General features: G+C 43.2%; 2 protein-coding genes and 2 long non-coding RNA genes across 5 annotated transcripts in view; 2 read left to right on the top strand and 2 right to left on the bottom strand.

Moving 5' to 3' along the window:
- LOC139566472 (uncharacterized) overlaps nucleotides 1–5,830 on the bottom strand; it is a 7,752-nt gene extending 1,922 nt beyond the window's left edge. The window contains exon 1 of the long non-coding RNA XR_011673120.1: nucleotides 5,364–5,830. This is a non-coding gene — a long non-coding RNA (uncharacterized lncRNA). The remainder of the gene's footprint in view (nucleotides 1–5,363) is intronic.
- Nucleotides 5,831–6,147: 317 nt separating this feature from the next.
- Nucleotides 6,148–10,696, top strand: LOC139566310 (DNA ligase 4-like). Its single transcript, XM_071387420.1, has 3 exons — nucleotides 6,148–6,278; nucleotides 6,649–6,760; nucleotides 7,171–10,696. The coding sequence occupies exon 3, from the start codon at nucleotides 7,191–7,193 to the stop codon at nucleotides 9,933–9,935; it is 2,745 nt and encodes a 914-aa protein (XP_071243521.1). The 5' UTR covers nucleotides 6,148–6,278; nucleotides 6,649–6,760; nucleotides 7,171–7,190; the 3' UTR covers nucleotides 9,936–10,696.
- An 11,345-nt stretch (nucleotides 10,697–22,041) lies between these two features.
- Nucleotides 22,042–22,848, bottom strand: LOC139566463 (uncharacterized). 2 transcript variants are annotated; one of them, XR_011673107.1, is made up of 3 exons: nucleotides 22,750–22,848; nucleotides 22,286–22,398; nucleotides 22,042–22,162 (listed from the first exon to the last, which is right to left on the bottom strand). It is a non-coding gene; the product is annotated as an uncharacterized lncRNA (long non-coding RNA). The 2 variants fall into 2 exon arrangements; XR_011673108.1 differs by having other exon boundaries at nucleotides 22,635–22,787.
- Nucleotides 22,849–37,366: 14,518 nt separating this feature from the next.
- On the top strand, nucleotides 37,367–129,619 carry LOC139566255 (NALCN channel auxiliary factor 1-like). Its single transcript, XM_071387302.1, has 3 exons — nucleotides 37,367–38,857; nucleotides 123,794–123,965; nucleotides 126,266–129,619. The coding sequence occupies exons 1-3, from the start codon at nucleotides 38,153–38,155 to the stop codon at nucleotides 126,592–126,594; spliced, it is 1,206 nt and encodes a 401-aa protein (XP_071243403.1). The 5' UTR covers nucleotides 37,367–38,152; the 3' UTR covers nucleotides 126,595–129,619.
- Nucleotides 129,620–144,179: the final 14,560 nt, after the last annotated feature.

Raw genomic sequence — 144,179 nt, 5'->3', positions numbered from 1 at the left:
CTAGTGAATTAGGGTTAAGTGCCTTGCTCAATATTTTTTATATATTTTTTTACCCAATTGGCTCCTGGATTCAAACCAGCGACCTTTTGGTTACTGGCCAACGCTCTTAATTGCTACATGGCTATTGCGACCCACCCGCTCAATGACATGGTAGAGTAGGTCATTATTGGGCAATACCCAGCGTGATCGTAAATGTCTTCCATTTCCTGGTATCAATATAACGCTATGCTTGTGGATGGACACCAGCACTCTCATTGAACCGTCTAGTGTGGAGTAGTAGTCCATCTGTGCGTTCCCACAGAGTGAAGTCCGTCCATCTGGTCCACCCCCATCCACTCCCGTCCGGACTGTTATCCCTTGCCATAAGCCAACAGGTCAAAGGTCAATGCGGGAGTCAGTGGAGAGCTGGCCACCCTGTTGACCTGTTGATCTCTCTCTGTTTAGTCACGCGCCAGCCAGCCGTGTGATGTAACCACAGGGTGCTGTACAATTCAAATTACAAATAGCATCATGTCCAGTGTCGAACACTTGTGAATGTGAGCGGGAGAGAGAAAGTGAGCTTTGAAATTCACATTGGGTAGACAGCAGACTAGATACAGATGTAAGATCTTAATTTGAACCAGTTTGCTACAGCAGGATGATTATCCTGCAGCAACAGGAAATGTGAATTATTATGTTGATTATAACTAATGTACATTTTTGTAGCGGTTGATACATTTCTTGTAAGGGATATTTTTTAAGTTGAAATTGCAAACTTCAGAAGCCTTTTTAAACCTCAAATACACTTAATTGCAGAACAGTTATCCTGCAACAGGGTGATCAAATTAAGATCCTACATCTGTAGATGATCTGGTGTAATGACAAGGAGATCAAAAGTGATGCTGACACGCATGCACAAACACACACACAGAAAGAGAGATTGTGTGGAGGTCAATCTAAATTTAGTAGAGGCAAAAAAAAAAAAAAAAGGCTAGACGAAAATACGCCCAAAAGTGGGCCCCAAAATGTAATTCTTATACGCTACTGTAAAATACTGCCATGTGGTTTGATGGAATTTTTGTCTGTGGACTTTTGTGTTTGTCTGTGACTTTGTTTTGTTTAACTTGTCTCTGGCACTTGTTTTCTGCAACAGTTTTAATGAGAGATGGATCATCATCATTGTTTCTGGGATATAATTACTGCAGCAGGGCCGTATTCATAAAGCGTCTCAGAGTAGGAGTGCTGATCGAGAATTGATAAATACTGCCCCTGGTATTGGAACCATAACAGTCACAGTAGAAGCTTAATTACAGTTAAGTCAAAATCCAAATATGTTCCATATCCATATACTGTACCTCTATGAAGGATGAGCAGTACAAACCTGCCACTCCCAGATGATACTACCCCCCCCCCCCCCCCCCCTCCAACATACCCCTTCAAATCCTATCCTGCATTCCCCCCTCTCACCCTGGAGCGAGCAGAAGCATGCCACGACATCGGCAGCAGCAGCTGACGTCACTTGTTTACCATCTTCTAGGTCGGCACTCGCTCTACCTCGCTCTCTGACTGTGGCACATAGAGCACTGTTACGCAACCGCTGTTATGAACCTGGCTAACTCTGCAGTCCTACTGTGTAAAGTGAGACCTATGCTATGGCTGACTGCGGATGTTGGTTTGGCTCAAGCTTTTCATGAAAGCAGACCATTGTGTTCTGTTATAATCTCCACCCGGCACAGCCAGAAGAGGACTGGCCACCCCCCATAGCCTGGTTCCTCTCTAGGTTTCTTCCTAGGTTTTGGCCTTTCTAGGGAGTTTTTCCTAGCCACCGTGCTTCGACACCTGCATTGCTTGCTGTTTGGGGTTTTAGGCTGGGTTTCTGTACAGCACTTTGAAATATCAGCTGATGTAAGAAGGGCTATATAAATACATTTGATTTGTATAGGCCTATATCCCTGTCAGGCATCTGCTCTACTGTATAAATGAGCCATGTGCCCCTACGATAAACCAGCGTGGAGTGTGTGTTTGTGTTCTCTGTCCTGCGGCTCCATCTCTTCCTGGCTGTCTCCACTACTGCAGCAGCAGCAGAACTGGATATAAACAACTCTGTCTGTGAGGTGACTCAGGATGTGCGGCTCTCTCGCTCTCCCTACCCCTCCCTCTCTCTCTTTCTAGCATGTAGAGAGAGAGGAGGCCCCCTAGTGGGCAAAGATTATTGCAAACCAGACAACCTACTTCAGAGGTACAAGTTGCCCCCTAAGCACAGATCTAGGATCAGATTGCCCTACCCCGAATAATTACCTTAACCATTAGGAGTACGAAACAATATCTGACTTTCTATCAGTGTCAGGGTATTACCTACGAGTGCCTCTGCATCCACTGCACACCCTATAATAATTATTATATTATAATTAAATGGAGTGAAGATCCTGCTCGTCTCTTTATAGATATATTGGTCGCTGGTTAAACTACATTACCAGTCAAAAGTTTGGACACACCTACTCATTCAAGGGTTTTTCTTTATTTTTACTATTTTCTACATTGTAGAATAATAATGAAGACATCAAAACTAAGAAATAACACATGGAATCATGTAGTAATCAAAAAATTGTTAAACAAACCAAAATATATTTTCTATTTTAGATTCTTCAAAGTAGCCACCCTTTGCCTTAATGACAGATTTGCACACTCTTGGCATTCTCTCAACCAGCTTCACCTGGAATGCTTTTCCAACAGTCTTGAAGGAATTCCCACATATACTGAGCACTTGTTGGCTGCTTTTCCTTCACGCTGCGGTCCAACTCATCCCAAACCATCTCAATTGGGTTGAGTTCGGGTGATTGTGGAGGCCAGGCCATCTGATGCAGCACTCCCTCACTCTCCTTCTTGGTCAAATAGCTCTTACACAACCTGGAGGTGTGTTTTGGGTCACTGTCCTATTGAAAAACAAATGATAGTCCCATGAAGCGCAAACCAGAAGGGATGGCGTATCACTGCAGAATGATGTGGTAGCCATGCTGGTTACGTGTGCCTTGAATTCTAAATAAATCACTGACATTGTCACCAGCAAAGCACCCCCACACCATAACACCTCCTCCTCCACGCTTCACGGTGGGAACCACACATGCGGATATAATCCGTTCACCTACTCTGCGTCTCTCAAAGATATTGCTGTTGGAACCAAAAATCTCTAATTTGGACTCATGCGACCAAAGGACAGATTTCCACCAGTTTAATGTCCATTGCTTGTGTTCCTTGGCCCAAACAAGTCTCTTCTTATTATTGGTGTCCTTTAGTAGTCGTTTCTTTGCAGCAATTCAAACAAGAAGAACTGATTCTCTGAACAGTGGAGATGTGTCTGTTACTTGAACTCCGTGAAGCATTTATTTGGGCTGCAATTTCTGAGGCTGGTAACTCTAATGAAATTATCCTCTGCAGCAGAGGTAACTCTGGGTCTTCCTTTCCTGTGGCGGTCCTCATGAGAGCCAGTTTCATCACAGCGCTTGATGGTTTTTGCGACTGCACTCGAAGAATCTTTTAAAGTTCTTGAAATTCTCCTGATTGACTGACCTTCATGTCTTAACGTAATGATGGACTGTCATTTCTCTTTGCTTATTTGAGCTGTTCTTGCCATAATATGGACTTGGTCTTTTACCAAATAGGGCTATCTTCTGTATACCACCCCTACATTGTCACAACACAACTGATTGGTTCAAATCCATTAAGCACGAAATACATTTCACAAATTAACTTTTAACAAGGCACACTTGTTAATTGAAATGCATTCCAGGTGACTACCTCATGAAGCTGTTTGAGAGAATGCCAAAAATGTGCAAAGCTGTCATCAAGGCAAAGGGTGGCTACTTTGAAGAATATGAAATATAAAATATATTGTGATTTGTTTAACACTTTTTTGGTTACTACATGATTCCATGTGTTATTTCGTAATTATGATGTCTTCACTATTATTCTATAATGTAGAAAACAGTACAAATAAATAAAAACCCTTGAATGAGTAGGTGTCCAAACTTTTGACTGGTACTGTCTATCTATACTGAACAAAAATATAAACGCAACATGTAAAGTGTTGGTCCCATGTTTCATGAGCTGAAATAAAAGATCCAAGAAATGTTTCATACGCACAAAAAACTAATTTCTATAAAAATAAAAAAATCCATCCCTGTTAGTGAGCATTTCTCCTTGGCCAAGATAATCCAGCCACCTGACAGGTGTGGCATATCAAGAAGCTGATTAAACAGCATGATCATTACAGAGGTGCATCTTGTGCTGGGGACAATAAAAGTCAACTGCTGACAAGGCACACCTGTTAATTGAAATGCATTTCAGGTGACTACCTCATGAAACTGGTTGAGATAATGCCAAGAGTGTGCAAAGCTGTCATCAAGGCAAAGGGTGGTTATTTTGAAGAATCTCAAATATAAAATGTATTTTGATTTAACACTTTTTTGGCTACTACAGTACATGATTCCATATGTGTTATTTCATAGTTTCAAATGAAATTGTATTTGTCACATGTGCCTAATACAACAGGTAGACCTTACAGTGAAATGCTTACTTACAAGCCCTTAACCAACAATGCAGTTTTAAGAAAAATAAGTGTTATGTAAAAAATAGATAAGTAAAACATTTAAATAAAAGTAACAAGTAATTAAAGAGCAGCAGTAAAATAACAATAGTGTGGCTATATACAGGGGGTACCGGTTAACAGTCAATGTGCGGGGGCACCGGTTAGTCGAGGTAATTGAGGCAGTATGTACATGTAGGTAGAGTTAAAGTGACTATGTATAGATAAAAAAAACAGAGAGTAGCAGCAGCGTAAAATAATGTTTTGCTTGGTCCAGGGACTCTTGACCTCAAGTAAATCTGTTGGTTGACATGTGGCAAGGTTGTTTGTAGGCCTACATTGTGTGTTATGTTCAGGGCAGTGCACAGTGAGGAATTTGTATGAATTTCCAGACTATATAGTTTAATACAGCCGTGAGGTTTGTGTGTGTGTGTAGCATACTGTGTCAGGACTTAAATGACTTAACCCATTTTTATGGACATTGGAACATGAGTTTGATCAAATTCAAAGCTATAATAGAGGTGTGTTTACAAAATGAATATTGCTTAATGATTATTTTTCTGCATGTGTAACAGATGTATAATGTACTCTCCATGCGTTGTGTTTTCACAAAATAAATAACTTCGGCCAGTAGTCCCAGTTGAGCATCATTTATTTCTGTTGTTAAATGGGAAACAGCACGTTAGTTGTGCAGGGCTTAACAGTGTTGATGGCTGTCGATGGCAAAATCCCTTGCATCACATTTTCATACTGGGCCAACAAAATACAAAAATACAATACAAAATATAACATGTGTAAATACCTGTTGTTAAATGGGAAACAGCACGTTAGTTGTGCAGGGCTTAACAGTGTTGATGGCTGTCGATGGCAAAATCTGTAGCACGAAGACAACTGTGTTAGCCGTGGCTTATGTGACCATGACATCGGTGTATGCTAGCTAACACAATTATTTACAGCAATCATATGCCAAAGCACATCCCAGAAAGCCCTTCAATCCCTAACAGGTACCATATACCCACACATGTATAAAATCAGTAACGTACAGCAAACTTGTACACATTGTAAAATAGAAAATAGAAAACAGTATTCAGAACTTGACCTACCCCTTGCATCACATTTTCATACTGGGAAGACCTGACGTTCGCGATCTCCCCCTATCTGCAAGCGGGGCCAATCACAACCCCCCTTATTGTCATCAGAGTTGAACTAACCAATAAGAATGCTTGAACATCAAATACACATTTCTTTAGAGGCAAGTGGAAACATAACCAACCCTGTTACACATGTAACCAAAGGTATTGTGACCTTGTGCTGTATCTGCATCAATTAATGTGTATCAAAATTAAATGTTTTACAGAAACATTGATAAAATGAATGTTATCCTATCACCTTTTTATATATAAAAAAAAAAGTTGGACACAAAATAAAGGGCATTCTAATTAGCACTGCGCTAACATCTAATTTATGCTACTCCTTCATCCAGCTGTGGTTTGACACATTTTTCTTTTTACATGTATCTGGCGCCCTCTCCCGACGTATGAAAGAATTGCTTTTCCACAGATCCATTACTTGTTTTGTTTCCGACTGAACGTTTTACGTGGCTGACGATTTCCGCTTTGTGAACAAGGAAGTGTTTTTTAGAAACTAATATAACAGATAGTAAATAATAATCAAAAACGGCTATGTTTATGTTTTGAGACCGAGAAGAAGTAATCAGGTAATTTGATACGTTATTTGTTGAATTTGAAATCGCATCATACAACATGACAACATTAATGTATCTAACGTTAGTATCTGAGGTGACAAGGTACAAATATGTCGTTCTGCCCCTGAACAAGGCAGTTAACACACTGTTCCTTCGGCCGTCATTGAAAATAAGAATTTGTTCTTAACTGACTTGCCTAGTTAAATAAAGGCAAATAATAAATAATCTAACAGCTGTGCCTATAGATTGCATGCTAGCTAGCATAGTTTACCGAAGTGGCCCCAACTGCATAACCATGCACCATTGCACAACCTCTGGCACAACAACGCTAACTAGCTGTGTTTAGCATTCAAGTGCTCAACGACTCTCTGGTTTGTTTCAGGTTCGTCAGGAAATGTATGATGCAGTCATAACCCGAGCATGTCACAGCATGTTGTAGAGGAGGGATCCCCAAAGAGTTGCAAGACACTGACTAGTTGGCTGGTTGCTTTGAGGTAAGATAGGTAGCTAACTTGAGATGTTGTTTTCAATAAGTATTCAGGCTATGCATTGTATAGTGTACATTCTCGCTAACTAGTTTCTAAACATGTGGCTGGTGTGACGGATTAGGTCATACAGATTTTTTAAAACACATTATTCTCAAGTTATGTTTTGTTTACTGAGTAGTCATTAGCTACGGAACTGTGAGTCATTTGGGAAATGTTGTTATACTCAATGTACTGTGCTGCATATAATGGACAGGCTCCAGCACTGTATGTTGCAAATGAAGTAGTCACTGTAGAACACTACTTACTAAAGTACATGATCATATTTTTATATCAATATAACAATTACCTAAACACCTGGATGAAAACTAAGAGCATCCCTTAGAATCTATGGGTCATTAATGTTTGTTCTTTTTTAGTTTTTTTTAAAGCTTTTACAATGGAGGGAACCTCAAAAGGCGAAGCTGCTGCTCCCCAGAGCTCTGTTGCTGCTCAAGTTCCATTTCTTCACCTGTGCACCACGCTTGAAAAAATACAGAAGACCAAACTCCGACCAGACAAATCAAAGTTTCTCCGTGACTTCATAGACTCCTGGAGGAAGTTCCATGCGGCCCTCCACAAAGACAACCCTACCACCACAGACTCTTTCTACCCGGCCATGCGTCTCATAGTCCCCTCGTTCGAAAGGGAGCGTATGGCCTATGGCATTAAAGAGAGTATGTTAGCCAAGCTCTACATAGACGTCTTGGGTCTCCCCAAGAATGGACCAGAAGCCAACAAACTGTTGAATTACCGCACCCCCACCACATCTCAGGGGGAGGCGGGAGACTTCGCTCTTATGACCTACTTTGTGTTGAAGAAACGCTGCACAAGCCAGGGAAACCTCACCATCAGAGAAGTCAACGACTTTCTGGACTCGGTGGCCATCAACAATGCCGGTAAGCAGAAGGACCTGGTGAAGAAGAGCCTGCTGCATCTTATCACCCAGAGCACGGCACTGGAGCAGAAGTGGCTTATCCGCATGATCCTGAAGGACATGAAGCTGGGGGTCAGCAAAGAGACCGTACTCCAGGTGTTCCACTTAGATGCGGCCGAGCTCTATAACTTCACCACAGACCTAAACAAGGTGTGCCGGCAGCTCCACGACCCCTCTGTGTCCCTCAGCGAAGTGTCCATTGGCCTGTTCTTTGCCTTCAAACCTATGCTGGCCGCCATGGCCAATATGCGCCAGGTGGAGAAGCAGATGGGCAACAGCACCTTCTTCATAGAGACCAAGCTGGATGGAGAGCGCATCCAGCTGCACAAGGATGGCGACGTCTACAAGTACTTCACACGGAACTCCTTCGAGTACACCCAGCAGTTTGGTGCATCGCCGCTAGAGGGCTCCCTGACACCTTTCATCCACAATGTCTTCAAGCCCCACGTAGTCAAATGCATCCTGGATGGGGAGATGATGGCGTACAACCCCACTGCCGACACCTTCATGCAAAAAGGAAGCAAGTTTGACATCAAGAGGCTAGTGGATGACTCCGAGCTGCAGACGTGCTTTTGCGTTTTCGATGTACTTCTTGTGAACGACCACAAGTTTGGCAACGAGACGTTGAAGGTGCGCCACGACAACCTTCAGACTGTCTTCACTCCTGTTAAAGGGAGGATACACGTGGTGCCGAAAACGGAGGCCAAAACTATGCAAGAGGTGGTGAACGCCCTCAACGAAGCCATTGACAACAGGGAAGAGGGCATCATGGTGAAAGATCCCTCATCCGTCTACAAGCCCGATAAGCGAGGTGAGGGCTGGCTCAAGATAAAGCCGGAGTACGTTGATGGCTTGATGGATGAGCTCGACCTGTTGATTGTCGGAGGCTACTGGGGAAAAGGAAGGCGAGGTGGCATGATGTCTCATTTCCTCGTTGCGGTGGCCGAAGCTCCGAAGCCTGGAGAGAAACCCTCTGTCTTCCACACGCTCTGTCGCATCGGTTCCGGCTACACCATGAAGGAGCTGTATGACTTGGGGCTGAAGCTGGCCAAGCACTGGAAAGTCTACCGGAAGAACGACCCTCCGGCCTCCATTCTGTGTGGGACGGAGAGACCGGAAGTCTACATTGACCCGTGCAACTCGGTCATCATCCAGGTGAAGGCAGCAGAAATAGTCAGTAGTGACATGTACAAAACCAACTGCACGTTACGCTTCCCCAGGATCGAGAAGATCCGGGAGGACAAAGAGTGGCACCAGTGCATGACCCTAGCTGAGCTCGATCAGTTTCGCAACAAGGCGTCCGGGAAGTTGTTCTCGCGCCACCTCCGCATCAATGACAATGACGGGCCTGAAAAGAAGAAGCGCAAGTTGCCGGCAGCGGCCAAGCCCAAGAAAGCTGTCGGCGTCATCGACCACTTCAAGTCCCAGGACCTATCTGGCGTCACCAAGGAGACAGACATGTTCGAGGACGTGGAGTTCTGCGTGATGAATGGCAACGAGGCGCACCCCAAGGCGGAGCTGGAGAAAGCAGTGGCCCGATGTGGCGGTATTGTAGTCCAGAACCCGGGACCGGACACCTACTGTGTGATTGCCGCTGTGGAGAACATGCGTGTGAAGAACCTTATCTCTTCAGACCAGCACGACGTGGTGTGGGCTGCCTGGCTGCTGGAGTGCCTAGACAGGAAGCAGGTGGTGCCATGGCAACCATGTCACATGATACACATGTCGCCCTCCACCAAGGAGCACTTTGCCAAGGAATACGACTGCTACGGAGACAGCTACTTCGTGGACACGGACGAGCAGCAGCTGAGGGAAGTCTTCGGTCGGATTGGCAGAGCGGACACTTTGACGGCACAGTGCATCGCTAAGTTGGAGGAACGCTACAGCTGGGACGACCTCCCCACTAGCATGTTCAGACCTTTCAGGGTCTACATGGACAGATACGCAGACATAGGAGACCCTAAAAGCATCGTACCAGCAACTTGTCTGGACACACGGGCTCTGGAATTCCGCTTCCACGGAGGGACAGTAGTGCAGAAGCTCGAGGAAGGGGTCTCTCATGTCATAGTGGTGGAGGAAACAAGAGTGTTGGCTTTAAGAACCCTCAGACGACTCTTTACCAAAAAGTTTAAGATTGTTAGAGAGTCATGGGTAACAGAGTCTATCAAAGCAGGGTTTTTGCGGAATGACAATGACTACCTAGTGTGATGGTTAAAAAGCCATCTAATGCAAGAACTGGACAATAAGCACGTTATGATTGACATATCTCTGGGATTGTAATATTTTGTTTTAATCCATTTTAGAGTGTAAATAAATGTTTGTTTTAAAGGGTTTTCTGAATTAGAAGGTAACGTTATCCAGTGTTTTTCTACACATTTGAATATGGATCAAGGGAACTCAAGGATATAGTGTAGGCCTATATCTAATGGTGTATCTACTGTAATTGAGGTAAGCTATTTTAATGTCCTTTCCAATGCAGACTATTGTGTTAAGATATTTGAAGACTGTCTATCCCATCATTTCCCAAACTGTCAGCGAGACACCAAGGGGTGAACGTTTTGGTTTTTGCCTTAACACTACACAGCTTGATGATTAGTTGGTTATTTGAATCATCTGTGTAGTGCTAGGGCAAAAATCAAAACGTGTTACCCTTGGGGTCCCGAGGCCGAGTTTGGGAAACCCTGGTCTATCCACTAAATTATTTGTTTCATTTAATGCAAATTTTATTATACTGTTTTTTTTAAAGTTAATCTTTTCAATTGTCATGTTTTGGAACTAAAATAAATATTTTGAATAAATATGGGAATTGGTATTAGAAGATTGCTTTATGTATTGTCCAAGTATCTAAATATTTTAACTGTTGTTGCAATGTTACCTTCAGTAGATTAACTGGCTTTAATGAAAGAAAAAGTGATTTTTTATAAAGCTGTTCATTTGAGATAAAAAAATAAGAAACCTCCACACTGCTCTTCCTAGTATCACTGTACTTTATTAAGCTTTACGTATCGGCCTCAAGGCCTTCTTCAGAGCTGGTAATTAAATTACATCTATACTGAACAAAAATATAAACGCAACAATTTCTATCAATTTCTATCATATAAGAAAATCAGTCAATTGAAATAAATTCATTAGGCCCTAATCTATGGATTTCGTATGAGTTGATGGGGTGGATGAATGGCACGACAATTTACATTTACATTTAAGTAATTTAGCAGACGCTCTTATCCAGAGCGACTTACAAATTGGTGCATTCACCTTATGATATCCAGTGGAACAACCACTTTACAATAGTGCATCTAACTCTTTTGAGGGGGAGGGGGGGGGTTAGAAGGATTACTTTATCCTATCCTAGGTATTCCTTAAAGAGGTGGGGTTTCAGGTGTCTCCGGAAGGTGGTGATTGACTCCGCTGACCTGGCGTCGTGAGGGAGTTTGTTCCACCATTGGGGTGCCAGGGCAGCGAACAGTTTTGACTGGGCTGAGCGGGAACTGTACTTCCTCAGAGGTAGGGAGGCGAGCAGGCCAGAGGTGGATGAACGCAGTGCCCTTGTTTGGGTGTAGGGCCTGATCAGAGCCTCAGGATCAATGGGCCTCAGGATCTCATCACCGTATCTCTGCATTCAAATTGCCATCGATAAAATGCAATTGTGTTCTTTGTCCGTAGCTTATGCCTGCTCATACCATAACCCCACCGCCACCATGGGGCACTCTGTTCACAACTTTGACAGTTGACATCAGCAAACCGCTCGCCAAAACGATGTCATACACGTGGTCTCGCGTTGTGAGGCCGGTTGGACGTACTGCCAAAGTTTCTTAAATGACGTTGGGGGCGGGTTATGGTAGAAAAATGACCATTAAATTCTCTGGCAACAGCTCTGGTGTACATTCCTGCTGTCAGCATGCCAATAGCACGCTCCATCAACATTTGAGGCATCAGTGGAATTGTGTTGTGTGACAAAACATCAATTGTCTTTTATTGTCCCCACCACAAGGTGCACCTGTGTAATGATCATGCTGTTTATTCAGCTTCTTGATATGCCACAGCTGTCAGGTGGCTGGATTTTCTTGGCCAAGGAGAAATGCTCACTAACGGATGGAAAAAAATTGTGCAGAACATTTTAGAGTAATAAGCTTTTTGTGTGCATGAAACATTTCTGGGATCTTTTATTTCAGCTCATGAAACATGGGACCAACACTTTACATGTTGCGTTTATATTTTTGTTCAGTATAGATAAACAGTACCAGTCAAAAGTTTGGACACACCTACTTATTCAAGGGTTTTTATTTATTTGTACTGTTTTCTACATTGTAGAATAATAGTGAAGACATCAAAACTATGAAATAACACATGGAATCATGTAGTAACCAAAAAAGTGTTAAACAAATCACAATATATTTTATATTTCATATTCTTCAAAGTAACCACCCTTTGCCTGGATGACAACTTTGCACATTCTTGGCATTCTCAAACAGCTTCATAAGGTAGTCACCTGGAATGCATTTCAATTAACAGGTGTGCCTTGTTAATTTGTGAAATTTATTTCCTGCTTAATGGATTTGAACCAATCAATTGTGTTGTGACAAGGTAGGGGTGGTATACAGAAGATAGCCCTATTTGGTAAAGGACCAAGTCCATATTATGGCAAGAACAGCTCAAATAAGCAAAGAGAAATGACAGTCCATCATTACTTTAAGACATAAAGGGTAGTCAATCAGGAGAATTTCAAGAACTTTGAAAGTTTCTTCAAGTGTAGTCGCAAAAACCATCAAGCGCTATGATGAAACTGGGTCTCATGAGGACCGACACAGGAAAGAATGAACCAGAGTTACCTCTGCTGCAGAGGATAAGTTCATTAGAGATACCAGCCTCAGAAATTGCAGCCCAAATAAATGCTTAAAGTTCAAGTAACAGACACATCTCAACATCAACTGTTCAGAGGAGACTGTGTGAATCAGGGCTTTATGGTCGAATTTCTGCAAAGAAACCACTACTAAAGTATACCAATAAGAAGAACAGACTTGCTTGGGCCAAGACAAACAAGAAATGGACATTAGACCGGTGGAAATCTGTCCTTTGATCTGATGAGGAGAATGACCCAACACACCTCCAGGCTGTGTAAGGGCTATTTGACCAAGAAGGAGAGTGATGGAGTGCTGCATCAGATGACCTGGCCTCCACAATCACCCGACCTCAACCCAATTGAGATGGTTTGGGATGAGTTGGACCGCAGCGTGAAGGAAAAGCAGCCAACAAGTGCTCAGCATATGTGGGAACTCCTTCAAGACTGTTGGAAAAGCATTCCAGGTGAAGCTGGTTGAGAGAATGCCAAGAGTGTGCAAAGCTGTAATCAAGGCAAAGGGTGGCTACTTTGAAGAATCTAAAATGTTACATATTTTGATTTCTAAAAAATAGTTTGTACATGATTCCATCTGTTATTTCATAGTTTTGATGTCTTCACTATTATTCTACAATGTAGAAAATAGTAAAAAAGTAAGAAAAACCCTGGAATGAGTAGGTGTGTCCAAAGTTTTGACTGGTACTGTACATAACATGAAACAGCACATTAGTAAAGGCAGACAAATGACCTTGAATGAAGCCAAGAATGGTTGTCTGTCTTTGCTGGTAAGCTGTTTTTTTTTAATGTTTGTACCTTCCAGTCCACCTCCAGTTGCCATGCCTGTTGAGTGAGAGGAGATAGAGTGCACTGCCTGGCCCTGCTTTGAGTAGAGTGAATCAGTGAGCCGTGGGGGGTTATTGATGGGTCCAGAAGAGAACGATGTGTCTGTCAGAGAGATGGGCAAGCCACAGGAGCTCCAAAACAGGATCCAAAACAGGATCCTCCTGGGGCTTTCTGCAAAGATGTTCCCTTTTGAGAAAAGGTCACAGAGGTACCGTGGGACTGAATGTCTGTTGTTGTTCCCTTCCCAACCAGTCCCTGTTGAGTGTATGGATTTGTCTCAAATGGCACTCTTCCATATAAAGTGCACTACTTTTGACCAGGACCCATAAGGCTCCGGTCAAAAGTAGTGCACTATATAGGAAATAAGGTGCCATTTGAGGTGCAGGCCATGTGTTTGGGGGCTTTTTTTCTCAACCAAATAAACAGTGTGGTGGGATTAAATTGAGTCTTGCACGGAACCCAAACTGGCTGCGTGCATCATCGTGCGCTATCGTGCATGAATGTATTTTGTCCCCCTACACCAAACGCGGTCACGACACGCAGGTTAAAATATCAAAACAAACTCTGAACCAATGACATTAATTTGGGGACAGGTCGAAAAGCATTAAACATGTATGGCAATTTAGCTAGTTAGCTTGCACTTGCTAGCTACTTTGTCGTATTTAGCTAGCTTGCTGTTGCTAGCTAATTTGTCCTGGGATATAAACATTGAGTTGTTATTTTACCTGAAATGCACAAGGTCCTCTACTCCGACAATTAATCCACAAATAAAACGGCCAACCGAATCATTTCTAGTCATCTCTCCTCCTTCCATGCTTTTTCACCTTTGAACTTATATGGTGGTCGGCATCTAAACATTCATAGTATTACCACGACGACCGGCAAAACAGTTCGTCTTTCAATCACCCACGTGGGTATAACCAATGAGGAGATGGCACGTGGGTACCTGCTTCTATAAACCAATGAGAAGATGGGAGAGGTAGGACTTTCAGCGTGATCTGCGTCAGAAATAGAAAGGAGTTCTATTTTAGCCCTTGGCATCGCAGACGCTCGTTAGCAGTGTGGGTACAATAATTGAATAACATGGATTTCAAAATGTATTTTGCGACGCTCGCGCACACGACGTGTCCGGTCTGGTCAGCATGTTAGGAGTTTTTGGGGGTCCACATCGACAGTAAACTGTAAACTAGTTGGAACATTTTATTTTAATAATTGCTACATACTGTGCCTTCGGAAAGTATTCAGATCCCTTGACTTTTTCCACATTTTGTTACGTTACAGCTGTCACGAACTGGCTCAAAGCCCGTAACAAAAGGGAGACAACGTGGAGATAAGGAGTAACAAAATATATTTATTAAATAAAGTAACCTAAATGCAATTAACAATGGTGTGTGTAATCAGTAATCAGTAGTGTAAGTGAGTGTTTTGCATGCATGAATGTGATAATGCAGGGTGTTGAAAGATGCTAAAACAAACAACCAAAAAAACACCCAAGAAACACAACAAAATCTATAAAGGTGTCTGCATGGAGAGAGTCTCCCCCATGAATGGGGAAGTGGTGTATTTATCCTGGGAGACACCGGGCCCAGGTGTTTCCCATGTAGCTGACGACCCTCCCAACTCCGCCCACCGACATCCTAATAAGGAAACAAGAACAAAGAGAGAATACGGCAGACAGAGTGGGAGGGTCGTCACACAGCCTTATTCGAAAATGGATTAAAATGGTTTTCCCCCCTCATCAATCTACACACAATACCCCACAATGACAAAGCAAAAACAGGTTTTAGAAAATGTTGCCCCCCCCCCAAAAAATGATGAAATATTAGATTTATTCAGGCCCGCTATTCAGTACTTTGTTGAAGCACCTTTGGCAGTGATTACAGCATCGAGTCTTCTTAGGTATGATGCTACAAGCTTGGCACACCTGTATTTGTGGAGATACTCCCATTTTCTGCAGATCCTCTCAAGCTCTGTCAGATTGGATGGGGAGCGTCGCTGCACAGCTATTTTCAGGTCTCTCCAGAGATGTTTGATTGGGTTCAAGTCCGAGCTCTGGCTAGGCCACTCAAGGACATTCAGAGACTTGTCCCGAAGCCACTCCTGCGTTGTCTTGGCTGTGCTTAGGGTCGTTGTCCTGTGGAAGGTGAATCTTCGCCCCAGTCTGAGGTCCTGAGCGCTCTGGAGCAGGTTTTCATCAAGGATCTCTCTGTACTTTGCTCTGTTTATCTTTGCCTTGATCCTGACTAGTCTCCCAGTCCCTGCTGCTGAAAAACATCCCCAAGCATGATGCTGCCACCACCATTTTCAACCGCAGGGATGGTGCCAGGTTTCCTCCAGACGTGACGCTTGGCATTGGGCCAAATAGTTAAATCTTGGTATCATCTGACCAGAAAATCTTGTTTCTCATGGTCTGAGAGTCTTTAGCTGCCTTTTGGCAAACTCCAAGTGGAGGAACTCTAGAGCTCTGTCAGTGACCAACAGGTTCTTGTTCACCTCCCTGACCAAGGCCCTTCTCCCCCGATTGCTCAGTTTGGGCGGACGGCCAGCTCTAGGGAGAGTCTTGGTGGTTCCAAACTTCTTCCATTTAAGAATGATGGAGGCCACTGTGTTCTTGGGGACCTTCAATGCTGCAGAAATATTTTGGAACCATTCCCCAGATCTGTGCCTCGACACAATCCTGTCTCAGAGCTCTATGGATAATTCCTTTGACCACATGGCTTGGTTTTTGCTCTGACATGCACTGTCAACTGTGGGACCTTATATAGACTGGTGTGTGCCTTTCTAAATCATGTCCAACAAAATGGAATTTACCACAGGTGGACTCTAATCACGTTGTAGAAACATCTCAAGGATGATCAATGGAAACAGGATGCACCTGAGCTCATTTTTGAGTCTCATAGCAAGGGTCTGAATACCTACAGTACCAGTTAAACGTTTGGACACACCTACTCATTCAAGGGTTTTTCTTTATTTTTACTATTTTCTACATTGTAGAATAATAGTGAAGACATCAAAACTACGAAATAACACATATGGAATCATGTAGTAACCAAAAAAGTGTTAAACAAATCAAAATGTTTTATATTTGAGATTCTTCAAAGTAGCTACCCTTTGCCTTGATGATAACTTTGCACACTCTTGGCATTCTCTCAACGAACTTCACCTGACATGCTTTTCCAACGGTAGTGAACTGAAAAATTTAAGTTTGATTCATAGAGGGACAATGAATATACAAATAATTTGGTTAGGGTGTAGGGGCAGATGTATGTAATCTTATCTTCAGGAGATTTGATTGTCTATTTACTTCATTTCGCCTGATCAGTGGAACAATTCTCATGATTAACATTGTCCAAAATAAACAGTAATTCGTGTGCTTGTCAGCAGGAACACTACCGTTATTCCTCACACTTATTTTATTATTCCACTTCTTCCCAACTTGGCCAGTGTAATCTGACATGCCTACTTGTGTCTTTGAAAATGTATTATATGAAGCTATGTAATATTGCAGCCATTCACGGACAGTTTTGAATAAGTCATACAAATAAGCATTGGATATTAAATGCGCCAGGAATCAAATGTAATTTTTCACCTTTTAGTATTGTGCACATGCTTGGCAGAGATGGTAAGGGGTCTCACAACTCATAAACACATATTTTGTCTATGTAGAGTAAGACGGTGGCAAGGATCTTCAACTAATAGACATAAACCACCTGAATATTGATATTTATTATATTTTTCTTGAAGGTTGGGTGATTTTGAGAAATTATTGTTATAACAAGAACATTTTCAAACACCCAGCACTTGGAAAACATACAGTAGATCAGGGATGGCCAAACCTCCTGGGGAGCAAGCAGGACCTATTTTGAAGATAGAGTTCACACAAATGACAAAATACAAAATGTTTGTGTCCTTACCTTGAAAGCAGTCTATGTACAAGGAGACTGCAATCTATGATTTGGTTACCCACTGCCATCAACCAATACTATTATTATTTCCTGTGCAGAGCCTTGGTGTAGTGGTAACACACCCCTGCACATACAACTTTCCACCTGAGAACAGGATCAATCCCTGCTTCCAACTTTCCTGCTGTTTCTAGCATTTGCCTTTCTCCCCACTTCATTACTGTCTGTAATAAAGTGTCAAACCACCTAAAGGACTATGTTAGCATTCTTAAATATTAGCATTCTTAAAGTTTCATCCCACCAGTCTCAACGTCAACAGTGAAGAGGTGACTGCGGGATGCTAGCCTTCTAGGCAGGGTTGCAAAGAAAAAGCCATATGTCAGACTGGCCAATAAAAATAAAAGATTAAGATGGACAAAAGAACACAGACACTGGACAGAGGAACTCTGCCTAGAAGGCCAGTATCCCGGAGTCGCCTCTTCACTGTTGACGTTGAGACTGGTGTTTTGCGGGTACTATTTAATGAAGCTGCCAGTTGAGGACTTGTGAGGCGTCTGTTTCTCAAACTAGACACTCTAATTTACTTGTCCTCTTGCTCAGTTGTGCACTGGGGCCTCCCACTCCTCTTTCTAGTCTGGTTAGAGCCAGTTTGCGTTGTTCTGTGAAGGGAGTAGTACACGGCGTTGTACGCAATCTTCAGTTTCTTGGCAATTTCTCGCATAGAATAGCCTTCATTTCTCAGAACAAGAATAGACTGATGAGTTTCAGAAGAAAGTTCTTTGTTTCTGGCCACTTCGAACCCACAAATGCTGATGCTCCAGATACTCAACTAGTTTAATACTCAACTAGCTTATTTAAATCAGCACAACAGTTTTCAGCTGTGCTAACATAATTGCAAAAGGGTTTTCTAATGATCAATTAGCCTTTTAAAATGATAAACTTGGATTATCTAACACAACGTGCAATTGGAACACAGGAGTGATGGTTGCTGATAATGGGCCTCTGTACACCTATGTAGATATTCAATAAAATATCTGCCGTTTCCAGCTACAATAGTCATTTACAACATTAACAATGTCTACACTGTATTTCTGATCAATTTGAAGTTATTTTAATTGACCAAAATATAGCTTTTCTTTCAAACACAAGGATATTTCTTAGTGAACCCAAACTTTTGAACGGTAGTGTAAGTAGGACACGTGTAGGACACACTTTTGAATGGTAGTGTAAGAAAAAACACTTTATATCAAAGTTGTCTCGAGAAGCTTTGCATATTCATAGAATGAGGCTTGTAGCATAGAATCTCTCTCCATTGAATACAGGCGGTGGACGTCAACAACCCTCATCTAATATTCAAAAAAGGATTGCAATAAATACATATATCCACCAATCCAGAGAAAGGATAGGTGGGAGCTAGTCTTGCTGCTTTGTGGACAACGACTCCCATTGTTGGAGCGGAGAGACATGTATCTTGTCAGTATATACATCATCTTTGACTGCACTCACCGATTCCGCATGTGTTTCTTCTGGTGCTCATTAAGAAATGCAGCAGCCATTACTGAAGCCCAAACAAGAGTTGTCTTTGGGGTGTGGTTTAATGTGGGTATTTCTTGGGTGTGTCTTTGCCATTTATTAATCACAACAAACAAGAGCAGCAGTGAGTAACTTAGTGACAGCGAGGCTAGCTTTGCTATCAAGAGAAGTTTTGAAGTGGAGGACTTCTCCCCTCCTGAGTTCTGACTGACTCTCCATCTCAAGATGATCTGCTAATTGAGTTCTATGTGTAGGCTAAAGCCTGCGCTGACCTTTAGCCAACTTGACAGCAGCTAGCTTGCTTAGCTTGGGGATAGCTACAGCTGTCAAATCACAGTTATGCCAAGATAGCAAGAAGTACCAGTGTCTGGAATGTATTTCATGAGACACTCGTTCTACAAGACCTTTCTACGAAAGTAGCTTGCAACTTGAAGTTTTATCTCATCCTGTAAAGACATGTTACCATGGAAACTATATCAACTACTGCTAGTTGAATGCCTGGTCTTCAGTCAGTTCAGCTGTCAACACGATATTCTATAACTGGCTAGTTTTTTCTCGTCTCGTCATTCTTTATGTCTGCTGCTAGATCTTTCCTGGGGTACAATCCCAGAACTACAGGTGTAGCTACATGTGGATATTGCACAAACATGGCCAGCTTGATTGTAGATACAGTGGGGCAAAAAAGTATTTAGTCAGCCACCAATTGTGCAAGTTCTCCCACTTAAAAAGATGAGAGAGGCCTGTAATTGTCATCATAGGTACACTTCAACTATGACAGACAAAATGAGAAAAAAAAATCCAGAAAATCACATTGTAGGGTTTTTAATGAATTTATTTGCAAATTATGGTGGAAAATAAGTATTTGGTCACCTACAAACAAGCAAGATTTCTGGCTCTCACAGACCTGTAACTTCTTCTTTAAGAGGCTCCTCTGTCCTCCACTCGTTACCTGTATTAATGGCACCTGTTTGAACTTGTTATCAGTATAAAAGACCTGTCCACAACCTCAAACAGTCACACTCCAAACTCCACTATGGCCAAGACCAAAGAGCTGTCAAAGGACACCAGAAACAAAATTGTAGACCTGCACCAGGCTGAGAAGACTGAATCTGCAATAGGTAAGCAGCTTGGTTTGAAGAAATCAACTGTGGGAGCAATTATTAGGAAATGGAAGACATACAAGACCACTGATAATCTCCCTCGATCTGGGGCTCCACGCAAGATCTCACCCCGTGGGGTCAAAATGATCACAAGAACGGTGAGCAAAAATCCCAGAACCACACGGGGGGACCTAATGAATGACCTGCAGAGAGCTGGGACCAAAGTAACAAAGCCTACCATCAGTAACACACTACGCCGCCAGGGACTCAAATCCTGCAGTGCCAGACGTGTCCCCCTGCTTAAGCCAGTACATGTCCAGGCCCGTCTGAAGTTTGCTAGAGAGCATTTGGATGATCCAGAAGAAGATTGGGAGAATGTCATATGGTCAGATGAAACCAAAATATAACTTTTTGGTAAAAACTCAACTCGTCGTGTTTGGAGGACAAAGAATGCTGAGTTGCATCCAAAGAACACCATACCTACTGTGAAGCATGGGGGTGGAAACATCATGCTTTGGGGCTGTTTTTCTGCAAAGGGAACAGGACGACTGATCCGTGTAAAGGAAAGAATGAATGGGGCCATGTATCGTGAGATACAGCAAGGGCAGCAAGGGCATTGAAGATGAAACGTGGCTGGGTCTTTCAGCATGACAATGATCCCAAACACACCGCCCGGGCAACGAAGGAGTGGCTTCGTAAGAAGCATTTCAAGGTCCTGGAGTGGCCTAGCCAGTCTCCAGATCTCAACCCCATAGAAAATCTTTGGAGGGAGTTGAAAGTCTGTGTTGCCCAGCAACAGCCCCAAAACATCACTGCTCTAGAGGAGATCTGCATGGAGGAATGGGCCAAAATACCAGCAACAGTGTGTGAAAACCTTGTGAAGACTTACAGAAAACGTTTGACCTCTGTCATTGCCAACAAAGGGTATATAACAAAGTATTGAGATAAACTTTTGTTATTGACCAAATACTTATTTTCCACCATAATTTGCAAATAAATTCATTAAAAATCCTACAATGTGATTTTCTGGAATTTGTTTTTCTAATTTTGTCTGTCATAGTTGAAGTGTACCTATGATGAAAATTACAGGCCTCTCTCATCTTTTTAAGTGGGAGAACTTGCACAATTGGTGGCTGACTAAATACTTTTTTGCCCCACTGTAAATTGATTTAAAAATTAAATAATAATGGTTGTGTTTGTGTTACAAAGACAGTGTCTGATGTAAATAGGCTTTCATATTGATTTGCTTACAAAGACGGTATGCCTACACTTTACCTAGCAAATAGAAATAAGTTGTGTGTAGAGTACAACCACAGATAGAACAAAGAGCATAACAATCTTTGGTACAACTTCAGCTCTCCCATAACTAGCATGCCATTCCATTCTATTTCTATGGTCTATTCTATGGGTTTGGCTGTCTAACCACACACTGACATGCACAGCTCTCTGGGTGAGGTTCTGTCTTCAAGTCTCCAGTGGGTGATGAAGTCCCTTCCATCTATGTAATGTATTACAGGTTATGGACAGGTGTAGTCGGGTGGCAGGAGGGGTGGAGTGCATGACACTCCATCCTGGATATAACAGAGTTTGCCTCAACCCATGGGTCCAGCAGGCAGAGTTCAATAAATACAGGCAGGTGTGAGATGCAGGAAGATATCATTCTTGTCATACCACTCTGTAGCTACTGACCAAGATTCTTCCAGGAGGGAGCTTTGAATCGGTCAGCAGCCTACAGAGTAATATGAGAAGAGTGAAACTGCTGAACTTATGTAGATATTCTAAACAGTGTTTTGATAACTTGCAGTTATCAAAACAGTTCCATAACAGTTCCATGTCAAATTGACCATCCTTCACATAATACTGTAGAAGCAATGTTCTGCTAATATAACAATGCGCAAGTATTACATTTGATCCTTCATTTTCTATTGTCATTCACAAGCGATACGGATACTGTACCTATCAGAATTATGTCTGGTAGTACATGTTAGTCGTCATCCCTTCGTATGGTGTCCTATATACGACAGTTACCTGACATATTTGAAGAATACATAGGGTCCCCCCGACCCCCTACCATTCAATAATAACAAATGACGATGAAGTGACAGATGTGTCTTGTATAGTTTTAATGCTGAGTGCAAGGTCTTTCCCAGTTCAGACATCTGTATCAACCTGTCTTTTAGTCAGGGGACTCCATGACAAACCATCTCTCCTGTCCTCCATCTGTAGAAAAAAAGGTCGAGTTCGTACACATAGCACTGATTCCATTATCAATGGATGTTCACTGAATTCCAGGACAGACAAGTGATAGTATTTTGATCTATGACCAGATCAAATGTAACCAACCTGAAGTGGGACTGGTGCCTGGCCATGTACTGCCCCAGCCTTCTGCTCCTGATGTGGTAAGAGGGTTCCCACAACACTGTGGAACAATAAATCCACCAGGTTTTGTAAGTAGCCTGTGAATTAAATAAAAAAAGAATCAATCAATGAACATATCTAGTTTGGAAGTAATTATACTAATAGAGATGACTGCAATTACAGAATAGATTCAGACCAGTGACACTGACGCCAGCTGTGTAATGCTTGCTGACAGTGTTTGGGATGAAAGAAGTGCAGGAGCCGTCTTTTTCCAATTCTGTCCATTAGACTATGTTCACCGAAATTCACAAATTATATTGTGCTATATAGATACCTCTGATTAGTCACTGTTAAGGGTTCATATACATTTTCCATGACTTCTCCGTGCCTTTTAACCATATTTTCATGAATGTTATTACAGCCTTCGAGAAAAAGAAAGTATTACTGACACTGGAAAGCTGCTGTGTCTGATCCCATGTAGGCCTACCATCTCTAGCTGTTGTGCACTTGATCAAGGCACTTTAACGCCCTACATAGTCGAACTGCACTGTTAGTCACATGTTGTCAACATGTGGTCAACCCTCTTATCTGGAGAGGGTTGGCTTTTGATCCAGCCCTGAAACACCCAAGTCTGCTTATCAAGGTCCTGTCGAGGAGCTGATATTTAGCCTGCAATGTGGTTAGACCAGGACTTGAACAAAAGCCTTTACACCCAGTAGCTGTCCTGGAGGATAGTTGCCCCTCTTGATATAAAATTGTGCGACCTTACAACCATACTTTTGTCTTTATAAAATTATTACCTCGTTCAATGAATCAGGGATCAAATCGATAAGGTAGGCAGCTTCAAAGCAAGGTATCTAACTAGACATGTTTATATATAAGGCTCAAATATTAATGTTTCAGGGGAGATCTATGCACAGCAAGTTATTTGTCAATTAGGCTTTAATAGAGGGAAATCCAAGCTTTCCAACTGTGCAGATTTACTTAGGCTGTCTAGTGCCGGTGGAAACAACATTAATGCTTAGTTAACTAGCGAGAACTGCTACAAGTCATGTTTCGAATTTGCTATCTTGTTAGTCTGTCGGTCATTATTTTATACCAGCTGCTGCAATGTCGTGCTCTGTCTCCTTGGGCAACGGCCCACTCTGGCACACAAGCAGCACACAGACACACACTGAGGGGTCATTTCGATAATGGCTGATATGTAGATTTTAAGTGATTGATAATATTTCAAAGTGTGATTTACATTAACAAATTACGAAACTAGTTTCCATGACTTTTCATGACCTTACAAACCCTAATTTGACAACTTGGAACAGCGCATCATGTGCATTCACATTGGTGCATTTTCAATCTGCACAATCTCGAACAGCCTACTGTCACGCACAGGTTCACAGACTATCGGCAAATAAACTTGAACAAAGCAGAATCAGGAAATGAATGCCCACTCTCCATCGCTATTCAATGCAGATCCCGCTTTGATCAACCTTTTTTGCCTCGGTGTGTGACTCTGGGCCGGCGATAGGTTACTTTGTTTAATAGAGGAGCCAGTATGCAATTCCCCAAAAATTAGAAGTGTCGGTACAGCGCTCTGGACAGCTCCGGCCCAAGTCAAACACTGCTTGCTGACATGTATTTATAGCATGTCAGCTAAAAAGACTGGTACTCAGGCTGGACAAGTACCATCCATAATTTATTTTTGCCCAAGAAAATACACAATAGACTTATGAGAACAGGCATGTTGTTTTATCACTAATAGCAGACTAAGCCCCCGAATGCTAGCTAGCGCTTACTAACCTAGTCCTTTATCATGACTCCCAGTTCCATAAAGGCAGAATGCTACAAGGGCCTGAGTTATCGAGACCTAGTGCTAACCCAAACAACATGCCTCTTCTCAAAAGAGTAGCTAGCTACGTAACCTGCAAATCTGGGTTAGTTATCAATATCTTTGTCCGAGTTTAAATTAATTTGCTAGCTAGCTAACGTTAGCTAGCAGGGATCTAGCTAGCCAGTTCGAGTTGAAACATTATCTATAGCAAGCTGGCTAACGTTACATCCTATCAAACCTGATTGTCAGGTACAGCGTTAGCGAACCTTATTTTATATTACATTACACATTAGGGAGAGGCTATGTATTTACCTGCACTGAACAAAAATATAAACGCTACATGTAAAGTATAAAGAGCTGAAATAAAAGATCCCACAAATGTTCCATATGCATCTCTCAAATTGTGTGCACAAATTTGTTTACATCCCTGTTAGTGAGCATATCTCCTTTGCCAAGATAATCCATCAACCTGACAGGTGTGGCATATGAAGAAGCTGATTGATCATTACAATAAAAGGCCACTCTAAAATGTGCAGTTTTGTCTCACAACACAATGCCACAGATGTCCCAAGTTGAGGGAGCTTGCAATTGGCTTGCTGACTGCAGAAATGTCCAACAGAGCTGTTGCCAGAGAATTTAATGATAATTTCTCTACTATAAGCCGTCTACAACGTCATTTTAGAGAATTTGGTAGTACGTCCACCCGGCCTCACAAGCACAGACCACGTGTAACCACACAAGACCAGGACCTCCACATTCTGCTTTTTCACCCGCTGGATTGTCTGAGAGCAGCCAGCTGGACAGCTGATTACTGTGGGTTTGCACAACCAACGAATTTCTGCACAAACTGTCAGAAACCGTCTCAAGGAAGCTCATCTGCATGCTCGTTGTCCTCACCAGGGTCTTGACCTGACTTCAGTTCAGCATCGTAACCGACTACAGTGGGCAAATGCTCACCTTCGATGGCGACTGGCACACTGGAGAAGTTTGCTCTTCACGAATGAATCCTGGTTTCAACTGTACCGGGCAGATGGTAGACAGCATGTATGGCGATGTGTGGGCGAGCGGTTTGCTTATGTCAACGTTGTGAACAGAGTGCCCAATGATGGCGGTGAGGTTATGGTATGGGCAAGCATAAGCTACGGACAACGAACACAATTGCATTTTATCAATGGCAATTTGAATGCACAGAGCTAGCGTGACGAGATCACCTCATGTTTCAGAATGATAATGCACGGCCCCATTTCGCAAGGATCTGTACACAATTACTGGAAGCTGAAAATGTCCCAGTTCTTCCATGGCCTCCGTACTCACCAAACATGTCAATCATTGAGCATGTTTGGGATGCTCTGGACCAATGTGTGAGACAGCGTCTTCCAGTTCGCACAAATATCTCAAGGCCATCAGACTGCTGAACAGCAATCACTAACTCAGAGAGGCTGCTGCCTACATTGAGACCCAATCAGTGGCCACTTTAATAAATGGATCACTAGTCACTTTATACAATGCACTCTAAATAATGTCACTTTAATAATGTTTACATATCTTACATTACTTATATCACATGTATATATACACTGTATTTTATACCAGCTATTGCATTTTCACCATCGCTCATTCATATACTTACATGTACATATTCTCATTCACCCCTTTACATTTGTGTGTATTAGGTAGTTGTTGGGGAATTGTTAGATTACTTGTTAGATATTACTGTTAGATATTATTGTTAGATATTACTGCACTGTTGGAACTAGAAGCACAAGCATTTCGCTACACTTGAATTAACATCTGCTAACTACGTGTATGTGGCAAATAAAATGTGGTTTCTTTTGATTTGATTTGATATCCAGCAACTTTGCACAGACATTGAAGAGGGGTGGCACAACATTCCACAGGCCACAGTCAACAGCCTGGTTAACTCTATGCGTAGGAGATGTGGCAAATGTTGGTCACACCAGATACTGACTGGTTACCTGATCCACACCTCTACCTTTTTTTAAGGTATCTGTGACCAACAGATGCATATCTGTATTCCCAGTCAAGTGAAATTCATAGACTAGGGCCTCATTTATTTATTTCAATTGACTGAGTCCTTCATATTAACTTTAACTCAGTAAAAACTTTTGTTGCATGTTGCGTTTTTATTTCGGTTCAGTGTATAATCTCAAAACGGTGTGTACCCTATATGTGGTATAGTTATATAAGAGTATCATAGCTAGCTAGCTACTCACCACACACCAGTCACAGCCATCATGTTTTTTTGTTGTATGTTATCCATTACTTGCCATCTGCTGAATACATTAGAACTTTGCACCTGACCTAGAATACAGTCAAATGCCGACCACATTATCTTCCAAGAGAATTCTCTTCGATTATAGTCACAGCCGTGTATAATCCCCCCCAAGCAAATCCCTCGTCGGCCCTGAAAGAATGTCACCGGACTCTATGTGAACTGGAAACCATACATCCTGAGGCTGATTTATTGTAGCTGGGGATTCTTTTATTTGAATTAATTTCCCCTTTATTTAACCAGGTAGGCCAGTTGAGAACAAGTTCTCATTTACAAACTCGACCTGGCCAAGATAAAGCAAAGCAGTTCGACACACACAACAACACAGAGTTACACATGGAATAAACAAACATACAATCAATAATACAGTAGAATAAGTCTATATACAGTGTGTGCAAATGAGGTAGGATAAGGGAGGTAGGGCAAATAATAGGCTATGGTGGCAAAGTAATTACAATATAGCAATTAAACACTGGAATGGTAGATGTACAGAAGATTAATGTGCAAGTACAGATACAGGGGTGCAAAGGAGCAAGATAAATAAATAAGTAAATACAGTATGGGGATGAGGTAGTTGGATGGGCTATTTACTGATTGGCTATGTACCGCTGCAGTGATCTGTGAGCTGCTCTGACAGCTGGTGCTTAAAGCTAGTGAGGGAGATATGAGTCTCCAGCTTCAGTGATTTCGCAGTTCGTTCCAGTCATTGGCAGCAGAGAACTGGAAGGAAAGGCGGCCAAAGGAAGAATTGGCTTTGGGGGTGACCAGTGAGATATACCTGCTGGAGCGCGTGCTACGGGTGGGTGCTGCTATGGTGACCAGTGAGCTGAGATAAGGCGGGGCTTTACCTAGCAGAAACTTGTAGATGACCTGGAGCCAGTGGGTTTGGCGGCGAGTATGAAGCAAGGGCCAGCCACGAGAGCGTACAGGTCGCAGTGTTGGGTAGCATATGGGGCTTTGGTGACAAAACGGATGGCACTGTGATAGACTGCATCCAATTTGTTGAGTAGTGTTGGAGGCTATTTTGTAAATGACATCCCCAATGTCGAGGATCGGTAGGATGGTCAGTTTTACGAGGGTATGTTTGGCAGCATGAGTGAAGGATGCTTTGTTGCGAAATAGGAAGCCAATTCTAGATTTAATTTTGGATTGGAGATGCTTAATGTGAGTCTGGAAAGAGAGTTTACAGTCTAACCAGACACCTAGGTATTTTGTAGTTGTCCACATATTCTAAGTCAGAACCGTCCAGAGTAGTGATGCTGTACGGGCGGGCAGGTGCGGGCAGCGATCGGTTGAATAGCATGCATTTAGTTTTACTTGCATTTAAGAGCAGTTGGAGGCCACGGAAGGAGAGTTGTATGACAGTGAAGCTCGTCTGGAGGTTATTTAGCACATTGTTCAAAGAAGGGCCAGAGGTATACAGAATGCTGTCGTCTGCGTAGAGGTGGATCAGAGAATCACCAGCAGCAAGAGCGACATCATTGATGTATACAGAGAAGAGAGTCGGCCCGAGAATTGAACCCTGTGGCACCCCCAAAGAGACTGCCAGAGGTCCGGACAACAGGCCCTCCGATTTGACACACTGAACTCTATCAGAGAAGTAGTTGGTGAATTGTAACAAGCTAACTTATGAACCATACTTCCTAAATTCTATCAGCATATTGAATGTGCGACAAGAGCTGGTAGCTTTCTGGATCATTGCTACTTGAAGCTCCATGATGCATACAAGTCCTCCCCCGCCCTGCCTTCGATAAATCTGACCATGACTCCATTTTGTTGCTCCCAGCCTATAGACAGAAACTACAACAGGAAACACCCATGCTCAGGTCAATACAATGCTGGTTTGACCAATCGGATTCCACGCTTCGAGATTGCTTCGATCACGTGGTCTGAGATATGTTCCGGATAGCCTCAGACAATAACATTGATGTATACGCTGACTCGGTGAGCGAGTTTATTAGCAAGTGCATCGGCGATATCGTTTCCTCTGTGACCATTAAAACCTTCCCTAACCAGAAACTGTGGATTGATGGCAGCATTCGCGTGAAACTGAAAGTGCAAACCACCGCTTTTAATCATGGCAAGGTGACCGGAAACACGACCGAATACAAACAGTACAGCTATTCCCTCCACAAGGCAATCAAACAAGCAAAGCGTCAGTATAGAGACAAAGTAGAGTCGCAATTCAACGGCTCAAACACGAGATGCATGTGGCAGGGTCTACAGTCAATCACGGATTACAAAAAGAAAACCAGCCCTGTCGCAAACACCGACGTCTTGCTCCCAGACAAAATAACAACTTCTTTGCTCGCTTTGAGGACAATACAGTGCCACTGACACGGCCCGCTACTAAAGCCTGTGGGCTCTCCTTCTACGTGGCCAACGTGAGTAAATTTTTTTAACATGTTAACCCTCGCAAGGCTGCCGGCCCAGACGGCATTCCTAGCCGCGTCCTCAGAGCACGCACAGACCCAGCTGGCTGGTGTGTTTACGGACATATTCAACCAATCCCTATCCCGGTCTGCTGTCCCCACATGCTTCAAGATGGCCACCATTGTTCCTGTTCCCAAGGAAGCTATGGTAACTGAAGTAAATCTCTCCATTGCACTCACTTCTGTCATCGTGAAGTGCTTTGAGTGACTACTCAAGGACCATATCACCTCCACCCTATCTGATACCCTAGACCCAATCCAATTTGCTTACCGGCCCAATAGGTCCACTAACGATGCAATCGCCATCACACTGCACACTACCCTGTCCCATCAGGACAAGTGGAATACCTATGTAAGAATGCTGTTCATTGACTACATCTCAGCATTTAACACCATAGTACCCCCAAAACTCGTCATTAAGCTCAAGTTCCTGGGTCTCGACCCCACCCTGTGCAACTGGGTCCTGGACTTTGACGGGCCGCCCCCAGGTGGTGAAGGTAGGAAACAACATCTCCACCCCACTGATTCTCAACACTGAGGCCCCACAAGGGTGCGTTCTCAGCCCTCTCCTGTACTCCCTGTTCACCCATGACTGCGTGGCCACGCACGCTTCCAACTCAATCATCAAGTTTGCAGATGACACCACAGTGGGAGGCCTGATTACCAACAACAATGAGACAGCCTACAGTGAGGAGGTGAGGGCCCTCGGAGTGTGGTGTCAGGAAAATAACCTCTCACTCAACGTCAACAAAACAAAGGAGATGATCGTGGACTTCAGGAAACAGCAGAGGGAGCACCCTCCCATCCACATCGACAGGACAGTAGTGGAGAAGGTGGAAAGTTATGTTCCTCGGCGTACACATCACAGACAAACTGAAATGGTCCACCAACACAGACAGACAACCTCAGAAGGCTGAAGAAATTTGGTTAGTCATCTAAAACACTCAAACTTTTACAGATGCACAATCGAGAGCATCCTCTCGGGATGTATCACCGCCTGGTACAGCAATTGCATCGCCCACAACTGCAAGGCTCTCCAGACGGTAGTGCGGTCTGCACAACGCATCACCGAGAGCTATCTGCCCTCCAGGTCAGCTACAGCACCCGATGTCACAGGAAGGCCAAAAAGATCATCAAGGACAACAACCACCCGAGCCGCTGCCTGTTCACCCCAGTATCATCCAGAAGGCGAGGTCAGTACAGGTGCATCAAAGCTGGGACCGAGAGACTGAAAAACAGCTTTTATCTAAAGGCCATATGACATCACTAACAGAGAGTCTGCTGCCAACATACAGACTCAAATCTCTGGCCACTTAAATAAACAGACTTAATAAAGGTATGACTAGTCACTTTAAATAACACCACTATAATAATGTTTACAAAGAGGGATCAATAGTCACTTTAAATAAAACCACATTACATTACTCATTACTCATTCTCATGTATATACTGTATTCTACACAATCTACTGAATTTGCCTGTGCCATCGCTCATCCATATATTTATATGTACATATTATTTTTCATCCCTTTACATTTGTGTGTATAAGGTAGTTGTTGTGAATTTGTTAGATTACTTGATCGATTTTACTGCATAGTCGGAACTAGAAGCACAAGCATTTCGTTACACTCGCATTAACATCTGCTAACCATGTGTATGTGACCAATACAATTTTGGACATTCCCATCAAAGTGTGTTGGTTTCACTTCCTTGTCAAAACACAACAAGGAAAACTGGTTTGTGATATAAATGAATAGCTCAGCTTTGCTTCTGATTGCAAAATCATTTTTCTACTGGCAAGTCAAAAGCGCACCTGCCCATTTTATACACAAGCAGTCCACATGCACTGTAAACAAAGTTGGCTGCCAGATCTCTCAATGCTTGGGTAGGTGTCAAGTCAATTTTATTTATCACATGCGCAGAATACAACATGGAAATGCTAACTTACAAGCCCTTAACGAACAATGCAGATTCAAGAAAAATAAGTGTTAAATAAAACATTTAAATAAAAACAACAAATAGTTTGTATTTGTATATATTATGGATCCCCATTATTATGGATCTGCCGAAGCAGCAGCTACTCTTCCTGAGGACCAGTAAAATTAAGACAGTCTACACAATTTTAAAAACATTACAATACATTCACAGATTTCAGAACACACTGTGTGCCCTCAGGCCCCTACTCCACCACATACCTACAGTACTACCTACAGTACTAAATCCATGTGTATGTATAGTGCGTATGTTAATGTGTGTGTGTGTGTGTGTGTGTGTGTGTGTGTGTGTGTGTGTGTGTGTGTGTGTGTGTGTGTGTGTGTGTGTGTGTGTGTGTGTGTGTGTGTGTGTGTGTGTGTGTGTGTGTGTGTGTGTGTGTGTGTCAATGTTTGTGTTGCTTCACAGTCCCCGCTGTTCCAAAAGGTGTTTTTTAAATCTGTTTATTAAATCTAATTTTACTGCTTGCGTCAATTATTTGATGTGGAATAGAGTTCCATGTAGTCATGGCTCTATGTAGTACTGTGTGCCTCCCATAGTCTGTTCTGGACTTGGGGTCTGTGAAGAGACCTCTTGTGGCATGTCTTGTGGGGTATGCATGGGTGTCCGAGCTGTGTGCCAGTAGTTTAGACAGACAGCTCGGTGCATTCAACATGTCAATACCTCTCATAAATAAAAGTAGTGATGAAGTCAATCTCTCCTCCATGACATGCATATTATTAATATTAGCTCTCTGTGTACATCCAAGGGCCAGCTGTGCTGCCCTGTTCTGAGCCAATTACAATTTTCCTAAGTAATTTTTTGTGGCACCTGACCACACGACTTAAGTGTTCTTTTGCACAGGGACTATGGTGGTTTGCTTGAAACATGTTGGTATTACAGACTCAGTCAGGGGCAGGTTGAAAATGTCAGTGAAGTCACTTGACAGTTGGTCAGCGTATGCTCGGAGTACACATCCTGGTAATCCGTCTGGCACGCAGCCTTGTGAATGTTGACCTGTTTAAAGGTCTTACTCAAATCGGCTACAGAGAGCGTGATCACACAGTCGTCCAGAACATCTTATGCTCTCATGCATGCTTCAGTGTTGCTTGCCTCAAAGCAAGCATAGAAGTAATGTACCTCGTCTGGTAGAATCATGTCACTGGGCAGCTCTTGCTTGTGCTTCCCTTTGTAGTCTGTAATAGTTTGCAAGCCCTGCAATATCCAACGAGTGTCAGAGCCGGTGTAGTAGTACAGTTAAATCTTCGTCCTGTATTAACGCTTTGCCTGTTTGATGGTTCGTCTGAGAGCATATCTGGATTTCTTATAAGCTTCAAGGGTTTGAGTCGCGTTCCTTGAAAGCAGCAGCTCTACCCTTTAGCTCAGTGCAAATGTTGCCTGTAATCTGTGGCTTCTGGTTGGGGTATGTATGTACCATCACTGTGGGGATGACATCATTGATGCACTTATTGATGAAGCCAGTGACTGATGTGGTGTACTCCTCAATGCCATCGGAAGAACCCGGAAAATATTACAGTCTGTGCTAGCAAAACAGTCTTGTAGCTTAGCATCTGCGTCATCTGACCACTTCTTTATTGATCGAGTTACTGGTGCTTCCTGCTTCAGTTTTTGCTTGTAAGCCGGAATCAGGAGGATAGAATTATGGTCAGATTTGCCAAATGGAGGGCGAAGGAGAGCTTTGTACACGTCTCTGTGTGTGGAGTAAAGGTGGTCTAGAGTTTTGCACATTTAACATGCTGGTAGAAATGAAGTAAAGCGGATTTAAGTTTCCCTGCATTAAAGTCCCCGGCCACTAGGAGCTCAGCATGAGCGTTTTCCTGTTTTCTTATGGCCTTATACAGCTCATTGAGTGCAGACTTAGTGCCAGTATCGGTTTGTGGTGGTACGAAAAATGTAGATGAAAACTCTCTTGGTAAATAGTGTGGTCGACAGCTTATCATGAGATTCCCTACCTCAGGAGAGCAAAACCTAGAGACTTCCTTAATATTAGATTTCATTCACCAGCTGTTGTTTACAACTATACACAGACCGAAGGCAGCTGTTCTATCTTGTCGATGCAGTGTAAACTCCACCAGCTGTATTTTAACCATGTCTTCGTTCAGCCACGACTCGGTGAAACATGAGATATTACAGTTAATGTCCCATTGTTAGGATATTCGTGACTGTAAGTCGTCTATTTCTATTATCCAATGATTGTATGTTGGCTAATAGGACTGATGGTAGAGGCAGATGACCTACTCGCCATAGGATCCTTACAAGGCACCCCTACCTACGTCCCCGATATCTCTGTCTCTTTCTAATGCAAATGACAGGGATGAGGGCATTTTTTGGGTGTCTGAAGTAAATCCTTTGCATCCAACTCGTTAAAGACAAAGTCTTGTCAAATCAAATCAAATTTTATTGGTCACATACACATGGTTAGCAGATGTTTGTCACGCCCTGACCTTAGTTATCTTTGTTTTCTTTATTATTTTGGTTAGGTCAGGGTGTGACGAGGGTGGTATGTGTGTTTTTGTCTTGTCTAGGGTTTTGGGTATGTTTAGGTGTGTGTGTGTAGTCTAGGCATTATGTAGGTCTATGGTGGCCTAGATTGGTTCCCAATCAGAGGCAGCTGTTTATCGTTGTCTCTGATTGGGGATCCTATTTAGGTTGCCATTTTCCAGTTTGGTTTGTGGGTGATTGTCTATGTGATGTTGCATGTCTACAATCGTTATATTTAGTGTCACGTTTGTTTTTGTTATTTTGTATTAGTTTGGTTATTATTCTTCATTATAATTAAAGAAGATGTATTCACATCACGCTGCGCTTTGGTCTCCTCACTACGATGTTCATGACAATGTTAGTGCGAGTGTAGCGAAATGCTTGTGCTTCTAGTTCCGACCATGCAGTAATATCTAACAAGTAATCTAACAATTTCATAACAACTACCTTTTACACACAAGTGTAAAGGAATGAATAAGAATATGTACATATAAATATATGGATGAGCGATGGCCGAACTGCATAGGCAAGATGCAGTAGATAATATAGAGTACAGTATATACATATGCGATTGTCAAGGTGTGGGTGTAGCTGGTGCATTGGAAGTCAGGCGCAGGAGAACAGAGATGAGTGGACAAGGCACTTTACTGAGGCAATATATGAATAGAACGCAACCGCGTCACAAAACAAATGCCCTCAGAACAAGTGAGGCAGCACTAAGTACAAAAAATAACAAAGTACAAAGTACAGGCTGTCAAAAAGCACGGGTGTAAAATATAACCCGGCGCAAACCAGCCGGAAGAGTGCCAACCTGACAATAAACAATTACACACACAGACATGGGGGGGGAACAGAGGGTTAAATACACAACAAGTAATGAGGGAAATGTAAACCAGGTGTGTGGAAAACAAGACAAAACAAATGGAAAATGAGAGGTGGATCGGCGATGGCTAGAAGACCGGTGACGTTGACCTCCGAACGCCACCCGAACAAGGAGAGGAACCGACTTCGGCGGAAGTCGTGACAGCGATGAGTAATGTAGGGTATGTAAACATTATATAAAGTGGCATTGTTTAAAGTGACTAGTGATACATTTATGACATCCAATTTTTAAATATTAAAGTGGCTAGAGATTTGAGTCAGTATTTTAGCAGCAGCCACTCAATGTTAGCGATGGCTGTTTAACAGTCTGATGGCCTTGAGATAGAAGCTGTTTTTTAGTCTCTCGGTCCCAGCTTTGATGCACCTGTACTGACCTCGCCTTCTGGATGATAACGTGGTGAACAGGCAGTGGCTCGGGTGGTTGTTGTCCTTGATGATCTTTTTGGCCTTCTTGTGACATCGGGTGGTGTGGATGTCCTGGAGGGCAGGTAGATTGACCCTGGTGATGCGTTGTGCAGACCTCACTACCCTCTGGAGAGCCTTACGGTTGTGGGCGGAGCAGTTGCCATAGGCGGTGATACAGCCCGACAGGATGCTCTCGATTGTGCATTTGTGAGTGCTTTTGGTGACAAATTTCTTCAGCCTCCTGAGGTTGAAGAGACGCTGTTGCGCCTTCTTCACCACGCTGTCTGTATGGGTGTACCATTTCAGTTTGCCCGTGATGTGTACACCAAGGAACTTTAAACTTTCCACCTTCTCCATTACTGTCCCGTCAATGTGGATAGGGGGGTGCTCCCTCTGCTGTTTCCTGAAGTCCATGATCATCTCCTTTGTTTTGTTGACGTTGAGTGTGAGGTTATTTTCCTGACACCACACTCCGAAGGCCCTCACTTCCTCCCTGTAGGCCGTCTCGTCGTTGTTGGTAATCAAGCCTACAACTGTATTGTCGTCTGCAAACTTGTTGATTGAGTTGGAGGCGTGCATGGCCACGCAGTCCATGGCCACGCAGTCCAGATCTGAGTGATTGCTGTCCTAATAGCCAGAAGCTCTTTCGGTCATAAGTGGCAGACGGTGGCAGAAACATTATGTACAAAATAAGTTACAAATAACGCAAAAAAACACACACAATAGCACAATTGGTTAAGAGCCTGTAAAACGGCAGCCATCTCCTCCGGCGCCAATGAACTTTAACATATCAGCTAACCATATCATATGATATAGCAATCTGATGCTCAACTGTGCAGTCAATAACGTGGAGCACAATCATTGGTTGATGCAATGCAACGCCTGCAATGTAGTTGGGGGGAAAGCCACCAAAAGCTTGATCACTAGGAAACATTTTCCCCCAGTATACCCTATACCTGATTCAGAACTGATACTTAAGAATTTAGGATGTTTTTAATGAGATAAAAAAAGACAAGGTAGCAAAAATGATCAGACAACAGTACATAATATCTCAAAAAGACACCACACAACAAACTACCAATAGCAGGTGTTTCTCATAAGCAATGAAATAGTAGCCTGTCTGTATATTCCATAGCGTGTGTGTGTATGTGCATGCTATACTATCAATAATTGTTTCCTAGAATGCATCTATGTTTGCATAACCAATTCTGTGTAAATCCTGAAAATCTTCAATCCGTCCCTCCTGTTTACCCGTCATGTCAAGTGTGTTTGCGTGTGGTAATTGGATTTGTGTATATGCAGTATGTGCATATACATTAGTGCTTGATTGTGTTTCTATGGTGTATTTATGTTTCTGTGTGTTTATATTACTTTCTGCTGCATGTTTGTCTTTGTAGGTGAGCAGTGTGTGTTTGTGTGTGAGAGAGAGAGAGATATAAAGAAGGAAATTCAATAAGACAGAAAGACACATATTTTTTTGCTCTTTTGCCTCTACAGCAAACTTCTGATCAGCTTATTTGTCTGCATCCTCTACACTACAGTCTACTGTTTAAAGCACAGCTCTCAGACCAGCTATCTCTCAGACAACTGGTCCCATAATCTTAAAGCATCTCATACTAGGAGTGCTGATACAGCTTCAGTTTTAACTTTTGATCATATTGAATAAAATCACATGTACAAGGGGGACCTGATCCTAGATCAGCACTCCCACTCTGAGATGCTTTATAAATATGACCCCTGACCTCAGTTCAGTTTCTCGTCTGTGGTAAATTGCCTATAGATTGCAGTCATCAAGGACAAGGACACAAAGTAATGCGGAAGACTTCCAAATGCATGGCGGGTTGTTTCTTTCCACTGATCTTCTCTCATGCTTTACTTTGTGTCAACTGGGTATTTACAAAAAAAATAAACATCTGTGAAGGAGTAGTAAATACATTTGTGTGGAGAATAGAGAAGGAACTAAGAAATATTCTACAGGAGAGAAGAGAGCGAGTACAGTTCACCACCTGTCTGTGCATTGGTGGACAGCGCCTGGTTCTGAAATTAGTTCAAGGAGATTTGTTTCCAGGAATCTTTACCAAAGCTCATCTAGCTATTCACCCGTTTTATGCAACCTATACCACTCTGGAGTGTCAGTTATTTAACTGTATAAATGAGAAAGAAAAACTTTTGTTTTGTTTTTTAAATGGTGTATTTCAAATGTATCTTTGGTTTTATTGTAGTGTTTAGGCTATACTAGTGATGTCTTTGAAGGACTGCTGAAAGATAAGCCTGTGGGATAAAAGAGAAACAAACCAACACAAAAACAAACATGATGTCACTCTGAAAAAACAGGTCCACATCCAAACAAACCACACAATACATGATCCGTTGCCTTGGATACAATCCTGAACCCATATCACCCTGACTGATTGATTGTGTTCTATCTTTGTGCTAGAACATGACAACAACCTGGGTGTTTTATGCCATGATTAAATGTTATGTTGTTATAATGATTTTATAATGAGGTGCACCTGATGAACATGACAAAGCAAATGAAAGGAATCTGTGTATTTTTCTTCCTTTAGACCTTGATGGAAATATTTACATGGCCATAATTCAGTAATAATAAAAAAAAATAATGCATGCATGCTTTACATACAGATCACACATCAACCCCTATGGGTCACATCAACTAAGCCTTTACACCAGGTGCAACGTTTGAATCATTCATTAAATGTTTTGCATTCAACTCCACTAGTGGGGGAACGCTTACAGAAATGAAACCATTCCCGGTTATCACTCGAACGCTATGGCCGCGTTTTGTGACTGAGGTTAAATATTTCATATTCTATTTTGTCATCCATTAGGCTACTTGTTGAGCTAACTCTCCTGTCTCTCGAGTCCTCACTATTTTCTAGACTCTGTTTAAGCTTTCAGAGTAGCTGGATGGCTACTGATGCTGCACCTTCTGAAAACAGAAACAGGTGCGTCAGAATGGAACGGTCGCAACTCTAAAGATGTCGCGCACGACAGAGCACCTCCAAAAAGTGTTCCAAGAAGAACATGATGGCGACAACTAACCCCGGACCAAGATGACAGTGGACATCAAAAGACAACATCTCAGGCACTTTGCCGCCTAGCAGACACGTAAGCGAAAATCACTGGGCTGACATAGAACCCAGCCCTCATCCGAGAGCCACCACCGGCGGATTCAAGGCGAACGTAAATGCAGGTTGCCGTAAAACGGGTCTACACAAAGGACCAGTGCTGAGCGCAGGCTAGAGCAGAGGAGGGGGAAGCGAGACATGTTGCTACAGAAAACTAGCATCTTCATCGGAGAGCCATGGAGAACGCGGCCCCATCAAATCACGGCTTAATCTCCTCCAACACATTAATTGAATGTGAATTACAGATAATCGCGGAGGTAAACCAGCACCACCACCTACGACACAACATTTAAGAGGTGAAAAACGCAAATTAGACCCCAAGTCAATGCATGTTGTGGTAGAGAAACCCCCACGGTGGAGTCGGCCGGTGAAGAAGCGCGTTACCAAAATATGACCAGGGGTGCTTGGACGTGTCTGCAGCAAGAAGACGGCTTCAAACTCTGGCTAGAACCCCGCGAGAACGAAAAGCCATTCACCGACTCAGAGAGGGCCCAGAGATGGCGACTGTCCTTGGCTTCACTCTTGTTTGTAACCATTCTGCTCTCTGATCACTTATGGTTCTGCGCCGAGGCGAAATTGACAAGGACCCGTGATAAGTTTGCATTGACGGACATGGGAGTTTACCCATCTGCAAACCCAATCCCATCATCCAACCTCCATTTAGCACACAGCAGCCTCCGAGAAAACGAATATGCTATTTTTGTAGGGAATTCTACCAAACCTTTGTGGCGACTTGGAACTTGCCATCGCGATAGTTTATCTAAAAACTGCTTTACTTTTGATGACGCCGACCATTTGTGCAAGGACCTTTCGGGAAAAGAAGGGACCCGGACTGTAAATATAAGTGATTTGTACCTTTCTTTTTGTAATTCTTATTCTCTTTTGGATTTGTTTTACGGGTCTACGAGTCCGGACAATTTGAACTGCAGTCTTGACGTGATTATTGATGGCGATGTGGCGAGGTGCAGCCTGTGCGTCCAGGCGTACCAGCGCTACGACCAACACGCCCTGGAGAAATATGAGGAATTTGAGCTTATGACTCAGAAATATGAAACGGATGCATATTCAGTGAGAACATGCATGGATGAATGTAAGGTAGGCTGACGGGGATCGTCCCCCAATCTGTTGGTTTTGCCTAAATAGATGCAGTTTGGTGCCATACAGTCGTCAATCGTCATGGTAACGGATGTCAGATTCAAGGAGATCCTCTGCTCTCTTACCAGAAGGCTCAAACAGGATGAGAAGCATATGGCCTCGTAGTCTTGCATGTGTGTCTTTGGTTGCTTTTTCCACAATTTAGGAGTTTTAAATCGGTTGTGGAATGGAGAATGAGCCAGGCCTTGAGGTGTCATAACTTTCATTCCACAGGCTTCATAATATCACTAGAAATAGGCTATTATTTCCAAGCAAATATCAGCCAGATTTACATGTTAATTCTTTCTGTAAAATGTTGGCTAATATATGGCAAAGACTACAATAGCTACTACTATTTTTCCTATTCATGCATCATCCCGCACCGCACGCAGGTGGTGGTCTTTTTTCCAGTATTGTGCTGCGCATCCGGTGTAGCGGCCACCCGGTGCCAGGTGTTCCGCCATGGCCACTCCACTCCACATTGAGTACATTTTAATAACGTTAATAGAGCACCGGTGGCTTCCATGCCTAATCCGCTGGAAGGGCCTTTTCCCCCGTCGCATTTGGCACCGCTCGTTATTCGCCTGCTGTATGTACCCTAGGGCACTCTTTTATCCGTCGTAAACTCGACAATGGCGTTGACACAGAATTACGACAGCTGCTCTCTTTTCATCACATCATTTATACCTCAAATATGACTATGTGGCCTGGAGGAAGCTCCGACCCTGTAGTATTGTTTTACACTTCACCGACTGGTTGGTCAAGAGCCATTAAAATAGAGGTCTATGTTTCAGTGTGTCCTTGCCATCTCTATTCGGTAATTATATGCAACATTCACGAGTAGCCTGCTTGGAAAACATCGTTTATAGTGCATTCGGAGCTTTTGGTGTGAGATTTCCTGTGCCTTTTAGAGTTTCAGTATAGAATTGTTGTTTAGTTTTAATGTTATTTTTTTAATAGTCGACAGCCAGACAGCCACCATGGACGTGTGTGAGAGCTGTCCATGGTGCTGAAATCCATTTATATAGAAAGGCGACGCTCCAAGCAAATGGCAGCCAGGCGGTCAGTATTCATGAACCAGTCAGTGACAACAGACAAACAAATCATGATAAATCATCAATTAAATAAATGCATTTGTTTGAATATGACTATGAATCTGTAGGCCCACATAGGCTACAGTAGCACACCTCATCTTATTAGTCCACGTGAAAGATCAACAAAACAGAGGGAGATTGATTCAAAATGTTTTATTCAGCATTGTGGAAATCGTAAAGTAGCCTATATTGTTGTTGGTTGACTTTTGAAGTGTAATGCTCTATATGCTGATGATGCACCAGTAGATTAGATAGGCCTAGCCTACATGATACCCAAAGCCACACAGGGGGGGGCACAGTGTGGGGTTGAGTTGCTCCTAGACACTGATCTTGGGTCAGTTTCGCATTTCTCCCACTAATAGTTAAGGCTAGAATTGGGGGTGGGGGAATGAAAACAGGTGTCTGTAAACCCGACATATGAGTCATGATAATAGTGTGTGTGTGTGTGTGTGTGTGTGTGTGTGCGTGCGTGCGTGCGTGTGTGTGTGCGTGGTGCTGAAGACAGCTCCCAGCCTCCCACCAATAGGCCAGGAATCACTGTGATGAGGATGCAGTAACAGCCACACTATTTTATGACGATTTTGGCAGGATACTTTTGGCACGATGCTTTCATCCTTGTGGAGCTTATTGTGGTTCGATAATGATGAGGTAACAAAACCAAAACATTGGCCTACATGCTCATATTTGTTTGATAATTATCAAGGGACATCTCCATCACTACGAAATGTTGGTTAAGATTAGTTCTCTCTTATCAGTATTTTCAGTTCATTTGTAAATTTTGTATTTTGAATTTCATCCTCTTTTTCTCTCTCATGCCGTCTCAACCTCTCCCCCACTGCTTCAACTCACTGTTTATTATATATGCATAGTCAATGTAAATTGTCCTGTGGCTATTTTATTAATTGTTCAGCAGTCTTATGGCTTGGGGGTAGAAGCTGTTGAGGAGTCTTTTGGTCCTAGACTTGATGCTCTGGTACCGCTTGCCGTGCGGTAGCAGAAAAAACATTTCTATAACTTGGGTAACTGGAGTCTCTGACAATTTTATGGGCTTTCCTCTGACACCGCCTATTATATAGGTCTTGGATGGCAGGAAGCTTGGCCCCAGTGATGTCCTGGGCTTTTCGCACTACCCTCTGTAGCGCCTTATAGTCAGATGCCGAGCAGTTGCCATACCAGGCGGTGATGCAACCGATCAGGATGCTCTCGACGGTGCAGCTGTAGAACCTTTTGATGATCTGGGGACCCAAGCCAAATCTTTTCAGTCTCCTGAGGGGGAAAAGGTTTTGTCGTGCCCTCTTCACGATTGTATTGGTATGTTTGGACCATGATAGTTCATTGGGGATGTTGAAACTAAGGAACTTGAAACTCTCGACCCGCTCCACTACCGCCCCGTCGATGTTAATGGGGGCCTGTTCGGCCCACCTTTTCCTGTAGTCCACGATCAGCACCTTTGTCTTGCTCACATTGAGAGAGAGGTTGTTGTCCTGGCATCACACTGCCAGTTCTCTGACCTCCTCCCTATAGGCTGTCTCATAGTTGTCAGTGATCAGGCCACTGTTGTGTCGTCAGCAAACTTAATGATGGTGTTTGGTCACACAGTCGTGGGTGAACAGGGAATACAGGAGGGGACTAAGTACACAGCCCCGAGGGGCCCCCGTGTGAAGGATCAGCGTGGCAGACGTGTTGTTGCCTACTCTTACCACCTGGGGGGCGGCCCGTCAGGAAGTCAAGGATTCAATTGCAGAGGGAGGTGTTTAGTCCCAGAGTCCTTATCTTAGTGATGAGCTTCGTGGGCACGATGGTGTTGAACGCTGAGCTGTAGTCAATGAACAGCATTCTCACATAGGTGTTCCTTTTGTCCAGGTGAGAAAGGTCAGCGTGGAGTGCGATTGAGATTACATCATCTGTGGATCTGTTGGGGCGATATGCGAATTGGAGTGGGTCTAGGGTGTCCGGGAGGATGCTGTTTATGTGAGCCTTGACCTGCCTATCAAAGCACTTCATGGCTATTGATGTGAGTGCCACGGGGTGGTAATCATTTAGGCAGGTTACCTTTGCTTCCTTGGGCACAGGGACTATGGTGGTCTGCTTGAAACATGTAGGTATTACAGACTCGGTCAGGGAAAGGTTGAAAATGTCAGTGAAGTCACTTGACAGTTGGTCCGCACATGCTTTGAGTACACATCCTGGTAATCCGTCTGGCCCAGCGGCTTTGTGAATGTTGACCTGTTAAAAGATTTTGTTCACATCCAAGAGCGTTATCACACAGTCATCCAGAACAGCTGGTGCTCTCATGCATGCTTCAGTGTTGCTTGCCTCGAAGCGAGCATAAAAGGCTGGTAGGCTCACGTCACTGGGCAGCTCGCGTCTGGGTTTCCCTTTGTACTACGTTATAGTTTTCAAGCCCTGCCACATCCAACGAGCGTCAGAGCCGGTGTAGTAGGATTCAATCTTTATCCTGTGTTTACGCTTTGCCTGTTTGATGGGTCATTGAGGGCATAGCAGGATTTCTTATAAGTGTTTGGATTAGTCTCCCGCTCCTTGAAAGCGGCAGCTCTAGCCTTTAGCTCGATGCGGATGTTGCCTGTAATCCGTGGCTTCTGGTTGAGATATGTACGTACAGTCACTGTGGGGACAACGTCATCGATACACTTATTGATGAAGCCAATGACTGATGTGGTGTACTCCTCAATGCCATTGGATGAAACCCAGAACATATTCCAGTCTGTGCTAGCAAAATGGTCCTGTAGCGTATCATCTGCGTCATCTGACCACTTCCGTATTGAGCGAGTCACTCGTACTTCCTGCTTTAGTTTTTGCTTGTAAGCAGGAATCAGGAGGATATAATTATGGTCAGATGTGCCAAATGGAAGGCGGGGGAGAGCTTTTTGTGCATCTCTGTGTGTGGAGTAAAGGTGGTCCAGGATTTTTTTTTCTCTGGTTGCATGTGACATGCTGGTAAAAATTTGGTAAAACTGATTTAAGTTTGCCTGCATTAAAGTCCCCGGCCACTAGGAGTGCCGCTTCTGGGTGAACATCTTCTTCTTTGCTTATGGCCTTATAGAGTTGGTTGAGAGTGGTCTTAGTGCCAGATTAATTCTGTGGTGGTAAATAGACGGCTACGATGAGCACTCTCTTGGTAGATAGTGTGGTCTATAGCTTATCATAAGGTACTCTACCTCAGGCGAGCAATACCTCAAGACTTCTTTAATATTAGACATTGCGCACCAGCTTTTATTGACAAGTAGACACACACCCACTCCCCTCATCTTACCAGAGGTAGTGTCTCTGTTCTGCCGGTGCATGGAAAATCCCGCTAGCTCTATATTGTCCGTATCGTCGTTCAGCCACGTCTCGGTGAAACATAAGATGTTACAGTTTTTGATGTCCCGTTGGTGAGATAATCTTAATCGTAGGTCATCAATTTTATTTTCCAATGATTGCACATTAGCAAGAAGAACGGATGGCAGTGGGAGTTTACTCGCCTACGGATTCTCAGAAGGCTGCCCGATCTGCGGCCCCTTGTCCTGCATCTTTTCTTCACGCAAAAGGCGGGGATCTGGGCCGGTTCCAGTGAAAGCAGGATATCCTTCTCGTCGGACTCGTTAAAGGAAAAAGTTTCTTCCAGTCCACGGTGAGTAATCGCTGTTTTGATGTCCAGAAGTTATTTTCGGTCATAAGACACGGTAGCAGCAACATTATGTACACAATAAGTTTAAAAAAATTGTTACACAAAACGCAAAAATACAAAAAAAATTGCACAATTGGTTGGGAGATTGTAAAACATCAGAAATGTTCTTCAGCACCATCTTGATTGGAGGCGTGGCTTAGTTGAGGCGGTAAATTAATAATGTACCTTAATAATATACCATTTGTATTACTGCTCACTACAGCTATTTAAGTTAAGTTTCTTAACATATGTTTTTGGAAATCGTTTTACTGAAAATGTTTGAGTAGCCAGAACCGGTTTTAAAGTGTAAAGGGTGTGTTTCTCTCTCTCTCTCATTGATGAGACATGGACAGCGAGTCTTGTCCCAGTGGTGTGTATATGAACTCAGAGAGGTGATAGCACGGTCACCCACCCTTTATTAACTTTGGTATACAGTGGGGCAAAAAAGTATTTAGTCAGCCACCAATTGTGCAAGTTCTCCCACTTAAAAAGATGAGAGAGGCCTGTAATTTTCATCATAGGTACACTTCAACTATGACAGACAAAATGAGAAAAAAAATCCAGAAAATCACATTGTAGGATTTTTAATGAATTTATTTGCAAATTATGGTGGAAAATAAGTATTTGGTCACCTACAAACAAGCAAGATTTCTGGCTCTCACAGACCTGTAACTTCTTCTTTAAGAGGCTCCTCTGTCCTCCACTCGTTACCTGTATTAATGGCACCTGTTTGAACTTGTTATCAGTATAAAAGACACCTGTCCACAACCTCAAACAGTCACACTCCGAACTCCACCAGAAACAAAATTGTAGACCTGCACCAGGCTGGGAAGACTGAATCTGCAATAGGTAAGCAGCTTGGTTTGAAGAAATCAACTGTGGGAGCAATTATTAGGAAATGGAAGACATACAAGACCACTGATAGTCTCCCTCGATCTGGGGCTCCACGCAAGATCTCACCCCGTGGGGTCAAAATGATCACAAGAACGGTGAGCAAAAATCCCAGAACCACACGGGGGGACCTAGTGAATGACCTGCAGAGAGCTGGGACCAAAGTAACAAAGCCTACCATCAGTAACACACTACGCCGCCAGGGACTCAAATCCTGCAGTGCCAGACGTGTCCCCCTGCTTAAGCCAGTACATGTCCAGGCCCGTCTGAAGTTTGCTAGAGAGCATTTGGATGATCCAGAAGAAGATTGGGAGAATGTCATATGGTCAGATGAAACCAAAATAACTTTTTGGTAAAAACTCAACTCGTCGTGTTTGGAGGACAAAGAATGCTGAGTTGCATCCAAAGAACACCATACCTACTGTGAAGCATGGGGGTGGAAACATCATGCTTTGGGGATGTTTTTCTGCAAAGGGACCAGGACGACTGATCTGTGTAAAGGAAAGAATGAATGGGGCCATGTATCGTGAGATTTTGAGTGAAAACCTCCTTCCATCAGCAAGGGCATTGAAGATGAAACGTGGCCGGGTCTTTCAGCATGACAATGATCCCAAACACACCGCCCGGGCAATGAAGGAGTGGCTTCGTAAGAAGCATTTCAAGGTCCTGGAGTGGCCTAGCCAGTCTCCAGATCTCAACCCCATAGAAAATCTTTGGAGGGAGTTGAAAGTCCATGTTGCCAAGCAACAGCCCCAAAACATCACTGCTCTAGAGGAGATCTGCATGGAGGAATGGGCCAAAATACCAGCAACAGTGTGTGAAAACCTTGTGAAGACTTACAGAAAACGTTTGACCTCTGTCATTGCCAACAAAGGGTATATAACAAAGTATTGAGATAAACTTTTGTTATTGACCAAATACTTATTTTCCACCATAATTTGCAAATAAATTCATTAAAAATCCTACAATGTGATTTTCTGGATTTTTTTTCTAATTTTGTCTGTCATAGTTGAAGTGTACCTATGATGAAAATTACAGGCCTCTCTCATCTTTTTAAGTGGGAGAACTTGCACAATTGGTGGCTGACTAAATACTTTTTTGCCCCACTGTATATCTCACTGTCCAATTACGGTAAAGTATTACAGAGCTTCAGTATTGGAACAGTTATTCCAACCATATTCCAACAATCATGCTTACATTCCAAATGCACCCCATTCCCTATATAGTGCACTGCTTTTGATCAGAGCCCTCAAAAGTAGTGCACTAAGTAAGGAATAGCGGGATTTTTGTGTTGTTTCTATCTTTAACTACATGCTTTTGCCATAGAGCCTATATCTGTTTGTGCTGGCTTGCCAATTCCTATTGTCAATGTTTGGTGTGACAATGAGAATAGGAGTTGACAAGATAGCACAATCTGGGACCAGGCTAGAGTCGCTATTTGTCACAATATAGCGTGCCTGATGTAGTGCGTTCTGCCAATTGACTGCTGTCACAAGGGGCAGGTTCACAGAGAGGTCACTCTTCAGAGAGTTGTATGGAAACATCTGGACATGGATACTTGTGGCTCAGTCGGTAGAGCATGGCGCTTGTGGGTGTGTGTGTCTGTGTGTGTATGTGTGTGTTTAAGTAGTGGCTGGTAGCACTTTACATTGGTGGACGGGCTCCTAGTAATGGCTGGAACAGAATTAATGGAATGGTATCAGCCATTACCTTGAGTCATCCTTCCCTCACCACAAGTGAGTGAGTGATCCCTCTGGATTCCCCCCTTGTCAGACGACCAGGACATGTACAATCAGGGTTGGGTAGGTTACTTTCTAAATGTAATCCGTTACAGTTACTAGTTACCTGACCAAAATTGTAATCAGTAATGTAACTTTTGGATTACCCAAACTCAATAACGTAATCTGATTACATTCTGTTACTTTTAGATTACTTTCCCTTTTAAGAGGCATTAGAAGAAGACTAACATCTATGCTACCAATTGAACGACATCTATTGCAGGATAAATCAGTGTTAACGTTTACATAGCTGGCCATATATGAATGTTACATTTTACTTTATGGGTTGGTGATGTAGGCTTCTTCTAACCCATCGCTTACTACTTGCGAAAGTATTCACCCCCTTGGCATTTTTCCTATTTTGTTGCCTTACTTCCTGGAATTAAGATAGATTTTTGGAGGCTTTGTATCATTTGATTTACACAACATGTCTACCACTTGAAAGATGCAAAATCATTTTGGTGTCAAACAAACAAGAAATAAGACAAAAAAACTGAAAACTTGAGCGTGCATAATTATTCATCCCCCCGAAGTCAATACTTTCTCTTGGGGTATGTCTCTGTCAGCTTGGCACATCTAGCCACTGGGATTTTTGCCCATTCTTCAAGGCAAAACTGCTCCAGCTCCTTCAAGTTGGATGGGTTCTGCTGGTGTACAGCAATCTTTAAGTCATACCACAGATTCTCAATTGGATTGAGGTCGGGGCTTTGACTAGGCCATCCCAAGACATTTACATTTTTCCCCTTAAACCACTTGAGTGTTGCTTTAGCAGTATGCTTAGGTTCATTGTCCTGCTGGAAGGTGAACCTCCGTCCCAGTCTCAAATCTCTGGAAGACTGAAACAGGTTTCCCTCAAAAATGTCCCCGTATTTAGCGCCATCCATCATATCCTTTAATTCTGACCGGTTTCCCAGTCCCTGGCGATGATAAACATGATGCTGCCACCACCATGCTTCACTGTGGGGATGGTGTTCTCGGGATGATGAGGTGTTGGGTTTGCGCCAGACATAGCGCTTTCCTTGATGGCCAAAAAGCTCAATTTTAGTCACATCTGACCAGGTTTCCTTCTTCCATATGTTTGGGGAGTCTCCCACATGCCTTTTGGCGAACACCAAACATGTTTGCTTATTCTTTTCTGGCCACTCTTCCATGAAGCCCATTAATGTGGATTGTACGGCTTAAAGTGGTCCTATGGACAGATACTCCAATCTCTGCTGTGGAGCTTTGCAGCTCCTTCAGGGTTATCTTTGGTCTCTTTGTTCCCTCTCTGATTATTGCCCTCCTTTTTTTATTATTTTTTTATTTTACCTTTATTTAGCCAGGTAGGAAAATTGAGAACAAGTTCTCATTTACAACTGCGACCTGGTCAAGAATAAAGCAAAGCAGTTTGACACATACAACAACACAGAGTTACACATGGAATAAACAAAACACACAGTCAATAATACAGTTGAAGAAAATCTATATACAGTGTGTGCAAATGAGGTAAGAAAAGGGAGGTAAGGCAATAAATAGGCCATGGTGGCGAAGTAATTACAATATACCAATTAGACACTAGAGTGATTGAAGTGCAGAAGATGAATGTGCAAGTAGAGATACAGGGGTGCAAAGGAGCAAGATAAATAAATAAATAAATACAGTATGGGGATGAGGTAGTTGGATGGGCTAATTTACAGATGGGCTGTGTACAGGTGCAGTGATCTGTGACCTGCTCTGACAGCTGGTGCTTAAAGCTAGTGAGGGATTTAAGAGTCTCCAGTTTCAGTGATTGTTGCAATTCATTCCAGTCATTGGCAGCAGAGAACTGGACGGAAAGGCGGCCAAAGGAGGAATTGGCTTTGGGGGTGACTAGAGAGATATACCTGCTGGAGCGCGTGCTACGGGTTGGTGCTGCTATGGTGACCAGTGAGCTGAGATAAGGCGGGCCCTTACCTATCAGAGACTTGTAGATGAACTGAAGCCAGTGGATTTGGCGACGAGTGTGAAGCGAGGGCCAGCCAACGAGAGCATACAGGTCGCAGTGGTGGGTCGTATATGGGGCTTTGGTGACAAGACGGATGGCACTGTGATAGACTGCATCCAATTTGTTGAGTAGAGTGTTGGGGGGCTATTTTGTAAATGACATCGCCGAAGTTGAGGATTGGTAGGATGGTAAGTTTTACGAGGGTATGTTTGGCAGCATGAGTGAAGGATGCTTTGTTTGCGAAATAGGAAGCCGAGTCTAGATTTAATTTTGGATTGGAGATGCTTAATGGGAGTCTGGAAGGAGAGTTTACAGTCTAACCAGACACCTAGGTATTTGTAGTTGTCCACATATTCTAAGTCAGAACCGTCCAGAGTAGTGATGCTGGGCAGGCGGGCAGGTGTGGGCAGCGATCAGTTGAAGAGCATGCATTTAGTTTACTTTCATTTAAGAGCAGTTGGAGGCCACGGAAGGAGAGTTGTATGGCATTGAAGCTCATCTGGAGGTTAGTAAACCCAGTGTCCAAAGAAGGGCCAGATATACAGAATGGTGTCATCTGCGTAGAGGTGGATCAGAGAATCACCAGCAGCAAAAGCGACATCATTGATGTATACAGAGAAGAGAGTCAGCCCGAGAATTGAAACCTGTGGCACCCCCATAGAGACTGCCAGAGGTCCGGACAACAGTCCCTCCGATTTGACACACTGAACTCTGTCAGAGAAGTAGTTGGTGAACCAGGCGAGGCAGTCATTTGAGAAACCAAGGCTGTTGAGTCTGCCGATAAGAATGTGGTGATTGACAGAGTCGAAAGCCTTGGCCAGGTCGGTGAATACAGCTGCACGGTAATGTCTCTTATCGATGGCAGTTATATTGTTTAGGACCTTGAGCGTGGCTGAGGTGCACCCATGACCAATCCATGACCAGATTGCATAGCGGAGAAGGTACGGTGGGATTCGAAATGGTCGGTGATCTGTTTGTTAACTTGGCTTTCGAAGACCTTAGAAAGGCATGGTAGGATAGATATAGGTCTGTGGCAGTCTGGGTCTTGAGTGTCGCCCCCTTTGAAGAGGGGGATGACCACGGCAGCCTTCCAATCTTTGGGAATCTCAGACGATACGAAAGAGAGGTTGAACAGGCTAGTAATAGGGGTTTCAACAATTTTGGCAGATAATTGTAGAAAGAGAGGGTCCAGATTGTCTAGCCTGGCTGATTTGGAGGGGTCCAGATTTTGCAGCTCTTTCAGAACATCAATTATCTGGATTTGGGTGAAGGAGAAGTGGTGGGGGCTTGGGCAGGTTGCTGTGGAGGGTGCCGGGCAGTTGACCGGGGTTGGGTAGCCAGGTGGAAAGCATGGCCAGCCGTAGAAAAATGCTTATTGAAATTCTCAATTATCGCAGATTTATCGGTGGTGACAGTGTTTCCTAGCCTCAGTGCAGTGGGCAGCTGGGAGGAGGTGCTCTTATTCTCCATGGACTTTAGTGTCCCAGAACTTTTGAGTTTGTACTACAGGATTCAAATTGCAAATCCATGTCTTACCTTAACTCCGTGATTTTTTCATTTCACTTCACCAATTCACTGCTCCACTATTTTGTGCATGTCCATTACATGAAATCCAAATAAAATTGTATTTAAATTACAGGTTGTAATGCAACAAAATAGGAAAAACGCCAAGGGGGTGAATACTTTTGCAAGGCACAGTATATGCAGGCTGGTCACTAGAAACACACGTAAATTTCAGACATTTGAAAAGGTCCTGAGGACTTCGATATATGCCATCCTCGGCACTCACCAGAAAAATAACCCTTCAAAGAAATTTCTCCACCAAACCATAGCCCTAACCATTTGGAATTAATACCTAAACTTAACCCTTTGAGATGTTTCTGTTCTAACCCTGTAACCACGTGGAATGAATGGGTCAAAAATCGAAGTTCATCCAAATACGTCAAATCCCGAAGTGAAACTATGAGATCAAGTTGCCTACTGACTCTTATAGGCCCCGTTCACACTCAAATTGTACAACTGATGTACAAAACGTTTGACAAAATAGTTACAACAAAGATCTTCTCTGTACCGGTTTCCTCCAGCATCTTCACAAGGTCCTTTGCTGTTGTTCTGGGATTGATTTGCACTTTTCGCACCAAAGTACGTTCATCTCTAGGAGACAGAACGCGTCTCCTTCCTGAGCGGAATGACGGCTGCGTGGTCCAATGGTGTTTATACTTGCACACTATTGTTTGTACAGATGAACGTGGTACCTTCAGGCATTTGGAAATTGCTCCCAAGGATGAACCAGACTTGTGGAGGTCTACAATTTTTTGTTTTTGTAGGCTGATTTCTTTTGATTTTCCCATGATGTCAAGCAAAGAGGCACTGAGTTTGAAGATAAGCCTTGAAATACATCTACAGGTAAACCTCCAATTGACTCAAATGATGTCAATTAGCCTATCAGAAGCTTCTAAAGCCAAATAGAATTTTCCACGCTGTTTAAAGGCACAGTCAACTTAGTGTATGTAAACTTCTGACCCACTGGAACTGTGATACAGTGAATTATAAGTGAAATAATCTGTCTGTAAACAATTGTTGGAAAAATTACTTGTAAACTATCAAAATAAAGAAAGTCACGCTCTCCATGTATAATCTCCCAGCAATTTAATGGGTATTTACCAACGTTTCGGCATCACTGTGCCTTCCTCAGGGTAATGTCATGAATACTTGAACCAGGCTATGTAGACACACAGTGTAACCAATGACAGTGGTGAGGGGTGTGTCATAATCATTAAGTTAATAAAAATGAATTAGTGAAACTGTTAAACAATTGTGTATGGCATATTAAATATATTATGCAATTGTTATCATATAGAAACATAATGGAATATTGTACATCATATTACCAACAACATACTGTAACGGCAGCCTTCCTCCTCTTCGTCTGAAGAGGAGGTGTAGCAGGGATCGGACCAAGACGCAGCGTAGTTGGTGCTCAACATATTTAATAATACGAACTGTGAACACTACAACAATACAAAAATAACAAAATGTGGCAAACCGATACAGTCCTAGCTGGTGCAGAGAAAACACAGAGACAGGAAACAACCACCCACAAACCAACACAAAACAAGCCACCTACAGTGGGGAGAACAAGTATTTGATACACTGCCGATTTTGCAGGTTTTCCTACTTACAAAGCATGTAGAGGTCTGTAATTTTTATCATAGGTACACTTCAACTGTGAGAGACGGAATCTAAAACAAAAATCCAGAAAATCACATTGTATGATTTTTAAGTAATTAATTTGCATTTTATTGCATGACATAAGTATTTGATCACCTAACAACCAGTAAGAATTCCGGCTCTCACAGACCTGTTAGTTTTTCTTTAAGAAGCCCTCCTGTTCTCCACTCATTACCTGTATTAACTGCACCTGTTTGAACTCGTTACCTGTATAAAAGACACCTGTCCACACGCTCAATCAAACAGACTCCAACCTCTCCACAATGGCCAAGACCAGAGAGCTGTGTGAGGACATCAGGGATAAAATTGTAGACCTGCACAAGGCTGGGATGGGCTACAGGACAATAGGCAAGCAGCTTGGTGAGAAGGCAACAACTGTTGGCGCAATTATTAGAAAATGGAAGAAGTTCAAGATGACGGTCAATCACCCTCGGTCTGGGGCTCCATGCAAGATATCACCTCGTGGGGCATCAATGATCATGAGGAAGGTGAGGGATCAGCCCAGAACTACACGGCAGGACCTGGTCAATGACCTGAAGAGAGCTGGGACCACAGTCTCAAAGAAAACCATTAGTAACACACTACGCCGTCATGGATTAAAATCCTGCAGCGCACGCAAGGTCCCCCTGCTCAAGCCAGCGCTTGTCCAGGCCCGTCTGAAGTTTGCCAATGACCATCTGGATGATCCAGAGGAGGAATGGGAGAAGGTCATGTGGTCTGATGAGACAAAAATATAACTTTTTGGTCTAAACTCCACTCGCTGTGTTTGGAGGAAGAAGAAGGATGAGTACAACCCCAAGAACCCATCCCAAACGTGAAGCATGGAGGTGGAAACATCATTCTTTGGGGCTGCTTTTCTGCAAAGGGGACAGGACGACTGCACCGTATTGAGGGGAGGATGGATGGGGCCATGTATCGCGAGATCTTGGCCAACAACCTCCTTCCCTCAGTAAGAGCATTGAAGATGGGTCGTGGCTGGGTCTTCCAGCATGACAACGACCCGAAACACACAGCCAGGGCAACTAAGGAGTGGCTCCGTAAGAAGCATCTCAAGGTCCTGGAGTGGTCTAGCCAGTCTCCAGACCTGAATCCAATAGAAAATCTTTGGAGGGAGCTGAAATTCCGTATTGCCCAGCGACAGCCCCGAAACCTGAAGGATCTGGAGAAGGTCTGTATGGAGGAGTGGGCCAAAATCCCTGCTGCAGTGTGTACAAACCTGGTCAAGAACTACAGGAAACGTATGATCTCTGTAATTGCAAACAAAGGTTTCTGTACCAAATATTAAGTTCTGCTTTTCTGATGTATCAAATACTTATGTCATGCAATAAAATGCAAATTAATTACTTAAAAATCATACAATGTGATTTTCTGGATTTTTGTTTTAGATTCCGTCTCTCACAGTTGAAGTGTACCTATGATAAAAATTACAGACCTCTACATGCTTTGTAAGTAGGAAAACCTGCAAAATCGGCAGTGTATCAAATACTTGTTCTCCCCACTGTATATATGATTCCCAATCAGAGACAACACAAAACACCTGCCTCTGATTGAGAACCATATTAGGCCAAACATAGAAACAGACATACTAGACACACAACATAGAATGCCCACCCAGCTCACGTCCTGACCAACACTAAAACGAGCAAAACACACAAGAACTATGGTCAGAACGTGACAGTACCCCCCTCCTGAGGTGCGGACTCCGAACGCACCCCCTGAGGTGCGGACTCCGAACGCACCCCCTAAAACTCTAGGGGAGGGTCTGGGTGGGCATCTGTCCGTGGTGGCGGCTCCGGTTCTGGACACCACTCCACCATTGTCTTTGTCCCCCTCCTTAGCGTCCTTTGAGTGGCGACCCTCGCCGCCGACCTTGGCCTAGGAACCCTCACAAAGGGCCCGATCAGACTGAGGAGACGGCTCCGAACCGAGAGGTAGCTCAGGACAGAGAGGTAGCTCAGGACAGAGAGGTAGCTCAGGACAGAGAGGTAGCTCCGGACTGAATGGCAGCTCCGGACTGGAGGGCAGCTCATGACTGGAGGGCAGCTCATGACTAGAGGGCAGCTCATGACTGGAGGGCAGCTCATGACTGGAGGGCAGCTCATGACTGGAGGGCAGCTCATGACTGGAAGGCAGCTCATGACTGGAAGGCAGCTCATGACTGGAAGGCAGCTCATGACTGGCGGGCGGCTCTGGCAGCTCCTGACTGATTGGCGGCTCTGGCAGCTCCTGACTGGCTGGCGGCTCTGGCAGCTCCTGGCTGGCTGGCGGCTCTGGCAGCTCCTGACTGGCTGGCGGCTCTGGCAGCTCCTGACTGGCTGGCGGCTCTGGCAGCTCCTGACTGGCTGGCGACTCTGGCAGCTCCTGACTGACGGACGGCTCTGACGGCTCGGGACAGATGGGCGGCTCTGACGGCTCGGGACAGACGGGCGGCTCTGACGGCTCGGGATAGACGGGGGGCTCTGACGGCTCGGGACAGACGGGCGGCTCTGACGGCTCGGGACAGACGGGCGGCTCTGACGGCTCGGGACAGACGGGCGGCTCAGATGGCGCTGGGCAGACGGATGGCTCAGATGGCGCTGGGCAGGCAGGCAGCTCAGATGGAGCTGGGCAGGCAGGCAGCTCAGACGGCGCTGGGCAGGCAGGCAGCTCAGACGGCACTGGGCAGGCAGGCAGCTCAGACCTGCTGGGGCGCACAGTAGGCCTGGTGCGTGTTGCCGGAACTGGTGGTACCAGTTTGTAAACACGCACCTCAAGGCTAGTGCGGGGAGCAGGAACAGGGCACACTGGACTCTCGAGGCGCACTATACACCTGGTGCGTGGTCCCGGCACTGGTGGTACCGGGCTGAGGGCACGCACCACAGGGAGAGTGTGTGGAGGAGGAACAGAGTTCTGGAGACACACAGGAAGCCTGGTGCGTGGTGTAGGCACTGGTGTTACTGGGCTGGGGCGAGGAGGTGGCGCCGGATATACCGGACCGTGAAGGCGTACAGGAGCTCTTAAGCACCGAGCCTGCCCAACCTTACCTGGTTCAATGCTCCCCGTAGCCAGGCCAGTGCGGTGAGGTGGACTAGCCCGCACTGGGCTGTGCTGGCGAACCGGGGACACCATGCGTAAAGCTGGTGCCATGTACACAGGCCCGAGGAGACGTACTGGAGACCAGATATGTTGAGCCGGCTTCATGGCACCTGGCTCGATGCCCACTCTAGCCCGGCCGATACGTGGAGCTGGGATGTACCACACCGGGCTAAGCACACGTACAGGAGACACCGTGCGCTTTTCTGCACAACACGGTGTCTGCCCGTACTCTCGCTCTCCACGGCAAGCCCGGGAAGTTGGCGCAGGTCTCCTACCTGACTTCGCCACACTCCCCTTTAGCGCCATTTTTGGGGTTTCTTCTCGGGCTTCCTGGCCAGCCATGTTTCCTCCTCATACCACCGCTCCTCAGCTTTTGCTGCCCCCAGCTCCTCACGAGAGCGGCGATATTCTCCAACCTTAGCCCAGGGTCCTTTACCGTTCATAATTTCCTCCCATGTCCAGGAGTCCTGTGTACTGGGCCGCTGCTGCTGCTTTCGCTGCTGCCCGTTACTACGCTGCTTGGTCCGAGTTTGGTGGTTGGTTCTGTAAAGGCAGCCTTCCTCCTCTTCACGAGAAGAGGAGGTGTAGCAGGGATCGGACCAAGACGCAGCGTAGTTGGTGCTCAACATATTTAATAATACGAACTGTGAACACTACAACAATACAAAAATAACAAAATGTGGCAAACCGATACAGTCCTAGCTGGTGCAGAGAAAACACAGAGACAGGAAACGACCACCCACAAACCCCAACACAAAACAAGCCACCTATATATGATTCCCAATCAGAGACAACACAAAACACCTGCCTCTGATTGAGAACCATATTAGGCCAAACATAGAAACAGACAAACTAGACACACAACATAGAATGCCCACCCAGCTCACGTCCTGACCAACACTAAAACAAGCAAAACACACAAGAACTATGGTCAGAACGTGACACATACATTATTGTTTCATTCATTTTCAAATAATTTCGTATTTCATTTTTGTTACATGTAACATTGGTTCAACCTTAATATATAATGATCAACATCAACACGGGGAGCACATTAGGTGTACGCTAATAAGCTGTACAAATAATTTTTCAATTTATAAGACTTGTTCATGAAGGAAAATGTAAGGGCCTGAGATCAAAGTCGATATCCAGACCACTAGGGGTCAATGTTTTTAGATAGGATATCGAGTAAGCCTCTCTTTGTAGTAGTAGGATCTCAGTGTTACCTCCTCTCCTTGGTAGAGCAACATGCTCAATGCCTGTATATTTGAGGGACGAGATGGGATGGTTAGCTTCAACAAAGTGAGCTGCTACTGGATAGTCAATGATCTCACACCTGATTGATCTGCGGTATTCAGCTATGAGTTGTTTTAATTGTCTTTTTGTTTGTCCTACGTAGGCTTTCCCACATGAACAGGTGATGAGATAGATTACTCCCTTGGTCTTGAATGAGATGATGCCCCTAACAGGTATCTTTCGACCTGTACGTGGGTGTCTGAAGAAAGATGTTGTTATGGTGCTATTACACTGTGCGCATGAGCCACATTTGCAGTTCCCATTTGGGATAGGTGTCAAGAGTGTCTGAGTGGGCTCAGGGGGCATGTCAGATCTCACCAAACTATCTCCAATATTGCGACCACGCTTATAGACCACCAGTGGGTGTTCCTTGAAGAGGTGTGCGATTTTTTTTGTCTGATTGCAGAATATTCCAGGGCTTTTTCAGGATTGCTTTCATTTTCTCCAAACCCTTGGTGTACTTAGTACAAAAGACGGTTGTGATGTTTTTCTTCTTTGGTTGAGTTTTTAGTAATTCTGCTCTTGGTTTTTGAGATATTTTCATCATTGCCGCATCAAGGGTTTTGTCCTTGTAGCCTCTCATTTTGAATTTATCTGTCATTTTCTTAGCATTGCTGTTAAAATCTGACTGGTGGCCACAGATTTGTTTAACCCTGCATAACTGGCTATATGGTAGCCCATTATTGAGGGGAAGGGGATGCATACTATCCTCACATAGCAAGGTATTGCGATCTGTGGGCTTTGTGTATACGTCTGTGTGGAATGCATCATTCTCTTTGATAATCCATAAATCCAGGTAGGATATTTTTCTCTTATCAGTCTACATGGTGAATTTGAGGTATTCAGAGCTCTCGTTTAGTAGCGTTTGGAGTTCATTTAGTTCCTGCTGACTTCCTTCCCAGAGCACAAAGACATCATCTTTGTATCTCTTCCATAGAAGTATTTTAGAAAGTATGGGGTGTGTCTCTGTTTTAAAAAGGAATGCTTCTTCAAATTGTCCAACATACAGGTTTGCATAGTTGGGGGGGAAAGGGGAGCCCATGGCTACACCCCGAATCTGAAGGAAAAAGTCTGACTCAATGACAAGTAGTTATGGGATAATACCAGTTCAGTAAGTTGTAAGATGCGATCATTGGATGAAGCAAGGGTAGAGTCTCTCTGCTGAAGGAAGTGTTGTAGCGCCTGCAAGCCTCCAGTGTGTGGGATGTTAGTGTACAAGCTCTCCACATCAAAAGTGGCCAGCAGGGTGCCCTCTGGTATCCTTCCTAAGCCCTCTATCAATGAGATCATGTGACTAGTGTCTTTGACATAAGATGGGAGATTCTCAACCATCGGTTTAATGTGGTAATCCACACATTTAGAAATGTTGGATGTCAGAGTCGATTGCTGCTACAATGGGTCTACCTGGAGGAGAAGACACTTGTTTGTGTAATTTAGCGACTGTATAGAAAGTTGGTATCTTGGGAAATTTCACACATAGAAATTCAACTTCTTGTTTAGTGATTTGTCCTGATTCCAAACTGCTTTCCACTGTGGATGAGATAATATGCTGGAATTCCAGGGTAGGGTCACAATTCAATAGAAGTCACCTTTAAATAGTTGTCGGCGACATTCATTCACATAGACACATTTGTTTTGTATACAAACTCCTCCTCTGTCGCCTTTTTTTATGAAAATCGAAGGATCTGACTTTAAGTCCTTAAGAGCCATTCTCTCGTCTCTACTCAGGTTATCATAGGATTTGTGTTTCTTTTTGTCTTTCAGTAAGTCACCTACATAATTTTCAGCAATCCTACAGAAAGTTTATATGGAGGCATTGCGTTTGGGGTGAGGTACAAATGAACTTTTTGCTCTTAATGTAGTTCTCTCAGAGTTCTCAGATACCTCAGCTGGGTTAATGTCTCCATCTCCTCCTTGACTCACGGTAGGACAGATAAGTCTATTGATTAGCGTGGTAGACCTATGTATACATCTCACTGAGGATGACATTTCAAGTGGAGTCATGTAAACTTCACTCTTATCAAACATCTCACGCAATCTCAGATTACGGAAAAACTTGAATAGATCTATCTGGACATCAGTCATTAATGTATGCAGTGGGTACAAATATTAACCCCTTATTGAGAACACTGAGGTGAGCGGATGTCAGGGTCTTACTTGATAAGTTGAAGACATTTAGCTCCTGTTGGACTGTGGGCTCGTCCTGGGTCTCAATTGATAGGTGTCGCGGGGTGGTAGTGGATTTCTTCATCCCCCGACGTATGCGTTGAACCCTCTTACGTGCTGGGGATGTTGGCCTCGACATTGTCCCCAGTGTCCCCGCCCTCTGTTGTAGAAAAAACGCTCACCGTTGGTAGAGGAGCCAGAGCTAGCGCTGTCTGTGGATAGTTGGTCTGACAGAGGAACTCTGCATCGGTCATCGGCTTGTCTCTTCCGTTTTTGTGGTTTCTTGTGCTTAGAGTCTCGCCAGAGATATATTAGTCCATTGTTCTTATCATCCAAATCGTGTTTATATTTCTTGATTTTCCTCTCCTTCAGTCCGGTCGTAATCTTAGTCTGAAGGTCAGCGTTACTCTGAATGAGATCATCCGGTTTAATAGGGTCATTAAGCTTGTCTCGTTGGAGCTTGATGTGAGTTGTCTATGGAGGTTTTGATCTCTGCAATATCCTTTTTTAAGTTGTTCAATGATCAGAGTCATCAGGTCCAATGAACATTTATTTAGTATAGCACACCATCGTTCACAAATCTCTACAGTGCTATTATTCGTAGTCCGTGTGGGATAACTCCATTTCGAACATACTCCCTTAAAGTGACGATGTGCAGGTGTGTTCTAGTTTTCTTGAATGAACAGTCTTGGAATTCTTTACAAAGATTTTCCCAGGTGCCTTCTGGCCAATAAAATAGACTCTGTTACTCAAACGTTGTCTCGTTGTTGTTGGCTGTATTCAAAAAGGCTCTATTGGGTATCGTTTGAATGTGGTTCAGTTCCCATGTTGGTTAGGGAGTTGACTGATTGGGAACTGTCAGTGAGAGATAATAGTAGATCAAAAAAACAAGAGCTGCCGCACACCCAGAATAATAGTTTGTGTGGAGTTGCTGACTAATGGCGAATAAACTATAAACTATCAAAAGAAAGAAAGTTGCACACTCCATATATAATATCCCAGCAATTTACCAACGTTTCGGCATCACTGTGCCTTCCTCCGGATAATGTCATGAATACTTGAACCAGGTTATGTAGACACACAGAGCAATTAGTGTAACCAATGACAGTTGTGAGGGGTGTGTCATAATCATTAAGTTAATAACAATTAATTAGTGAAACTGTTAAAAAAGAGTATATGCATATTAAATATATTATGCTATTGTTATCATATAGAAACATAATGGAATATTGTACATCATATTACCGTCAACATACATTATTGTTTCATTCAATTTCACATCATTTCGTATTTCATTTTTGTTACAGAAACTGTTTGGCCATAATGACCATTGTTATGTTTGGAGGAAAAAGGGGGAGGCTTGCAAGCTGAAGAACACCATCCCAACCGTGAAGCACGGGGGTGGCAGCATCATATTGTGGGGTTGCTTTGCTGCAGGAGGGACTGTTGCACTTCACAAAATAGATGGCATCATGAGGATGGAAAATGATGTGGATGGAAAATGATGTGGATATATTGAAGCAACATCTCAAGACATCGGTCAGGAAGTTAAAGCCTGGTCGCAAATGGGTTTTCCAAATGGACAATGATCCCAAGCATACTTCCAAAGTTGTGGCAAAATGGCTTAACCTCTCTAGGGTACGTGAGACGTTAGCGTCCCACTTCTTCAACAGCCAGTGAAACTGCAGGGCGCCAAATTCAAATACAGAAATACTCTTTATAAAAATTCAGAAAACTAAAAATATTTTACATAGGTTTAAAGATTAACTTCTTGTGAAACCAAACACGGTGTCAGATTTTAAAAATGCTTTACGACGAAAGCATACCTTACGATTATTTGAGAACATAGCCCAGCAGACAAATCATTACAAACAGTAACCAGCCAAATAGAGATAAAATTAATCCCTTACCTTTGATGATCTTCATATGGGTGCACTCAGAAGACATTCATTTACTCAATAAATGTTCCTTTTGTTCAATAAAGTCTCTTTATATCCAAAAACCTCAGTTTTGTTCGCGCGTTTTCTTCAGTAATCCACAGGCTCAAATGCAGTCAAAACAGGCAGACAAAAAATCTAAATTGTATCCGTAAAGTTAATAGAAACATGTCAAACGATGTTTATATTCAAGCCTCAGGTTGTTTTTAGCCTAAATAATCGATAATATTTCAACCGGACAATAACGTCGTCAATATAAAAGGTAAACAAGAAAGGCACTCTCTCTGGTTGGGTGCATGAAAAATCTCTGTGACACGGCAGGTCCACTCATTCAGACTGCTCTTATTCCCACATTTTTCAGAATACAAGCCTGAAAATTTCTAAAGACTGTTGACATCTAGTGAAAGGCATAGGAACTGGAATTTGAGTCCTAAGTCAATGGATACTGTAATGGCATTGAATAGAAAACTACAAAACCAAAAAGAAAAACTACTTCCTGAATGGATTTTTCTCAGATTTTCGCCTGCTAAATCAGTTCTGTTCTACTCACAGACACTATTATAACAGTTTTGGAAACTTTAGAGTGTTTCCTATCCAAATCTACCAGTTATATGCATATCATATATTCTGGGCCCGAGTAGCAGGCAGTTTAATTTGGGCATGCTATTTATCCAAAATTCCGAATGCTGCCCCCTACCCTAAAGAAGTTAAGGACAACAAAGTCAAGGTATTGGAGTGGCCATCACAAAGCCCTGACCTCAATCCCATGGAAAATTTGTGAGCAGAACTGAAAAGCGTGTGCGAGCAAGGAGGCCTACAAACCTGACTCAGTTACACCAGGAAGAATGTCAGGAGGAATGGGCCAAAATTCACCCAACTTTTTGTGGGTAGCTTGTGGAAGGCTACCAAAACGTTTGACCCAAGTTCAACAGTTTAAAGGCAATGCTACCAAATACAAATACAAATAAATAATTGAGTGTGTATAAACATCTGACCAACTGGGAACGTGATGAAAGAAATAAAAGCTGAAATAAATCATTCTCTCTACTATTATTCTGACATTTCACATTCTTAAAATAAAGTGGTGATCCTAACTGACCTAAGACATTTTTACATGGATTAAATGTCAGGAATTGTGATAAACTGAGTTTAAATGTATTTGGCTAAGGTGTATGTAAGCTTCCGACTTCAACTGTATATATATATCCATTGATTCTTGAAGAATATAACTTATTAATGGTTTAAGGGGAAACATTTAAATGTCTTGGAATGGCCTAGTCAAAGCCCCGACCTCAATCCAATTGAGAATCTGTGGTATGACTTACAGATTTCTGTACACCAACAGAACCCATCCAATTTGAAGGAGCTGAAACAGTTTTGCCTTGAAGAATGGGCGAAAATCCCAGTGGTTAGATGTGCCAAGCTTATAGAGACATACAGCTGTAATTGCTGCAAAAGGTGGCTCTACAAAGTATTGACTTTCGAGGGGGGGATAGTTATGCACGCTCAAGTTTTCTGTAAATCTAATGATACAAACCCTCCAAAAATCAATTTTAATTCCAGGGTGTAAGGCAACAACATAGGAAAAATGCAAAGGGGGTGAATACTTTCGCAAGCCACTGTGGCTACAGTTCGGTTCCCAGGGCTGAGGGCTGGCTCCTGAATCGACTGGCCGCTGATTGAGTTAGCATGTCAGCACCGCCACCGGTCACTGGTCACCGTGACTCTGCCCCCCCCCCCCCCGCCCGATGGAACAGCATTGTGGCTGCGTGTGTGTCTCCTTGGAGGATAAGGCTCTCCTTTCCTCTACTGTTGTGTGTGTGTGTGTCTTGCGCTATACTACATGCTGTGGGTACACCCTGCGGGTACACCACCCCACCATCGCTCCCTCCCTCCTTTCCTCCCACCATTCCTAAATGAGATACAGCCCAATTCAATCACAAATACGGTATGCTTGTTTTCCTGAACGAGGGAGGAAAGAGGGAGAGAGAGAAGGGGAGAGATTCTGTATGTGTTTCTGTGTATGTGTGTGTAAAGAGAGGGAAAGGCAGGGAGAGAGAGAAAGAGAATGAGGGAGCGAGAGAAAAAAGATAGATTATGAATGTGTTTGTGTGTGAGATATATTATTATATTATAGAGAAGGAGATAGAAAAATATTCTGTGTGTGGAGGGGAGAGAGAGAGAGAGACCGAACAACAACAGCCAACTGTGATGAGTGGGAGGGAATCTCAGGAGGAGGAGGAGTAGGAGGACTAGGAGGACTTGACAGGTGTCTCCCTCGAGGGTGGCGGATAAAGATACTGTGACTTAGTGAAAGGCAATGAATGATGTCTCAGGATATGTGTGTGTGGTTGTGTAGGATTACAACAGGAAATAAATATGACTAAATTAAGTTGTCATCTGTGTCTTCATTGTCAGTGTGGTGTACTGTATAAGGTGTGTATACAGTGCCTTTGGAAAGTATTCATTACCCCTTGACTTTTTTCCAAATGTTGTTACGTTACAGCCTTATTCAAAAAATGGATTAAATAAACAATTTCCCCCAGTAATCTACACACAACACCCCATAATGACAAAGCTAGAACAGGTTTTTAGAAAGTTTTGCAACCCCCCCATTCAAACAGAAATACCTTATTTACGCAAGTATTCGGTAAGCGGTACCGGAGCGCCAAGTTTAGGTCCAAAAGGCTTCTTAACAGCTTGTACCCCCAAGCCACAAAACTCCTGAAAAGCTAATCAAATGGCTACCCAAACTATTTGCATTGCCCCCCCTCTTTTACACTGCTGCTACTCTCGGTTTATTATCTATGTATATGTAACAGTATAACTTTAGTACGTCCCCTCGCCCCGACACGGGCGCGAACCAGGGACCCTCTGCACACATCAACAACGGTCACCCACGAAGCATCGTTACCCATCGCTCCACGAAGCGATGGGTAACGCGGCTTTTGTGGAGCGATGGGTAACGATGCTTCGTGGGTGACCGTTGTTGATGTGTGCAGAGGGTCCCTGGTTCGCGCCCGTGTCGGGGCGAGGGGACGTACTAAAGTTATACTGTTACATATACATAGATAATAAACCGAGAGTAGCAGCAGTGTAAAAGAGGGGGGGCAATGCAAATAGTTTGGGTAGCCACATCCACTACATCTAGGTTTCAGAGCAAGTGACGTAACTGATTGAAACGCTACTAGCGCGTACCCGCTAACTAGCTAGCCATTTCACATCCGTTACACTCACCTCCCTTTCAACCTCCTCCTTTTCCGCAGCAACCAGTGATCCGGGTCAACAGCATCAATTTAACAGTATAACTTTAAACCGTCCCCTCGCCCATACCCGGGCGCGAACCAGGGACCTTCTGCACACATCAACGGTCACCCACGAAGCATCGTTACCCATCACTCCACAAAGGCCGCGGCCCTTGCAGAGCAAGGTGCAACACTACTTCTAGGTTTCAGAGCAAGTGACGTAACTGATTGAAACGCTAGTAGCGCGTACCCGCTAACTAGCTAGCCATTTCAATGTAACAGTATAACTTTAAACCGTCCCCTCGCCCCGACACGGGCGCGAACCAGGGACCTTCTGCACACATCAACAACGGTCGCCCACGAAGCATCGTTACCCATTGCTCCACAAAGGCCACGGCCCTTGCAGAGCAAGGTGCAACACTACTTCTAGGTTTCAGAGCAAGTGACGAAACTGATTGAAACGCTAGTAGCGCGTACCCGCTAACCATTTCACATCCGTTACACTCACCCCCCTTTCAACCTCCTCCTTTTCCGCAGCAACCAGTGATCCGGGTCAACAGCATCAATGTAACAGTATAACTTTAAACCGTCCCCTCGCCCCGACACGGGCGCGAACCAGGGACCCTCTGCACACATCAACAACGGTCGCCCACGAAGCATCGTTACCCATCGCTCCACAAAGGCCACGGCCCTTGCAGAGCAAGGTGCAACACTACTTCTAGGTTTCAGAGCAAGTGACGTAACTGATTGAAATGCTAGTAGCGCGTACCCGCTAACTAGCTAGCCATTTCACATCCGTTACATATAGTCACTTTAATTCTACCTACATGTACATATTACCTCAATTACCTGGACTAACCGGTGCCCCCGCACATTGACTCTGTACCGGTACCCCCGTATATAGCCTCGCTATTGTTATTTTACTGCTGCTCTTTAATTACATTTTCCTTTTATTTTACATATTTTACTTATCTATTTTTTACTTAACGCTTATTTTTCTTAGAACTGCATGGTTGGTTAGGGGCTTGTAAGTAAGCATTTCACTGTAAGGTCTACAGCTGTTGTAGTCGGCGAATGTGACAAATAACATTTTATTTTATTTTATTTGATATTCAGCCCATTTGCTATGAGACTCAAATTTGAGCTCAGGTGCATCCTCTTTCCATTGATTATCCTTGAGATGTTTCTACAACATGATTGGAATCCAACTGTGGCTAATTCAATTGATTGGACATGATTTGGAAAGGCACACACCTGTCTATATAAGGTCCCACAGTTGACAGTGCATGTCAGAGAAAAAAAGCAAGTCATGAGGTCAAAGGAATGGAGCGTAGAGCTCCGAGACAGGATTGTGTTGAGGTGCAGATCTGGGGAAGGGTACCAAAACATTTCTGCAGCATTGAAGTTCCCCAAGAACACAGTAGCCTCTATCATTCTTAAATAGAAGAAGTTTGAAAACACCAAGACTCTTCCTAGAGCTGTCCGGCTGGCCAATCTGAGCAATCGAGGGAGAAGGGCCTCATGCAGGTGACCAAGAACATAATGGCCACTCTGACAGAGCTCTAGAGTTCATCTGTGGAGATGGGATAGCCTTCCAGAAGAACAACCATCTCTGCAGCACTCCACCAATCAGGCCTTTATGGTGGAGTGGTCAGTTGGAAGCCACTCCTCAGTAAAAGGCACATGACAGCTCGCTTGGAGTTTACCAAAAGGCACCTAAAGACTCTCAGAGATGAGAAACAAGATTCTCTGGTCTGATGAAACCAAGATTGAACTCTTTGGCCTGAATGCCAAGCGTCACATCTGGAGGAAACCTGGCACCATCCCTACGGTGAAGCGTGGTGGTGGCAGCATCATGCTGTGGGGATGTTTTTCAGCGGCAGGGACTGTGAGACTAGTCAAGATTGAAGCAAAGATGAACGGAGCAAAGTACAGAGAGATTCTTGATGAAAACCTGCTCCCGAGCGCTCAGGACCTCAGACTGGGGCGAAGGTTCAACTTCCAACAGGACAATGACCCAAAGCACACAGCCAAGACAACGCAGGAGTGGCTTCGGGGCATGTCTCTGAATGTCCTTGAGTGACCCAGCCAGAGCCCGGACTTGAACCCGATCATACATCTGGAGAAACCTGAAAATAGCCATGCAGCAATGCTCCCCTTCCAACCTGACAGAGCTTGAGAAGATCTGCAGAGAAGAATCAGAGAAACTCCCTAAATGCAGGTTTGCCAAGCATGTAGCGTCATACCCAAGAAGACTCATGGCTGTAATTGCTGTCAAAGATGCTTCAACAAAGTACTGAGTAAAGGGTCTGAATACTTATGTAAATAAGTATTCCAACATTTCTAAAAACATGTTTTTGCTTTGTCATAATGGGATATATTGCGTGTAGATTGGTGAAGGGAAAACATGGTTTAATCAATTTTAGAATAAGGCATTAACGTAACAAAATGTGGAAAATGTCAAGTGGTCTGAGAACTTTTCGAATGCCAGTGAAATGTTTAGACACACCTACTCATTAAAGGGTTTTTCTTTATTTTTACTATTTTCTACATTGTAGAATAATAGTGAAGACATAAAACTATGAAATATTACATATGGAATCATGTAGTAACCATCAAAGTGTTAAACAAATCAAAATATATTTTAGTTTTTAGATTCTTCAAAGTAGCCACCCTTTGCCTTGATGACAGCTTTGCACACTCTTGGCATTCTCTCAACCAGCTTCACGAGGAATGCTTTTCCAGCACTTGGATTTCCCACATTTGCTGAGCACTTGTTGGCTGCTTTTCCTACACTCTGCCGTCCAACTCATCCCAAACCATCTCAATTGTGTTGAGGTCGGGTGATTGTGGAGGACAGGTCATCTGATGCAGCACTTCATCACTCTCCTTCTTGGTCAAATAGCCCTTACACAGCCTGGAGGTGTGTTTTGGTCATTGTCCTGTTGAAAAACAAATGATAGTCCCACTAAGTGCAAACCAGATGGGATAGCGTATCGCTGCAGAATGCTGTGGTAGCCATGCTGGTTAAGTGTGCCTTGAATTCTAAATAAATCACAGACAGTGTCACCAGGAAAGCACTCCCACACCATCACACATCCTCCTCCATGCTTCACGGTTGGAACCACACATGCGGAGATCATCCGTTCACTTACTCTGCGTCTCACAAAGACACAGCGATTGGTACCAAAAATCTCAAATTCTCATCAGACCCAGTGACAGATTTACATTGTTTGTGTTTCTTGGCCCAAGCAAGTCTCGTCTTATTATTGGTGCCCTATAGTAGTGGTTTGTTTCCAGCAAATCAACCATGAAGTTATTTCATAGTTTTGATGTCTTCACTACTATTCTACAATGTAGAAAATAGTAAAAATATGGAAAAACCCTTGAATGAGTAGGTGTTTCTAAACTTTTGACTGGTACTGTACATCACATAATGTATGTTGTTGTGTAAGTCATTTGTGAGCTAGTGACACATTTTCCTCTTGAAAGATAGTAAACATGATCAGTCCATCCATCCACCCACCCACCCACCCATCCATCTATCCATCCATTATAATATCTTCGCTCTGAAGTTTTATTATAGCTTTACTGTAAAAAAAATACTGTAAGTATTTTTTTAATGTAAAGCTATAGTAAGTTACAATAAGTAATGCCGAAATTCAAGTTACTCAGCGGTTGGACCACATCATCATGGTGAAAGGTAAATCGTAAAGATGAAATACCTGAGTGAATGTATATCAGGGTTTCACTGTTACAGTTTTTTTCAATTGCTAGCAAGCATCGGTCAATACTGAAGCCACTTTTTCAAAACTCTTCACACAGTCTGCATTACCAACATGCATCTTGGCCAAACAGTTAATCTCACCTCCAAAACTCACTCAAACCACCAAAACGCTTCATACATGTCTCAAAATAAGCTCGTTCGACCAAAACACTGGCAACAATTCTCACTCAGAAAGCATACATTGTCACCCATAACACACTGACCTACAAAACACTAACAACAGGGAGCATTACATGAATGATGAACTTTTCTCTTTGAAGTTTGAATGATTTTTCACATATTTCATTATAGAATAAGAATAACACATTTTCACTTGAATTACTGTACTAAAGTATATGTACAATAATGAATCAGAAATGCAGCAATTTGCTTGAATAGCCTGTATTTTGTTTCTATATCTTTGCGTACAGTAATTTACTTTTTTAAACAAAAGTTTAAACAAAAACTAATTCCCGGAATTCCAGGGCTGCAATAATAATTACAAAAAAATTACATCAACAACATGTATAGTCTAATCACTCATACTGTACAGTACTGTGGGTGTTCTAGTTCTCCCTCTCCTGCATTTGGTCACAAGTTCTCATCAACATCACATCTTATGATGTTATCTCTGGCGATGCATCTTTGAAAGTATCTTCTGGAATGTCTAATCCAACCCTGGCAGTCTTCAGGAGAAGTGTCTCCACACCCTGCGTTCATGGCCTCCAGTAAGGACATCTGGTCATGTGGATGGTGGTCATAAACCTTCCACCTCCACGCAGAGAAAAACTCCTCTATGGGGTTTAGGAAGGGGGAGTATGGAGGCAGGAATAGTGCTGACATCCTGGGATGTGCAGCAAACCAGTCTGTGACTGCAGCAGAGTGGTGGAATGCCACATTATCCCACACAACAACGAAGGTCGTTTATGCAGGTCATCCAGAAAGTAAATGAGCCTCTCTGTATTGTAGGGGCCAATGAGTGGATTGTGTAACAGCAAACCATCATTGGACAGTGCTGCACACATTGTGATGTTAGCTCCTCTCTGGCCTGGGACATCCATGGTTGCTCTCTGTCCAATCACATTTCTTCCCCTGCAGCGTTTTTTTGCCAGGTTGAATCCAGCTTCATCCACAAAGATGAATGTATGTGCAGATTGCCTGGCTTCCAACTCCATTATTCTCCAAAATAGAGTAAATATACAGTTTTACAGTACTTTACATTACGCATAGCTGTGAATGTACCCTGTTTGGCAACGAGACTAAAAACAGGACACTTGGGTAGGCTTTCAGCTGAGATATTCTATATGTTTCAATATGGTTACTGCAGAAATGCACAACATTTGCCATCATTCTGTTTTGAATGTGTTTTTAACAGTTTTGGAAACAGTGTGTTAGCATTTGAAAAACATGTGCTACAAATATATAGTTTTGCAGGTGGTGGAGTATGAATGAGAAAAGAGTTCATGGATTTCGAAGAATGTGGTCATTGAATGCGTTTTGTGTGAAATCAATGAAAAATGATTCACAGTTTGGTCCACATACACTTCTGTTTCGCTGACTGTGTGAAGAGTTTTGACAATGTGACTTCAGTTTTGACCAATGCATGTTAGCAATTGATTTTAAAAAAAATAATTAAGAGTCTTTTGACGGACCTGTGTGACAATCTAAATAACATAATTAAAAATCCCCGTCAAAATCAGTCAATTTAAACTACAGATCATGGGCTCCGTCTCAATCCACCACATCCGTCTATGTCGGCATTTCGCATTTGCGGTGGAAGGTGGCTGAGCTACAGTGGTGTTTGTCAGACTATGAGACATCTCGAAAATTGGTCTTCTCACGAAAACGACTGCAACGTCCCAACGGGTGGGTCTACAAATATGACCACTCTATGGAAATACTCTCCTGAACATTGCCTTACGACCCCAAAAAGTGTCACAGGACTCGTAAGAAGGTAACCTTTACAAATGAATGGAAGTATGGATGTAGTTTTGTGCCACCAAAAATAAGCGGTGAAATATGTCCAAAAAAACTAAAATATTTCCTGATCTTTCTTATATCTCCTCGACATAGGACAGACACTTCAAAACCTTATTCATTATTATGTCTTTTTTTACAGTCTTTTTTTTTGTGCCATTTATGAATGTGTAATTCAATACGTTTCTATGGGCTACGGTAGTGAATACCAAATTCAATATTTTATCAAAATACCCAAAGCGTTCCTAAAATTCAAAATCATATAGCTAAATGATCCATGGTCAGACCACCTTAAAACAATTCCATACATTAGCTTAGTAGAACCCCCCCTTTCCAGGCTTGTAAGACATATGACGAATAATTAACCTTTTTCTGTTTAATGAAACATATCGACATCATGAATGGACATAAATGGAACATTATGAGTATTCATGACTGTGTGTGTTTGTGTGGGCATGACTGTGTGTGTCTGTGTGTATGTTCACGATTGTGTGTGTGTGTGTGCATGTTCATGACTGTGTGTGTGTGCATGTTCATGATGACTGTGTGTGTGTGTGTATGTATTGTGTGTATGAGCATGTTCATGACTCTGTGTGTGTGTGTGTGTGTGTGTGTGTGGGGGGGGGGGTTCTACCTGTCTGCCCCCTCTTGAAATTGTATCTGCATGTTGGAGGGCCTGGACATTATGAGTGAGTGTTAGCAGTGAGAGGGGGAGCGAGAAAGAGTGAGAGAGAGATGGAGAGAGAGAAAATGCAAATGCTAGTTAGCGTTGCACGACATTTCTAATTATGTTGATGAATGGAGGGGTCTCTGTTTCACAGGTGCGCACAGGGGCCTTTGTGTCTCTCATTAGCACCAATGCTATCGTCTTCTAGGGCCTTGCGGGAGGAGCACAGAGCTCTCTCTCTTAGTCTCTCTTTCTTTGCTCCCACTTTCTCTCTCTCTCTCTGGTTCACTCAAAAAAATACTGGGTTAAAAAAAAAACTGTTTGGGTAAATATTGGACAGAACACACGTTGGGTTATTTTGACCCAGCCGGCTGGGTCACTTAGTTGGGTTGTTGGGTAATTGAGGAATGGGTATCCTAGGAAACAGATTTTAGGAGGTAGCGAGGTAACTTTGGCCAACTCTGAGTTCAACTGGGGGTAACTGGTCATACAAAAGTGGCAAACCTTTTCGCCAGGCAACGAATCCTTCATACCTACCCTGCTTTAGGGCAGGCTAACTCATGGCTAACTCCACTTACCCTGAATTACATTTGACATGTATTCATGGCTGCCAAAGGAAGCCAGGCTTCTCCCAAAAATTGACCAAGAAAAACATCTTTCATCTCTGTGTTTCATAATTTTCTTTCAGTTCGCAAGAGGCTGAATGTATCTCGCCCTAGAAAGCATCCGAGCGAACTAAACAGTAGTCCTGTATGTTTTGCGTATCTATCTGATGCTTTCTGGTCAGAAAGAGTATGATATTCTTTCCGCCCATACCATTGAATGGAAGGGAAGCCAACTAGCATTTGGCCTCCCTTGATAGAAACAAATATAACATAATAGCCAATCAGCTTTGAGCTAAACTGAGCAAGCTCAGCTGTTAATGCTCCTATTGCAACAAAACAAAGTGTCAAGGGAAGCCAGTTTGAATTTGGCATCAGACCAATCACATCACAAGGCAAACGTCAATATTGACAGAAAAAAAAATCAATTGGCCACTGAACCTGACTTCAGTGGCCAAATGCTCACCTTCGATGGCCACTGGCATGCTGGAGAAGTGTGCTCTTCATGGATGAATCCCAGTTTCTACTGTACTGCGCAGATGGCAGACAGCGTGTATGGAATCTTGTGGGCGAGCGGTTTGCTGATGTCAACGTTGTGAACAGAGTGCCCCATGTTGGCAGTGGGGTTATGATATGGGCAGGCATAAGCTACGGACAACAAACAAAATCCTCAATTATTTTCCAGATGTTTAAATAGCATTGTCTATTTAAACATCAGAATGGCCAATAAGGGCAGGAGCCTATCTACTGTTTCTGTAACATGAGGCAGCTTGACATACATGTACACCCCTGCCCTGGACAGGACGCTAGTCTATCGTAAGGCCTTTCCAGAAGTGTGCACTTGCACAACTTGCACACTTTTCTTCATGTATTTAAAAGCACCTGACTTGCGAAGTGAGTTTCCAATATTGTTAAACCCATGTGGAAAAAATGTACAAATCACACAACCAGAATCCCTCAAGCAAACCGGAAAACAATAGTTAACCTTTGATTTCCCTAGATTTTAAGTACACATGCTGTGGGCTGGCATGATTCATTACAATATGGCTCAATTCAATCCGTAGCAAAGAAGATCAGAGTTATAGCACGATTTACATTTAAATGTAATGTTTCCATGTTATGTTAGTATTGTGGAGTAAATACAATGTTGTTGATTCATCGTCAATTTTCTCCTATCACAGCCATTAAACTCTGTAACTGTTTTAAAGTCACCATCCTCCTCATGGTGAAATCCCTGTGCGGTTTCCTCCCTCTCCGGAGACTGAGTTAGGAAGTATCTTTATAGTGACTGGGTGTATTGATACACCACTCTTCAGGTTGGTACAGTCATACTGTTGACACTTAGGTGTTGTGTCTATTTTGGATCTCTTGAAACATGATCCCTGTGAGAGGAGAAAATGTCAGTGAAGACACTTTTGCTAGTTGGTCAGCGCATGCTCGCAGTACATGTCCTCGTAATCCGTCTGGCCCTGCGGCCTTGTGAATGTTGACCTGTTAAAAGGTCTTACTCATGTCGGCCGCGGAGAGTGTGATCACACAGTCTTCCGGAACAGCTGGTGCTCTGTTGCATCTTGTGTGTTATTTACCTTGAAGCGAGCATAGAAGTAGTTTAGCTCATCTGGTAGGCTCGTGTCACTGGGCAGCTCTCGGCTATGCTTCCCTTTGTGGTCTGTAATGGTTTGCAAGCCCTGCCACATCCGAGCATCAGAGCCGGTGTAGTATGATTCAATCTTAGTCCTGTATTGACGCTTTGTCTGTTTGATGGTTCGTCGGAGTGCATAGTGGGATTTCTTAAAAGCTTCAAGGTTAGAGTATAAATGGTGCCGGAGAAGAATCAGACTTTTACGCGCCCCCAACCGATTGTGTTTTTTTGTTCGTTAATTTGCGTTGTTTGTAACTTATTTAAAAAAAAAGAATTGTACATAATGTTGCCTCTACCATCTCTTATGACCAAAAATAACTTCTGGACATCAGGACTGTGATTACTCACCATGGCAGAACCCTTTTTTTCCTTTAACGAGCCTGACGAGCCCGACGCGAACGATATACTGTTTCTCGGGAACAGGCCCAGATCCCCATGATTTGCGTGAAGAGAAGGTGGAGAAAAAGGGGCCGGAGGGCGGGCTGCCTTTTGAGAATTCGTAGGCAATCGAATAAACACCCACTTCCTTCCATTCTGCTAGCAAACGTGCAATCTTTGGACAATAAAATAGATGACCTACGCGGAAGATTAAACTACCAATGTGGCATTCAAAACTGTAATATCTTATGCTGCACGGAGTCGTGGCTGAACGACGACACTATCAACATACAGCTGGCTGGTAAGACAAAGGTCGGCGGACTATGTATTTTTGTAAATAACAGCTGGTGCACGATATCTAAGGAAGTCTCGAGCTATTGCTTGCCTGAGGTAGAGTATCCCATGATAACCTGTAGACCACACTATCTACCTACAGAGTTTTCATTTGTATTTTTTGTAGCTGTTTACATACAACCACAGTCAGAGGCTGGCACTAAGACAGCATTGAATGAGCTGTATTCCACCATAAGTAAACAAGAAATTACTTACCCAGAGGCGGCGCTCCTAGTAGACTTAAATGCAGGGAAACTTAAATCTGTTTTACCTAATTTCTATCAGCATGTTAAACGTGCAACCAGAGGATAAAAAAACTCTGGACCACCTTTACTCCACACACAGAGACACATACAAAGCTCTCCCTCGCCCTCCATTTGGCAAATCTGACCATAATTCTATCCTCCTGATTCCAGCTTACAAGCTAAAATTAAAGCAGGAAGCATCAGTGACAAGATCAATAAAAAAGTGGTCAAATGAAGAAGATGCTAAGCTACAAGACTGTTTTGCTGGCACAGACTGGAATATGTTCCCGGGATTCCTCAGATTGCATTGAGGAGTACATCACATCAGTCATTGGCTTTATCAATAAGTGCATCGATGACGTCATCCCCACAGTGACCATATGTATATACCCTAACCAGAAGACATGAATTACAGGCAACATCCACACTGAGCTAAATATATACAGTGGTTCCTCCTTTAAAAGTTGCGAGTTTATGCCGCGGGACTTAGAGGTCCTTTGTGGTTTAGTACGGTACCTTGCGTTACCACTTCATTGCTCCAGACCAGCACAAGGGGGAGATAGAGCACTGATTATGCTTTTGGGCGACATAAACCTAAATAGAAACTGATATTTGTGCACGACTTCAGTATTACTTACTAAAACTGTTGTTACACTAAGGTTTTTATTCTTTTATTTTGTTAGGACTATTTTACTCTTACTGTAGTACTGTAGGCCACTCCCGACCGGTCACGTTGTACAGCGTGGCGCAACGGACTAAGATGCTGGTTCAATACCTGTGCTGGACTAGGAGACCCATGAGATGATTGTAGGTTTTTGGTTTTTCTCCCTCTAAAAACATAAATAAATATTTCTAAGTAACAAACTGGATTTATTTACAAATTAGTAATAATGTCTCACCCCATTTTCAAGAATGGTATTTTTCTCGCTGATTTTACATTATTTGAAAAATATATTTTTTTTTAAAAAACAAAGCAATTATTATTAATTTAGAATTATATGAAAGCCCGTTGGATATTCTCACAGATATATTATTAACCCTGTTATTAGCAGGACAATATATATTGGTCATATTGGTCATGGCTCCCGAGTGGCGCACAATGGGACTGCCTAGCAGTTCTCCAGCTGTATCCACTGAAAGTGCCCACGGTTCAAGGCACGAGGGCAGGGGGAACGGGATGGGCCACAGAGCCGCACACAGAAGACCGACCTAGCCCATGGGGAAGGGAGGAGGAGGAAGGGGGAGGTGGACCCCCACCCATTTTAAGGGCATTGCACTAATAATGGAGCTGCCTAGGGAAACGTTCCCGCTGTTCTGTTCTTAGTGCCAGTCTGCACATTCAAACTAAAACATTATAAGTAATAATGGCATATTTATGCATTCATTAAAAAAATATATTATACAATTAGGGTGTAGAAATGTTATGCCCTTAGTGTAAACTTTATTTAACTAGGCAAGTCAGTTAAGAACAAATTCTTAATTACAAGGACAGCCTACTCCTTCCTCCCTGTCTGAGAATTGAACCCCGGTCTCCCGCACTGGATTCTTTAGCTAAATAGCCCAGTACTGTACTCCCGACCATCACGTTTTACAGCGCCATATTTTCCATTCCATCCTAATGGAAACCCAGAGGGTTTTTCGTTTCCCTTGGAATAGAAACACCATAATATTAATCAAATGAAGTACCAGTCAAAAGTTTGGACACACCTACTCATTCCAGGATTCTTCTTTATTTTTACTATTTTCTACATTGTAGAATAATAGTGAAGACATCAGAACTATGAAAAAACACATATGGAATCAGTTAAGAACAAATTGTTATTTACAAGGACAGCCTACTCCTTCCTCCCCATCGGGAAATTGAACCCCGGTCTCCCGTTTGCCCGCATTCTCTAGTACAGCCGTTATTGAAAGCTTTCAAATGCTTCTCAAAGATGACCTCTGGTGGTCGAACTAGCACGAACTAGCATTAATGGTACCAGTGGTTCACACTTAAATAACTTGCCATAGAATTCTGCGGCACCATGCAAGCTGCGCCGCAGTACGCGGCAACTTTTAAAGGAGAAACCACTGTACATATGTGTTTGTGTTTGTGTGTGTGTGTGTGTGTGTGTGTGTGTGTGTGTGTGTGTGTGTGTGTGTGTGTGTGTGTGTGTGTGTGTGTGTGTGTGTGTGTGTGTGTGTGTGTGTGTGTGTGTGTGTGTGTGTGTGTGTGTGTGTGTGTGTGTGAGTGTGTGTGTGTTGATGAAAGTATCCCCTCCTTCCACTTGCATCTTGATATCAACTATGCCTCTATCTCTCTATCCACAGTCAAGTCCTTCACTCCACTGACATATTCAATTCATTTAGCAGGCTGGCTTGGCCATGTCATCATCCTGACCATTTTAATCATCCTGATGGGATGCATGCAGCTTAGCCAAGAGTGCACTCTAAGGCTGCGTCCCAAATAGAACCTTATTCCCTATATAGTGGACTATTTTTGACCATGACCCAAAAAGCTCTGGTCAAAAGTAATGCACTACGTAAATAATTGGGTGCCATTTGGGACACAAACTAACTCATCCCTACCAGAGAGCAGATACTTACCTACACTGAGGTGTTCAATTTAATTCTGCATAATGGCTGCACACGCTCCAGATTTCTATAGTTCGAGCTAATGTTTCAAACAAACCGAATCAAATTTTATTGGTCGAGTACAAATATATTGCCGATGTTATCGCGGGTGTAGCGAAATGCTTATGTTCCTAGCTCCAACATTGCAGTATTACCTAACAATACAAAATAAATTAAGAAAGGAATGAAGAAATATAGAAATATTAGAATGAGCAATATCAGTCAATATCACTGAGTATACCAAATATTAGGAACACCCTCCTAATATTGATTTGCACCCCCACTCCCCTTTTGCGCTCAGAGCAGCCTAAATTCATCAGGACTCTACAAGATTTGGAAAGCGTACCACAGAGATTCTGGCCCATGTTGACTCCAATGCTTTCCAAGGTTGTGTCAAGTTGGCTGGATGTCCTTTGGTGGTGGACCATTCTTGATACACATGGGAAACTGTTGAGCATGAAAAATCCAACAGCTTTGCAGTTCTTGACACAAACCGGTGTGCCTGGCACCTACTATCATACTCCGTTCAAAGGCACTTCAATCTATTTTCTTGCCCTTTCACCCTCTGAATGAGACATACACAATCCATATCTCAATTTACTCAAGGCTTAAAAATACTTATTTTAACTGTCTCCTCCCTTCCATCTACACTGATTAAAGTGGAGTTAACAAGTAATTATAACTTTCACCTGGATTCACCTGGTCAGTCTGTGTCATGGAAAGAGCAGGTGTTCTTAATGTTTTGTATAGTCAGTGTATACGATGGTGTGCGTATAGACATTATGGACAGTATATGAATAGAAAATGTGTGTGAAGTAGTCGTTATATAGGATCAGCAATAAGACCCGAGGAGGTGTGGTATCTGACCAAGGCATTCGGAAAATATTCAGAACCCTTGACTTTTTTCACATTTTGGTATGTTATAGCCTTATTCTAAAATGGACTAAATTACATTTTTCCCTCATCAATCTACACACAATACCCCATAATGACAAAACGTAAACAGGTTTATAGAATTATTGCTAATTTCTTAAAAATAAAATACAGAAATACCTTACATAAGAATTCAGACCCTTTGCAATGAGACACAGAATTGAGCTCAGTGCGTCCTGTTTCCATTGATCATCCTTGAGATGTTTCTACAACTTCATGGGAATCCACCTGTGGTAAATATAATTGATTAGATATTATTTGGAAAGGCACACACCTGTCTATATAATGTCCCACAGTTGACAGTGCATGTCAGAGCAAAAACCAAGCCATGAGGTCGAAGGAATTGTCCGTAGAGTTCCGAGACAGGATTGTGTCGAGGCACATATCTGGGGATGGGTACCAAAACATTTCTGCAGCATTGAAGGTCCCCAAGAACAGTTTCCTCCATCATTCTTAAATGGAAGAAGTTTGGAACCACCAAGACTCTACCTAGAGCTGGCCGCTCGGCCAAACTGAGCAATTGGAGGATAATGGCCTTGGTCAGGGAGTTGACCAAGAACCCAATGGTCACTGAAAGAGCTCCAGAGTTCCTCTGTGGAGATGGGAGAACCTTCCAGAAGGACAACCATCTCTGCAGCACTTCACCAATCAGGCCTTTATGGTAGAGTGGCCCGATGAAAGCCACTCCTCAGTAAAAGGCACATGACAGCCCGCTTGGAGTTTGCCAACCACTGCCTAAAGGACTCCCAGACCATGAAAACAAAATGTTCTGGTCTGATGAAACCAAGATTGAACTCTTTAGCCTGAATGCCAAGTGTCAGGTCTGGAGGAAACCTGGCACCATCCCTACAGTGAAGCATGATGGTGGCAGCATCATGCTGTGGGGAAGTTTTTCAGCGGCAGAGACTGGGAGACTAGTCAGGATAGAGGGAAAGATGAACGGAGCAAAGTACAGAGAGTTCCTTGATTAAAACCTGCTGCCGAGCGCTCAGGACCTCAGACTGGATAGATGATTCACCTTCCAACAGGACAACGGCCCTAAGCACACTGCCAAGACAACGCAGGAGTGGCTTCAGGGCAAGTCTCTGAATGTCCTTGAGTGGCCAGCCAGAGCCCGATCGAACGTCTCTGGAAAGACCTGAAAATAGCTTAGCAGTGACGCTTACCAACCAACCTGACAGAGCTTGAGAGGATTTGCAGAGAAGAATGGGAGAAACTCCCCAAATACATCTACATTTGGTTTAGGTTGGGTGATTGTGGAGGCCAGGTCATCTGATGCAGCACTCCATCACCCCTTCTTGGTAAAATAGTCCTAACTCAACCTGGAAGTGTGTTGAATCATTGTCCTGTTGAAAAACCAATGATAGTCCCACTAAGCCCAAACCAGATGGGATGGTGTATCGCTGCAGAATGCTGCAGTAGCCATGCTGGTTAAGTGTGCCTTGAATTCTAATTAAATCACAGACAGTGTCACCAGCAAAGCACCCCCACACCATAACACCTCTCCTCCATGTTTTATGGTGGGAAATACACATGCAGAGATCAGCCGTTCTGTGTCTCACAAAGACACAGAGGTTGGAACCAAAAATCTCCAATTTGGACTCCAGACCAAAGGCCAAATTTCCACCGGTCTAATGTCCATTGTTCGTGTTTCTTGGCCCAAGCAAGTCTCTTCTTCTTATTGGTGACCTTTAGTAGTGGTTTCTTTGCAGCAATTTGACCATGAAGGCCTGATTCACACAGTCTCCTCTGAACAGTTGATGTTGAGTTGTGTGTGTCTGTTACTTGAAAAGTTCTTGACATGTTCCGTATTGACTGATCTTCATGTCTTAAAGTAATGATGGACTGTCATTTCTCTTTTCTTGCCATAACATGGACGTGATCTTTTACCAAATAGGGATATCTTCTGTATATCTTCCTACCTTGTCACAATACAACTGATTGGCTCAAATGCATTCAGAAGGAAAGACATTTCACAAATGAACTTTTAAGAAGGCACACCTGTTCATTGAAATGCATTCCAGGTGACTACCTCATGAAGCTGGTTGAGAGAATGCCAAAAGTGTGCAAGCTGTCATCAAGGCAAAGGGTGGCTATTTGAAGAATCTCAAATATAAAATATATTTGATTTGTTTACCACTTGTTTTGTTACTACATGATTACATTTGTGTTATTTCATAGTTTTGATGTCCTCACTATTATTCTACAATGTAGAAAATATTTTTAAAAAAGTAAAAAAAAAAAGTAGGTGTTCTAAAACCTTTGACCGGTAGTGTACATAAATGTAGGTGGGGGGGGGAGGGATTCTGATTGGCTGGGCCTGGCTCCCCATTTGGTGGGCCTCCCCATGTGGTTGGGCATATGCCCTCCAAGGCCCACCCATGACTACACCCTTGCTCATTCATGTGAAATCCATAGATTAGGGCCTAATTAATTAATAAAAATGTATTTATTTCCTTATATGAACTGTTACTCTGTAAAAACATTTAAATTGTTTCATTTCTTTCTTAGTCTACATGGACCCTGATAAAAGTAATGTCCTATAGAGTCCTCCTGAGTGGCGCTGCTGTCGAAGGCACTGCTTCACAATGCTTGAGGCGTCACTACAGACCCAGGTTCGATCCCAGGCTGTGTCACAACCGGCCGTGACCGGGAGTCCCATAGGGCGGTGCACAATTGGCCCAGCGTCGTCCAGGTTAGGGGATGGTTTGGTTGGGGGCTTTACTTGGTTCATCACACTCTAGCGTCTTCTTGTGGTGGGCCAGGCACATGCAGGCTGACCTTGGTTGTCAGTTGAACAGTATTTCCTCCGACACAATGGTGTGGCTGGGTTAAGCGGGTGGGTGTTAAGGAGTGCAGTTTGGCGGGTCATGTTTCATAGGACGCATGACTCGACCTTCGACCCAAGCCTGTTGGGGAGTTGCAGTGATGACACAAGATCGAAATTAGATATGATGAAATTGGGGGGTAAAATACCCCAAAATATATATAGTAAAGGGAGGTCATACTTTATTTGGATTTTCATACTATCGACAAACTATCTTTTGATAAGTAACTGCTTGCTAAGGTTACCGTTAGGGTTAGGTTTAGAATAACGGTTAAGGTTAGGATTAGAACTAGGGTAAGGTTTAAGGTTAGTAGATAGTTAGTTGAAATGTTGCTGATAGTGTTACCTGAAGGAAAAAGTGTGCCATTTGGGACACTTTTGGAGTGCAATAAGTCTGTTTTTTCCTCGGCATTATGTTTCTATCGTCAACAATTTGAATGTTACGCTCTGTTATAGGCAACTTATCACATGAGGTACCGGGACAGATAATAAAGTAGGAAGTGACATCAGGAGGATTGATAGGATACTTACAATGAAGGCTACTGCAGCCTAAAGTCTAAGGGAGGAAGCCTGTAAGGTCGCCACTGGTCCAAAGGAATATCCCTTACATTTACATTATCTACTGTATGTGCTTGTAGTTATGTCATGGGAATGTGTCTAAGTAACAGCATACGTTCAGTTCATTGTCATTGGACTAATTCAAGCACACTGTTCGGTATTTATTGTACAGTATAGCCTTAGGAGTTTGAACGGTGGTGTTAAACTGTAACATCAAGACCAGGATTCATCCTGTAAATCACCATAGACTGCCATGCAAATGTCACACAACAACATTTAACCTTTGTTTGTATAGGTGGGTTTGTCAGCTAAGGGGGCCAAAATAACTCTTATTAAGACGAGTTGGTCAAGGTCTTAAAACTGCTGTACTAAGACCTACTCTTAAGACTTTTAAGGCCTACGTTGAGTCCACCTCTGAGATTGACATGAAACACCTGCAGTACCCGTGATCATTGCGGCCTAATGCAGAGCATCAAACAGTGTAAATGGACCATGTGATGTACCTCCGATGCTTTGAATTCGGATACTTTCCAATGAATCAATCGATCAATCAAATGTATTTATAAAGCCCTTTTACATCAGCAGATATCAATGACTCCTCGGACCTCTGCTCCACAATCAAAGGTGTTTACAGAATCCCTCTCGACCTTTACATCTAACTTCTCTGTCTGCAGTGTGGAAACTGTGTGTGTATGTGTGTGTGTGTGTGTTACCTAGCTTTGGCTGGTGTCCTGTGTGTATTCTGTAAAATAGTTGTCTCAGGTCTTTTTACCCTATAGGTCTTTGTATGTAATGTGAAGGATCAAGACCTGTATGCACGAAGCGTCTCAGAATAGGAGTGCTAATCTAGGATCAGTATTTGGGCATGTGTATGTTTACTGTATATGAGACCTGCAGGTCTCTTGACACCCGCGCCAGGAGTTCTTGCTAAGAGTAGTGCTAATATTAGGTTTCTGCCTTGAAGCGGAAAAGAAAAGAGGCTGTGTCTTTCTCATCTATTGTTGGTCTTATCAGCCCAGCGGGACCTTTCACACGTAATCCCTGCGGTTTGGTTCAGCCGATCAACCAATCAGCCGGTAGGGAGGCAAAGATTACTGTCATTAAGAGCTCCTGCCATCGTGCAACGGAAGGGTGAATTAGCCTAGCACAGAGGGACGCTACTCACCGCTAGCCTCGCTCACAGCACCGTTTCCTCTCCTCTGTGACATACATGACACTGAATTTTGATAGTGTGTGATCATCTGTTTATGATATTTGTGTTATGTTCATCTGTTTATGCTGCTCCACCATTAGAGGAGCTTTCGCAACTGACTTTCCCTCGATCGAGTGCATCCATCCGTGTGTGTGTGTGTGTGTCTGTGTGTGTGTGTGCGTGTGTGTGTGCGTGTGTCTCACACACCCCACTCATGCAGTCATACATGCGTGTGCGTATATGTCTTTGTATGCTTGTGTTTGTGCAAGCGTTTCTCACACCACCCCCGCTTATGACCCTGCTGTGATGCCTCTGCAGTGCTTGAGGATATTGACCTTGGCAAGGCTTTGACCCACACAGCGAGCCTGGCAGCCTAGAACTCCATGGCAGGCTTTTATGAATGAACACCTGTGACTGGAATTTTAATGAAGCACACGAAGCTAAAACCAGTGCTGCAATGAACAACCTGGAACACAGACACAATTCAGTCCTGCTTCCATATGGATCAATGGGAATGGAGGGAGAACAGGGAAGTCAAATTATACAGTCCAGCAGTTAACAAAATGGTTTTGTGTTCAGATATTTACTTTAAGATAAACAATCCATCTGTATTTTACAATCCTGTTTAGAATTTTTTTCAAGCATTCCGGCTCTTTTATTTGGAGTCATAATCAGTGCTTAGTTACAATAAGAGGGTTGAATAATAAGAATTGCATAGATACCGCATAGATACGAATTGCGGCTATTACCACCTAGGTGCTGTATTTGAGGTGTTTCATCGGTCGGTGCATTGTAGACCTTAAGCATTTCGCATATCTGGTGACATTAGCCTCTCTACTCTGCAGATTGCAGGGCTGGCTGTCTAGGCACATGGTGTGTGTGTGTTTGTGTGTGTGTGTAGGACCGGGGGGTTGCTGCTGTGTTTGCTTTGTAATGTTGGTCACCTGCAGGCTCTCTACAGAGACCCAACAGGGAGGCCTTGACTGTCGCTCACTCACTGGGGGCGCACCCCATGCCCCGTTGAGAGACAAACGCAACTCAACACAGACACGCACAGATGCATATGTTACTGACTGATTCAAACCAAGGATTCCCGTGTGCAACAAAACAGTTTAAGCCCACTGAGCTAAAGCCTAGACATAAGCTCAGGGAGTTAACGTGAGTCTTCAGGTCTCAAGAAAGGGTACTCATCAAGTGAGCGTGGTTCAACCACTGTTATACTTTACCTGCCTTTGACCTCCTTTGCAAAGACCCATCAGGGTCACGGCACCAAAGTGAGCGACTGGGTTTCAAACCCGGGTCTCCTCTACCTTCTGAGCCAGTATAGCTGTACAAACAGTCTGCTCTTGTGCTCGATGTCCCAGCTCTCTCCCCTCTCATTAGCCTTGCTGACAGGCAGAGAGTGGTGTGTGTTTGTGTTGGCCTGTCTAAAGCCCCGTATATACCTGGTTTGAATATGCGTCCGTTGTCCTGATCTTGTCCACATTCTGATTGTGCCCACATTTGTCAACAGGTGTAGGCAATCAAAAGACTCATTTTGATCTGATTATGATGAGATCTTCCTCACCACCTCTGGTAATTAAAGACGCATCTTGTACAAATATCCTTGAAGTGTGAACGAATCTGTACAAAGAAAGTATATACATTTGACCAATTTCACAGTTGTCCTGCCCTCAAAAACAAAATACACACCGGCCAGTTGAATTAAGTACCTACTGGCACTTTGGTTGGATGCCACAGTACAATACCGCGTACAGCTCTAAAGTAGCCTAAAGAGTCCTTCGTATTGAAGCCTACATCATATTGGACAGTTGCCTCACTCATGCTCACAGAAAGCGATGCGCATTTACGCGTCAGATTGGACGTCTTCTGCACTTCATTGATAGCTGTAAAATGCTCAGACACAGATAAATAAAAAATGTAAATCGAAACGGACTGCATTGTAATACCAATGTATTATGTTCATATCTGATATAGCAACTGAATTGGACTATTCACCACTCTCCCACCGTTCATAGGTGCTCAAAACCAGCTTCTCCCATTGATTCCCACTGGTGAGGTACTTTTTCTTCATGGGAGGAATCTCCACTATCCTCAGAGTCATAGCCTGCGTCTCAAATGTCACCCAATTCCCTACATAGTGCACTAGTTTTGACCAGGGCCCATAGGGTGGTGCACCAAAGGGAATAGGGTGCCATTTGGGATGCACCCATGCTATCACTGTAGACTGGAGGTAATAAACGGCACGGTTGTTAGTCTGGACTGAGTTCAGGGATGAGGAAAACGTTGCAGAAGTTTAAGAAACGGTGTTGTTTTGAATGACTAGTTGAGGAACGTTGTAAGTATGGCAATAGACAAAGAATTGTAGTTATGTAATTATGGCAGTAGACCAATAATTTTTTGGCTCTGGAGTGAATGGCTGACCGATTAAATGCAGCGCTCTGGTGGATGAATAGCAAGCTCACTCAGGATGTCATCTCTCAAAACAGACATGAGATGGGCTGTTTGAAAGAGTTAAAGGGGCAATCTGTTAGCCAAAAAAGTGTCGGGGGGGTTGGGTGCACTTTGTTGTTGTTTGAATCACAGATTGACCATTTACTGTAAGTGCTGGAGAGTCATTGTGCACGGTCGTGACATGTCTGTAGTCTGTGACTGTGGAGCAAGTGGGAAACGGATGTAAAAGTGAGAAGGCTGCTATTCTTAGGGTGGTGAATTCAGCTGAGACACATTTTGACTACTGCATACAGGGTGGCAACAGAGATATGTGTTAAGGGAAATTAATAATTGACCTTACCAGCCAGCTGCCTGTACTTGCAACATGGAGTGTCATTGCCTACCTGTTTGAACATACAGTATATGCTGTATTTGACATGGCACTATGGATTTTCAACAGTTTATATGGAGATAACAGCCCACACAGCTCAAAAATATAAATATATTGTCAAAGGCTCCTGCTAAAAGGTTAACATGAGAATACCCCCCACACACACACTCTCTCTCTCTGCTCTGCAATTGAGATGCTCTCTGGCTGTTGAATGGGTTTTATGAACAAATCTGAAAAGTCAACAGATGACTGGTGACTTGACAGTCTGGTGATCTACAGTAGGGGCTTGACCTCCTGGCTGTCTCCCTCAGCTCTGAGCACCACTCTTGGGTTGTTGTGATGTAACACTTTTGGCACTGCTGAAGTCAGATCTAGGATCAGTTCCCATTCCCCCAATCCTAACCTTAACCATTAGTGTGGAAAATAAAAAACGGACCCCAGATTAGCATCTAGAGCCAACTTCAACAAATCAAATCAAAGTTTATTTGTCACATGCGCCGAGACCTTACAGTGAAATGCTTACTTACAGGCTCTAAACAATAGTGCAAAAAAAGGTGTTATGTGAACAATAGGTAAGTAAAGAAATAAAACAAGAGTAAAAAGATAGGCTACATACAGTAGCGAGGCTATAAAAGTAGCGAGACTACATACAGACACCGGTTAGTCAGGTAGTATGTACATGTAGATATGGTTAAAGTGACTATGCATATATGATCAACAGAGAGTAGCAGTATAGTGAAAGAGGGGTTGGCGGGTGGTGGGTGGTGGGACACAATGCAGATAGTAGACAGAGAGAGAGTAGCAGCAGCGTAAAAAGAGGGGTTGGGGGGGAGGGCACACAATGCAAATAGTCCGGGTAGCCATTTGATTATCTGTTCAGGAGTCTTATGGCTTGGGGGTAAAAACTGTTGAGAAACCTTTTTGTCCTACACTTGGCACTCCGGTACCGTTTGCCATGCGGTAGTAGAGAGAACAGTCTATGACTGGGGTGGCTGGGGCCTTTGACAATGTTTAGGGCCTTCCTCTGACACCGCCTGGTGTAGAGGTCCTGGATGGCAGGCAGCTTAGCCCCAGTGATGTACTGGGCCGTACGCACTACCCTCTGTATTGCCTTGCGGTCAGAGGCCAAGCAATTGCCGTACCAGGCAGTGATGCAACCAGTCAGGATGCTCTCGATGTTGCAGCTGTAGAACCTTTTGGGGATCTCAGGACCCATACCAAATCTTTTTAGTTTCCTGAGGGGGAATAGGCTTTGTCCTGCCCTCTTCACGACTGTCTTGGTGTGTTTGGACCATTCTAGTTTGTTGTTGATGTGGACACCAAGGAACTTGAAGCTCTCAACCTACTCCACTACAGCCCCGTCGATGAGAATGGGGGCGTGCTCGGTCCTCCTTTTCCTTTAGTCCACAATCATCTCCTTAGTCTTAGTTACGTTGAGGGATAGGTTGTTAATCTGGCACCAACTGGCCAGGTCTCTGACCTCCTCCCTGTAGGCTGTCTCGTTGTTGTCGGTGATAAGGCCTACCACTGTTGTGTCGTCTGCAAACTTAATGATGGTTTTGGAGTCGTGCCTGGCCATGCAGTCATGAGTGAACAAGGAGGTACAGGAGGGGACTGAGCACGCACCTCTGTGGGGCTCCAGTGTTGAGGATCAGCGTGGCAGATGTGTTGCTACCTACCCTCACCACCTGGGGGTGGCCCATCAGGAAGTCCAGGATCCAGTTGCAGAGAGAGGTGTTTAGTCCCAGGATCCTTAGCTTAGTGATGAGCTTTGAGGGTACAATTGTGTTGAACGCTGAGCTGTAGTCAATGAATAGCATTTTCACATAACTGTTCCTTTTGTCGAGGTGGGAAAGGGCAGTGTGGAGTGCAATCGAGATTTCATCCTCTGTGGATCTGTTTGGGCGGTATGCAAATTGGAGTGGGTCTAGGGTTTCTGGGATAATGGTGTTGATGTGAGCCACAAACCTTTCAAAGCACTTCATGGCTACGGACATGAGTGCTACGGTAGTCATTTAGGCAGGTTGCCTTTGTGTTCTTGGGCACAGGGACTATGGCGGTCTGCTTAAAACATGTTGGTTTTACAGACTCAATCAGGGACATGTTGAAAATGTCAGTGAAGACACCTGCCAGTTGGTCAGCACATGCCCGGAGCACACGTCCTGGTAATCGGTCTGGCCCCGCAGCCTTGTGTATGTTGACCTGTTTAAAGGTCTTACTCACATCGGCTACGGAGAGCGTGATCACACAGTTGTCCGGAACAGCTGATGCTCTCATGCATGCCTCAGTGTTGCTTGCCTCGAAGCGAGCATAGAAGTGATTTAGCTCGTCTGGTAGGCTCGTGTCCATGGGCAGCTCGCGGCTGTGCTTCCCTTTGTAGTCTTCACAGTAAACTTATATTTTGGATCAATGGTTGTGTGGCGAAAGATGTCTCCAAACAAAATGAATGCACAATGAAAGGTTTTGAATGTAAGACCGGCTGTGTTTTGTACTAAGACTTTATCAAATTCACCACATACTTGTGAAAATAGCACCAAAGCAATAATAAAAACTGTAACCCAGGGAGCAAAAGTTGCAAAAGTGTTAGCAATGACATCTTGATGACGTCTTTTGCTATTTCTTTGCCATTTTTAAAAATGTTTTTACATGGTTGTAATCACACCCACCGGATATACAGAATGTGCCTTTTGGTGTATTCAGCCAAATTCAACTGAATTTCACAATGTTCCCTGCCACATTTCCTCTCCTCCTTTCATTTCTTCTCCATCAGTCAGGCAGACAACAGGTATATGAAAGGAGCTGAGGCTGAATGAGAGTGTTCAACAGAATGTGGAAAGAGGTTGCTTTTGAAGAGATGGTGGCAGTCAATGCTCTTCAGCTCTAGGAGCTGTCACTCAAAGCCAGCAGGCTTCCTTTGAAGTGTGGTTCTCTGTAGGAAAAAGAACGAACTCTTTTGGCCGTGTGCGCCGATGGAGTGGAGACCTGTGTTTTGTTTGGAAGAGAGGGATTTTAAAAGAGGAGATAAAAATATGAAACAAAGAGAGGGATTTCCCATTTCTTTATGGAAGAGAGGAGGAGGAATGTCAAGTTGTCTTTTCCAGAGAAGAGCAGGACTTGCTCAACTGATGATGCTCTGTTCAATGGACTGTTTTTCGTTTAGATTTATTTATAATTTTTACAGGTGGATCCCATTGAGATTAAAGCTACATTTTATGACAAGACAAACCTATTCCCAAAAGGCAGCAGTCAAGAGACTACAGTAAAATAACAATATGATTTATTTGCATCATTATCTCAGTTTTTCTAGTAGATTCATCCCTCCACAGATGTGTATGGTTGCAGGGTGTACATTTTCTCTCATTTCATGATATAATGCTGAAATTAGTTATGAAGGCCATGTTCCAGGCTAACTACATTGCAGACGCATGCCAGATCTCACAATGTCTAGATATGTGTTTAAAATCATATAATATAGCAATCTGATGCCCGACTGCGCAGACGATGATGTGACAACCGATGGTTGATAGAATGTAATGTCTGCAATGTATTCGGCCTGGGATGTGTGTGTGTGTGTGTGCTCGCGTGTGTTCCCTGTAATAAGAGAGAAAGCCAGCACATTTACACTGACTGATCTAATCTGTCTGAGAGGTCTGCTTCCTGCAGCCATACACATAACTCAATTCCCCCTCGGACACATTTCTCTTTCTGCGCACAGACACAAGACACGCAACACAGTCAGTCATACAGACACAGCTTGGATGCACAGACACACACACAGCTTGGATGCACACACATACACACACACACACACACGTAGTGTTATCTCTATTGCCTTGGCTTTTCAACATACAGTACCTTCAGAAAGTATTCAAACCTCTTGACTTTTTCCCCACATTATCTTGTGTTACTGCCTGAATTTAAAATTGATTACATTTAGATTGTTTGTCACTGCCCTACACACAATACCCTATAATTTCAAAGTGGAATTATGTTTTTCAAATTTTTTACAAATTCATTTAAAAAACGGAAAGCTCAAATGTCTTGAGTCAATAAGTATTCAACCCCTTTGTTATGGCAGGCCATAATATGTTCAGGAGTAAAAATGTGCTTAAAACTTCTTGAGAATACAGGGGGTGCTATTTTCGCATTAGCATAATTTGCTCTACAGATTAAACTGCCTCTTATTCAATTATTGCTCTTACTATATGCATATAAATAATACCATTGGAAAGAAAACAATCCCTAGTTTCTAAAACCGTTTCAATTTTGTCTCTGAGTGATACAGAAGTCATTTCACAGCACTTTCCATGACCAAGAACATAAAATCAAGATGTGTTATGCTGGCTTCAAAGCTCTGCCTATATATGGTCGTGCCCCCTATGACCAGAAACACACTTCATTCGCCTTCCTCTGGTTGTCAAGAGGACGTCAGAGGAGAAATTCTTTGTTTATCTGGGACTGACGTGAAATAGGACCCATTTCTTTGGCGTGACCGACAACTTCCGGTTTACTGAATCGCTCGAATTTGAGCTGCGATTGTGTACTGTTTTGCTGGCGTTATGTATGAAAACTATCTCCGTGTCGAATTTTGTTTGATACATGTGACCATATGATCGTAATGTATGTTTTTTCAATATAGTTTAATCAGATTATTTGAATTTTTCCGGGAGTTTTGCGGTGTTCCGTTGTCGGATTGTATTTACGTTTGAGAAATCCGTGCCACTCGACCGGTACCTGTGCTAAATGGAGTGGGCAAGGAACAATTCTGAACGGAACCAACGACTCATCTTGACAAAGGACACTTTGATCAACATTCTGATGAAAGATCAGCCATAGTAAGACCCAATTTTCGATGTTATATCATATCTGTTGTGCATGTGAACTGGCCGTGGGCGCCTAGCCGAATCTGCCTGGTATAGCTATGCTAATTTAGCGCTACATTTTGTTTTCGTTATAAAACATTTCATAAATCTGAAATATTGTTTGGATTCACCAGATGTTGGGCTTTCAATATCTGTACGCTGTGTATTTTTCTGAAATGTTTTAAAATGAGTAATTAGTTATATGACGTTGGTCTCTGTAATTGTTCTGGCTTGGTCGGCACCTTTTCAGATTGCAGCTGCAATGTAGAACTGTGATTTATACCTGAAAAATGCACATTTAAAAAAAAAAAACTATGCAATTCCATAAATATGTTATCAGACTGTCAAATTATGAAGTTGTTTCTTGGTTAGTGGCTATATATATTTTTATTTCGTCGAATTAGTGATAGCTACTGACGCAGGAAAAGACTGTTGGGAGTAAAAATATCGTGTCCTTTGCTAACGTGGTTAGCTAATAGATTTACATATTGTGTCTTCCCTGTAAAACATTTTAAAAATCTGAAATGGTGGCTTTATTCACAAGACCTGTATCTTTCATCTGGTGTCTTAGACTTGTGATTTAATGATATTTAGATGCTACAAGTTACTTGTGACGCTATGCTAGCTATGCTACTCAGTGGGGTGGGGGATGGGGGGTGCTACCGGATCAGGGTTGGTGACTCGTGAGAAGTTAACAAGTCACATAATAAGTTGCATGGACTCACTTTGTGTGCAATAATACTGTTTACCATGATTTTTGAATGACTACCTCATCTCTGTACCCCACATATACAATTATCTGTAAGGTCCCTCAATCAAGCAGTGCATTACAAGATAGAACTGCCAAAGGGGGTGGAGTTGCAATCTAGTGCAGAGATAGCCTGCAGAGTTATGTCATAATATCCAGGTCTGTGCCCAAACAGTTCGAGCATCTACTTTTAAAAATCCACCTTTCCAGAAATAAGTCCCTCATCGTTGCCGCTTGTTATAGACCCCTCTCAGCCCCTAGCTGTGCCCTGGACACCATATGTGAATGAATTGCCCCCTATTTATCTTCAGAGTTTGTATTGTTAGGTGACCTAAACTGGGATATGCTTAACACCTCGGCCGTCCTACAATCTAAGCTAGATGCCCTCAATCTCACACAAATAATCATGGAACCTACCAGGTACAACCCTAAATCCGGAAACACAGGCACCCTCATAGATATCATCCTGACCAACCTGCCCTCCAAATACACCTCTGCTGTCTTCAACCAGGATCTCAGCGATCACTGCCTCATTGCCTGCGTCCATAATGGGTCCGCGGTCAAACGACCACCCCTCACCACTGTCAAACGCACCCTAAAACACTTCAGCGAGCAGTCCTTTCTAATCGACCTGGCCCGGGTATCCTGGAAGGATATGGACCTCATTCCGTCAGTAGAGGATGCCTGGTTATTCTTTAAAAGTGCTTTCCTCACCATCTTAAATAAGCATGCCCCATTCAAAAAATGTAGAACAAAGAACAGATATAGCCCTTGGTTCACTCCAGACTTGACTGCCCTTGACCAGCACAAAAACATCCTGCATTAGCATCGAATAGCCCCCGCGATATGCAACCTTTCAGGGAAGTCAGGAACCAATATACACAGGCAGTTAGGAAAGAAAAGGCTAGCTTTGCATCCTGTAGCACAAACTCCCAAAAGTTTTGGGACACTGTGAAGTCCATGGAGAATAAGAGCACCTCCTCCCAGCTGCCCACTGCACTGAGGCTAGGAAACACTGTCACCATCAATAAATCTACGATAATCGAGAATTTGAATAAATATTGTTCTACGGCTGGCCATGCTTTCCAACTGGCTTCCCAACCCCGGTCAACAGCTCTGCGCCTCCCACAGCAACTTGCCCAAACATCCGCCATTTCTCCTTCACCCAAATTCAGATAGCTGATGTTCTGAAAGAGCTGCAAAATCTGGACCCCTACCAATCAGCTGGGCTAGACAATCTGGACCCTCTTTTTCTAAAATGATCCGCTGCAATTGTTGCAACCCCTATTACTAGCCTGTTCAACCTCTCTTTTGTATCGTCTGAGATCCCTAAAGATTGGAAAGCTGCCGCGGTCATCCCCCTCTTCAAAGGGGGAGACACTCTAGACCCAAACTGTTACAAACCTATATCTATCCTACCCTGCCAGTCTTCGAAAGCCAAGTTAACAAACAGATAACTGACCATTTCGAATCCCACCGTACCTTCTCCGCTATGCAATCTGGTTTCTGAGCTGGTCATGGGTGCACCTCAGCCACGCTCAATGTCCTAAACGATATCATAACCGCCATCGATAAAAGACATGGCTGTGCAGCCATCTTCATCGACCTGGCCAAGGCTTTCGACTCTGTCAATCACCACATTCTTATCGGCAGACTCAACAGCCTTGGTTTCTCAAATAACTACCTCGCCTGGTTTACCAACTACTTCTCTGATAAAGTTCAATGTGTCAAATCCAAGGGCCTGTTGTCCGGACCTATGGCAGTCTCTATGGGATTGCCACAGGTTTCAATTCTCGAGCCGACTCTTTTCTCTGTATACATCAATGATGTCGCTCTTGCTGCTGGTGATTCTCTGATCCACCTCAACGCAGACGACACCATTCTGTATACTTCTGGCCCTTCTTTGGACACTGTGTTAACAAACCTCCAGACGAGCTTCAATGCCGTACAACACTCCTTCCGTGGCTTTCAACTGCTCTTAAATGCAAGTAAAACTAAATGCACTCTTCAACCGATCACTGCTCGCACTCGCCCGCCCGTCTAGTATCACAACTCTGGACGGTTCTGATTTAGAATATGTGGACAACTACAAATACCTAGGTGTCTGGTTAGTCTGTAAACTCTCCTTCCAGACTCACATTAAGCATCTCAAATCCAAAATTAAATCTAGAATCGGCTTCCTATTTCGCAACAAAGCATCCTTCACTCATGCTACCAAAAATATCCTCGTAAAACTGACTATCCTACTGATCCTTGACTTCTACGATGTCATTTACAAAATAGCCTTCAACACTCTACTCAGCAAATGGGATGTGGTCTATCACAGTGCCACCCGTTTTAGTCACCAAAGCCCCATATACTGTCCACCACTGTGACCTGTATGCTCTCGTTGGCTGGCCCTCACTACATATGTGTCGCCAAACCCACTGGCTCCAGGTCATCTGTAAGTTTTCGCTAGGTAAAGCCCCGCCTTATCTCAGCTCACTGGTCACCATAGCAGCACCCGTAGCATGCACTCCAGCAGGTATATTTCACTGGTCATCCCCAAAGCCAACTCCTCCTTTGGCCGCGTTTCTGTCAGGACCCGGTGCGAGAAACAGTCACTAAATCGGCAGAACCCAGAAGATGAGGCAGACACAGCAGTACTAGAGATGGTGGTTTAATAAAAAATAGATATCTTCCAAAATACAAAGAAAATCCACAAAGTGGTAAAAACAGCAAGGGAAAAACAAACCTCAAAAGACTAATCCAAAATACAAAAGAACAAAACCAGAGAACCTCTGGAAAATCCAACAAGAGAAAAATATATGTTCACAACAAGGCTTGGGCTGGGGCTGGGTGCTAACATACAAACACTGAGCAAGGAACTGAGGAACACACAGGGATTAAATACTAACAAGGGAACGACATACAGGTGCAAACAATAATTAGAGCAAGGGAAAAACAAAAGGTACAAAAAAGGTGCAATGGGGACATCTAGTGACAAAAAACCAGAACAGTCCTGGCCAAAACCTGACAGAATCCCCCTCCTAGGAACGGCTCCTGACGTTCCTACCAGCCTTCTCAGGGTGGAGGGCCCTGAACTGACGAATGAGGTCAGGGTCCAGTATGTCCTTGGCAGGAACCCAGGAGCGCTCCTCGGGACCGTAGCCTTCCCAGTCCACCAGATACTGCCAGGACCGCTGCACCCGGCGGGAGTCCAGTATCCGGTGGACGGTATAAGCCGACTGGCCTCCGATGACACGGGGCGGAGGGGGAGGTCTGCCTGCCGGAATAAGGGGAGAAAAAACAACAGGTTTTAATAAAGAAATGTGAAATGTGGGATTGATTTTAAGGGATCTGGGTAAGTGCAGGCGAAAAGTAACGGGATTGACTCTCCTGGCAATCTTAAAGGGTCCGATGAATCTCTGGGACAGCTTGCGAGACTCCACCCGTAGCGGTAAGTTTTTTGTTGAGAGCCATACTCTCTGGCCGGGGGACAGGGTAGGACCGGGACGGCGACGTCTGTTGGCTTGTCGTTGGTACTGCTGTGAGGAACGCAGAAGATTAAGACGGGCCTTCTTCCACGTAAGCCGACAGCGTCTGATGAACCTCGAGGCTGAAGGCACTCTGACTTCTGCCTCCTGGTCCGGGAACAATAGAGGAGCATAGCCAAACTGACACTCGTGCGGGGATATACCAGTGGAGGAGGAGCACAAGGTGTTGTGCGCGTACTCAGCCCAAACAATGAAGGATGACCATGTGGATGGGTTGTTGGAAACCATACATCTGAGGGTGGTTTCCAGCTCCTGATTCATCCTCTCAGTTTGGCCGTTGGACTCCGGATGGTACCCTGAAGATAAACTGGCCGTGGCCCCTATGAGTTGGCAGAAGGCCTTCCAAAACCTTGAGGCGAACTGGGGACCTCTGTCGGAAACCATATCTTGCGGGATGCCAAAGACTCGGAACACATGGTTAATCACCAACTCAGCTGTTTCCTTGGCAGAAGGTAATTTGGTCAAGGGAACAAACCTGGCCGCCTTAGAAAACCTGTCGATGATGACTAGGATCGTAGTATTACCATGGGACGGTGGAAGGCCAGTAATAAAGTCCAGCGAGATATGGGACCAGGGTCGGTGGGGAATAGATAAAGGGTGAAGGAGTCCTTGAGGGCGGAGGTGAGAAGATTTGCCCTGGCAGCACACGGAACAGGCCTTGACGAAAGTGGCAACGTCTTCTTTTATGGTGGGCCACCAGAACTTACGCTGGATGAACTCCAAGGTGCGACCTACGCCCGGGTGACAGGTGAGGCGAGAGGAGTGCCCCCACAGAAGGACTTGGGACCTTGCTGCCTTGGGAACAAACAACCGATTAGCAGGACCTCCTCCAGGGCCCGGTTCGATGGCTTGAGCTTGTTTCACGGTATCCTCCACTTGCCACGAGATCGGAGCCACGATCTTAGCGGCAGGAAGAACAGTCATGTCAGTATCTTCTCGAATGGCAGGAGAGTAGACTCGTGACAAGGCATCCGGTTTGAGATTCTTCGACCCGGGTCTATAGGTGAGAATAAACTGGAATCGGCTGAAGAAAAGAGACCATCGAGCTTGTCTGGAGTTCAACCGCTTCGCCTGCTGGATATACTCCAGATTTTTGTGGTCCGTAAGCACTTGAAACGGTTGAGAAGCCCCCTCGAGCCAGTGTCTCCATTCCTTCAATGCCATCTTAACCGCTAGGAGTTCACGATCCCCCACATCGTAATTCCTCTCAGCCGGGGTAAGCCGGTGAGAGAAGAAGGCGCAAGGATGAAGCCTCTTGTCTTCACCCCTCTGAGACAGGACAGCTCCAACACCAACCTCTGATGCGTCTACCTCCACCACAAAAGGTTCATCCGCCGTCGGTAGTGTCAGGATGGGAGCAGAGAGGATGCGCTGCTTGAGTCCTTGGAAGGCCGTCTCAGCTTCTCTTCCCCACAGAAACCTTGTGTTGCCACCCTTGGTTAAAGCTGAGAGAGGGGCTGCCACCGAGCTGAAGTTCTTGATGAACTTGCGGTAGAAGTTAGTGAAGCCCAGGAAACGCTGAACTTCCTTAACGGACTTGGGGGTGGGCCAATCTGCTACCGCCCCTACCTTCTTGGGGTCCATCTGGACTCGACCGGGTTCCACTACAAATCCCAGGAACTGTACTCGAGAGGAATGGAATTCACACTTTTCCGGCTTAACGTACAAATGGCTGTCTAGGAGGCGTTTGAGCACTTGTCTGACATGCTTAGTGTGTTCTTGAAGGGAGCTCGAAAAGATGAGGATGTCATCCAAGTAAACAAACACGAAAATGTTAAGCATATCCCTAAGCACATCGTTTATGAGCGCTTGGAACACAGCCGGGGCGTTGGTCAGGCCGAAGGGCATCAACAAGTATTCGTAGTGACCAGTAGGCGTGTTGAAAGCGGTCTTCCACTCGTCACCGGGTTTGATCCGCACAAGATGGTATGCGTTCCGCAGGTCAAGCTTAGTGAAGACCACTGCTTCCTGGAGCAGCTCAAAGGCTGTGGCCATAAGGGGTAGCGGGTAGCGGTTACGGACGGTTATGGCATTAAGTCCCCGGTAGTCGATGCAAGGACGTAATCCCCCGTCTTTTTTGGCCACAAAGAAAAACCCTGCTCCCGCCGGCGAGGTGGATGGACGCATGAGGCCTGCTGCCAGAGCGTCCTTGATGTAGGTATCCATAGCAGCTCGTTCGGGAGGAGATAGGGAAAAGATCCGACCCCTGGGGGGGGCAGGTGCCCGGAAACAGGTCGATGGGGCAATCGTAAGGTCTATGGGGTGGTAGTTTGGTGGCCCTCTGTTTGCTAAATACCGGTTTGAGGTCATGGTAACACTCGGGAACTCGGGACAGGTCGATGGATTCTAGAGACTCGGGAGGGGAACTCGGGGAACTTGGGAAGATACAAGTGGCTTGGCACGTAGGACCCCACTGCTTGATAGTGCCCACAGACCAGTCGATGTGAGGGTTATGGCTGTGAAGCCAGGGGTATCCAAGGACGAGAGGGAACTCGGAACACGAGGTCAGATGAAAGTTCATCACTTCCTGGTGTTGGGAAACTGAAAGACGCAAGGGGGTAGTGACACGAGTGACAAGTCCAGATCCCAAAGGGCTTCCATCCAACGTAGTAACCCTTATGGGGTCACTTAGAGGTTCAGAGGGAACGCCATTCTCCTTCGCCCAGACACCATCCATGAAGTTACCTGCGGCTCCAGAGTCTACCAAGGCTTGAAGGGGAAGCTCGTGGTTGTCCCAGGAAAGGGTAACTGGAATGAGCAGGCGGGAGTTGGATGGATGAGAGGAGGTTATGTTTCCCGTTACCGTCCTCCCAGGCCTGCACGGGAGAGTGCGTTTTCCCTGGAGCCCGGGACACGTGGAGAGGAAATGGCCCGGTTTGCCGCAATATAGACAGCATCGCTCCCTCATCCGGCGGTCTCTCTCAGCCTGGGAGATGCGTCCAACCTGCATGGGTTCCGGTGGAGTCAGCGGGGATAAAGGTGGAGACTCGGAGCTGGGACCGATAGGAGCTAGGGTGAGAGATCTACGGTTGAGCTCTCTCTCTCTCAGACGCTGGTCTATGCGTGAAGCCAACTTGATCAGGGACTCGAGGTTGTCCGGTGGTTCCCGAGTGACCAGTTCATCTTGGATGGTGTCGGAAAGACCCTTCAAAAAGCACACTGTGAGCGCCTCGTCATTCCAGCCACTCGCTGCTGCCACCGTGCGGAACTGGATGGCATAGTCCGTCACGCTGCGCCGACCTTGGCGGAGAGTCAGGAGCTGTTTGGCTGAGTCAGGACCGCTGGTAGGACCTTGAAACACTCGCTTGAATTCTTCAGCAAAGGTAGAGTAGCTGGCACAGCAGGGACTTTGGGCATCCCACACAGCAGTAGCCCAGGCTAGGGCTTTTTCCGACAGCAGGGTGATGATATATGCTATCTTGGACCGGTCGGTGGGAAATGACGAGGGTTGCAGCTCGAAGGAGAGAGAACATTGGGTGAAAAACCCCTTACAACCACTCGGATCACCTGAGAACCGTTGGGGAGGCGGCAGACGAGGTTCAGCCAGGGGGTTAACTGCCACGGGCACTTGAATCTGATGAACTGGAGCAGAAGCGGTTGCAGGAGAAAGTTGATCAGAAACCTGCTTTATGGAAGTCATCATCTCCGACAGAAGTTGAGAATGTCCAGCCATTAAGGCCTCTTGCTGAACCAGAGCATCTTCGTGACGTTGGACAGTCCCCTCGTGGTGGGACAGCATGGGAAAAAAGTCCTGGGTACTGGCTGCCTCTGGGTTCATTTTAATGGCTCAGTGTTTCTGTCAGGACCCGGTGCGAGAAACAGTCACTAAATCGGCAGAACCCAGAAGATGAGGCAGACACAGCAGTACTAGAGATGGTGGTTTAATAAAAAATAGATATCTTCCAAAATACAAAGAAAATCCACAAAGTGGTAAAAACAGCAAGGGAAAAACAAACCTCAAAAGACTAATCCAAAATACAAAAGAACAAAACCAGAGAACCTCTGGAAAATCCAACAAGAGAAAAATATATGTTCACAACAAGGCTTGGGCTGGGGCTGGGTGCTAACATACAAACACTGAGCAAGGAACTGAGGAACACACAGGGATTAAATACTAACAAGGGAACGACATACAGGTGCAAACAATAATTAGAGCAAGGGAAAAACAAAAGGTACAAAAAAGGTGCAATGGGGACATCTAGTGACAAAAAAACAGAACAGTCCTGGCCAAAACCTGACAGTTTCGTTCCAGTTCTCTGCTGCCAATTACTGGAACGAATTGCAAAAATCACTGAAGCTGGAGTCTTATATGTCCCTCACTAACTTTAAGCATCAGCTGTAAGAGCAGCTTATCAATCATTGCACCTGTACACAGCCCATCTATAAACAGCCCACCCAACTAGCTCATCCCCATATTGTTATTTATTTTTTGCTCCTTTGCACCCCAGTATCTCTACTTGCACATTCATCTTCTGCACATCTATCACTCCAGTGTTTAATTGCTAAATTGTAATTATTTTGCCACTATGGCCTATTTATTCCCTTACCTCCCTAATCTTACTACATTTGCACACACTGTATATAGACTTTTCTATTGTGTTATTGACTGTACGTTTGTTTAACCCATATGTAACTCTGTGTTGTTTGTGTCTCACTGCTTTGCTTTATCTTGGCCAGGTCGCAGTTGCAAATGAGAACTTGTTCTCAACTGGCATAAGTGTTTAAAAAAAGGTGAAATAAAAATGTTTTAATTAAAATTTCAAACACAGATTCAACCACAAAGACCAGAGAGGTTTTCCAATGCATCACAAAGAAGGGCACCTATTGGTAGATGGATACAAATAAAAAACAGACTTTGATTATCCCTTTGAGCATGGTGAAGTTATTAATTACATTTTGGATGGTGCATCAATGCACTCAGTCACTACAGAGATGGAGGAAAACCTGGTTCAGTGTGCTTTCCACCAGACAATGTGAGATTAATTCCCCTTTTCAGCAAGACTATAACCTTAAACACAAGGCCAAATCTACACTGGACTTGCTTACCAAGAAGACAGTGAATGTTTCTGAGTGGCCTATTTACAGTTTCAACTTAAGTCTACTTTAAAATCTATGGCAAGACCTGAAAATGGTTGTCTAGCAATGATCAACAACCAATTTGACAGAGCTTGAAGAATTTTTTTAAGAATAATGGGCAAATTTTGCGAAATCCAATTGTGGAAAGCTCTTTGAAAGACTCAAAGGTGTAATCACTGCCCAAAGTGCTTCTACAAAGTATTGACTCAAGAGTGTGAATACTTACAGTATGTAAATTAGATATTTCTGTATTTCATTTTCAATACATTTGCAAAAAATTCCCCAAACACATTTTTGCTTTGTCAATATGGAATATTGTGTGTAGATGTGTGAGAAAAAATCTATTGAATCCATATTGAATTCAGGCTGTAACACAACAAAATGTGAAATAAGTCAAGGGGTATGAATACTTTCTGAAGGCACTGTAAGCCTATTCGTCACATAATTTATACCTCCTTCAGAGGACTTGAACTTGAAATTAGTGCACTATGGACCAGGGCTCAGTGCATTATATACAGATGTATGATATTAATTTGAACCCGTTTTCTAAAGCAGGAAACAAATACTGCAGCAACAGGAAATGTGAATTATTATGTAGATGATAATTAATGGACATTTGTTGTAGGGGTTGATATATTTTTTGTTATGGCAAATCAAGTCACATTTTTAAACCTTGAATGCACTACACGTTTGCATTTTGTGTTGTGCAGGAAATTTCTCAGCGACAAAGAGGGAAAAAATTAAGATCCTACATCTGTAGAGAATAGTGTGTCATTTGTGATGCACCGTATCTTTCCTCCAGTGAAAGCTCCAGTGGGCTTCCAGGATGTGTAGACTGAAGAGATGGGGGAAGGGAGCATGAGCAGGGCAGGATGTGCACAAGGACAGGTCAAGCCAACAGAGGGGAGAGAGGCACTTCATGACTCTGCGCCATAATGAAAATCATCCTGACAATAACCGACAATGTGATTATTATTTGATGCTTTTTTTGTTTGTGGCGGGTGGCATTACCACGAAGGAGCCGACAGATTTAAGGCTAGCAGCGGGTGGCAGGGAATTTTGGCTGGTTCCCCAAATCAGGGGGATACGCTTTGCTTCGCTACACCACCCCACAGCCTCAGACTGAAGTGAAGCGCATTTGATTCAGTTGTGCCTTATTTGGGGGGAAAATGGACTTGCCACCATGAAGTACATGCCTCAGCTTGATGGAGAGATAATTACAAACATACGTGCTGTGCTGCCAAGGCATGATACTACCCGCTACCCTTCTGCCCAATCCAAAATCAGCCGCTCTCCCCTAGGCAGTGGTGTAAATTTGAGAGGATTGTGTGGGTATAGGCAATATGGAAGTAGCTCCACCTTGCGATCGATAGGTTAGGTTAGGTATATTTTCAAATCAAATCAAATGTTATTTGTCACATGCGCCGAATACAACAGGTGTAGACTTTCCACCATATTGCACATGTCTATCCAGTCCTCACAGATCTACATATGTGGTTAGGGGATATAGGGATATGGGGTCAGGGGTTCAATTGGGATTGTGTGTAACATCTGCTTCCAACTCACACGCTCAAACACGTAGATCCCCTGAACGCAGCTCACTTTCCAACCACTTCCCAGCTCAAACTCTCAAACACCTACCATCCCCTGAATGCAGCTCACTCTCCAGATTCCAATCACCTGAATTCTAATCACCTGTTCACACACCTGTATGTCATTATCACACTATTTAGTTCAGTTCTTTGCACCACATCAGTGAGGTAGTGTTTGTTAGTGACGCATGTCTTTCGGAGTGCTGGTGTTCCCGTGATGTACGCGTCCTGTTTATGATAGTTTTTGCCTGCCTCACTGACTTTGCCTATTCCCTGCCTGTACTTTAGCCTATTGGATTTCCTGCTATCTACCTATTGCATGATTTCCCGGACTACGTTACGTTACTAGCCTTTTCCCTGCCTGTACTGTTGCCCTTTTGGACCCCCTGTGCATGACCTTCTGCCTGCTCCTGGACCCAGCTACCTGCCTCCTCATGTGGTCCTTTGCAATAAACACCTGCTGCGCTTGAAAGCAGCTCTGTCTCCCCTCGAGTTCATTACACTGTGATGTTAGGATGGGGAATGGCGATGATGTACTGTATAGCAGATCACAGCTTTTGAATCATTCTTTATTTATATCAGGCAACAGATTTGGGCCTGATTTCTACAAAAACTAGCTCAATCCTTTTACTTGCTGAACTGTGAGCACCAACTCAGCCAACCTACCCAGAGCTAAACTTCATTCCACAGTTAGCATAGCATTAGCCAGTGCCTTGCAACAGTCACTTTGCATTAGTATTATTTAGCAAATGGCAGCGTCAGCTGCCACATAAAACTTATGCAATACCTCTGTGTCATTGGGTCATCTAATCGCCTTATTGGATTCTGCATCACTGCCTGAATTCTCTAGCTTGTTTTACACGTTTTTGTAGGATTTCACTTCAACATGTTCTTACACGTAGGCCTATAGTGCATAGCTTAGCCTTGCATATCCGCCTAACAAATCATAATTACCAAGATTATAAAGCCAGACTCTGTTATGTAGTAATTGTCCTCTCTTCAGACACTTTTAGTCAAAAGATGAGGACCAACATGTTACGTTGACATTTTGTGTAGGGTATTCCTCAATAGTATTCGTGGCATTCACACGATAGATGTCAGTGTGCAACTCTCAATTCCCTCCCCCTGATGTGCTGTGCGCTCTTCCTCTCTTTCCCCGTGCAGAGAACAGGAGAGGAGGGAGAGTAGCGTTGCATGTGAAAGGATCTCAGGGGATACACGTTAGGTCCAGGCAGAAAGGAGAGAAAGGCATGCACGCAAGATGGAGAGGAGTGAGAGAAGGAGGGAGAGAGAGGCAGAGAGAGTTCTTCTTTGTCATCAGTTCTTCTTTATAATCTAAATGCAAATGTGTGGAGTAGTAAAAAAAATATATAATCTCCAAAAACACTTGTGTCTACTATTGTGTATAGTGTTTGTGTCCTGTGTGTGTGTGTGTGTGTGTTCTTCATTGATCATTTACATTTACATTTAAGTCATTTAGCAGACGCTCTTATCCAGAGCGACTTACAAATGGGTGCATTCACCTTATGATATCCAGTGGAACAACCACTTTACAATAGTGCATCTAACTCTTTTAAGGGGGGGGGGTTAGAAGGATTACTTTATCCTATCCTAGGTATTCCTTAAAGAGGTGGGGTTTCAGGTGTCTCCGGAAGGTGGTGATTGACTCCGCTGACCTGGCGTCGTGAGGGAGTTTGTTCCACCATTGGGGTGCCAGAGCAGCGAACAGTTTTGACTGGGCTGAGCGGGAACTGTACTTCCTCAGAGGTAGGGAGGCGAGCAGGCCAGAGGTGGATGAACGCAGTGCCCTTGTTTGGGTGTAGGGCCTGATCAGAGCCTGAAGGTACGGAGGTGCCGTTCCCCTCACAGCTCCGTAGGCAAGCACCATGGTCTTGTAGCGGATGCGAGCTTCAACTGGAAGCCAGTGGAGAGAGCGGAGGAGCGGGGTGACGTGAGAGAACTTGGGAAAGTTGAACACCAGACGGGCTGCGGCGTTCTGGATGAGTTGTAGGGGTTTAATGGCACAGGCAGGGAGCCCAGCCAACAGCGAGTTGCAGTAATCCAGACGGGAGATGACAAGTGCCTGGATTAGGACCTGCGCCGCTTCCTGCGTGAGGCAGGGTCGTACTCTGCGAATGTTGTAGAGCATGAACCTACAGGAACGGGTCACCGCCTTGATGTTAGTTGAGAACGACAGGGTGTTGTCCAGGATCACGCCAAGGTTCTTAGCACTCTGGGAGGAGGACACAATGGAGTTGTCAACCGTGATGGCGAGATCATGGAACGGGCAGTCCTTCCCCGGGAGGAAGAGCAGCTCCGTCTTGCCGAGGTTCAGCTTGAGGTGGTGATCCGTCATCCACACTGATATGTCTGCCAGACATGCAGAGATGCGATTCACCACCTGGTTATCAGAGGGGGGAAAGGAGAAGATTAATTGTGTGTCGTCTGCATAGCAATGATAGGAGAGACCATGTGAGGATATGACAGAGCCAAGTGACTTGGTGTATAGCGAGAATAGGAGAGGGCCTAGAACAGAGCCCTGGGGGACACCAGTGGTGAGAGCACGTGGTGCGGAGACAGATTCTCGCCACGCCACCTGGTAGGAGCGACCTGTCAGGTAATCAAATCAAATCAAATCAAATTTTATTAGTCACATACACATGGTTAGCAGATGTTAATGCGAGTGTAGCGAAATGCTTGTGCTTCTAGTTCCGACAATGCAGTAATAACCAACAAGTAATCTAACCTAACAATTCCACAACTACTACCTTATACACACACACAAGTGTAAAGGGATAAAGAATATGTACATAAAGATATATGAATGAGTGGTGGTACAGAACGGCATGGCAAGATGCAGTAGATGGTATAGAGTACGGTATATACATATGAGATGAGTACTGTAGGGTATGTAAACATAAAGTGGCATAGTTTAAAGTGGCTAGTGGTACATGTATTACATAAAGATGGCAAGATGCAGTAGATGATATAGAGTACAGTATATACATATGAGATGGGTAATGTAGGGTATGTAAACATTATATTAAGTGGCATTGTTTAAAGTGGCTAGTGGTACATTTTTACATAATTTCCATCAATTCCCATTTTTAAAGTGGCTGGAGTTGAGTCAGTATGTTGGCAGCGGCCGCTAAATGTTAGTGGTGGCTGTTTAACAGTCTGATGGCCTTGAGATAGAAGCTGTTTTTCAGTCTCTCGGTCCCTGCTTTGATGCACCTGTACTGACCTCGCCTTCTGGATGATAGCGGGGTGAACAGGCAGTGGCTTGGGTGGTTGTTGTCCTTGATGATCTTTATGGCCTTCCTGTGACATCGGGTGGTGTAGGTGTCCTGGAGGGCAGGTAGTTTGCCCCCGGTGATGCGTTCTGCAGACCTCACTACCCTCTGGAGAGCCTTACGGTTGTGGGCGGAGCAGTTGCCGTACCAGGCGGTGATACAGCCCGACAGGATGCTCTCGATTGTGCATCTGTAGAAGTTTGTGAGTGCTTTTGGTGACAAGCCGAATTTCTTCAGCCTCCTGAGGTTGAACTGGACGCAATCCAAGCGTGGGCCGCGCCGGAGATGCCCAGCTCGGAGAGGGTGGAGAGGAGGATCTGATGGTTCACAGTATCAAAGGCAGCCGATAGGTCTAGAAGGATGAGAGCATCAAACTGCTTTATCAACACAATGGGTTGCCTGTAGGAGAGAGTTTGAGTTTAAACATAACTTTACAATCACGTGTTTTGTGTAAGTACACCGAATTTAAAAACATTTGCTCTTTCCATGACATAGACCGACCAGGTGAATCCAGGTGAAAGCTATGATCCCTTATTGATGTCACTTGTTAAATCCACGTCAATCCCTGTAGATGAAGGAGAGGACAGGTTAAAGAAGGATTTTTAACCTATTTGATGTAAATCCCATGGTTTATGGGACCTGCGCTGTTCTGGTACCGGTTTTGACCTACATTTTAATTTATAAGTCAATCTGTGTACACCGTAGATCGAAATCTGACACCGAATTAAATGGTAGAAGAGACATTCCAGCTTCAAGTGCTCTTCTGCCTGTCCATCAACTCCTGGATGAACCCTACTTCACAGCCACTAACAACACATATGCCTGGAATCCTTACATCATAACCCAGCAGGAGAGAGTTGCTTCATCGCTGTACCACATTCAGAGATCAATTTATAGCCAGTATTCAAAAAATAATTAATAGATTAGAAAAAGATATATATAAACTTTCTGTTTGTCATAGATGGACATGATTAATATGAGATGAAAGGCAAGTTCCTAATGAGTTCAGGAAGCCAAGCTGCAGCTCAATGAGACGTTCACATCGATGGGAGCAGATGTGTTGATCAAGAGAGACCTTTAAAAAATATACAAATATGTATTTTACAGTTGTAAGGAAGGTGAAATTTTAGTCATTCATTTAATAAATTGATTATACAAATATTTAGAAAAATAGAAGTCATTTAAAGCCTTACGTAGTTTTGTTGAATAGGAAATACATCATACAAAAAAAAATGTATTTTCATATTTGTATCATATTTGTACTGTCTACTGTACTTGAGCTTGTCATCACTTTTGAGGACACACCTCAGCAATTTATAACTATCTTTACCAGAAAGGTGAGATTTTAACCTTTCTTAGAGTATGTAGCATTACTAGTTATTGTTTATGGCCCTCTCAAGATAAATAATTACTTTTGGGCAATTATTTTAGTTACATTTGAAGCCTTGAGACTTTTGACATATGGATAATTGTGTATGCGTGCCGTTCAGAGGGTGAATGGGCAAGAACAAATATTTAAGTGCCTTTGAATGGGGTATGGTAGTTGGTGCCAGGTTCACCGGTTTGTGTCAAGAACTGCAACTCTGCTGGGTTTTCCACACTCAACAGTTGCCCATGTGTATCAAGAACAGTCCACCACCCAAAAGACATCCAGCCAACTTGACATGACTGTGGGAAGCATTGGCGTCAACATGGGCCAGCATCCCTGTGGATGAGTCCATGCCTCAACGAATTGAGGCTGTTCTGAGGGGAAAAGGTTGAGGTGGGGGGGGGGGGTACAACTCAATATCTGTGTATGTGTTTGTATACTGTATGCAAGAATGCTGTTCATTGATTCAACACCAGAGTACCCTTCAAGCTCATCATCAAGCTTGAGGCCTTGGGTCTCAACCTCGCCCTGTGCTTTTGGGTCCTGGACTTTCTGACGGGCCGCCCCCAGGTGGTGAAGGTAGGAAACAACATTTCCACTTAGTTGACCCTCAACACTGGGGCTCCACAAGGGTGCGTGCTCAGCCCACTCCTGTACTCCCTGTTCAGCCACGACTGCGTGGCCATGCACGCCTCCAACTCAATCGTCAAGTTTGCAGACGACACAACAGTTGTGGGCTTGATTACCAACAACGACAAGACAGCCTATAGGCAGGAGGTGAGGGCACTCAGTGTAGTGCCAGGAAAACAACCTCTCACTCAACGTCAACAAAACAAAGGAGATGATTGTGGACTTCAGAAACAGCACCCCCCTATCCACATTGAAGGGACAGCACTGGAGAAGGTGGAACGTTTTAAGTTCCTCTGCGTACACATCACAGACACACTGAAAGGGTCCACCCACACAGACAGTGTGGTGAAGAAATTTGGCTTGTCACCCAAAACCATGACTAACTTTTACAGATGCACAATCGAGAGCATCCTGTCGGGCTGTATCACAGCCTGGTACGGCAACTGCACCACCCTCAACCACAAGGCTCTCCAGATGGTGGTGCGGTCTGCACAATGCATTACCGGGGGCAAACTACCTGCCCTCCAGGACACCTATAGCACCCGATGTCACAGGAGGGCCAAAAAGATCAAGGACAACAACCACCCGAGCCACTGCCTGTTCACCCCGCTACCATCCAGAAGGCGAGGTCAGTAGAGTTGCATCAAAGCTGGGACCGAGAGACTGCTCAACAGCAATCACTAACTCAGAGAGGCTGCTGACTACATTGAGACCCAATCTCTAGTCACTTTAAACAATGCCACTTTAAATAATGCCACTTTAATAATGTTTACATATCTTACATTACTCATATCAAATGTATATACTGTATTCTATATCATCTATTGCACCTTCCCTATGCCGCTCGGCCATCGCTCTGAAGAGATCCGTACATATTCTCATTCACCCCTTTTATATTTGTGTGTATTAGGTAGTTGGGGAATTATTAGATGACTTGTTAGATATTACTGCACTGTCAGAACTACAAGCATCTCGCTAAACTCGCATTATTAACATCTGCTAACCATGTGTATGTGACCAATAAAATTTGATTTGAAAAAACAGTCCCAGACCACTATTCCTCCTCCACCAAAAAAGTTGGCACTATGCATTTGGGCAGGTAGCGTTCTCCTGGCATCCGCCAAACCCAGATCAGTCCGTCAGACTATCGAGAACAGACGGCTGAGCCGCTGTTGCTCATTAACATTTTCACTTAAAAATATCAGTTATTAAATAAAAAACAGAAACACCTTATTAACGTAAGTATTCAGACCCTTTGCTATGTGATTCGAAATTGAGCTCAGGTGCATCCTGTGATCATCCTTGAGATGTTTCCACAACTTGATTGGAGTCGACCTGTGGTAAATTCAATTGATTGGACATGATTTGGAAAGGCACACACATGTCTATATAAGGTCCCACAGTTGACAGTGCATGTCAGAGCAAAAACCAAGCCACGAGGTCGAAGGAATTGTTCGCAGAGCGCCGAGACAGGGTTGTGTTGAGGAACAGATCTGGGGAAGGGTACCAAAGCATTTCTGCAGCATTGAAGTTTTCCAAGAACACATTGGCCTCTATCATTCTTAAATGGAAGATGTTTGGAACCACCAAGACTCTTCCTAGAGCTGGCCTCCCGGCCAAACTGAGCAATCGAGGTTAGAAGGGCCTTGGTCAGGGAGGTGACCAAGAACCCGATGGTCACTCTGACAAAGCTCTAGAGTTCCTCTGTAGAGATGCGAGGTCCTTCTGGGAGAACTATCTCTGCAGCACTCCACCAATCAGGCCTTTATGTTAGTGGCCAGACGAAAGTCACTCCTCAGTAAATGGCACATGACAGCCTGCTTGGAGTTTGCCAAAAGGAACCTAAAGACTCTCAGACCATGACAAACAAGATTCTCTGATCTGATGAAACTAAGATTGAACTCTGTGGCCTGAATGCCAAGCGTCACTTCTGGAGGTACGGTGAAGCATGGTGGTGGCAGTATCATGCTGTGGGGATATTTTTCAGTGGCAGGGACTGGGTGACTAGTCAAGATTGAGGCAAATTTGAAAGGAGCAACATTTAGAGAAATCCTTGATGAAAACCTGCTCCCGAGCGCCCGGGACCTCAGACTGGGGCGAAGGTTCACCTTCCAACAGGACAACTATAAGCACACAGCCAAGATAACGCAGGAGTGGCTTCGGGACTCTGAATGTCCTTGAGTGGCCCATCCAGAGCCCAAACTTGAACCCAATCTATCATCTTTGGAGAGACCTGAAAATTGCTGTGCAGCAACATTCCCCATCCAACCTGACATAGCTTGAGGATCTGCAGAGGAGAATGTGAGAAACTCCCCCAATATGGCTGTGCCAAGCTTGTAGAGTCATACCCAAGAAGACTCAAGGCTGTAATTGCTGCCAAAGGTGCTTCAGCAAAGCACTGCGTAAAGGGTCTGAATACTTAGGTAATTGTGATATGTTTTTTATATTGAATAAATTATAAAAAATATATAAAATCCTGTTTTGTCATTATTGGGTATTGTGTGTAAATTGATGAGGAAAAAAACACTAATCAATTTTAGAATAAGGCTGTAAACTAACAAAATGTGGGAAAAGTCAAGGGGTCTGAATACTTTTCAAATGTAGTGTATAGCGTATTTGTGTGTGTGCGCATAGCTTAAAAGGGGAACTTCACTTGCAAGGCTTTAAACATAGAGGTGCTTTCACTGGCCATGTTTTAACCCCCCCCCCCTCTCTCTCTGGCCGTTAAAGCAGTGTATATAGTGACTAATCCCATCCGGATCCTGATTGGTCAGAATGTGTATTGGTCACGGTGATGGTCATCAATGCTTGGAAAAGATCGCTTGAAACGATACTGAAACCCATTGAAGGCACTAGGCTACTCACTCCATTATGCAATCAAGCACACACAGGTGCACCGAAAGTTATTTGTCCACATCATGAATGGGAACCATATAAATATAATTGTATGGGAAAATCCCCTCAGACCATGGCAATTTGACTGCACCCTCATGGGTAGCCACCAATGTATTTCTATGCTGGGAACATGACCGAGGTGTTGTCTTTCACACTGCGAGACCTTGGGAATATAAGGTCATTTGCGCAAAGTATAGTTTCGAGATATTGAGCATCAAAGTTTTCACATCCCAGATCTCAGAACAGTTTTTTTTGTGAATTCCTTCGTAACCCATTATGAAATGGGCTCCTGAGTGCCGCAGCGGTCTAAGGCACTGCAGCTCAGTGCAAGATGCGTCACTAAAGTCCCTGGTTCAAATCCACGCTGTATCACATCCGGCCATCATTGGGAGTCCCATAGGATAGTGCACTACTGATTAATAGCAATTGAAAACTCAAGTAATGTGCAAACGCCAGACCCCCCTCTTCAATCCCTGTGTTACGAATCCCTTTTGCTCTACAGTCTAGGGGGGGGATGGCAACGAGACCCGTAACATAATTCATGCAAATTATAACAGTGAAAAAGTAACAGTGAGAACAAATAACCACAGACAAAAATAAATCTACCATCAAACACTCATGGTTTATTTGTAAACACACTGTAATGGGAGGGGGGGCAGGAAAAGGGGCTGAGCTGGACCCAAGGAAAGAAACAAATATCCAAAAACACCCCTAAGCTAGACTAGCCTACTTCAATACAGCTAACCAAAAATACAGTGGGTGGTCCGCCCAGTTCTAACTAGTGTTCTTAGACAAAGTATTTCTACGGGTAGTGTATGCCCGTGGGCGACTTGTCTTGGTACCCCCTTTTCCCACCATCAAACAAACAGTCAAACACCATATCAAAACAATACTCACAGAATAACGGACAAAGTGACATGTAGTTGCTAAACCAAACAAGAGATCTACAGAGAGATTGCATGACCGATAGATTGAGCTCCAGAGAAAACAACTGACATGGTTTTTAAACCAAGGGAAAGGGAATGTGATATTGTAAGAGAAAAGGAGCAGGTGTCTTCTGATTAGCGACTGATTGGGGAATGATGATTGCCACCTGTGAGGGGAGAAGGAGAGAAAAGAAATACACATAGGATACACACAGGATACCTGTATCCGTAACACCCTGAAATGTCAATCTGGGTTCAACCTTATGGTTCTCTTTTTTTAATTATTTAAGTTCCTTTGGAAAAGTAAAGACATTTAATGATGAAATAGAGAGAAAACCCTCCCTTCTTTCTAATCACATATTCAAATATATGAATTAATGTTCATCACACATTTGTTAAAGCGATAGTTACCGAAAATGACAAATACATTATAACCTATGGATAAGTATCAACATTGCTAAAGCTTAGCACTGGATTAGTAAACTGATATATTTTCTGGTCTCTGTCACACAAAGACAGTAAAGTACTTGCTAGTTATTAATAAAATGTGGTAAGTTTGTAATTTTAGTGAAATTTCCCTTCCATTGATGTTTTGGTATTGATATACATAGGACAAGACAAAAACAGCAGAGGCAGTCCCAAGGACCTTAAACATGCTCTAAGGCACCTGTATTTATTTGTTTTTACCATAAAGAGCTTACGTTATGGCCATCCTTCTGAAAAAGCGGTGATAAAAAAAAAAAAAGTACATTTAAAAGAGGTCCAGAACCTATTATATGAATAATCAAGGACATGGTATTATAAGGTTCTATCTGCAAAATGTATAGCTTTGAGATTATTCGTATTTTTCAAGTCCCAGATTTCATAACTGTTTTGTGATGTCTTCCTCTTTCATGACCCAATAAGTATGTCGCCTTACATACAATTATTTTTGATTGACAACCCATCATTGTGTGATTGCATTGCAAATAGAACCGTATCGCAGCAAGTTAAAAGGTATTTGCGCAGATAGAGCTTACATGTTTAACATTTTCTTCAGCGCAAATATACCTTTTTTCTGTTGTTGACACATCTCACGTGTAAAGGACCATATAAAGAGCAACTCGATGCACATTTTTGTCCCTTTTGAACCTTAACTCTTGCCATCCTAGCATTGGGTGACTACAGTGAAAGAAGCAGAGATTTCTAAACACATTGTGCTTCCCAAATGGCTCCCTCCTTTCCTATATATATTTTGACCTGGGCCCCAAAGTAGTGCACTATGTAGGGAACAGTCCATATGGTGCCATTAGGAAAACTCCTGACTACTATAATGACTGATCTGTAAGGACTATAGCCTAATCTATCCTAGCCTAGTGTATCGCCTACTGAGTAAGATGCGTATGAAAGAAAGATGCACACGCAATCTATGTTTTGACTAGGGTCAACAATCCACCCACTTCAGATCAAAAGTTGTTCCTAGTCCGGTCAAGATGTTATTTTTGTTGTGCTGGAACAGCTTGACCTGATGTCTGTGCTATTTCTGGTGCTGTAAATTATTCTGGACAAGTGCAAAAAGTGGCAGTGAGATCCTTGAAATAGCATTGATCTGGAAGCCAGTAATTTCTCCCATGGCAATGTATCTGACTGCAGACACGCTCTCAAGTGCAAGTTTTATGACTGTACCTAAAATCAAAGCCAATTGTATTGGTAATATGCGCCGAATACAGCAGGTGTAGACTTCACAGTGAAATGCTTGGTTTACGAGCCCATTCCCAACAGTGCAGAGTTAAAAAGTATTTTTAACTCAAATATTTGCCTCATTAATTAATGTGTATGTCTGAATTTAGTCACTTATCTAATTCTTAAGAGTCTAAGCTGACAAATGGAATTGTTTTAAGATCATACCATGGATAATTTAGCTTTTTTTATGTTTAGGGTTTAGATAGCTTTAATTTTGAAGATAGATTGTGGCTTCTATCAATGTAATTGTCTGCATCATTTTCAATCCCCCATATATTTTTGAGGTAAATAGATATACCAGTCAAAAGTTTAGACACACCTAGTCATTCAAGGGTTTTTCTTTATTTTTAACTTTTTTCTACATTGTAGAATAATAGTGAAGACATCAAAACTATGAAATAACACATATGGAATCATGTAGTAACAAAAAAGTGTTAAACAAATCAAAATATGTTTATTCAAAGTAGCCACCCTTTGCCTTGTTGACAGCTTTGCATTCTGTCAACCAGCTTCATGAGGTAGTCGCTTGGAATGCTTTTCCAACAGCCTTGAAATAGTTCCCACATATGACGGCTGCTTTTCCTTCACTTTGCGGTCTAACTCATCCCAAACCATCTCAATTTGGTTGAGGTCAGGTGATTGTGAAGGCCAGGTCATCTGATGCAGCACTCCATCACTCTCCTTATTGGTCAAATAGCCCTTACACACCCTGGAGGTGAAAATTTGGACTCATCAGACCAAAGGACAGATTTCCACCGGTCTAATGTCCATTGCTCATGTTTCTTGGTACAAGCAAGTCTCTTCTTATTATTGGTGTTCATTAGTAGTGGTTTCTTCGCAGTAATTCAACCATGAAGGCCTGATTCATACAGTCTCCTCTGAACAATTTATGTTGAGTTGTGTCTGTTACTTGAACTCGGTGAAGCATTTATTTGTGCTACAATTTCTGAGGCGGGGAACTCTAATGAACTTATCTTCTGCAGCAGAGGTAACTCTGGGTCTACCTTTCCTGTGGCGGTCCTCATGAGAGCCAGTTTCATGATAGCGCTTGATGGTTTTTACAACTGCACTTGAATAAACTCTCAATGTTCTTGAAATGTTCCATATTGACTGGCCTTCATAGCATAAAGTAATGATGTACTGTTGTTTCTCTTATTATAGCTTATTTGAGCTATTCTTGCCATAATTTGAACATGTTCTTTTACCAAATAGGGCTATCTTCTGTGTACCCCCCTTACTTTGTCACAACAGAACTGATTGGCTCAAACGCATTAAGGAAAGAAATTCTACAATTGACTTTTAACAAGGCACACCTGTTATTTGAAATGCATTCCAGGTGACTACCTCACTAATTTGCTTGAGAGAATGCCAAGAGCGTGCAAAGCTGTCATCAAGGCAAAGGGTGGCTACTTTATATATATAAATATATATTTTGATTTTTTTAACACTTTTCTGGTTACTACATGATTCCAAATGTGATATTTCACAGTTTTGATGTCTTAACTATTATTCTATAATGTAGAAAATAGTAAAGTAAAGAAAAACCCTTTAATGAGTAGGTGTGTCCAAACTTTTGACTGGTACTGTATATATATATATATATATATATATATATATATATATATATATATATATATATATATATATATATATATACAGTGGGGAGAACAAGTATTTGATACACTGCCGATTTTGCAGGTTTTCCTACTTACAAAGCATGTAGAGGTCTGTAATTTTTATCATAGGTACACTTCAACTGTGAGAGACGAAATCTAAAACAAAAATCCAGAAAATCACATTGTATGATTTTTAAGTAATTAATTTGCATTTTATTACATGACATAAGTATTTGATCACCTACCAACCAGTAAGAATTCCGGCTCTCACAGACCTGTTAGTTTTTCTTTAAGAAGCCCTCCTGTTCTCCACTCATTACCTGTATTAACTGCACCTGTTTGAACTCGTTACCTGTATAAAAGACACCTGTCCACACACTCAATCAAACAGACTCCAACCTCTCCACAATGGCCAAGACCAGAGAGCTGTGTAAGGACATCAGGGATAAAATTGTAGACCTGCACAAGGCTGGGATGGGCTACAGGACAATAGGCAAGCAGCTTGGTGAGAAGGCAACAACTGTTGGCGCAATTATTAGAAAATGGAAGAAGTTCAAGATGACGGTCAATCACCCTCGGTCTGGAGCTCCATGCAAGATCTCACCTCGTGGGGCATCAATGATCATGAGGAAGGTGAGGGATCAGCCCAGAACTACACAGCAGGACCTGGTCAATGACCTGAAGAGAGCTGGGACCACAGTCTCAAAGAAAACCATTAGTAACACACTACGCCATCATGGATTAAAATCCTGCAGCGCATGCAAGGTCCCCCTGCTCAAGCCAGCGCATGTCCAGGCCCGTCTGAAGTTTGCCAATGACCATCTGGATGATCCAGAGGAGGAATAGGAGAAGGTCGTTTGGTCTGATGAGACAAAAATAGAGCTTTTTGGTCTAAACTTCACTCGCCGTGTTTGGAGGAAGAAGGATGATGAGTACAACCCCAAGAACCCATCCCAACCGTGAAGCATGGAGGTGGAAACATCATTCTTTGGGGATGCTTTTCTGCAAAGGGGTCAGGACGAATGCACCGTATTGAGGGGAGGATGGATGGGGCCATGTATCGCAAGATCTTGGCCAACAACCTCCTTCCCTCAGTAAGAGCATTGAAGATGGGTCGTGGCTGGGTCTTCCAGCATGACAACGAAACGAAACACACAGCCAGGGCAACTAAGGAGTGGCTCCGTAAGAAGCATCTCAAGGTCCTGGAGTGGTCTAGCCAGTCTCCAGACCTGAACCCAATAGAAAATCTTTGGAGGGAGCTGAAAGTCCGTATTGCCCAGCGACAGCCCCGAAACCTGAAGGATCTGGGGAAGGTCTGTATGGAGGAGTGGGCCAAAATCCCTGCTGCAGTGTGTGCAAACATGGTCAAGAACTACAGGAAACGTATGAGCTCTGTAATTGCAAACAAAGGTTTCTGTACCAAATATTAAGTTCTGCTTTTCTGATGTATCAAATACTTATGTCATGCAATAAAATGCAAATTAATTATTTAAAAATCACACAATGTGATTTTCTGGATTTTTGTTTTAGATTCCGTCTCTCACAGTTGAAGTGTACCTATGATAAAAATTACAGACCTCTACATGCTTTGTAAGTAGGAAAACCTGCAAAATCGGCAGTGTATCAAATACTTGTTCTCCCCACTGTATATATATATATATATATATATATATATATATATATATATATATTATTTTAAACCCTACCACCCTTCCCCTAATTTCAGTAAACTATTGGACAACAACACTTAGGCTTCTACTTCCAGCTTATACATACTATATACATTTTACGGACACACAATATTTTACGAGTTATCTTTTGTTTGTTTTTAGTCCCATCATTCCGCTACTCAGCTGTTTGATTTAAAATGTTAGGACCCAAATATATATATATATATAAAAAATTGATAAAATATTGAATTTACCCCCCCAAAAACATTGAATAACACATTCATAAATGGCAAAAAAGACAGTAAAAAAATAAATATGGAAAAGGTTTTGAAGTGTCTGTCCTATATCTTGCAGATATAAGAAAGCTCAGGAAATATGCGTTGAACAAAAATATAAATGCAACATGTAAAGTGTTGGTCCCATGTTTCATGAGCTGAAATAAAACATCCCAGAAATTGTCCATACGCACAAAAAGCTTATTTCTCTAAAATGTTGTGCACAAATTTGTTTACATCCCTGTTAGTGAACATTTATCCGTTGCCAAGATAATCCATCCACCTGACAGGTGTGGCATATCAAGAAGCTGATTAAACAGCATTATCATTACACAGGTGCATCTTGTGTTGGTGTCAGATTGTGTGCGGAACTGGTCACCTGGAGTCAGGTGCAGGAGAGCAGAGATGAGTGAACAGGCACACTTTAATTGGCAGAAGCAAATCAGTCGGACGCAACAGCGCCACGACACTCCAGACAAAGGCAAAAGCGAATAGCGCACTTGTCACGACTTCAACCGAGGCAGGGTCTCCTTCCCGTTCGGGTGGCGCTCGGCGGTCGTCGTCACCGGCCTATTAGCTGCCACTGACTCTTTTTCCTCCCCCTCCTTATGTGTTTATTTGTATCACCTGTGTTCAGTTAAGTTGTTAATTAGTGTGGCTTTATTAGTCAGCCAGCCCGTAGGCTTCTTTGTGCGGGATTGTTCGTCTGTAGCTGTGGATTTCGGGAGTGGTTTATTGTATTGTATACTGGGTTTGTCTCCCGTGTTTGTAGACAGGTGTTTATGACACCCAGTAAGTCCGTGTTGGACATTTTGGTTTGCCGGTTGGGAATTAAAAATCACCGTATTGAAGCTCTGCTGTTCCTGCGTCTGATTTCACACCCCCCGACACCCAGGTCGTTACAGCACTGGTCACACAAAATAATGTACAACAATACAATACCACAGGTTCAAAACAATACCCGGAAAAAAACTGCCTGACTCGTCACACAATAAACGTAAAATTACACACAGACATGGCGGGGGAACAGAGGATAATATACACGTAGAGTGATGAGGGGATGTAAACCAGGTGTGCGGGAAAACAAGACAAAACAAATGGAAAATGAAAGGTGGAGCGGCGATGGCTAGAAGACCGGTGACGTCAACCGCCGAGCGCCGCCCGAACAAGGAGAGGAGCCGACTTCGGCAGGAGTTGTGACAGTTGGGGACAATTAATGGCCACTCTGAAATGTGCAGTTTTGTCATACAACACATTGCCACAGATGTCTGAAGTTTTGAGGTAATGTACAATTGTCATGCTGACTGCTGGACTGTCCACCAGAGCTGTTGCCAGATAAGTGAATGTTCATTTCTCTACTTTAACGTTTTTTTTTGAGAATTTGGCAGTACGTCCAACTGGCCTCATAACTGCACATCACGTGTAACCACGCCAACCCAGGACCTCCAAATCTGGCTTCTTCAACTGCAGGATCGTCTGAGACCAGCCACCCAGACAGCTGATGAAACTTTGGATTTGCAACCCAAATAATTTCTGCACAAGAAACCATCAGAAACCGTCTCAGGGAAGGTCTTCTGTGTGCTCGTTGTCCTCACTGGGGTCTTGACCTGACTGCAATTTGGCGTCGTAACCGACTTCAGTGGGCAAATTGTCACCTTCGATGGCCACTGGCATGCTGGAGAATGTGCTCTTCATGGATGAATCATAGGTATTAACTGTACCGGGCGAGTGGTTTGCTGATGTCAACGTTGTGACCAGAGTGCCCATGGTGGTTATGGGGTTATGGTATAGGCAGGCATAAGGTTTGGACAATGAACACAATTGCATTTTATTGATGGCAATTTGAATGCACAGAGATACCATGACGAGATCCTGAGGCCCATTGTCGTGCCATTCCTCCGCCGCCATCACCTCAAGTTTCAGTATGATAATGCACGGCCCCATGTAGCAAGGATCTGTACACAGTTCCTAGAAACTGAAAATGTCCCACGTTCTTCAATGGCCTGCACTCTCACCAAATATGTCACCCATTGAGCATGTCCGAGATGCTCTGGATCTACATGTACAACAGCATGTTCCAGTTCCCGCCAATATCCAGCAACTTCACATAGCCATTGAAGAGTAGTGGGACAACATTCCACAGGCCACAATCAACAGCCTGATCAACTCTATGCATAGGCGATGTGTTGCACTACATGAGGCAATTGGTGGTCACTCCAGTTAATGACTGGTTTTCTGATCCACACCCCTACCTTTTTTATAAAGGAGTTTACCACATCAGACACATGCTTCATTAATAAGTGCATCGACAACAATGTCCCCACAGTGACCGTACATACATATACCAACCAGAAGCCATGGATTACAGGAAACATCCGCACTGAGCTAAAGGCTAGAACTGTCGCTTTCAAGAAGCAGGACACAAAATCCCGACGTTTATAAGAAATCCCGCTACAACCTCTGACGAGCCATCAACCATGCAAAGCGTCAATACAGGGCTAAGATCGAATCCTACTGTACTGGCTCTGACTCTTGTTGGATGTGGCAGGGCTTGCAAACGATCACAGATTACAAAGGAAAACCCAACCACGATCTGCCCAGATGAGCTAGATGCCTTCTAAGCTCGCTTCGATGCAAGCAACACTAAACCATGCATGAGAGCACCAGGTGTTCTGGACAACTGTGCGATCACACACTCTGTTGCCTATGTGAGTAAGACCTTTAAACAGGCATATCATTCACAAGGCCGCAGGGCCAGACGGATTAACAGGCCATTTTGGTTCACCAAAAAGCTGCCTGGACTATCTGCATTGACCTTTTCTGCACTAACTTTTTTCCTGTTGCCTAGTCACTTTATTCCTAGTTATATACAGTATCTACCTCAATTAACACGTTCCCCTGCACATCGACTCGGTACTGATATCCCATGTATATAGCCAAGTTATAGCTAATTATTGTGTATTTATTATTACTTTTCTTACTATGTGTTATTACTTGTCTATTAATTATCTATTTTCTTTCTCTCTGCATTGTCTACACCTGTTGTTACAAAGCATGTGATGAATACAATTGTGACCTGGTAGGGCTACTCGTGATTTCGCTTCAGGCTGAAGGTTCCATCTTCTCTGTTGGTCAGGTACTTGCATCCAGCAAAACTGCTCTGGTCTCGGCACTTGATCTCCAGGAGGCCATAGGTGGGAGTTGTTGTGTACTTGGTAGGTCAGACCGGATCCAAAGTGCAGCTCACCATACTCAGAAGGCACATACTATTGCTCTGAGTTTGAGGTTTACATCTGGCAGTTGCTTCGAATTGCAGCAAGGTTTTGCAGGATGTTTCTTGCAAACTCTTTACTGGGCAATGGTGTAGGGACTGGACACTAGAGGTTTGGCACAATCCACTCACAAGTCCTCCGGATCTTGTTGGCAGGTGCAATGTCTTTCTTTGGTGGCTTAACTTTCAATATTTTAACTGTATTAACAGGTTTTGACTGCAGACCTGACATATGTGTGCGAATGTGCCATGTTTGAGGCAAGGATGTTTTGCTCTCTGTTGGTGGAAAAGACGGGTAGCCCATTTTAATGTAATGAGCTACGGTGTACAGTAAACCGATGGCATAGTTGCACTGTCCCTGGCCCGCTTTGCAGTTCTATTTAGTGTGCATTATGAATGGACTTTCAGGGGAGAACTCTACCTGGAAACAAATAAAAACAGAATTGAGTTAGACAAGACAAGCTAATGTTTATTTTAATACACCATAAGGGACACACAAATAAGAACACAAAATTATATGGATTGTCCATACAATTTTATAATGCATTAACTTAAGCTATAACAAAGCAGAAACCAAAAGCAGAATATTGGAAAAAAGGTTATTTACCTGAAATTGAAAAAAACATTTTTGATTATTGAATAGATTTCAGGGTTTTCAGTAGTGATAGGTTTAAAAAAACATTTTTCATTGTAACTGGTAGGGCCAAAATTATTCAATTTGGGTCTACTAAATCTAATTCAAGATCCATAAACCATTTCCATTTCAGCAGCGTGTTTAGCAAGAAGATTTTAAATCATGTTGGAACTGAAACCGGCGGAATATAACGTCGGTGTCATTTCAGCGACATTTTGAGCATGGCAGAGTGGCTATTGATTATTTTATCATTGCATTTTTCCGGATTGAAATGAAAATGGGAATTGGGCTAGCAACAAAACTGTCTGCAAAAACACGTACATACACAATCTTACCTTGTACATCGTGAATGTAACCCTCGTGTTATGTGCCTCCTAAAGGAGGGAGGTGCAGGAATCAGGAGCAGGAGAGCAAGGAAGTCCCAGTGGCAAAATAGTTTAATGAGCAGTCCCAACTCAACTACAACATGGGACGGAGACACGCCCAAACGAGGTCGCCACACACAGGGAAATAAACGCTACACACGGAGGAGAAACCTCTACTCCTAAACTCATACCAAACAGCACTACTGCCGTGAGAAAAGAAAACCCAGTGGAGCAGACACGCACCCCTAACAACGTAACCACAGAAAACAATGCCGCACAAAGACTAGCAGGCAGCGGAGGTAAATATACCCACCGAAATCAACTAATAAGACACAGGGGTAAACAATACAGACAGACACAAACGAAAAGGAAAAATGGATCGGTGGCAGCTAGTAGGCCGGCGACAACAACCGCCGAGCACCGCCCGAACAGGGAGAGGAGCCACTTTCGGTGAAAGTCGTGACACCTCGATCCAATTACTGTAACCTTTTAGTTGGACTGCCTTGGGCAGTCTGACATCTTCATCTGCCATTTATCAATAATATAAGTCAATGTTATAGCCGGCAACAGTTGTAAACTATGTGCACGTGACATTAAAACTTCAAACTTGAAAAACTAGAAGTCCACACAATTGTTGTTTTGACCTCCGGTGTTCCCCCCTAGGATTTCCCACCTCAGCCTCGCTTTCGTTTCAAAATGGCGGCTGCGTGACTAAAGCGTATGGCTTTAAGCTATATTACCATCATAATATAATAATACATGGCATTTAGCAGACACTTTTATCCAAACGCGACTTACAGTTATGTGTGTATACATTTTACATATTGTTTGTCCCAGGAATCAAACCCATGCTCTACCTAATGGGCTACAGAGGACCACCATCAAATGGCCACAAGAATTGAATGACAGACAAGATTTGGTTCAGGACTCCAGCACTGTAGGCTCCTGTGAATCACCAATATTAGCTTTATGCTTTTTTCAAACACAAAATAATAAATAAATTGACAACCTTAAAATGAAAATAGCCACAATGGCGCTGCCCATGATGTCACAGATGCCATAATGGCACAGATATTATCTCTATGAGTTCCACAGACCTCCACAGTTTTGTGGGAGGCCTGGGCGAAGCTGTAGATGGTGCTGAAATGGACAATGCCGCTTTACAGTCACTGGTGGAAAGCTAATGTAACCTGATAGATGCTGTCCATGGTGCTGAAACAGTGATGTCCTTGGGAAAGCTGATGTATATTTATTCACAGTTTATACAGACATAGCTTTATCTAACCGTGTTCCTGAGGGTGTGTGTGAACAGATGAGTGAGTGTGTGTCTGTGTGTGTGTGTCAGAGTGCGTGGGTGGGTCCGTGCCTGTGTGCATGTGCTCAAAAACCCCTGTGTTTGGTAATGTAAAAGAGTGGTGTATGGTTTGCGTCCCAGATGGAGAATGAGTGATGATGTTGTTTTCTGGTAAAGGATTCTTTATCTCTTTTATGCGTTCGAGTTGTGTTCAGGTTACTCCAGGGTCGCATTCAGCACTGCACAATGTTATGGAACGTTCAGTTAGAAACACATTTTGAGAACGGACATGCCTCTCACACAGTATATGTAGGGTAAGGAATAATGTCTGCTTTATTCGTGGCATTTCTATCTGCAACATTTAGTGTTTTGCACACTCCTGAACATGACCAATATCATTGCACCAGTTTTTCCACTCTTTATTGATTCTCCTCTGATTGGAGCATGGCCATGCTGAAGCCATTGGAAAAAGTGACACTTCAATTCTGACCTTGGCTCTCAGCCAATGACACGGGCCGTTCGGGTCGATATCATCATTATCGCTGTTTAGCATGCTCAAAGACTAATTTATACTACAACTCTAGGAAGCTTTGCCAGCTCTGATCCCCTGACCTTTACTATTGTGTGGGCCTAGATAGACTGATCCGTTGAACCACTAACTAAACAGTCTGATTACCAACAATGACCAGACAGACTACAGGGAGGAGGTGAGGGCCTTGGCGGAGTGGTGCCAGGAAAATAACCTCTCCCTCAACGTCAACAAAACGAAGGAGCTGATTTTGGACTTTACATACTGTTTCGCTAATTTAATATGTATATACTTTATTCTACTGCATTTTAGTCAATGCCACTCCAACATTCCTCTTCCTAATAATAATATATTTCTTAATTCCATTCTTTTTTTATTTTATTTTTAAAATTGTAACTTTATTTAACTAGGCAAGTCAGTTAAGAACAAATTCTTATTTACAATGACGGCCTACCCCGGCCAAACCCGGACGACGCTGGCCCGGTCGTGCGCTGCCATATGGGACTCCTAACCACGGCTTGATGTGATACTTTTAGATGTGTGTGTATTGTTGTGAATTGTTAGATACTACTGCACTGTTGGAACTAGGAACACAAGCATTTCGCTACACCCGCAATAACATAAATGTGTATGTGATTTCATTTTTTAGTTTTTAACAGTCAAACCCTGATAGGTACATTATGCATTTTTGTGTGAAGGTAGTGTCATCTACTGGGAGAAAGGGAGATTGCACTGGGGGATGGGGGCCATCATTTGTTTAAGGGCAGAGTCAATTGTGGAGTACATTGGCAGTAACAGCACTATGAATGGTCTTGTGTGGCTCAGTTGGTAGTGAATGGTACTTGTAACACCAGGGTTGTGGGTTTGATTCCCGCTGTGACTACCAATATGAAAACGTATGTATGTAAATGCCATATGTTATGGGGCTTGGCTGGGTATCAGAGAACCTTATCCTGTGGATCAATTAGGAAGAGACATTCCCCTCTGCTGGTTGTATATACAGTGGGGAGAACAAGTATTTGATACACTGCCGATTTTGCAGGTTTTCCTACTTACAAAGCATGTAGAGGTCTGTCATTTTTATCATAGGTACACTTCAACTGTGAGAGACGGAATCTAAAACAAAAATCCAGAAAATCACATTGTATGATTTTTAAATAATTAATTTGCATTTTATTGCATGACATAAGTATTTGAATACCTACCAACCAGTAAGAATTCCGGCTCTCACAGACCTGTTAGTTTTTCTTTAAGAAGCCCTCCTGTTCTCCACTCATTACCTGTATTAACTGCACCTGTTTGAACTCGTTACCTGTATAAAAGACACCTGTCCACACACTCAATCAAACAGATTCTAACCTCTCCACAATGGCCAAGACCAGAGAGCTGTGTAAGGACATCAGGGATAAAATTGTAGACCTGCACAAGGCTGGGATGGGCTACAGGACAATAGGCAAGCAGCTTGGTGATAAGGAAACAACTGTTGGCGCAATTATTAGAAAATGGAAGAAGTTCAAGATGACGGTCAATCACCCTCGGTCTGGGGCTCCATGCAAGATCTCACCTCGTGGGGCATCAATGATCATGAGGAAGGTGAGGGATCAGCCCAGAACTACACGGCAGGACCTGGTCAATGACATGAAGAGAGCTGGGACCACAGTCTCAAAGAAAACCATTAGTAACACACTACGCCGTCATGGATTAAAATCCTGCAGCGCACGCAAGGTCCCCCTGCTTAAGCCAGTGCATGTCCAGGCCTGTCTGAAGTTTGCCAATGACCATCTGGATGATCCAGAGGAGGAATGGGAGAAGGTCATGTGGTCTGATGAGACAAAAATAGAGCTTTTTGGTCTAACTCCACTCGCCGTGTTTGGAGGAAGAAGAAGGATGAGTACAACCCCAAGAATACCATCCCAACCGTGAAGCATGGAGGTGGAAACATCATTCTTTGGGGATGCTTTTCTGCAAAGGGGACAGGACGACTGCACCGTATTGAGGGGAGGATGGATGGGGCCATGTATCGCGAGATCTTGGCCAACAACCTCCTTCCCTCAGTAAGAGCATTGAAGATGGGTCGTGGCTGGGTCTTCCAGCATGACAACGACACGAAGCACACAGCCATGGCAACTAAGGAGTGGCTCCGTAAGAAGCATCTCAAGGTCCTGGAGTGGCCTAGCCAGTCTCCAGACCTGAACCCAATAGAAAATCTTTGGAGGGAGCTGAAAGTCCGTATTGCCCAGCGACAGCCCCGAAACCTGAAGGATCTGGAGAAGATCTGTAGGGAGGAGTGGGCCAAAATCCCTGCTGCAGTGTGTGCAAACCTAGTCAAGAACTACAGGAAACGTATGATCTCTGTAATTGCAAACAAAGGTTTCTGTACCAAATATTAAGTTCTGCTTTTCTGATGTATCAAATACTTATGTCATGCAATAAAATGCTAATTAATTACTTAAAAATCATACAATGTGATTTTCTGGATTTTTGTTTTAGATTCCGTCTCTCATAGTTGAAGTGTACCTATGATAAAAATTACAGACCTCTACATGCTTTGTAAGTAGGAAAACCTGCAAAATCGGCAGTGTATCAAATACTTGTTCTCCCCACTGTAGGTCATAGTAGCAAGAGTAGGAGTTTTATTTTAACTTTTATTTAACTAGGCATGTCAATTAAGAACACATTTGTATTTACAATGAAGGCCTAGGAAGAAAACAACCGATTTTTACCTTGTCAGCTCGGGGATTTGATCTAGCAACCTTTCGGTTACTGGCCCAATGCACTAGGCTACCTGCTGCCCCAGTAGTGCTGAAGAACTGAAAGCTTTATGAATACAGGCCCAGTACAGGCCCAGGTGATTCCAAATACAGTGTACTAAACAGTAATTAGTAGAATCATTGAATTCAAAATTCCAGTAACTTTCCAAAAATGTCCCAGTTTTCCAGAAGTCCCGGTTGGAGGATTGCCATAGGCTACTTCCTGTTTATTTCCTCCTAATGCCAATCATCTTCCAACCAAGATTATGGGAAAGTTACTGGAATTTTGCAACTCTATACCTTCTGCTATTCTTTTCATATTGTTTTCATATACTCCTTTTAGCTATCAGGTAAGTATGAAAGTAGTATAAGTATAAAAGGCAGGACATAAGTACAAGCACTGTAGTATGAGAGGAAACTTGCCTCTGTATTTACCAAAATAACTCAGCTAGGGCACACTGCCACAACTCCTTGTTCTCCTCGAGATACTTGAATTTAATCAAAGCATTCCTAATCACAACAAATACGATTTAGTCACATGTCATGGGGTGGTTTATATTGACAAATGGTGATTGGCATCTGGTTGTATTTTATAGTCATGTATCACTCACACATACCAACTTATAAGGCTGAATCACATCGAATGGGATTTTGCAAGATCTGTGAGAAATGATTGAATCTGTTTCTGAAAAATGCCTATAGTATTTTCTGGAAATATGTGTACTGACAAATCTCTCGTTTTAAAGATAGGATGGATGTTATTTACTAACATTCAGAGCCAAACAGAAGACCACGGAGACCTTTGTTATTGAACAGACATAGCTTAGTCTTGGTGTCAAAGTAATAGATTGCTTATTCATGAACTTACCCTTTCAAGTTGTTTGCATTTACATATGGGTTTCATTTGGTTGAACTAACATGCTCTATCTTCTACCTTTAAGGTTGCCTACAAACCGTGGCTGTGTGCACAGTATTTCCCCACCACACAGAGGCATTGTGGGAGGACAGTACCGTGTCTCCAGTACTGCTTGGAGGTTCAGCAGAGGTGTCCCTTCATACTGCCGGACAATGATGATCTCATCCATGGAGGAAGCCCCAGCTTCATATGTACAGGTGGGTGTGGTGGTGTGGACTGATCAATCAGCCAGTCAATCAATCAAGTGTGATTTGTAGCCACGGTGTCACGCCCTGACCATAGATTGCTTTGTATGTTTCTATGTTTTGTTTGGTCAGGGTGTGATGTGGGTGGGCATTCTATGTTGTATGTCTAGGTTGTCTTTTTCTATGTGTTTGGCCTAGTATGGTTCTCAATCAGAGGCAGGTGTCAGTCGTTGTCTCTGATTGGGAGCCATATTTAGGTAGCCTGTTTTCCTTTGTGTTTTGTGGGTGGTTGTTTCCTGTGTCTGTATTTGTTACCCTACGGGTCTGTTTCGATTCTCGTTTGTTCTTTCACGTTGTTATTTTTGTAGTGTTCAGTTGTATTATTAGAATGGACACTTACCACGCTGCACATTGGTCCGACATTTCATACTCCTCTTCAAACGAGGAGGAAAACCGTTACACACAGCTTATACGGGTGGGCGTATATCCACTCTAGGGCTATGCTGTTTAGCTGAGATGCACCATAGATCTAGGATAGATGGGTTTGGGTCAATTAATTTTGAAATGTACTCAATGTAGGAATTTGGATGGAATTTGGATGGAATTGTATGTTGGAAGATATATGTAATAGTGCTCTTGTGCCCCAGATGATGCCTTGTATTATTACTTTTCAGTGGTATCGATAAAGTTGTATGGTTTTGAACTCTGTGAACCTAGCCAATAATGAATTATAGTACTTGTCACTGGTGACATCTAGCTGCCACATAAGGCAGTGATAGTAAAATCAATGACACTTCCCTCTAAGTGTAAAGTGTATTGCTGAGAAATCACTGTGATGGGGTACAACTACAGGGTAGTATTTTAATACTCCACAAGGATCAGAGCAGAACCAGAATAAAATGACCTACCCTGTCCTGATTTGATCTCAGTGGGGTGCTCTGTCATTTCTTCCCCCAGCCCTCAAAGTTTGAATTATTTCAATACCGTAATTGAATATTACTTGTGCATCAGCCCCTCATTTGATGTCTTCCTTTAGTGGGAACTGGCAGTTGCTTTGAAAAGAGATTACACAAGGCGTGACATCAAATCAAATCACATTTTATAGGTCACATACACATGGTGAGCGGATGTTATTGCGAGTGTAGCGAAATGCTTGTTCTTCTAGTTCTGACTGTGCAGTAAAATCTAACACACAAATAATACACACAAATCTAAGTAAAGGGATGGAATAAGAATATATACATATATATAGAAATATGCACACTTTGAGGCTCCCGAGTGGCGCAGTGGTCTAAGATACTGCATTGCAGTGCAAGAAGCATCACTACAGTACCTGGTTCAAATCCAGGCTGCATCACATCCAGCTGTGATTGGGAGTCCCATAGGGTGGTGCACAATTGGCCCAGTGTTGTCTGGGGTAGTCTGTCATTGTAAATAAGAATTTGTTCTTAACTGACTTGCCTGGTAAAATAAAAGTATATATGGATGAGTGATTACTGAGTGCCATAGGCAAGATGCAACAGATGGGATGAGTAATGCAAGATATATGAACATTATTAAAGTGAATAGTGATCTGTTTATTAAAGTGGCCAATGATTTCAGGTCTGTATGTCGGCAGCAGCCTCTCTGTGTTAGTGACGGCTGTTTAACAGTCTGATGGCCTTGAGATAGAAGCTATTTTTCAGTCTCTCGGTCCCAGCTTTGATGCACCTGTACTGACCTCGCCTTCTGGATAATAGCGGGGTGAACAGGCAGTGGCTCGGGGTGGTTGTTGTCCTTGATGATCTTTTTGGCCTTCCAGTGACATCAGGTGCTGTAGGTGTCCTGGTGGGCAGCGGTGTAGATTATATTTACCGTGCTGCAATATGGGGTCGCTACAAAATGTCACTTTTTTTCATTTTGAGTTCAGTATAGGGTCATTATTGTTAGGTTGTGATACAACATATGACATAATGATACTGGTAGTTGAGTCGTATGAAGACTATGGTTTAACCGTGCATACTGACTGGTATTTATGCTCTTATGCACATGGTAATATGTATTTTTTTGGTGATACATTTCAACAAAACACTGCGTTAGCACACTGCAAGTAAGGCTGGAACTATGCTGGGTCATTTATTTAGCTTATTGTGGGTCATCTGAATGAATGAATACACTTTATTGGTATTGGGGAAATTGAGTTTGTCATCATCATCATCAGACACAGGCATGGATGATATAGACACACATGGGTGCATGAGAGGGATGCACAGAGACATGAGCATTTATGGCTTATATCAGTGTTCACCCACTACTCTCTTCATCCCCCACAGGGCTACTGGGGAGCCATGGGCAGCCCAACAGCCAGGCAGAGTGCTGCGACGTCCAGTGGGACTCTAAACCGGACAACCGCTCCCGTGGGACGCTGAAAAGGACTCCAACACCCTCCTGCCATCACCAACAGGGGGTGTCGACATCAGTCACCTCGGCCGCCACACCCACCAGACTGTGCAGCAGCAGTGGCCGGCTGAAGCTGTGCCTGCTGGTCTTTGTTCTCCTGCACACTGTAGTCACCATCACCACCGCCTCCCACAATTCCACTGGGGTCGTCGGTGTGGCGGCCATTTTCCCCCTGGAGGAAAGCTCCTCCAGTGAGGAATAATGGATAAAAATTGCAAAAAAACCTCAGGGTTTTATCTGGGTGAGTGAGTTGAAAAAACGGTTCTGACCAGTTCTGGCTGCTGCGTCTCTGTTCAGAGAGAACCCTGAAACGTCCCTGGTATGTGCTGTCAAAGCCTCATTGGGCCACAGGAAGTGAGAGCAATTCACCAGGAGCAAAGGATGCTGGTAATTGTAGTCATGTGGAGAGGCGACGACATGGGCGGAACCAACACACCTCAGACCAAAGGATCAATATCATATCGCCGTGTCAATCTAAACCTGAGTTCACCTTTTCTGTCTCTTGTTTCATCAGAATGTACGATATCATTTTCTCTCTCCTCCTTGTTCAGTTGTTTGTGGAGTTTATTGGAATTGTGAATTGGTTGTCTTAGAACATATAAGAGGCAGAGAATATTGAAAAAGGTATCACCAACCTGTGTATTTTTATCCACCCCTCTCATCACCAGTAACATTTAGCTTCTTTTGAGGTAACAGACAGTGGATATGCTAACAATATTCTTAACTCAAACACTCACAAACAGAAAGAGTAAACACTTATAGATCCGCCCGCCTGTCCTGGTGGATACATTGAACATATCAGTCATAACAGAGTTCTCTCATGGCAGTACATAGAACTCTAATCCAGAGCCAGTGAAGAGCAGATGTAGTATACCTTTTTACACTCTTTTGCCGACCTGAACCATATTGTGCTCGCTTGGATTATTTTCTTTACACGGTTGCATGGTTCCAGAAAATATGCTGAATGTGTAACCAGGCCAGTGCAGTACAGTACAGCTCAGCTCGTCTTAGCTTGGCTCAGTAGTGTGAATAGGGTGGCAGTGGAGGTCTTGTCACTTGGATTCAAAACTGTCCCACCAATTGGCTTCAGTGTACCTCGGACTTCATATTATTTGAGCCAATAAGTTTCTCTCTCATTATCCTGTGTCCATGTGTTTGTATGTGATGGGCCCAAAGGGGACGTCGGATCAACAAAGCTCAATTTACCTCAAATCAAGTCACCCGTTGGCTTAGATAGACTCTGTTTTTCTAAAGCAGTACGTCCTAGAACTGTACGTCTGGCTTTTATAATTGACTCATATATTTCTCAATATAAGTCTCTGGTACGTCATACCAGTACATTACAGCCAGTTCTCTTCACACAGTGGGAGAGGTGTCACAAGGGGAGACACAGGAACACATCGAGACAAAATATATCTCTTACTGAGTCGTTTTTACATGTGAAAGTGCTAGCCGAGTAGCATTGAAAAGATCAACCATACCTAGACCTGGGTTCAAATAGTATTTGTTCTCTTTGAAATATTTTAGCTGCACTCAATTGAGCTTGCCTGGCGCAATGTACCCAATGGGATTGTCCCAAAAGTATAAATGAAAACCCTGCCCATGTGGCATCTCCAGACAAGCTCAATCGAATGCTCAACCCATTTGACAGAAAACGGACACAATTTGAACCCAGGATGGATCATACATACCCTCTCCTCTTTGCCTCTTGTATCTTTACACAGAGCTAAGGCCTTAGCTAGTAGGCGTTTGTGTGAGGCTAAGGAGTTTTCAAGGGCTGGCTCTACATACTGTATTTACTTCCGTTGGTGTGACTGCTGCTAACCGGTACTCATTGATATGGCATGTAGAGGAAGACATCTGATAGGCTCGTTATGCTTTCACCTTTGACCTTGACATCCCTGTCTTATCCTTCCCATTCAACTGAGTAGTGCATATTATGGCACCTTTGTTTTTTCTACGCGTACATATAATCAGTACTGTCGGAACTGACTCTGAAGTCAACCGTACTCGAGCATGAAGACATCAATCTGAGGATTAGGGTGAAGTTTCTTCAATACGCTGATCTTGGGTCAGTTTAGCATTTAACCCACTAATGGTTAGGTGTTAGAATTGGGGGAGGGAAAACTGATCCTAGATCTTTACCTAGGGAAAACTTCACCCTGAAAGGCTTTAGCCTTTTCACATTATACTGTTTCCCCCTGAAGTTCTCGTAACAGTTCATTTTCTCACAGACACTCATCGAGGTGAACTGTTCTTTGTAACCATCAATCAACAACATGACTTTATTGTTTCCCTCACATTTACTTCATTCCCCCAAAAGACAGCAGCGGATGTAACCCCCTCTCTGTAGAAATAACCTCCAACACACTCCCCCAAACATTCATGATCTGAACTTTGTGGATCTATGCAGATGTCCTACCCCTGTCTGGCCCCGTATATACAGTACTCAAGTTGCACAACTGATGTACAACACATTTGGCACAATGGTTGTGATACAACTGATGTTTTTGTGATTCAACAGAGAGTTTGTCTGCACAATGGTTGTGTAATACTTTTTCTGAAGAAAAAAATGTTGTTATGCCATATGCCACATGTTATGCCATATGCATTGTACTTCAGTTGAACATCTGGAGTGTTAACTGGTGTAAATATGTCCTAGAGAAGTGAGATATTCAAGATTTTTCTGTTTTTCTTTTTAGGGCAAGCTTCTGGTGTTTGTTTTTCTTGTTTTTGGTTGCATTTTCTGTTAATGGTCTCACTTCAAACAAAGTACAACTTGTAAAGGCTTTATAAGCATCTACAGTATGTAGTGCTTATGAAGACTTTATGCATGCTTTATAAAGCCTTTTAATGTTGTACTTCGTTTGAAGTTGGACCTTGTTAAGAACTGTCTACAGCATTGTAAGTCAGATCAGTAGGAGAGAGGATTGGGAAAAGGTGTGATAGGTGTGTGCAAGGAAAATAATGAAGAAAAAGGTGGGAATTATGATGAAAATTGTAAAATAAAATTAAAAAAATTAACACAGATACCTTATTTATCTTACTATTGTCATATTATCATAAGATAGATGCTTTAGTTTGCAATTATCTTTTCTTTTTCTACAAAAGAGTTTGATGAAATAATTTATAATGCGTCTCGAAAGTCATCATCTTTTTTGAACGTAAGAGGAATGCAGCCAGATTTATTAAAATTTTGTTCAAAATAAAATATAAATTATGTTAAATATGATTCTTGTCTGCTTTCTTTTGGATTGTATTTTATTTTGTACCACTGACCACGGTTACCTGACTGTAGGCCTATAGCCAGACCAATTGAATTTGGCCAACATTCTGTGGTAAGTGGGCAATCTGGGATTCAAACAATAGCAAAAAAGCGACACTTTTTTGGTGAACAAGTAAACTTCCAGGTCCAGTTTTACTCTGCATCTGCACCAGGTGCAAAGTTTTGCAGCTTTTTTTCAGAAAGGCATAAAACCTAAAAAATTCAGCTAAAACATGAAACAGTCTTCATTCATTTATACTTATGCTTTATTCTTTCTCTTTATTTTACCTCTTTGATTCGGTCTTCATTGTTTAATTCCCTTTTGATAAAAAAAGGCATCAATCTAGTGCAAAACTTTAGTAAATCTGGGCCCCAGATTGTTGACGCGGTTGAGTGGTATGGCTTAAGCAACCGATTAGATGAAAGTCGAGGAGTGAAGTCTGGGAGATGCATCTGCCACAGCCGAAATTTGGAAAGTCATGTGGTTTTCCAACTGCAAGGCTCAGATCAACATGGCAAAGTTGCCATTGTTTATAGAAGGTTTATATAATGTTGAAAAAAAGTCACCCAGTCACAAACTGAAATAATATGTGTGTACATTAAACAGTGAATATATAACGTATTCAGACCCCTTGACTTTTTCCAAATGTTCTTATGTTACAGCCTTATTCAAAAGTTGATTAAATCGTTTCCCCCCTCATCAATCTACACACAATACCCCATAATGACAAAGCAAAAACAGTTTTTTTTCACATTTTTGCACACGTAAAAAAAATCAAAAAAATATTACATTTACATAAGTATTCAGACCCTTTACTCAGTACTTTGCTGAATCAAATCAAATCACATGTTTATTGGTCACATACACATGGTTAGCAGATGTTATTGTGAGTGTAGCAAAATGCTGGTGCTTCCAGTTGCGCTTCTATTTCCGACAGTGCAGCAATATCTAACAAGTCATCTAACAAGAACTTTGCTGAAGTGCCTTTGGCGGCGATGAAGTCTCCTTGGGTATGACGCTACAAGCTTGGCACACCTGTCTTTGGGGAATTTATCCCATTCTTATCTACAGATCCTCTCAAGCACTGTCAGTTTGGATGGTGAGCGTCGCTGCACAGCTATTTTCAGGTCTCTCTAGAGATGTTTGATCGGTTTCGAGTCCGGGCTCTTGCTGGGCCACTCAAGGAGATTCAGAGACTTGTCCCAAAGCCACCCCTGTGTTTTCTTGGCTGTGCTTAGGGTCATTGTCCTGTTGGAAGGTAAACCTTTACCCCAGTCTGAGGTCCTGAACAGAAGCAGGTTTTCATCATGGATCTCTATGTACTTAGCTCCATTCATCTTTCCCTCGATCCTGACTAGTCTCCCAGTCTGTGCCGTTGAAAAACATCCCCACAGCATGATGCTGCCACCACCATACTTCACAGTAGGGATGGTGTCAGGTTTCCTCCAGAATTGACGCTTGGTATTCAGGCCAAAGAGTTCAGTGTTTGGTTTCATCAGATCAGATAATCTTGTTTTTCATGGTCTGAGAGTCCTTTAGGTGCCTTTTGGCAAACTCCAAGCGCGTTGTTGTGTGCCTTTTACTGAGGAGTGGCTTCCATCTGGCCACTCTAAGATAAAGGCCTGATTGGTGGAGTGCTGCAGAGATGGTTGTCCTTCTGGAAGGTTCTCCTATCTCAGAGGAACTCTGGAGCTCTGTCAGAGTGAACATCGGGTTCTTGGTCACCTCCCTGACCAAGGCCCTTCTCCCCCGATTGCTCAGTTTGGCCTGGCGGCCAGCTCTAGCAAGACTTGGTGGTTCCAAATGTCTTTAATTTAAGAATGATGGAGGCCACTGTATTCTTGGGGACCTTCAATGCTGCAGAACGTTTTTGGTACCCTTCCCCGATCTGTGCCTCGACACAATCCTGTCTCGGAGCTCTACAGACGAATGAATGAAATGAATGAAATGTTCTTTTTGTGTCAAATCGCCAATTGGCAACCCATTCCTTATGGTATTAATTGACACATAAACAAACATTACAATAATTTACTATGGTAAATAAATAATAATTATTCTTACGGTTTTCTCTGCATTGCGTATCACATAAAGAGTGAAAGAATGTAAGGTAAAAATTCTTAGTAGTAAATAAGGTTTTTCAAACAATAATTATATCCCTGGAGTAGTAAAAGAATATACTGTACATACATACAATCTTACATACATACACACATAACATATACAGATAAATAAATAAATACAGAAAAAAAGAAACAGAACACATTTGAAACATCTGGCACAAAAATATGATTCATATGGAACAATCTATACACATTCTATATACACACGTGCCATTTACCATATAGAAGCTAAATATTTTTATAATTGAATTATAGGTAGCCATTTTTCTTTTATTCCAGGCTTTATCTAAATATTCTGCAAATGGAAATACACAATGGACAAAAAAACTATACGCAGAGGAAATATCCCTGATCTTACCTGTGCACATTGTGATCTCTTGCTTTTTAGGTCGGTTATACTTAATATATCTCTCACACACAAATTCACCCTTAATCAAACAAAAGGTTCTCAATTAGAGTTTATGATTCATCTCCTCCACCCATTTATTTTCATATTGCATCAACAGTTGTTTTTTAATCATATCTATGTCTCCCTTAATTTGTTTTTTTTGGACAGGTGTTCACAGTCAGACTGTTGAAAAAGGTCAGACGTTTCAGTTGCCCAGGCTCCCCCTCTAGATCCCGATTCCTTCGACCTCAAGACTGGTTTTTGCTCTGACATGCACTGTCAACTGTGGGACCTTATACAGACAGGTGTGTGCCTTTCCAAATCATGTTCAATCAATTGAATTTACCACAGGTGGACTCCAATCAAGTTGTAGAAACATCTCATGGATGATCGGGGGGCACCTCAGCTTCCTTTCGAGTCTCATAGCAAAGGGTCTGAATACTTAAGTAAATAAGGTATTTCTGTTTTATTTTTTAAATAAATTTGCACAAATGTCAAAGAACCTGTTTTCACTTCATCATTATGGGGTATTGTGTGTAGATTGATTAGGGGGGAAATGATTCAATCCATTTTAGAATAAGGATGAAATGTAACAAAATGTGGACAAAGTCAAGGGGTCTGAATACTTTCTGAATGCACAGTACAATCATTTAGTGAGAGTGAGCTTCAATTACATATTTTTCTTCACTGTAGGCTACACATGAATGGTGGCAAATTGGTTTCTGTCTCAGTCACTCTTTGGTCACGTTCGCATGGGTAAAACAAAAACACCGGAACGATTCGTTGACAATAGAGCCTCCCACATTGCATGAGATGGCTGCAGGATGAAGTTGATGAAAATCAACTGCAGAAACGTGCAGTCATATGCAGTCAAAACTTCATGATTTTTGTAAAGTTCATGCAGTCGACATTTAGATGCAAGTCAGACAATTTTTATCCCCAGAAAGCAAAACACTTTGAAAAGTGTGACCACTGACTTGACAAAAGTGATCAGCTCGAACGTGCCCATCGGTTCCAGGCCGACTACATTGCAGATCTTGCAAAGCATCAACCAATGGATCAGATTCCTATATCATATGATGTGATTAGCTGAAATGTTAAACACTTATCCAGCCATTGTGAGATCTGGCAGGCACCTGCAATGTTGTTAGCGTAGAATGCAGCCAATATTTTTAAACGTTTCCTAGGAAAAATACCGTCACAATATCCTCACTGGCATTGCAGGTGTGAAGCCACTAGAGGAGTGTGACTCCTGAGTCATAACTTTGCAGTACACATACTGATACCCACATGTAGTATGAAGTAATGCTCTCCTGCACCACAAGATGTCATTACATAGCCACTATATAGCCAGAGCTTCATCCAGTGTGGACATTAATCAAATTATATAACAGTGAGTAGCAGCAGAGTAAAATCAGAGGGGGGCAATGTAAATTGTCCCCAGTGATGTACTGGGCCGTACGCATTACTCTGCAAAGCTTTATGGTCAGATGCCGAGCAGTTTCCATAACAGGCGGTGATGTAACCGGTCAGGATGCTCTCGATGGTGATGCTATAGAAATTTTTGAGGATGTGGGGACACATGCCAAATATTTTAAGTCTCCTGAGGGGGAAAGGTGTTGTCGTGCACTCTTCACGACTGTCTTGGTGTGTTTGGACCATGATAGTTTGTTGGTAATGTGGACACCAAGGAACTTGAAACTCTCAACCCGCTCCAAGGCCCTCCTTTTCCTGTAGTCCACGGCCATCTCCTTTGTCTTGTTCACGTTCAGGGAGAGGTTGTTGTCCTGGCACCACACTGCCAGGTCTCTGAACTCCTCCCAATAGTCTGTCTCATCGTTGTCGTTTATCAGGCCTACCACTGTTGTGTCGTCAGCAAACGTAATGATGGTGTTGGAGTCATGGTTGGCAACGCAGTCGTGGGTGAGCAGGGAATACAGGAGGGGACTAAGTACGCACCCCTGAGGGGCCCCCGTGTAGAGGATCAGATGTGGCAGATGTGTTGTTACCTACCCTTACCACCTGGGGGCGGCCTGTCAGGAAGTCCAGGATCCATTTGCAGAGGGATGTGTTTAGTCCCAGGGTCCTTCGCTTAGTGATGAGCTTTGTGGGTATTATGGTATTGAAAGCTGAGCTGTAGTCAATGAACAGCATTCTCACATAGGTGTTCCTTTTGTCCAGGTGGGTAAGGTTAGTGTGGAGTGCGATTGAGATTGCATCATCTGTGGATCAGTTGGGGCGGTATGCGAATTGGAGTGGACCTAGTGTTTCTGGGATAATGGTGCTGATGTAGGTGGTCCTAAAAGTATAGCTAATAGGCTCATTTTCTGACAATGTATCCCCAGGGATTTGATATACCCCTGGTAGCATTTGCTAATCATATTATGCTGTTTATGCTTAGTAGTTATATGTATAAACCGTTTAGAGGTTTAAGGGCTATGTGCCTTGCTCAAGGGTACAACAGCAGGAGATGGCATCTAAGATGCTGATGCCAGCAACCCTCCAGTTGCCAGCCCACTCCTGCCCAGATTTTTCACTTTCAGACATGGGATTTGCGTAACCTGTAGGCCAGTGCTTCTCAAGCAGGGGTACTAGGCCCAGTGGGAGAACTTAGTCTATCCACAGGGGGAACATGAAAATACTCATGAGACCATAGGCTTGCTGGTAAAATGTACATGAGGTGGTATTTCATGGGGACTCTGGGTAGAGCAAAATTCAGTTGGGAACCACTGCTCTAGGCTACCTGTCAACCCCAATGACCAATGTGTAGTAATGTAATGTAATGTATATGACCATTGTAATATTATGCCTTCTGTATGGAGAGTCATCTCTAGGAGTAAGTTATCTAATCGGTAACGCTATAACACTAATGAGTCACATCAGCACCACTGAGTGTGAAACCGAAGGTGTTGGTTGGGAGAACAGTGCTGTGTAAAAGTGTAAGTCTGGTGTCAGTTGCTGCTCTCATCTATGCTGAAGTTACACTGCAAACATTGTGTTTGCATTCTGCCAGTGCTATCTTTCGCTGGCTTTTTTTACTTTAACACCTGTAGATGCATTGACTAGCCAATGGGAGTGTAACAGTTCCGTTTCATGTCCATGAATAATTGTGTGACTGTTGATAGGCGGAAGCCCCGTTTATACCTAGTTCTAACAGGCGTCCTTTGTACTGATCTCATTTCACATTCTGATTGTACCCACATTTTTGACAAATGTCGACAATTAAAAGACACATTCTCATCTGATTGTGATCAGATCTTCCTTACAAGACGATCTTCCGGAGGTAGTCAGGCACATATCGTGGATGAATAACTTACAAGTGGAGACAGATCTGGACAGTGAAACATTTTAAATAATCATTATCCTGCCCACTAAAATCATTGACAGGTGGTACCATTTAGCCCCGCCAGCCAGCCTGATCTCGCAAGCTCATGATTTGTCTTCGCTGGCGAATAATTTATGTAAGCTCGCGAAGTCAAGCTGGCTCGCGAGGCCAGGCAACAATACGTGTTTTAAAATAAATAAATAAATAAATATTATTTTGTAAGAATAGCTGTGAAATAATTTGCCTAGAGGGATGGACCAGGTACTATAGTCACAATGCGGACCCAGATAAGACACACATTTGAATACCATTTCTACACACATTTTTTTTTTAAATGTGGGAACAATCAGAATGTGGACAAGATCAGGACACGTGATTTAGTGCCAGGTATAAAAAGGGTTATTGTCTGCATCCAAAATAGCACCCTATTCTCTACATAGTTCAGTAAAACATAGAATAGGGTGCGTTTTTGGATGCAATTGTATTTATTTCTGCTCAGGCATTCTTTTCTCTGCATAAACCTTTCTCTCCACTTATGGGCACTACCTGTGTATGTGAATACAACTAAGACTGTACCCTTAGGGCTAACATAGCAAGGATGTAGGGCAAGATTCAACCAGATTGACATCCGCGTAGCGGCTCATTGTGTTGGATGCAACGAAACCACACCCAAATAATCTGACAAATCCCATGCAACCACGTTCCAAGTTCAAACACTCAAATTAGACTGATTGGCATAAAATCCTCCATCCAAATTAACATGAAAACATGCATTAGCTTAACATCACTGGTTAGACATTTGAGAGCCTACACTTTCTAGCGCCGTTTTGAACATCTAACACGGTAGGGATAATGAGGAAGGGAGTTGTTTGTGACACAGAAGAGCAGCCACTCACCGATATGACAGTTCATACCGCAGTTACACTTCCAACACTGCTATGCGGATGTCGGCCAAATCTGGTTAACGCTCAATCTGATTGAATCCAGGACTTAGTCACGTCAGGTGATCTGAGATGCTTCCTTTTAGCAGAAATGTTTCATATGCACAAAAAGCTTATTTCTATAAGCCTATTTCTATTTCTATTACTACTAACAATGTTAGTGAGAATTTATCCTTTGCCAAGATAATCTATCCAACTGACAGGTGTGACATATCAATAATCTGATTAAACAACATGAACATTACACAGGTGCACCTTGTGCTGGGGACAATAAAAAGTCACTCTAAAATGTGCAGTTTTGTCACACAACAGAATGCCACATATGTCTCAAGCTTTGAGGGTGCGTGAAATTAGAGAATTTGGCAGTACATCCAAACTGCCTCACAACCACAGACCACGTGTAACCATGGAGTATGTCTGTATTTAATAAAGCGCTTTTGTGGGAAAAACTCATTCTGATTGGCTGGAACTGACTCCTCATTGGGTGGGCCTGGCTCCCAAATAATGTGCAATCCATAGATTAGAGCCGAATGAATTTATTTAATTTGACTGATTTCCATCTATGAACTGTTATTCAGTAAAATGTTAGAAATTGTTGCATGTTGCGCCAATTTTTTTCTCAGTATGTAGTTGCAAAAGCAACTAAAACAAGAGTTTCTACTGGACAAATTCAGAAAGGTCCATCCCTGTTTCGTTCCGTTTAAGAAACGTTTTGCAACAGAGTTGGCAGAATGAATACAACCCGAACCCGAACCCAAACCATAAACGCTACACACCGCCTACACAGTTGTCACCATATTAGCTAACGTCATAGTCAATATAGCTACTAGAACAAACACGTTAGTAAACCCACAATCCAATCCATGTGTACTATGATGGAGTAGTGTACAGCAAGCAGTTTAGCAGTTACACCGGGGAGCTCCGGTGACAAAAGATTAATAAAACCAAAAGCTTACCTTGAATTGGAAGCGTTGGAGTGTTGGATATCCTCAGCCAGCTAGCTAACAAAAATGGAATTCCTCTCTATTTGAGTCAGGTTGTTGAGTAGGCTAAATTAGCTGCATTAGCTAGAGTAATTGAAACTGAAAAAATAAATACAACAAGATATCTCTCTGTCTCCCTGTCTCTCTGTTGGTTCTCCTTAATTTTTGAAGAAATGTATTTGTTCAAACTATTCAACTATTGTCTTTCTCTGTCTTTGTGTCAACTACTCACCACATTTTATGCACTACAGTACTACAGTATCTAGCTGTAGCTTATGCTTTCAGTACTAGATTCATTCTCTGATCCTTTGATTGGAGAGACAACATGTCTGTTCATGCTGCAAGAGCTTTGATAGGTTGGAGCACGTCCTCCAGAAGTCGTCATAATTAGTTTGTAAATGTATGGAAGTAGGTGAGAACCATGAGCCTCCTAGGTTTTGTATTGAAGTCAATGCACCCAGAGGAGGACAGAAAATAGCTGTCCTCCATCTACACCATGTCACGACTTCCTCCGAAGTAGGTCCCTCTCCTTGTTCAGGCGACGTTCGGCGGTCGACGTCACCGGTCTTCTAGCCATCGCCGATCCACCTTTCATTTTCCATTTGTTTAGTTTTGTCTTCCCACACACCTGGTTTCAATTCCATCAATTACATGTTGTGTATTTAACCCTCTGTTCCCCACATGTCCTTGTCCGGTATTGTTTATTGTAAGTGCTTGTGCACGTTATGTCTGGGGGTCTTGTCCCATTGTATATATTGTTTTTGTTCACGGTGATTTTTATCATTAAACTGCGCCGTTGTAACACAGTCTTTGCTCTCCAGCGCCTGACTTCTCTACCGCCAGTAAGCACGCCTTACACACCATGGTTCTACCCTACACTGATGTGTAGGCTACTGTAGACCTTCATTGCAAAACAGTTTGTTTTAATCAGCTATTCGGGGACATATTAATAGTATATTTAGTAAACGTTTATCTAAAAAGGATATCTTTTTTAATGATTCACTATTTTTATTTTTATGAAATTCACTGAGTAGGATGGTCCTCCCCTTCCTCTTCTGAGACGCCACCACTGTCGCTGGCCACTCCAGAACAGTCCAGTGCTTTATGAACCATTCTTGAGTGCTTTTTGATGTGTGTTCGGGGTTGTTGTCCTGCTGGAAAACCCAACAACCTTTAACGGAGACACCGTTTTGGGACACTGGGTTGAACATTGTGCTCCGAAACACCTTGATAAGCTACTGATTTTATGATGTCCCCATGTTTGATTGTAAGGAGGGTTATTTGCGTTGAATACTTCATTTGGTCGTAGGTCGAGCAGTCAGAGAAAAGAAGACCCTCCCTACAATCAAACATGGGGGAGGTTCGATAACGCTGCGGGGTTGCTTTTCTGCCCCTGGTAGTGGGGGCCTTGAATGTGTACAAGGCATCATGAAATCAGCAGAAATTGTGAATTATTTAAGAAAAGTGCTGGGCAAAAAGTGCTGGAAGTGCTGGACAAAAATCCATATCAGGAAAAATTGCCTGAAATGATGCGATAACGATAAATAGAACAATACATTTATAACATTAATGTGCTCTACAGTTTGATTTCATTATCTGTTAATTAAACTACTACTAGTAGTCTGATGGTTGTAACCATCAATTGTCCCATTAACAATCACCCATATTAGAAAACGTATTCCATTTCAATCTTCACATTTCTCTAGTATCGGCTTCTTATCGTAATGAACAATATCAGCAAAATGCTTGCGATAAGTGATCCATACGGTTTATCTTCCCCGCTTTATGCATGGGGTGCCAATAAATTCGAACGCAACTGCTGCCGTGCTGTGCTGTGCTGTCAATGCCAATACTGTATTCTAACAACATCCCCTCTCCAGTCTCTATCACCATACACCCTGTGTCTGAGGGATGAGTCCTGTGTATTAGAGTAGAACACAATGTCTCTCTCTCAAGGGCAGACTATTAACTTCAAGGTATTGCAATGGTATTGCAAGGGACAATTATGCTCTCAACCCTGGTAGACAGTGTTGGTTACCCAGAATATTTGGTTTCAAAGATTTGCTCCACGGGTACTGTATGAAAATCAATGAGAAATCCAAACATGCTGTTAGCGTGTGTGTGGGTGTGGGTGTGCGTATGTGTGTGTGTGGGTGTGCGTTCATCCATATGAGCTTGTGTTCTGTGTATGTGGGCATATGTTTGTCTGTGCATTTGTGCGTCAGTCGGGGTGTGAAAGAGTGTGTGTGTGAGAGAAATAATTATTCAGAACACATAGCAACAGAACTCTGGATTTAGTTCAGAGTCAGAGAGAACTGCAGGGCAAATTCTAGAATTCTGCATGATTCTGCTAATGTCTAACTGCTCTACAGCAGTGGTAAACTCTAAGAAGATAATAGGAGTATTACCCAGATAATCTCATAACCTTTCTGATATACTGTATTTCAAATCAAATCAAATGTTATTTGTCACATGCTTCGTAAACAACAGGTGTACACTAACAGTGAAACGCTTACTTATGGGTCCTTTTCCAACAATGCAGAGTTAAAGATAAAAAAAGACAATAAAACATGTAAAATATTGACACAAGGAATAAATACATAGTGAATAACGAATAACAGTAATGAGTAACAATAACATGGCAGTATTCCTTATATCAACAGCATTTCTGCTGGGTGGTTCAGAAAAGTACATGCTGAATGTGTTTTTCCATTCTGGAAACACAGCTTTATGTGATGGGGCTGCTTAACTAATCTACTCCATCCAATTTTTTTTTACTGCATTTGTTGTACCAATATTGTGTTACAGTGCAGTTTTAACACATTTGTGTTTCAACAACATAAACGAAGATGGTAAAGGTGTTATGACTCATAAAGGTGCAGTGACGTGAGGTGAAGTGGGCACTATCTATTATCAAAGCCAGATTTACTCACAAATAAACCCTGATGCAGCCCAAGTTCTTGCTTCTCCGTACATTTTGAAGAAATACATTTGTTCAAAACTGTTCAACTGTTGTCTTTCTCTCTCTTTGAGTCAACTACAAACCACATGGTATGCACTGCAGTGCTAGCTAGCTGTAGCTTATGCTCTCAGTACTAGATTAATTCTCTGATCCTTAGATTGGGTGGACAACATGTCAGTTCATGCTGCAAGAGCTCTGATAGGTTGGAGGACGTCCTCCCGGAGTGGTCGTAATTATTGTGTAAGTCTATGGAAGGGGGTGAGAACCACGAGCCTGCTAGCTTTGGTACTGAAGTCAATGTACCCTGAGGAGGGCAGAAACTAGCTGTCCTTTGGCTACACCATGGTGCTACCCTACAGAGTGCTGTTGAGGCTACTGTAGATCTTCATTGCAAAACAGTGTGTTTTAATCAATTATTTGGTGACATGAATATATTTAGTATAGCTTTATCTATTTTTATGAAATTTACTGAGGAGGATGGTCCTCTCCTTTTTCCTCTAAGGAGCCTCCACTGGTAGACATGCCTAAATACTCAAAGACGCTGTGTGCTTCTACCACAACATTATTAAGCCTGTACATATGAAGCATACCCTGGCAACTATCTGAGCCTTTGATGCAGTATTAGCAATTTGCATAAAAACCACTAGAATCATTGTGGGAAAATATATATTGGGTTACAGTGTGTGTTTAAATGTTAACATTTAAACACTTTTGATGGTGTGAAATTCACTCTGTTGAGAGTGGCTACATATACACACACCTCACAAGTGTTAAAATTAACACTACATACAGTAAGTTAGTTTAACATGTCAAATGTTGCTGTATTGACCAAAAGGGAGATAAATTGATATTCTTTCACTTTGTCAAAGAAAGTTCTCAGCTCGACATGACACTGTTGTGTTTTAAAAAGCTTGAGAGCCTTGAAAAATAATTTCCCAATTGATTTAACAATGAACTCAAAATTACAATATCTGCAATCACTATAACTATAACCTTCATGAAGTTAAGATATTGGCCGTGTCATTGTAAAATACGTTTTTTTTCTTAACTGACTTGCCTAGTTAAATAAAGGTTAAATTAAATAAATTAAATAGGGGGGTATGCATAACAACTTGTCCGGCCATTCATCTGTAAACTGAAGCTGAAGCACAGCTGGATTAAGCAACTGTCACGCCCTGGGTGGGCATTCTAGTTTTCTATTTCTTTGTTGGCCGGGTATGGTTCCCAATCAGAGGCAGCTGTCTATCGTTGTCTCTGATTGGGAATCATACTTAGGCAGCCTGTTTTCCACCCTTGTTTGTGGGAAGGTGTCTTTGTATAGTTGCTGTTTAGCGCTACAGAGCTTTACGTTCTGTTTGTTGTTTTTGGTGTCATTTGAAAATAAAGAAAAATGTACGCCTACCACGATGCACCTTGCTCTCCTTCCAACGACGGACGTAACAGCAGCAAGACAATGATCTAAAACACACAATCAAGTCAACATGAACATTTTTCAAAAGCAACAAATTAGAAGTTTTGGAATGTCCTAGTCAAAGTTCAGACATAGTCCCAATTTAAATGTGGCAGGACTTGAAACGAGCAGATCTTGCTTGAAAATCCACAAATGTTGCTGAGTTACAGCAGTTCTGCATGGAAGAGTGGGACAAAATTCCTCCATAGCAACGTGAGAGACTGACCAACTACAGGAAGCATTTGGTTGGAGTTATTGCAGCTAAAGGTGGCACAACCAGTTATTGAGTGTAAGGGGGCAATTACTTTTTCACACAGGGGCATTGGGTGTTGCATTTCTTTGGTTATGGAATAAATTAAATAAGTATGTAAATGTTGTATTAGGTTTTGGTTGAAGATATGACAACATTCAGTATAAAAAAATATGCAAAAGTAGAGAAAATTAGAAAGGGGGCAAATACTTTTTCACAGCACTATTTATGAATACATGTACTATGTCATTAAACTACACAAATCCTCAGTTTCAGGCAAACATTATACGCTTTTGCTCAAGGGTTTGGGGAGGTGTGCCCCTTTGCGATTCATAACAATCTTCTACAGCCTACATTCATATAATGAAATATGAACGTTTAGTTGATTACATAAAAATGTCACTTTAATGTTGGCTGTATGGTGTACAGAGCCTTCAGAAAGCTCCCTGTTTGATTCTGTGTAACTTCCATCCCACACGGTTTCAGCAGGAACACCTTCTCCAGGATGACACACACAGCCACTCACGGTCCACCACGAATTTACAGGGCAGGTAGAAACAGTAGGCCTTCTCCTCGCAGGCTCGCTTCCAACCAAACAGTAGAGCATGGAACATAGTGATGAGCAGAGCGATGAAGCACAGAGACGGTCGAGAGAGAGAGAGAAACACATGTACAGTGCTTTCAGAAAGTATTCATAACCCAACATGTACAATCATCTGTAAGGTCCATCAGTCGAACAGTTCATTTCAAACACAGATTCAATCACAAAGATGAGAGAGATTTTCCAATGCCTCGCAAAGAAGGGAACCTATTGGAAGATTGATAAAAATACAAAAGCAGACATTGAATATTCCTTTGAGCATGGTGAAGTTATTAATTTCACTTTGGATGGTGTATAAATACATCCAGTCACTACAAAGATACAGACATTCTTCCTAACTCAGTTGCTGGACAGGAAGGAAACTGCTCAGGGATTTCACCCTGAGGCTGTGATAGGAGAAAACTGAGGATAAATCAACAACATTGCAGTTACTCCACAATACTTACCTAATTGACAGACTGAAAATATTCCAAAACATGCATCCTGTTTGCAACAAGGCACTACAGTAATTCTGCAAACAATTAGGCAAAGTAATTATATTTTTGTCCTGAATACAAAGTGATATGTTTGGGGCAAATCCAATTCAACACATTACTGAGTACAACTCTATGTTCAAGCATAGTGGTAGCTGCATCATGTTATGGGTATGCTTGTAATTGTTATGGACTGGGGAGTTTTTCAGGATAAAAAAGAAACGGAATGGAGCCAAGCACAGGCAAAATACCAGAGAAAAACCTGGTTCAGTCTGCTTTCCACCAGACAATGGGAGATTAATTTACCTTTCAGCAGGACAATAACCCAAAACATTATGCCAAATCTACATTGGAGTTGCTTAACAAGAAGACAGTGAGTTTTCCTGAGAGGCCGAGTTAAAGTTTTAACTTAACTTAAATTGAATTGAATTTTATTGCAAAACCTGAAAATGGTTGTCTAGAAATGATCAACAACCAGTTTGCAAGGAAAAACAGAAAACAAGTGCTCAGCATATGTGGGAACTCCTTCAAGACTTTTGGGAAAGCATTCGAGGTGAAGCTGGTTGAGAGAATGCCAAGAGTGTGCAAAGCTGTCATCAAGGCAAAGAGTGGCTACTTTAAAGAATCTGAAATATAAAATGTATTTGGATTTGTTTTTTTGGATATGTGTTATTTCATAGTTTTGATGTCTTCACTATTTTTCTGCAATGTAGAAAATAGCCCCACAAATTTGAAAAACCCTTGAATGAGTTGGTGTGTCCAAACTTTTGACTGGTACACACAGGAAATGGATCAGTGTGAAAAACCCAGCAGAGTTGCAGTTCTTGACACTCAAACTGGTGCGCCTGGCACCTCCCTTTTTAACCTGTCTCCTCCCTTCATCTACACTGATTGAATTGGATTTAACAGGTGACTTCAGTAAGAGATTATAGCTTTCACCTGGATTCACCTGGTCAGTCTATGTCATGGAAATAGTTCTTAAATGTTGTGTATACTCAGTATATATAACACACACAACACAACATGTG

The sequence above is a fragment of the Salvelinus alpinus genome, chromosome 38 (assembly GCF_045679555.1).
Source record: "Salvelinus alpinus chromosome 38, SLU_Salpinus.1, whole genome shotgun sequence".
NCBI lineage: Eukaryota > Metazoa > Chordata > Actinopteri > Salmoniformes > Salmonidae > Salvelinus > Salvelinus alpinus.
The sequence above is the reverse complement of the archived record's forward strand: the minus strand, read 5'-3'. Positions and strand labels throughout refer to the sequence as shown.

Bases quoted from the DNA above. Each gene is read 5' to 3' on its own strand.
- LOC139566310 (XM_071387420.1), top strand. From the start codon at position 7,191: ATGGAGGGAACCTCAAAAGGCGAAGCTGCTGCTCCCCAGAGCTCTGTT.
- LOC139566255 (XM_071387302.1), top strand. From the start codon at position 38,153: ATGACCAGGGGTGCTTGGACGTGTCTGCAGCAAGAAGACGGCTTCAAA. The intron at 38,858-123,793 runs GTAGGCTGACGG...TCTACCTTTAAG, and splicing joins CATGCATGGATGAATGTAAG to GTTGCCTACAAACCGTGGCT. The intron at 123,966-126,265 runs GTGGGTGTGGTG...CATCCCCCACAG, and splicing joins CCCCAGCTTCATATGTACAG to GGCTACTGGGGAGCCATGGG.